This window comes from Rattus norvegicus, chromosome 3, assembly GCF_036323735.1.
Source record: "Rattus norvegicus strain BN/NHsdMcwi chromosome 3, GRCr8, whole genome shotgun sequence".
NCBI lineage: Eukaryota > Metazoa > Chordata > Mammalia > Rodentia > Muridae > Rattus > Rattus norvegicus.
In genome coordinates, this window is record NC_086021.1 from 24,019,771 (window position 1) to 24,163,949 (window position 144,179).

At 41.8% G+C, this 144,179-nt stretch overlaps 1 long non-coding RNA gene across 2 annotated transcripts; it reads right to left on the reverse strand.

Annotated features, from left to right (window-relative positions):
• Positions 1–28,094: 28,094 nt before the first annotated feature.
• Positions 28,095–78,319, reverse strand: LOC120101875 (uncharacterized). 2 transcript variants are annotated; one of them, XR_010064714.1, is made up of 5 exons: positions 77,288–78,319; positions 76,274–76,563; positions 67,110–67,341; positions 32,500–39,548; positions 28,095–30,583 (listed from the first exon to the last, which is right to left on the reverse strand). It is a non-coding gene; the product is annotated as an uncharacterized LOC120101875 (long non-coding RNA). The 2 variants fall into 2 exon arrangements; XR_005502898.2 differs by having other exon boundaries at positions 28,095–39,548; positions 77,288–77,961.
• Between the last annotated feature and the right edge of the window lie 65,860 nt (positions 78,320–144,179).

Below are 144,179 nucleotides of genomic sequence, written 5' to 3' on the forward strand. Positions count from 1 at the left end.
CTGATGATTGGGCAGTGCTGCTCACATCCTTTACAGGGAAGATAGATAATCATTATCCTAAACACCCCCTATTGTGTTTTGCAAGATCACAACCTATTGTTTTCCCTCGCATCACATCCCACAGACCATTAAAGGAGGGGATAACGGTGTATACGGATGGGTCAAAAACAGGGGTGGGAGCATATGTGGTAAACTCCCAAGTATTCTCACGACAATATTTTGAAACCTCACCCCAAGTGGTAGAATGCCTAGTGGTCATGGAGGTCATTGAAAAATTCCAGGTTCCTCTAAATATTGTTTCAGATTCCTCCTATGTGGTTAATGCTGTTAGTATTCTTGAAACCGCCGGTATAATTAAAACCACTAGTAAGGTGGCAGATATTTTCCGAAAAATCCAAATTATCCTATTAAATAGAAGATTCCCTGTATACATTACTCATATACGGGCCCATTCTGGACTCCCTGGCCCAATGAGTTCAGAGAATGATTTGGCTGACAAAGCCACAAAAATGATAGCTGTGGCCCTGGCCTCTCCTTTAGAAGCCGCTAAAGCCTTTCATGGCAATTTCCATGTCACCTCAGAAACTTTACGCCGCCGCTTCTCTATAACTAGAAAAGAGGCACGTGATATAGTCACCCAATGCCAACAGTGCTGCCAGTTCCTCCCAGTTCCTCACATCGGGGTCAACCCGAGAGGAATACAGCCATTGCAAATCTGGCAAATGGATGTTACTCATAATTCTACTTTTGGAAAATTACAGTATGTGCATGTATCTATAGACACATGTTCTGGCATTCTACATGCCACCCCACTTACAGGAGAAAAAACAATACATGTCATTCAGCACTGCCTTGAAGCATGGAGTGCTTGGGGAAAGCCAAAATGTGTAAAAACTGACAATGGCCCTGCCTACACATCTCAAAAATTCTGTCAGTTTTGTGCTCAGATCCAGGTTACCCAACTGACAGGCCTGCCCTACAACCCTCAAGGACAGGGAATCATAGAGCGTGCTCATCGGACGCTCAAATTATATTTAATAAAACAAAGAAGGGGAATTATGATAGAACTCCCCCCAACACCCCGAGTGGCCACTGCTCTGGCCCTTTTTACCTTAAATTTTTTAAATCTTGATGAAGCTGGACAAACAGCTGCTGAGCGACATTGCTCAGAGCCCAAGAGGACAAAAGAATTAGTCAAATGGAAGGATGTATTAACAAATGAATGGAAAGGCCCGGATCCTGTTTTAATAAGATCCAGGGGAGCTGTCTGTGTTTTTCCACAGGACAATGAAAATCCCATATGGATCCCAGGACGACTTACTCGACTTACTCGGAGCATCACAGCAAGTGATCAAGAAGGGACTGGGACTCCTGCACCTCCTCACTCTTCTTCCATGAATGCCAGCAACGGTGCAGGGCGAGCTACGATGGGGAATAATGTCAACCTTTCCACTCCCGATGCCAGTGATGTACCACTAACAGGGATTTAGGGTTCGCCTATTTACCTAAGTGACAAAAAGAAATAGGAAGCAAATGGATGGCAGTTCTTGTTGAACAAGAGACCCATACTCTCTGCTGTTATCAGAAGACAAAAAATTCTGCATATGGGTTGCCTCTATCTCTGAGATTTGACAATGCCCTCACCTTCATGATCAAACTTTCCCCTAGATCTGGCAAAGGCCCTAAATGTTCATGTAAAATTACATTGTGCATAGAGGCTGCAAAAATCAGGAAGGGCAAAATAAATGTGTCAATGAAAGCTATGAAAATTGGACTAACCTCCTACTTTTTGCCCTAAGGGTCAGATGCCACCCATATTGAGATGTTCACTAGGCAAAAGTTACTAGCCATTCCCCTGTCACATTCTTAAAGACCCTGCAACAGACCCAGAGGAATATTCACAAGGCTGAGCCCTTGCTCATGTCTGAGCTTGACCAAAAGTTCCAGACTGGAAATCTTATGTGGACAGAGAGGATCCTGACACAGAGCTTGGAACCAATGGTGAAAACCCATACATTGTGGTCCTCAGCACCCAGTGTCACCACACCCTGCTAAACGGGGATACAGAATATAGGTCATCAGAAGAGTGTCTAACCCACTAAAGATAAAACAGACACAGTTCTTATAATGATAGTTTTCTCATTTTCTTTAGATTTATATGTTTCATTAATCGTTTAATTAAGCCATACATGTTTGAACACATAAAACATTTTAAAATAATATTTGTATGATTATAACAACTTTCCAAGCTTAAAACTTTAAAATCGTATGTTCTTAAGTTACCAAATATTTTCTATTACTATATCTCTCTTGTCTTGATCACGCAGCAAGCATGTTTTGGCACAAATTACCACATGAATGCTAGAGCCCACTTTCATATGCTATTCACAGAATGATGTCATGGTAATGATGCCAGCCACAGTGGGCTTCCAACTTCAATAAATTGTACTTTTCTTTTTTTTTTTTTATTAACTTGAGTATTTCTTATATACATTTCGAGTGTTATTCCCTTTCCCGGTTTACGGGCAAAATCCCCCTCCCCCCTCCCCTTCTTTATGGGTGTTCCCCTCCCCATCCTCCCCACCATTGACGCCCTCCCCCCAACAATCTAGTTCACTGGGGTTTCAGTCTTAGCAGGACCCAGGGCTTCCCCTTCCACTGGTGCTCTTACTAGGATATTCATTGTTACCTATGAGGTCAGAGTCGAGGGTCAGTCCATGTATAGACTTTAGGTAGTGGCTTAGTCCCTGGAAGCTCTGGTTGCTTGGCATTGTTGTTCATATGGGATCTCGAGTCCCTTCAAGCTCTTCCAGTTCTTTCTGTGATTCCTTCAACGGGGGTCCTATTCTCAGTTCAGTGGTTTGCTGCTGGCATTCGCCTCTGTATTTGCTGTATTCTTGCTGTGTCTCTCAGGAGAGATCTACATCTAGCTGCTGTCGGCATGCACTTCTTTGCTTCATCCATCTTGTCTAGTTGGGTGGCTGAATATGTATGGGCCACATGTGGGGCAGGCTCTGAATGGGTGTTCCTTCAGTCTCTGTTTTAATCTTCGCCTCTCTATTCCCTGCCAAGGGTATTCTTGTTCCCCTTTTAAAGAAGGAGTGAAGCATTCGCATTTTGGTCATCCATCTTGAGTTTCATGTGTTCTGTGTATCTAGTGAAATTCAAGCATTTGGGCTAATAGCCACTTATCAATGAGTTCACACCATGTGTGTTTTTCTGTGATTGGGTTACCTCAGTCAGGATGATATTTCCCAGTTCCCTCCATTTGTCTATGAATTTCATAAAGTCATTGTTTTTGACAACTGAGTAATATTCCATTGTGTAGATGTACCACATTTTCTCTATCCATTCCTCTGTTGAAGGGCATCTGGGTTCTTTCCAGTTTCTGGCTACTATAAATAAGGCTGCTATGAACATAGTGGAGCACGTGTCTTTGTTGTATGTTGGAGCACCTTTTTGATATATGCCTAAGAGAGGTATAGCTGGGTCCTTAGGTAGTTCAATGTCCAATTTTCTGAAAAACCTCCAGACTGATTTCCAGAATGGTTGTACCAGTCTGCAATCCCACCAACAATGGAGGAGTGTTCCTCTTTCTCCACATCCTAGCCAGCATTTGCTGTCACCTGAGTTTTTGTTCTTAGCCCTTCTCACTGGTTTTAGGTGAAAATTCAGGGTTGTTTTGATTTGCATTTCCCTTATGACTAAAGATGTTGAACATTTCTTTAGGTGTTTCTCAGCCATTCGGCATTCCTCAGCTGTGAATTATTTGTTTAGCTCTCAACCACGTTTTTAAATAGGGTTATTTGTCTCCCTGCAGTCTAACTTCTTGAGTTCTTTGTATATTTTGGATATAAGGCCTCTATCTGTTGTAAGGTTGGTAAAGATCTTTTCCCAATGTGTTGGTTGCCGTTTTCTCCTAACCACAGTGTCCTTTGCCTTTCAGAAGCTTTGCAGTTTTATGATATCCCATTTGTCAATTCTTGATCTTAGAGCATAAGCCGTTGGTGTTTTGTACAGGAAATATTTTCCGGACCCATGTGTTTGAGATGCTGCCCTAGTACTTCTTCTATTAGTTTGAGTGTATCTGGTTTGATGTGGAGGTCCTTGAAACACTTGGACTTAAGCTTTGTACAGGGTGATAAGCACGGATTGATGTACATTCTTCTACATGTTCACCTCCAGTTGAACCAGCACCATTTGCTGAAAATGCTATCTTTTTTCCATTGGATGGTTTTGGATCCTTTGTCAAAAATCAAGTGCCCATAGGTGTGTGGGTTCCTTTCTGGGTCTTCAACTCTGTTCCATTGGTCTATCTGTCTGTCTCTGTACCAACACCATGCAGTTATTATCACTATTGCTTTGTAATACTGCTTGAGTTCAGGGATAGTGATTCCCCCTGAAGTCCTTTTATTGTTGAGGATAGTTTTAGCTATCCTGGGTTTTTTGTTATTCCAGATGAATTTGCAAATTGTTCTGTCTAACTCTTTGAAGAATTGGATTGGTATTTTGATGGGGATTGCATTGAATCTGTAGATCACTTTTGGTAAAATGGCCATTTTTACTATATTAACCCTGCCAATCCATGAGCATGGGAGATCTTTCCATCTTCTGAGGTCTTCTTCAATTTCTTTCTTTAGAGTCTTGAAGTTCTTATTGTACAGATCTTTTACTTGCTTGGTTAAAGTCACACCGAGGTACTTTATATTATTTGGGTCTATTATGAAGGGTGTCGTTTCCCTAATTTCTTTTTCGGCTTGTTTCTCTTTTGTGTAGAGGAAGGCTACTGATTTATTTGAGTTAATTTTATACCCAGCTACTTTGCTGAAGTTGTTTATCAGCTTTAGTAGTTCCCTGGTGGAACTTTTGGGATCACTTAAATATACTATCATATCATCTGCAAATAGTGATATTTTGACTTCTTCTTTTCCAATCTGTATCCCCTTGACCTCCTTTTGTTGTCTGATTGCTCTGGCTAGAACTTCAAGAACTATATTGAGTAAGTAGGGAGAGAGTGGGCAGCCTTGTCTAGTCCCTGATTTTAGTGGGATTGCTTCAAGTTTCTCTCCATTTAGTTTAATGTTAGCAACTGGTTTGCTGTATATTGCTTTTACTATGTAATTTAGTTATGGGCCTTGAATTCCTATTCTTTCCAGGACTTTTATCATGAAGGGGTGTTGAATTTTGTCAAATGCTTTCTCAGCATCTAATGAAATGATCATGTGGTTTTGTTCTTTCAGTTCGTTTATATAATGGATCACGTTGATGGTTTTCCGTATATTAAACCATCCCTGCATGCCTGGGATGAAGCCTACTTGGTCATGGTGGGTGATTGTTTTGATGTGCTCTTGGATTCGGTTTGCCAGAATTTTATTGAGTATTTTTGCGTCGATATTCATAAGGGAAATTGGTCTGAAGTTCTCTTTCTTTGTTGGGTCTTTGTGTGGTTTAGGTATAAGAGTCATTGTCGCTTCATAGAAGGAATTCGGTAGTGATCCATCTGTTTCAATTTTGTGGAATAGCTTGGATAATATTGGTATGAGGTCTTCTATGAAGGTTTGATAGAATTCTGCACTAAACCCGTCTGGACCTGGGCTCTTTTTGGTTGGAGACCTTTAATGACTGCTTCTATTTCGTTAGGAGTTATGGCGTTGTTTAACTGGTTTATCTGTTCCTGATTTAACTTCGGTACCTGGTATCTGTCTAGGAAACTGTCCATTTCTGCAGATTTTCAAGTTTTGTTGAATATAGGCTTTTATAGTAAGATCTGATGATTTTTTGAATTTCCTCTGAATCTGTAGTTATGTCTCCCTTTTCATTTCTGATTTTGTTAATTTGGACACACTCTCTGTGTCCTCTCCTTAGTCTGGCTAAGGGTTTATCAATATTGTTGATTTTCTCAAAGAACCAACTTTTGGTTCTGTTGATTCTTTCTATGGTCCTTTTTGTTTCTACTTTGTTGATTTCAGCTCTGAGTTTGATCATTTCCTGCCTTCTACTCCTCCTGGGTGTATTTGCTTCTTTTTGTTCTAGAGCTTTTAGGTGTGCTGTCAAGCTGCTGACATATTCTCTTTCCTGTTTCTTTCTGCAGGCACTCAGCGCTATGAGTTTTCCTCTTAGCACAGCTTTCATTGGGCTTTCATTGTTTGGGTATGTTGTACCTTCATTTTCATTAAATTCTAAAAAGTTTTTAATTTCTTTCTTTATTTCTTCCTTGACCAGGTTATCATTGAGTAGAGCATTGTTCAATTTCCACATATATGTGGGCATTCTTCCCTTATTGTTATTGAAGACCAGTTTTAGGCCGTGGTGGTCTGATAGCACGCATGGGATTATTTCTATCTTTCTGTACCTTTTGAGGCCCGTTTTTTGACCAATTATATGGTCAATTTTGGAGAAAGTACCATGAGGAGCTGAGAAGATGGTATATCCTTTTGCTTTAGGATAGAATGTTCTATAAATATCCATTAAGTCCATTTGGCTCATGACTTCTCTTAGGCTGTCTACTTCTCTGTTTAATTTCTGTTTCCATGATCTGTCTATTGATGAGAGTGGGGTGTTGAAATCTCCTACTATTATTGTGTGAGGTGCAATGTGTGTTTTGATCTTTAGTAAGGTTTCTTTTACGTATGTAGGTGCCCTTGTATTTGGGGCATAGATATTTAGGATTGAGAGTTCATCTTGGTGGATTTTTCCTTTGATGAATATGAAGTGTCCTTCCTTATTTTTTTGATGACTTTTAGTTGAAAATTGATTTTATTTGATATTAGAATGGCTATTCCAGCTTGCTTCTTCCGACCATTTGCTTGGAAATTTGTTTTCCAGCCTTTCACTCTGAGGTAGTGTCTGTCTTTGTCTCTGAGGTGTGTTTCCCGTAGGCAGCAGAATGCAGGGTCCTCGTTGAGTATCCAGTTTGTTAATCTATGTCTTTTTATTGGGGAGTTGAGGCCATTGATGTTGAGAGATATGAAGGAATAGTGATTATTGCTTCCTGTTATATTCATATTTGGATGTGATGTTATGTTTGTGTGCTTTTCTTCTCTTTGTTTTGTTGCCAAGACGATTAGTTTCTTGCTTCTTCTAGGGTATAGCTTGCCTCCTTATGTTGGGCTTTACCATTTATTATCCTTTGTAGTGCTGGATTTGTAGAAAGATATTGTGTAAATTTGGTTTTGTCATGGAATATCTTGGTTTCTCCATCAATGTTAATTGAGAGTTTTGCAGGATACAGTAACCTGGGCTGACTTTTGTGTTCTCTTAGGGTCTGTATGACATCAGTGCAGGATCTTCTGGCCTTCATAGTTTCTGGCGAGAAGTCTGGTGTGATTCTGATAGGTCTGCCTTTACATGTTACTTGACCTTTTTCCCTTACTGCTTTTAATATTCTTTCTTTATTTTGTGCGTTTGTTGTTTTGACTATTATGTGACGGGAGGTGTTTCTTTTCTGGTCCAATCTATTTGGAGTTCTGTGGGCTTCTTGTATGACTATGGGTATCTCTTTCAAAAGCATTTTTTAAAAAATCTGTTGAGTGAGTTCTCATTTGAAATTCATAGAACACTCACTTCCTAATTTGAAAATTGGTATTTGAGGAGCAAATTAAACATCCAAACTTCATAAAATCTTCCTATAAATGTATCTTAAGGAAACCAAATAGGTCCAAATGATGACTGTTCTACTGTATAGAAGACTGTTAATTAAGAATATGGAAAGCAATACAGAATCAGAAAAGCCCACATTCTGTAATTCCTATTAAATTTAGCAATTTAGTTACTATGTTGAATTCTAATTAAAATGTTTAGCTGTTGGGACCTAAGAAAGTCACGTAGGACCAAAAGTAACCCTGCAGAGATTGCTTTCTTGTGGCTGATGGGTAAAGAGGGGCTAAAGATTCAGTGAAAGCTCAGACTGGACCAACAAGCTCAACACGTAAAGAAACTTGCTACCAAGTTTGGTGACTTGAGTGTGATCTCTGGGAGCAGGTCCAAAGGACAGAACTTCTCCCGAAAGTTATCCACTGATGCCACAAATGCACACACACACACACACACACACACACAGAGGGAGAGGGGGTGTAAATAAACATAATATATTTTGCAAAGGCTCAAATGTCACAGTGCCTAAGAATGAATCTTAGCATCTAGTCTGTGTTGCAGAACAGAAGGCAGAAGCAGGTCAAGTTTTCAGCAAGCTACCAAGTTTCTAAGAATGTGGATCCTGAGACAAAAGAAGGTTTGGAAGCAGGGTATGTCCAAACAGATGGACCATAAAAGGATTTTTTGAGAACTTGATGCAGACATTTGCACTTGCATCAGAATTATTGTTAATGTTGGCATTCATTCTACACTCCACTGAGCCAAGCTCCCTGGGCAAGCCATCCCCAAATAGGACTTGGAAGTGCCATTTCCACATCTAGCTACTAGGATAATGAGTCCCACCTTTAATCCCCTGTCTGTGAGTTCAGAGCGTTCCAGGGGTATCTGAAAATATCTTCCCAGTACAGGCCCAATACCTCTGAGACCGTCTCATGCTCTTCCTACCCCAGCTTTAGTCTCCTTGATGGTGACCTTGAAAACAAAAGAAGTAAAAAGTTCTTAAGAAGCCGTGGCTTTTTGTTTAGCTTCTGGTTCTTAGTGGCTTTGATGAAAAGCTGAATTATAGGAAAAACGATTTTGCACATTAATTTGGGATCATAGAATTCACATCCAACAAACTGGCGAGACTGGGCTCAGAGCTGGAGAGGGGAGACTCAGATGGAGCTTGAGAACTGTCCAAGCTACATCCCATTTCCCTTTGCAACTGCAAGAGTGGGAGAGACCGATTTCTGAGTTGTGCTGATTTGTGCTATAGTAGGCTTGGTAATGAGAAAACACAGTGCCTCCCTTTGTAGCCTCAAACTCCAGGCTCTCCTGTCTCAGTTCCCCAAGCATCAGGAGGGCAGGTGTGCACTGCCACAGCGCTAGCAGGAACAGGAAGATTTCTGTGTTCTGTTATCTTCTTCATGGGCTGAGGCTGAGCCTGGAGTCTCCATGTCAGTAGCATCTTTCTAGGTTGTTCCTCTGCAGCTCTGAAACCTTTTTTTTCTTTTTAAAAATATAAACTAAGTTTATTTTGCCTTTTAAGTAATGTTCTTATAGCACTACAGGTAGGTAAACAATATGAATTACTATACGTCATCTCAAAAGCCAGAGTTTTGTTATTGTTGTTGTCATTTTTTAATGAGTTGTGAAAATGATGCAGCCTATTCTAACAGGATAAATATTCTTAACCATTTCACTTTGAGTTAATGAAGGCTCACAAATGAGCAATACTCCTCATTGAGGAAAACAGAAAGCTGTTCTCTACAAGGGATGACTAACACACACAAGCAAAAAGAGCTGCGTAAAAATAACTAACTGTTCCCATATTAAACCTTGACCACTGGGGAGATGCCTGGGGAGGTTCACTGTCAGATTATTCAAGCACTTGGGCACCCTCTAGAGGAACAACTTGAAAACCTTCAAAACTTCATTTGGAAATAAGAAAAATCTGATTTTACCTAAGCTATGAAATTTTAAGCTCAGAGGTACCACTTGGACATTTTTATTTGGAAACCTCTTCAGAAAGTGTCTTGCTCTAAAGCACCCATGAAATGGGTGCAGCCACTGTCTTTGCTACTGTTCCAGTCCTTTCTGTACAGCAACACAGGGATAATCATCTCCAGTTTCTGAACTGCAGTAAACTGTAAGCACTGCTACAGTGTGGGACAGCTAGATTTTCTCCTGTTCTTAGGGATAGCATTCTTACCATTTGAATGCCTGTAGCATCGCTCATCTTTGGCCCTTCTTCCTCCCTCCTTCCTGTCCTTTTATTCATCTGTGCTAGACAAGGTTCTGCCATTAGACTGTCACCCCATATCTGAGTTTCTTTTCATAGGATTAAATCACCAAATCATATAAAGTGATATCCCCTGAGATGACAGCTTGTTTCCATGTCACTTCCTTATGGCTGTTCTTTTGAGAAAGGCTCTCAATGCATAGCCCAGACTTAACACAACCTGGAGATCCTCCTGCCTCTGACCCCCAGGCCTCATCACTTTCATCTGAAATGAGATTAAAAGCTCAAGTTTCAACTTTTGTCCCCAGTACTGGGAGCTTTCTCTCTTGAAGATGCTCTGATAATTTAGTGGGCCAGCGTTGATTTGAATCAGTTTGACTTTGGGTTGATAAAAATTTTCACTGAGTTCATGGACTTCATTTCTTCTCTTTGAGAGTCTCTGAGAACCTGGTTCTTATTTTATTCTTCAGGGCCCAAGAGTCCAGAGATTAGAAATATACCAAAGGTGAAGATTCTAGTAAGAAACCTTGTCCCATAAACGCAGGCCTTAAAGAGAAGGCTAAGGATGACTTAGAAGTAAAGGCAATGTATTTTTACACTCTGTTCATGGGGAGAATAAAAATCAGTAAGATAGACTGAAAGAGGACACTAAAGAAAACAGAGATCTGCCCATGAGACCATACAGGTATCTGTTGGTTGGGGTTCTCTGTGACCTTGTAGCCCCAACATCATCTCACCTGGACGTTCTACTAACATCATGCCTGGTTGAGTTTGCAGTTGTTTAAGATCAGACATATTACCAGTGTCATAGTCAATGTTCTATTGTTATGAAGAGACACCATGACCATGACAACTCTTGCAGAGGAAAATTTTTAATTGGTACTTGCTTAACATTTTCAGGGGTGTAGTCTATTATTGTCATGGAGGGAGGGGTGGGAACACAGGAAGCCATGGTACTAGAGAGATAGCTGAGACTTCTACATTCCAATCAGCAGGTAGCAGGAAGAGAGCAAAGACATTGGGCCTAGCTTGACCATTGTTAGATTCTCTTTTTGATCACCAAGAAACAAATAGATTTAGGTCTGTGGAGATTTCCAGGCAAATGTGGTGGTTAGGCCCTGTAATTCTAACAACCTGGAGACAGAGAATAAGTCATGGTGAAGACCAACTTCAGCCCAGAGTGAGACCCTGTCAAAAAAAAAAAAAAAAAAAAAAAAAAAAAAAAAACCACAAAGAAAAACAAAAAAACAAGAGCCTAAAGAAATATACCCAATGAATATCCTAGTAAGAGTACCAGTGGAAGGGGTAGCCCTGGGTCCTGCTAAGACCGAACCCCCAGTGAACTAGATTGTTGGGGGGAGGGCGGTAATGGGGGGAGGATGGGGAGGGGAACACACATAAAGAAGGGGAGGGGGAGGGATTAGGGGGATGTTTGCCCGGAAACCGGGAAAGGGAATAACACTCGAAGTGTATATAAGAAATACTCTAGTTAATTAAAAAAAAAGTAAATAAAAAAAAAAATAAAATAAAATAAAAAAAGAAATATACCACATCTTGATTACATAACCTTCTGGATACCCTGAGAGATTACTGGGGTCAGGCTAGTTGGACAATACATCTTAACAGTGAACAGCACTGATCAATCAATAGGCCTTGACTGTAAATAAAGAGAAAGGGAGTGGAGCATAAGTATTCATTGCTCTCTGCGTTCTCAGAGAGCATAATATATAGACAGCTGCTCAACCTGCCATGGTGGACTGTGGCCTCCAATTGTTGGCCAACATACACCCATTCATTAAGTTGATTCTTGGGCATGTGACTTAGTAATGGGGAAGGAACTCATGTGGTAAGACATCTACAAATCCGTGTGAACAAGCAGGCATGTTAAAAATAGGGAAAGGGGGGTTGGGGATTTAGCTCAGTGGTAGAGCGCTTGCCTAGGAAGCGCAAGGCCCTGCGTTCGATCCCCAGCTCCGAAAGAAAGAACCAAAAAAAAAAAAAAAATAGGGAAAGGGTCCAGAGGAAGCTTCATAAACAAGAGAATCTCCAAATTGCAGTCTTTAAGTATACTGTATGTACAACACCAACATTAACATGTAAAACATATCCAGATTTCAAGGAGAGACATTCTAGTCATGGTGGCACATGTTTGTAATCCTGGCACTGGGAAGATGAAGCAGGAGGATCTCTGTGAGTTTGGGTCAGCCAGGACTACATAGTCAGTTCAAAGCCACCTCATAGTTTGTCTAAAAAGAAATTTTTTCAGTGAGATAACAAGTCCAGAATAGAGAAACAGAAAAGTCCAACAATAGAAGTGTTACTGAGGACACAGACAGATAAGAAGCACTCAAAATCCTGGGATGTGGTGTAAGTTGGAAAACATTTTTATGCCAATAAAACTAGGTGTGCACACACCCTGTGATTGTGAAGCCACTTGCCTGTGTACACTGCATTAGAGGATCTGCCTTCTCAGATCCAAATCCTCCATTTCAAGAGGCAAGAAGCAGAGCCACACTGACTGCTGGGTGAGTCTACAGGGTGAGTCCGAAGTCATAAGTGCTGTGGACCCTCCTCAGTCCTTCAATTCTTTAGGGAACCAGCTACTAATGGTCCAGATTTGGCTCCTCAACACTTGGGTAAATTGCTAGTGAGAGCAGGGTATGTAGTCTCTGGGGACTGAAAAACATTTGACTGTAATTCGTGGAATTATCTACTATGCATGACTAAAGGAATCTGCACCCAGGAACTACTAGCTGGTAGCTTGGTGACATTAAACATGTACCCTTTCCCTGGAGATGCCCCGGAGTGACCTTAGATTGGTCCCATTTCTAGCTGATAGAATTGGAGGTAGCACTTATATTGGCTATGAGCTCCCTGCTTCTGATCTTTTGGATTATCAGGGTTTAATGTCTTTCCTACAAAAAAAGACAACATAAGAAAAGTACAATTTAGTGAAGACTCCCAGCTCAAAGGACAAGTAAATATCTTCAACAAAATCATAGAAGAAAACTTCCCTAACCTAAAAAAGAGATACCCATAGGCATACAAGAAGCCTACAGAGCTCCAAATAGATTGGACCAGAAAAGAAACACCTCCCATCACATAATAGTCAAAACACCAAACGCACAAAATAAAGAAAGAATATTAAAAGCAGTAAGGGAAAAAGGTCAAGTAACATATAAAGGCAAACCTATCAGAATCACACCAGACTTTTCGCCAGAAACTATGAAGGCCAGAAGATCCTGGACTGATGTCATACAGACCCTAAGAGAACACAACTGCCAGCCCAGGTTACTGTATCCTGCAAAACTCTCTATTAACATAGATGGAGAAACCAAGATATTCCATGACAAAACCAAATTTACACAATATCTTTCTACAAATCCAGCACTACAAAGGGTAATAAATGGTAAAGCCCAACATAAGGAGGCAAGCTATACCTTAGAAGAAGCAAGAAACTAATCGTCTTGGCAACAAAACAGAAGAAAAGCACACAAACATAACCTCATATCCAAATATGAATATAACAGGAAGGAATAATCACTATTCCTTCATATCTCTCAACATCAATGGCCTCAACTCCCCAATAAAAAGACATAGATTAACAAACTGGATACTCAACGAGGACCCTGCATTCTGCTGCCTACGGGAAACACACCTCAGAGACAAAGACAGACACTACCTCAGAGTGAAAGGCTGGAAAACAAATTTCCAAGCAAATGGTCGGAAGAAGCAAGCTGGAATAGCCATTCTAATATCAAATAAAATCAATTTTCAACTAAAAGTCATCAAAAAAATAAGGAAGGACACTTCATATTCATCAAAGGAAAAATCCACCAAGATGAACTCTCAATCCTAAATATCTATGCCCCAAATACAAGGGCACCTACATACGTAAAAGAAACCTTACTAAAGATCAAAACACACATTGCACCTCACACAATAATAGTAGGAGATTTCAACACCCCACTCTCATCAATAGACAGATCATGGAAACAGAAATTAAACAGAGAAGTAGACAGCCTAAGAGAAGTCATGAGCCAAATGGACTTAACGGATATTTATAGAACATTCTATCCTAAAGCAAAAGGATATACCATCTTCTCAGCTCCTCATGGTACTTTCTCCAAAATTGACCATATAATTGGTCAAAAAACGGGCCTCAAAAGGTACAGAAAGATAGAAATAATCCCATGCGTGCTATCAGACCACCACGGCCTAAAACTGGTCTTCAATAACAATAAGGGAAGAATGCCCACATATACGTGGAAATTGAACAATGCTCTACTCAATGATAACCTGGTCAAGGAAGAAATAAAGAAAGAAATTAAAAACTTTTTAGAATTTAATGAAAATGAAGGTACAACATACCCAAACAATGAAAGCCCAATGAAAGCTGTGCTAAGAGGAAAACTCATAGCGCTGAGTGCCTGCAGAAAGAAACAGGAAAGAGAATATGTCAGCAGCTTGACAGCACACCTAAAAGCTCTAGAACAAAAAGAAGCAAATACACCCAGGAGGAGTAGAAGGCAGGAAATGATCAAACTCAGAGCTGAAATCAACAAAGTAGAAACAAAAAGGACCATAGAAAGAATCAACAGAACCAAAAGTTGGTTCTTTGAGAAAATCAACAATATTGATAAACCCTTAGCCAGACTAAGGAGAGGACACAGAGAGTGTGTCCAAATTAACAAAATCAGAAATGAAAAGGGAGACATAACTACAGATTCAGAGGAAATTCAAAAAATCATCAGATCTTACTATAAAAGCCTATATTCAACAAAACTTGAAAATCTGCAGAAATGGACAGTTTCCTAGACAGATACCAGGTACCGAAGTTAAATCAGGAACAGATAAACCAGTTAAACAACGCCATAACTCCTAACGAAATAGAAGCAGTCATTAAAGGTCTCCAACCAAAAAGAGCCCAGGTCCAGACGGGTTTAGTGCAGAATTCTATCAAACCTTCATAGAAGACCTCATACCAATATTATCCAAGCTATTCCACAAAATTGAAACAGATGGATCACTACCGAATTCCTTCTATGAAGCGACAATGACTCTTATACCTAAACCACACAAAGACCCAACAAAGAAAGAGAACTTCAGACCAATTTCCCTTATGAATATCGACGCAAAAATACTCAATAAAATTCTGGCAAACCGAATCCAAGAGCACATCAAAACAATCACCCACCATGACCAAGTAGGCTTCATCCCAGGCATGCAGGGATGGTTTAATATACGGAAAACCATCAACGTGATCCATTATATAAACGAACTGAAAGAACAAAACCACATGATCATTTCATTAGATGCTGAGAAAGCATTTGACAAAATTCAACACCCCTTCATGATAAAAGTCCTGGAAAGAATAGGAATTCAAGGCCCATACCTAAATTACATAGTAAAAGCAATATACAGCAAACCAGTTGCTAACATTAAACTAAATGGAGAGAAACTTGAAGCAATCCCACTAAAATCAGGGACTAGACAAGGCTGCCCACTCTCTCCCTACTTACTCAATATAGTTCTTGAAGTTCTAGCCAGAGCAATCAGACAACAAAAGGAGGTCAAGTGGATACAGGTCGGAAAAGAAGAAGTCAACATATCACTATTTGCAGATGATATGATAGTATATTTAAGTGATCCCAAAAGTTCCACCAGGGAACTACTAAAGCTTATAAACAACTTCAGCAAAGTAGCTGGGTATAAAATTAACTCAAATAAATCAGTAGCCTTCCTCTACACAAAAGAGAAACAAGCCGAAAAAGAAATTAGGGAAACGACACCCTTCATAATAGACCCAAATAATATAAAGTACCTCGGTGTGACTTTAACCAAGCAAGTAAAAGATCTGTACAATAAGAACTTCAAGACACTGAAGAAAGAAATTGAAGAAGACCTCAGAAGATGGAAAGATCTCCCATGCTCATGGATTGGCAGGATTAATATAGTAAAAATGGCCATTTTACCAAAAGTGATCTACAGATTCAATGCAATCCCCATCAAAATACCAATCCAATTCTTCAAAGAGTTAGACAGAACAATTTGCAAATTCATCTGGAATAACAAAAAACCCAGGATAGCTAAAACTATCCTCAACAATAAAAGGACTTCAGGGGGAATCACTATCCCTGAACTCAAGCAGTATTACAGAGCAATAGTGATAAAAACTGCATGGTATTGGTACAGAGACAGACAGATAGACCAATGGAACAGAATTGAAGACCCAGAAATGAACCCACACACCTATGGTCAATTGATTTTTGACAAAGGAGCCAAAACCATTCAATGGAAAAAAGATAGCATTTTCAGCAAATGGTGCTGGTTCAACTGGAGGTGAACATGTAGAAGAATGTACATCAATCCGTGCTTATCACCCTGTACAAAGCTTAAGTCCAAGTGGATCAAGGACCTCCACATCAAACCAGACACACTCAAACTTATAGAAGAAAAACTAGGGAAACATCTGGATCACATGGGCACGGGAAAAAATTTCCTGAACAAAACACCAGTGGCTTATGCTCTAAGATGAAGAATCGACAAATGGGATCTCATAAAACTGCAAAGCTTCTGTAAGGCAAAGGACACTGTGGTTGGGACAAAACGGCAACCAACAGATTGGGAAAAGATCTTTACCAATCCTACAACAGATAGAGGCCTTATATCCAAAATATACAAAGAACTCAAGAAGTTAGACCGCAGGGAGACAAATAACCCTATTAAAAAATGGGGTTCAGAGCTAAACAAAGAATTCACAGCTGAGGAATGCCGAATGGCTGAGAAACACCTAAAGAAATGTTCAACATCTTTAGTCATAAGGGAAATGCAAATCAATACAACCCTGAGATTTCACCTCACACCAGTGAGAATGGCTAAGATCAAAAACTCAGGTGACAGCAGATGCTGGCAAGGATGCGGAGAAAGAGGAACACTCCTCCATTGTTGGTGGGATTGCAGACTGGTACAACCATTCTGGAAATCAGTCTGGAGGTTCCTCAGAAAATTGGACATTGAACTGCCTGAGGATCCAGCTATACCTCTCTTGGGCATATACCCAAAAGATGCCCCAACATATAAAAAAGACATTTGCTCCACTATGTTCATATCAGCCTTATTTATAAGAGCCAGAAACTGGAAAGAACCCAGATGCCCATCAACAGAGGAATGGATACAGAATATGTGGTACATCTACACAATGGAATATTACTCAGCTATCAAAAACAACGACTTTATGAAATTCGTAGGCAAATGGTTGGAACTGGAAAATATCATCCTGAGTGAGCTAACCCAATCACAGAAAGACATACATGGTATGCACTCATTGATAAGTGGCTATTAGCCCAAATGCTTGAATTACCCTAGATGCCTAGAACAAATGAAACTCAAGACGGATGATCAAAATGTGAATGCTTCACTCCTTCTTTAAAAGGGGAACAAGAATACCCTTGGCAGGGAAGAGAGAGGCAAAGATTAAAACAGAGACTGAAGGAACACCCATTCAGAGCCTGCCCCACATGTGGCCCATACATATACAGCCACCCAATTAGACAAGATGGATGAAGCAAAGAAGTGCAGACCGACAGGAGCCGGATGTAGATCGCTCCTGAGAGACACAGCCAGAATACAGCAAATACAGAGGCGAATGCCAGCAGCAAACCACTGAACTGAGAATAGGACCCCCGTTGAAGGAATCAGAGAAAGAACTGGAAGAGCTTGAAGGGGCTCGAGACCCCATATGTACAACAATACCAAACAACCAGAGCTTTCAGGGACTAAGCCACTACCTAAAGACTGTACATGGACTGACCCTGGACTCTGACCTCATAGGTAGCAATGAATATCCTAGTAAGAGCACCAGTGGAAGGGGAAGCCCTGGGTCCTGCTAAGACTGAACCCCCAGTGAACTAGACTGTTGGGGGGAGGGCGGCAATGGGGGGAGGGTTGGGAGTGGAACATCCATAAGGAAGGGGAGGGGGGTGGGGGATGTTTGCCCGGAAACCGGGAAAGGGAATAATACTCGAAATGTATATAAGAAATACTCAAGTTAATAAAAAAAAAGAAATACTCAAATTAATAAAAGAAAATGCTTTTGAGTCATTCGAAAGCTGTTTCTACCTCCTTCTTTGCAGGTCTCAGTATTCCTGGGAGGCCTTTTGTTTTCCTAATGAGAAAGCAGACTGTGGTGGAGCAGTGGCTGTACTGACACTGTCTCTCCTCTGGCTGTGCCTTCCATGCAGATGCCTGAAGCCTTGGAGGGGCTGAATGGTAGAGTTTCCTTGTATCTTCCAGAGGAGAAGAAAATACCGTCCAGAATCCTTGTGACAAGCACTCGCTTGTGATTGAGCAAGTGTCATGTTGCCTGTCATCTGAAAGGCAGCAGAGAAGCATCATCATTGTGTCCCCACTCTAAAAACAAAATGCAAGTCTCTGGGCATGTTGGTGGCATCCCACACTCCCCCTGACCTGCTGGCTCATCCTGCTGCATAGGACATCATCTGCACTTGGAACTCCTCGGTCTCCACCAATGGTTCTTCAAGTCTCAAGTCATGTACATTTTCAGATCATTGAGCTCCTCTGCAGGATACTGGTGCTACTAAGGCTGGAGACGGTAAGACATGTGCACATCCAGTGTATTCTCAAATGCTTCAGTCCTTCGTGAGTTTTAGGTTACCTTCATGGTTCTCATCTTTCTTGCTATCCACTATGACCAGAGATATACTCAGACTGGCGTTCTAAGAGGTCCTCAATGAGGCTCAAAACAAGAACCAAGGATAGTGACTGATGGTGCTGGAGGATAGCAAACATCCAATAGTCAGCAACATAGAAACTTCACAGGACTCTGTGGACTGTGTGGATGACAGTACACATCCTTTAAATCTAATCTCCAGGCTTCGGTGACTTCTGTTTGCTACAGTGAATGGTGTGAGCCTTGTCTAGTTCACTACCAGGCAAAGATGGAGTTCTTAGAACTCCCTTTGAAAACATTTATACATGTGTAGAAATCAGGAAGTAAAGACTGAGTGTTTTGAAAGACACGAGTCCTGCCAATGGAACTATGCAAGCCCAGTGTTAACATCCTCCATGATGTTCTCCTTTCCTTCATGTTTATCTTTGCCTTCCTTTGAAGAATGACCTACAGCAAGTTACTTGCCTTCCAAAGCCTCTGACTTACAGATCCATAAAGAAAACTATGAATTTCAGATTTCAAGTACTAAATATTAGTCACAGTTCTTCAAAGAAATGAAAGAAATAGGACCAATTGTATATGTCTCTCTCTGTATGTGTGTTCTGTATACACAGTCATATGATGCACAATGTTTTTTTCAATAGTGTATTTCACACTCAAACTACAAAACTGCCTAGGAACAGTTTTCTCAGTCTGCATTCCAGCCCTTGACTTACATGTGGCTCTCTATGTGTGTCTAATTGTAAAGCCAGTGTTATGTTTGAAAGAAATCTCAAAACAGTAGAGCTCACAGTTGAGATCTAGTCAGCCTGACAGCCTGAGAATTAAAAATATCGGGCTGGAGAGATGGCTCAGCGGTTAAGAGCACCCGACTGCTCTTCCAGAGGTCATGAGTTCAATTCCCAGCAACCACATGGTGGCTCACAACCATCTGTAAAGAGATCCAATGCCCTCTTCTGGCGTATCTGAAGACAGCTACAGTGTACTTATATATAATAAATAAATCTTAAAAAAAGTTTAAAAAAAAAGAAATGATTACTTTGGGGTTGGGGATATAGCTCCGTGGTAGAGCGCTTGCCTAGCAAGCGCAGGGCCCTGGGTTCGGTCCCCAGCTCTGGAAAAGAGAGAGAGAGAGAGAGAGAGAGAGAGAGAGAGAGAGAGAGAGAGAGAGATTTTGAATATTTGGGTTGGGGATTTAGTTCAGCGGTAGAGCACTTGCCTAGCACGCACAAGACCCTGGGTTCGGTCCCCAGCTCCGGGAGAAATAAAAGAGGAAAAAAATAAAAAAAAAACAAAAACAAATAAAAATGTCACTGACAGATCAATCCCCCAAATCAAGCTAGGAATCAACCTTCACCTATATTCCTCTTTCTATTCAGCCAGCAACTGGCCAGATGTCACACATACATACACACATACACACACACACACACACACACACACACACACACACACACACACACACACAGAGGAGCAGTTATGTCCTTTAGTCCACCAGTGTGGATGCTAAGCTCTTTAGAACACTCTTCCAGATATGGTAAGACATACTATTTAGTCATCTCCTGGGCATCCCATGCCTGACCAAGTTGACGTGCAATTACTAATCACATGATGTTCCCCAAATACAATGGCCTCAAGAACAGGAACTGAAAATTAGCCAAGCTTTATGTCTCAGTTCTAAAGCTGAGGGTATCAATATGTTTTCTGTTAAGAAATCCTAGACTATGTATAAACTAAACTTGTACTGAGATGCTGATGCTACAATTAGAAGTGGGAAAAAATCACTTTTGAACTACAAAATGAGGATTCCAATTTACTAAGCCAGCCTGATGGTCTAACTGCAGAAGTAGAGACAGAAAGGCAACCATCCAGTCATATGTCTGAAACACAGAACACAGTAGAACTGCTACCTCTCTCTGTCCAATACTGGAAACAAACAAACAAATAAACAGACAAAACTGGTGACTTGAATATGTGGCCACTGAAAGCATGCAGCCCAGAAGTGTAATTGATAAGATATGAAGTTCTAAGAATGTAAGACTCAGCTCTGGTCTCTTTCTTGTGACAAGTCCACCTTTAAGTAGGGATTACTCACCTCCGTAAGCCACCTGTCAGGCAGACAAACTTCCCTGCACCTGAGATCAGGGTATGCCCTTCTTAAATGTTTGCCCTAAGCAAAAGTCAGGGGCTTCATACTGGCTGTCTCACATTACTAGGATGCATATCCTACGGTTTGAGGGGTTGTCATTGAGGAAGTGATGTAGACAGAGCTTGTTCATCAGAAACTAGACTGTCCACACACCTCTCTGAGAATCCTTTCACGATGCACTACAGAGTTGAGGTGGAAACTAGCAAGATAAAGGCAGAGGGGTCTGGGGTGTGGATCTCGAATGTTCTCTAGTATCTATTAAAGTCAGCAGAGTCTGGACACCATGTACTCATGTAGTGACAAGCTAGAGACAATTACATAGAAATAGTGCCACAGAGGCTTTTGTTATAAGGGGAACATGAAAACAGAAAGGATATAAAAGCATTTGGAAAGTCAACACAGTGGAAACAGCATCAGAGCCTGCATATCCTTCTCATTCCCTCAACCACATGGGATGAGATGATATAAGATGGAGATGCCACTTTGGGAGGCAGCGTTGAGGATGCTACTGGCCTGCAGTTTACAGCTTGAAAGAAAACTAGAGGAGTTTCATACCCACTCCATCGATGCTCTGCAGAGTTTAGCAGTGGGGTGGATAGTACTGCTGTGGGAAATGAGCCTGCAGGCTTCATAAGTAAATTCTGCTTGCTTTATTTTGCTAGAAAACCCTCCGCACTCCAGTCCCCAAGCAAAGAAACATAAACAGATAATCCAAACTTTTTAATAAAATCGGTTCTTCCTCTCTCTCTCTCTCTCTCCCTCCCTCCCTCTCTCTCTCTCTCTCTCTCTCTCTCTCTCTCTCTCTCTCTCTCTCTCTCTCTCTCCTTTTGTTGGACGCTGGATTTTTTTCAGTGATGCACAAACTTTTCCTGAGTAGCCTATAGATCAGCCTGGTTTCAAAGTCAAGTGATCTGCCTACCTACCTCTGTCTCCAGAGTGCTGGGATTAAAGGTGTGTTACCGTTTCTTGTTCTCTGACACTTTTCATTGTTGTCAAAAGATAAAATAGAATTCATTTTTATTTATTTTTTGAGTGAAATTTTGCTGCCTACCAAAATTTGATTGCCTTTGTAAGTAGTTTATCGGTAAGTCTAGAATGAAATAAAAATGAATTGCTGAGAATGGGAAAGCTACAGATGCCTTTCCTAGGTTTTGCTTTGATGTTCTACTGGAAATACAATTGTGGTGATGAGAGAACTTACTGGGGCATCCTTTATGCAGACAGGAAAACCCTAGAAGATCTCAGGGAATTCTGTTTCTTGTAGTGTTCAGGAAGAAGAGGTGTCTTATTATCTTTAGTGTGATGTTTTCTACCATTTTGTACAAGGAGCTTTCCTACATGTTGTATTTTGGTTCTCAAGTTGGAGCATATTTTTACTTAGCATTTGTCCTTGGCAAATAATGTTTTGTAATTCCTTTTAGTCTCAACCTTATATCATAGGATTGTAAGCCTTGTGCCTGACACTTAAAAATGAACATGAAACCCTACTTGTTTTTTAACATTTGTTCCAAAACTTAATAATAATTGGTGAATTCCATAGTATGCACTATGCTCCAGAACTCTTTGCTAAGTGGTTTCCCATTTAATATCCCAAAGCACTATTTAAATTTGGCATACAGACAAAGGAACAGGTTTACAGAGATAACAATACTTGGTTGGCTCACATGGTATAAAAGGAACCAGAATTTTTGCTTCCCTTTGATTCATAACCCAGGTCCTAACACTTTTGTGAGCTACAGTTTAAAAGGACAAATTTTGCATTTTTGCCATATATTTGTAAGTGTGTGCTCCTCCAAATTACTGGCAGTATTTCATTATTTCCAAAAGAGGATGTTGTCTGATTCCTGGCAGATGTAGTGGCTGGTGTTTGCAGGATGATGGGATTTGGACTCCAAGCCTTATGATCACACAGCAAGTTCTTTTAACCAGGAAACCATGTGTCTAGCCACCAGATCTGTAGTTTATAAACAAGTGAGTATAGATTTAAACATGGACACTAAGAGAGGAGAAACACACATGCAAGCATGAAAGGCATGTGAGAAGGGAGGCAGATGTGTGGAAGTGAGCTGTGTAAACCAAAGACAGAAGTGAGCGGGGGCCAAGAACAGATGATTTGAAAAACCTTTAATTACTTTATTAATCCATTAATTGATACATTATCATATTCTGTGTGCATATGCATATATGTGTTAGTGTGCATATATGGAGGTCAGAGGACAATGAGTGAGGAGGTCATCCTCCTACCACATGGGTTTTAGTAATAGAACTTGGATCTCCATGGTTGATGACAAGTTCCTTATCCCCCTTTTTAAAATTACATTTATTTGTGTGTGTGTGTGTGTGTGTGTGTGTGTGTGTGTGTAGAGGGGTAGAAATTGTGAGTGTAGATGTGGTAGAAATTATTTAATCCCAACCCAGGTTTCCTCCCCTGCCTCTGACCACTTCGTTCCCAGATAAAAGACACCCACAAGCTTCATATTTACATTAAGCCTTAACCAGCACAGGAGGTGGGCAGCCATGGACCCTCTGGCTGTTATGTCTGTTTCCTTGATAATAATCCCACTATATAATTTGCTGTGTTTCATCTGGGCTGCTCTTAACTCCAATTAGCCAACCCACCTGACCCATGGCGGCTTCCTCCTCCCTTCACTTTCTTTATTACTCATGGTTCTTCTTGGATGCCTGAAGTCCTGGGATGCTAAACCCTGCCTGTGCCCAGCAGTTGACTGTTGGAATCCTTATTCACTTATCAGAAATAATTTAGGGACACAAGTTTCCATAGTATCACTTGGGTCTACATGTGGACTCTCTTGTCTCTGGGACAATCAGGCCGTGGAGGCCTGCAGTTAGCATTACAATACAGAGCAACAGACCAAACCTCAAAGCATGGAGGTCAGGGCCATCTGGTAGGAGTCAGGTTTCTGGGTAGGTCCCAGGTAGTGAACTGATTATGTCAGGCTTGGCCACACAAGAACCTTTACCCATTGAGCTATCTTCCTGGCTCATGAAAAACCTTTTACAGGCTAGTTTGGTCCTGTGCCTCTGCATATGTGAGCTTGCATGTGTGCAGGGCAGAGGACAACCTTGGGGTTTACTCTTCAGGTGCCATCCACCAGTTTTTATAAAATGGGAGTTTTCATTTGACTAGGAATATTAATCTGTCTTAATACCCAGCCTGGCTAGCTGGGTAGGGAGGATATGGAGTCTCCCCCCCCCCCCCCCAGCAAAGGTCTGTGCCATCAAACCAGGTTTCTTTATTGTTGTTGTTATTTTAATTGGCTTCTTGTGTTTGGACTGAAGTTTATCATCTGAGTTTCTGGCTCCATTGCTTTCCATGTAAGCAGGAGAGGACAGAAGAAAATGTCTGTGATTGATGTGTGTATGTATTATGTGTATGTGATTGATGTATGTATGTATATGATTGTCCTTGAGTCTAGTATAAAAGTGAACCAGAATGTTGCTTTCTGGCTCAGTCTTGCTTGGTTACACTCAAGGTTTAAGAGGAACTTCTTGAAGGTTTAGTTATACAACAAAGGCTGTATAATTCTCTAAAGTCCCTGACTCTTACATCTGAGATTACTAAGAATTTACTTCCTTTCATTTTTCCCATTTTAGGCAGACTGAATAATGTAGCTGAAGTGTGGAATAAATTATTAATACTAAAATTATTAAGTGTTTTTAAGTTAATTAGGGCACAGGCCAAACTATTGGAAAAGACTGGATCTGGTGCAAATATTAAGAGTTTTCCCTTGTCTGTGATAGCCCAAAGGTAGGCAGCCAATCCACAGAGGGCAGCATTTCTCTGGCTATTCAGGACCATGGGTCACTCTGTCTGCTTAGCCATTCTCTAGGGATTAGGGTTGACACTATTTTTCTTTAATTTAGAGAAATGTCATCAGGCGACTGCTCCTAGCTTGCCAGCTGCAGGGCACCCTAGGGTGGTTCGGTCACTCTCAGCACACTGAGATACAGAGGAGGCAACTTCCTCAAGCAGAGGATCCTGGTGCTCTGTCTCCCAAACAAGCTGCGAACCTGAGGGCGTGGACTTCATGGTCATTTTCTCATGAGAAAGTAACTTTGTTTATAGCTTAATTAGACAGCAGCACCTCTAACACGTCTAAGAGTTGGACTGCTGACAGATTTCTCAGTCTCCAAGGAGGTTTGGGTCACTTTGATCCAAGATGTGCTATTGCTAGAGAAATAGCAGCTGGTGAGAACTAGAAACGGTGGGAAACTTTTATCCTGCTTTGCAGGATAATGCGACACTCAATTGGGACCTCAATGTACCAGACTGTAGCAGTGAATTAATTAAACAACTTTGGCTCCTTAGTACAGTCATAGCACCTGCCCAAGAGTTCTCTGGTTTTGAGAATGAAAGACACATTTCTAATTCTCCTGACAGCTACCATACATCTCTCTTCCACCCAGCATCCAAGGTTTCACACCTTTAAATCTATGTTTTATCTTTGCTGCCCTGTTACCGTCTGGGAAACACCCCACTCCCCCAATAGGATCCTATTCCCTTCTACCTACATCATAGGCTGCTTTCTCTCCTGTAGCTCTTAAATCTGATCCTTCTAACTCTGGATCATGGTGACTCTCTTCATCCTCTCCTCTCTCCCAACCCCATGACCTGTCTTTCTGTCTTTCTGCTCAGCCATTGGCTATGGCAACTCTTTATCATCAGTTGAAGCCCTCAGGGGCACTCAGGTAACTTCTGACCCTGTAAGCCAGCCCCAGTCACATGTTGTCCCTGTGAGAGCTGCCTCGGTCACACTGTCTGTCCGCAGCAGTAAAACCTTAAGTAAGTCAGAAGTTGATACCAAGCCCTGGGTATTACTGATAAGCCTGACCATACTTTTGTTTGGAAGAACGTGAATTTTGGGACTTTGGATTTGGAGAGCCACGAAATGGTTTGAGTGGGGTCCAATGAGCTCTCCTGGCAGGAAGACTTTGTGGCTGTGAGTGAATTTAACTGCATAGACCTGGCCCAGGAGGCTTCAGGGGAGAATAATTTCAGTGTGTGGCCTGGAGATTGTTTTTGTGGTGTTTTGGTGAAGAATGTGGCTGCTTTTTGCCCTTGTCTGAAGAGTCTGCCTGAGGCTAAGGTGAAGACTCAGATTCATTGCAGAGACAAAGGAAGTCTCAGAAAATCCCAGCAGAGACTCTGTTCTCTGGTTAAGTCTCAGGAGGAGAATTTTGGGCAAGTGCAGCGAGATTAGTTTAGAGGCAATATATAATATATTGTTCGGGTATTAAAGGTGCACCCACAAGTGAAATGAAGCCATGTCTGGACCCAGCACAGAGGCCCTAGCAGATGCTGAGCAGATGCCAATGCCCACATATACTCAAGACAGTTAAAAACTATGCCTGTGTGAAATCTTCTATACGCCCATATACAGATGTTCACAGCAGCACAGTTCTTTCATGACAGCCTTCAGTCTGGCAGTCCATCCACTGACAAATAGCAAAGTAAAATGTTTGGTGATATATGGAAAAGGGCTCGGTGATATAAATTATTATAAAATGATGAGGAGAAACTGGGACAAGGGCATGAACATGAGATCACGATGTATACCGACTTTCTAAAAACACATATATTCAAAGACATGAAACTGTGACCAGGACAAATGCCCTGTTCTGATTGAATGCAAAGATTACAAAACTATGATGCTTGCCTGATTGAGGTTACAGGGACCTTGTTGCTATAGCAACTACCTTTACTTGGATGGACCCCATAGAAAAAGAGGAATTACTTCCGTGAGGAAGTTGTGCTCAGTGGTTTGAATAAATCTTGTCCCCACGGAAACTTGCAGTAAAAAGCGTGATGCTTCCGTTCGGTGCCACAAGAGCAGGCTGTGTTGTCTTTTGGATCTGTGCCCATTTGCCATTTTGTTTTTCTGCCATTTTAGGGTGCAACGTGAGTCCTTCACCAGATATAGCCACCCATCTTGGTCACCCGGCTCCCAGAAATTGGAGGTAAATAAACATCTTTCCTTTATTAATATTACTATTAATTATTAATTTTTATTATTCTTATATGGAAAGACAATGGTTTGAGAAATGATGAATAAGCTCTGCTGTTAACAGAAGTGTCAGACTTTCAGCAGCTCAGAAACAAAGACGACAATGCACACACACACACAAACACACACACACACACAAACACACACACATACATACACACACACACACACACACACACACACACACACACACACACACACACGTCAGCCTCGAGTCCTGTGGAGCCACTTGCTGGGAGAGGCAGGGACATGAGGCAGGAGTCTGCCCCTCTCTGATGGCCACCTAGCTTGTGGCTCCCATCGAGTGCCTGACACATCTGGTTGTCAAGGACACAGAGAATCATGGGATGGTGGAGTGATTATGTTGACAACTGCTGGGGATGCTGTGAGTGTCCCAGGCTTCCAGCAAGAAACAGCAAGGGCTTTTAAATATTTTTAAAATGTGCTTTTATTGTCTCAAAAATAGCAAGAGAGGTTCGGTGTTTTTAAAGTCAATAAATAAAGCTACGCCAGGTGGCGCCACCCTTGAACCTAGAGAGCTAAGTCAGAAAGCTTGGGACATCCAGGCAAGCTGGGGCTGTAAAACAAAATCCTGCCGAAAAAAAAAAAGTAATAAGAACAGAAAAAAGTAATAAAAAGGGGGAAAATATTGCTGTAAAATGCTTATAATTACTAAAAAAAGTAATAAAAAGAGGAAAATATTGCTGCAAAAAAAGTATAATTGCTAAATAAGAGCAAACAGAAAAATTACTCCAAAATGTACTATCTGGGCTAACGATCAGGGAATATAGTATTCCTGCAGTTGCAAAATCTCTCACAGCCATGTTCATCCATTTCCTACCACAAAACTGAGACTATTCTCTAGGTAATGCGCTGTAATCTACATCAAAACATCCAATGTTATACATGAAGAGCAGCTCAACAACTTCCCTATGTTCATGTTGCACTCCCTGATCTTTTTGAGCGATTGTGGGTGTCCGATGTGTCTCCTCACCATAGAACAGTATTTCCCCACATTAAAGCCAGAAATATTGTGGAAACGACTCCAAAGAAACCTCTTTGGACCTTCTCTCATCCACACTACGAAAAGAACAAGGCCATTTGCAAAAAATGGCAATAGTGTGAGTCCTGAAAGGTCAAAGGAGGAGGAAGAATGGAGGGTTTGCAAGCCACTCACTTCAAGAAATGCTCGAGGACTTAGGTACACACTCGCAGTGTGTCAACAATGTTGTCTTGAGGAAAAAATACACAACGGATAACATATTACTTGACAAATCCATGCCAGAACGACTGAAGCTACGTGGTAAAGACTAGAGTCGAGGAAGTTTGCTAATTGAGTTTATAATGTATGGAAATTATATGATGCTTCCCCCTTCGCTCCCCATCATGAGCTTGGTTTTTGGTGGAAGGGATGGTGTCTGTGAATGTCACCCATGTTCCCGTGTCCCCTTTGATCTTCTTTTCTGACACCTACAGTGATGGGTGATGGAGGGAGTAACCGTAGCCAACAATTAATTATTCTTTACAAGATGAGCTCCAACGTGAGCTCAATTAAAGAATTTCCGGACACCTCTTCCTTTCTAAAACCAGTACATTTAATGAATTGAAACCCCCGGCCTGTCACTCAGGCTTTCGTTCCCGTGCACGCTTACAGAGGTAACCACTGCCCTTCTCTCCCTGTCTGGAAATACCAATTGTCACCCTTTAAATGCTCCGTGTCCTCCTGACCCCTGGAAGTTTAACTTAGAGGCTTTTACAGCTTTTTCCTTGAGATGACACCATCTGGAAAGGTCTTTCTGGGGACAAACATGACTGCGGGGTATTTTAAGCAACAGAACACTGTTCCCATATGCAAGGCATAGTGCTTGCAAGAACGAAGCAAATGCTCAACTTCAGCCTGGACTCGGAAAGAGGGGTCTTGATGGACTCAAAGCTTGAATTCTTCGGACCCTGCTACAATTTCTCCATCATAACATGAATAATAAACAAAGGGTTTCAAACACCACAACATTCCAACATCTTGTCAAAAGTGATTATGTGAAAGGTCACAACTGTGGCATGTGACACCTATGGGTTCCAACAGGAACGTACTTCACCACACAAGACTCAGACACCTCACCCCATCCAAGCTTAAGATCCCATCTGACAGATGTGTGAAGAAAGGTTTCAGCCATGAACAGCTGTGGAAACTGCAAACATGAGGCTTGGGAAGGACATGACTGTTCAAGGGGCAGCATGCAGAAGAGATTTTATGATAATCTCTCCCTGGTTGTGTTAAGGGCTATTGAAATCTACACATGTGATAAAATTTCATACACACACACACAGAGACAAAGACACACATACACACACAGGCACACATGCACACACAGGCACACATACACATAGATGCACACACAGGCACAAACACACACAGGCACACAGACATACACACACACACATAGGCACACACACACAGACATAGACACACACAGACACACACAGACATAGACACACACACACTCACACACACACGCACACACACACACAAAATGAGATCTAACATAATTTCCAAAATGTCAATAGGTGACTTTATTTCACAGATAACAACTTCAATAGGTGACTTTATTTCACAGATAACAACTTCCGATTTAGAACAACCAGCTCTATGGTCCTACAATGGAGGCTCCTTGGGTGAAGCTGGATGAAGATTCCGTAGTTTTCCTGAACCAGTGCTACATTATTTTTCTAATATTAAGGGCTTTTTTTTCCAGTTGTTTGTTTTTGTTTTGTGTTTTGTTTTGTGTGTCAGACTGGATTGAAACCTCTAGACAGTCTGATCCTGTGGTTTAATTTTCCTACACATTTAAACACAGTTAAACCTCAGGGATTGCTACCTTGAAATTCTGTTGCAAAGTAGCAAAGCTCCCATGATCTTTAAGGTAAGAATGGATTCTATCAGCTGATAAACAGGACCCGGGGCTCGGACCCAGCAAGGGACGATGTGGGACTTTTTGTCTTTCTTTTTTTTTTTTTTTAATTTTTCATTAGATAATTTTTTTTTAAAGATTTTATTTATTTTATCTATGTGAGTACACTGTAGCTGTCTTCAGATACACCAGAAGAGGGCATCAAATCTCTTTACAGATGGTTGTCAGCCACCATGTGGTTGCTGGGAATTGAACTCATGACCTCTGGAAGAGCAGTCAGGTGCTCTTAACCACTGAGCCATCTCTCCAGCCCCCGATAATATTTTTATAAATTGCTTTTTGTATTAATTTTTCTTTTTTTAAATTTTTTATTAGATATATTTCTTTACTTACATTTCAGATATTATTCAGCTTCCCGCCTTCCTGTCCATCAGCGCCCATTCCCTCTCCTTCCCCTCCCCCAACTTCTTGTCTTTTTAATTGAAAATAGTATCTTCGATCACACGCTACACCCCAAGGACAGTTTCCACTTCCTGGGATGCAATAGGAGGGAAGTGTGAATCTTCCTGGGAAGGGGAACTGGAATCCAAAGGAATTTTGTAAACATCTGATTTGCTAGGGGCTTCTTTAAAATGTGTGCCATGTTAAGTTTGAATCCTCACACTGCATGGAAAACTGGCTTATGAGGTGCACCTAGGTAGTGGGGACACCAGCTCAGGCTTAAAGAGCAACAGAGCAAATGGGTAGCATCCCAGGATGGCTCACAAATGAGCCCCCACCCACAAGAATGAGAGCCCACTGCACATGACAGGTGCACATGTCGAAGCCTGATTTGCCAGAGGCTGAGAGTGACATGTTTACCTGGTGGCCGGATGGTTAGCATTTTAAGGAGAATCCATGTGTTGCCAAACAAAGCAACATTCCTACATTTATTCTTGTCAGGTTTGTATCCCCCGCCTCCCAAGATATCTTCGAGATCCTTGTCTGACCAACCTACAGAAAAACCACATATTTCAGTGGCCAAAAGAAAAAAAATCTCAGCAGCAAACATTTGGATTATTCAAAGTTGTCCATGACACGTGAGTGTTCTTCATGGAACTGAGAGTGTGGTTCAGTGACACAGCAGATGTCTCAGAACCACACCTTGTGCTCATACTAAGGATCGATGGGGAGGGGGAGAAAGAGAAGGAAGGGAAGGAGGTTGAGGGAAATGAACAAGGAAGAAAGGGGGTAGGCAAAATTTCAACCGGCCCCTCAGACAGCTCATTGCCGACGTATATGTTCTGTAGAACGGCCAATCATCTTGAGTGTTTGTGTGACCACAGAGAGAAGAAATACAATCCTATAATTAAGTTCAGATGAGACGCCATCCCCCTGCCTCGATGGCAGCTCTCTGAGGCTCTGACTCTATAGAAGACTCTGCTTCTTAACTGAACCAAGGAGATTAATGCCTTTCTGCAAAAATAAGTCTCAACTTTCTCACGATCTGCAACACAATCACAGATGACTAATACAAGAAGCAGAATCATTATTAACCATAGTTCAGTGATTAAGTGCACATCTTCCTGAATGTCCTATGCTCTGTGTGCAAAGTGTGCTTAAAGCCGTCCCGCTCTATTCCAGAGGACAGAGGGGTGATTTGATAAGCCCCTGGCGTCATTGTTCCTTTTCGTACTTGACTTTGTCTGCTTTGTGTCATGAGACCACTTTTGCCAGGCAGAATGAATGTCATACCAACTGGATGACTTGGGAAGCATTTCTTAAAACTGAATGAAATGAATCCATCAGTCCAGGACAGCCACTGATGGTGCTTGTCGACAAGATTTCGGGTGAAGCCTTTGTAAGCTACCGTGAGTCTTTTCCAGTGGTATGGGTGGTGTTAGCAGCAAGTTAGATTTTTTTTTTTTTTATTGTAGCAGGCAGCATTACACTGAACTTTTATAAACCATACGAGAACAAGGTTTTCCAAAGACTAACCTGCAATGCTAGAAAACTACAAATGGGCACAAGTCCATTGAACGGGTGTTGTAGTTCAAACGTGAAATGTCCCTATAGGCTCATGTGCTGGGACTCTTGAGGCCTGCTTTTGGAAATACATCACTGGAAGGTGACATCTGGGTTTTACTAGCCCACTTCCTGTCTCTGTCTCTCTGCTTCCTGTGTGTGGATACAACTCGAGCAGCAGAGTGATATCAGGGCCTCATCACTTCTAAAATGATAAACTGAAAGAATCTTTCCTCTTCTCTTTGCTTGCTAGGTACTTGGTCAGGGAAACCAGAACAGTAATGAGAGGAGAACTATGTGAGGAAAGGTACTAAACACTTTTTAAAATGTCTTATTCATTTATATGTCTGTTTTAAACCCTTTTGAATTTAATTGTATTTAAGTGTGTGTGTGTGTGTGTGTGTGTGTGTGTGTGTGTGTGTGTGTGTAGGTCAGAGGACGGCTTTCAAGCTGCATATCTCAATATGAGAATCCAGGTATCTCCTAGCAAGATTGACATTCTAGAAATTTCTAAGAAGTATATAATAATGCCACTCTCTGACAAATTGTTTTTCTCTCGACACAGACTCATACAATGTGCTATTTATGTTAATATGTATTGGTTTAGTATTATCATTTTATACGAACAATACTGAATTTTTAAAAAAAATTAAATATATAGATGATAAACAGAGGTAGATATGACACACACAGACAATAGTTATTGAGATTCCCAGTAATTCGGAGAATCCCAAGACCAAAATATATCACTACTACTGTTGTGGGATTCTCCTACAGCTCAACATGGCCCAGATCTGGCCCAGATCTACAGTACTCTGGACGTCTCAGAACGCCATTGCAGGTATAAGACAAACCATACCAGGAACTATAGCACTGGCCTGTAATGTTGAGTATCTAGAACTTACCTCCTCCTTCTCCTGTACTTGGCTTTTTGGGGCCATCCAGATCATTCTGATCATCCAAGGCATCTTCCAAGTCAAACCCATCAAGTTGTGGGGACCACAGAACAAAAGAGATAATCGCTGCTGTACTGGGTAATTTTTTTTTCCGGAGCTGGGGACCAAACCCAGGGCCTTGGGCTTGCTAGGCAAGCGCTCTACCACTAAGCTAAATCCCCAACTCCTACTGGGTAGTTTTTATGTCGGCATGAGCTAGAGCCATCTACAAAGAGGGAACCGTGTTTAGGAAAAGGCCTCCATAAGCTCAGGCTGTTAGGCATTTTCTCAGTGATCGATCAGTGGGGAAGGACACGGTACACCGTGGAAGGTACCATCCCTACACTGGTGGTCATAAGCCAAATAAAATAAACCCTTTCTTTTCTATGTTGGTTTTGATCATGGTGTTTAATTATCACCGTAGAAACACAAACTAGGATACCCACTGAAACAGGTAGCTTATGTGGAAAATCCTTCCTTCCTTTTTTCCTCTGAGAGCTTGTCTTACCCATAGGATTTGACGGTGCTCTAGTTGTTCCTGGCCGTCTCGTTGTAGTGGTGATGTGGTCCCCTCTCTGACAGTAGGAGGGAAAACAGCAAAAAAAAATAATAAAATGCATACCTACATCATAGTTTAAGGAAGTCACACCATGAATAGACCATCGTTCTTACTTTTTAAAGCTCCTATACAACCTCATGACTACCCGGAAAAAGATGGCAAAGAGATGGAACAGGTTTAAGTGAGGGAGAGTCTAACCATTCTTCATAGGTTGGGGACCGAGAGACCCACATCTCACCACTTGACCAGAGCTAAAACATGAGCTGCTGCACACATGGAGAGGGAATTCTAGACGATCCCCGAGACCTTTGAGCTACGGTTTCCTCCACTGTTAGTGCAAGAACTGAACAGCAGATTGTGATGCCCAGAGATGAATGAGCTGGTGTTGTCTGTAATGTGCAGAGAACTGTTTTATAAGCTAGCATTTATGTGATGTACAGAGAACTGCTTTACAAACTGAAAGTGGTTAAAGAAGCAAATTTGACCATCATGCTATACCATACATTAAAATCAACTAAAAGTGGATCAAAGATCTAAAAAGCTAGTTTCTAAACACTCAGCAGAAAACATTTTGGAAAAAATATATATCCGGTTCCTGTCAGCCTGCACTTCTTTGCTTCATCCATCTTATCTAGTTTGGTGGCTGTATTTGTATGGGCCACATGTGGAGCCACATGTAGGCTCTGAATGGCCGTTCCTTCAGACTCTGCTCTAAACCTTGCCTTCCTACCCCCTTCTAAGGGTACTTTTGTTCCCCTTTTAAAGAAGGAGTGGAGCATCCGCATTTTGGTCATCCTTCTCGAGTTTCATGTGATCTATGGCGATGCACTCTTTTAATCACAGCACCCCGAGGAACAGAGGCAAGAGGATCTCTGAACTTGAAAACAGCCTGGTCCACAGAGTGAGTTCCAGGACAGCCAAGAGAAACCCTGCATTAAAGAAACAACAACAAAAACAAAAAGAGAAAGAAATGAAAAGAAAAAACAACAAGGATTTCCAAACAACTCACTTGCACCGTCACAGAACAACAAACAAATGGGTGTTGTAGTCAAACGTGAAATGACCCTACAGGCCAATTGTTGGGAATACGTCACTGGAAGGTGACATGTAAGGTTTACTATCCACTTCCTGTCTCTGTCTCTGTGCTTCCTGCGTGTCACTCCAACGTGAGCAGTGGGGTCACATGGGGCCCAGGTTAAGAGTAAAGGAGAACTACTGTGGCATTTTGTAAGTGATGGATTGGATACTGCCTTGTCATCACTATTACATGTTGATGCTACTGAACTCATTTCAGCAGTGTCTCAGAAAGCAAAGTATTTAAAGCAGAGGTAAGGGAAATTACTATAAACATAAAGTAAACCTAAAGGTATAAAACCAAGAAGATCCAAATAAAGACACACACCAGAAAACACACCACACTGGCAACATCAGCTCCCACACTCTCTATGTTCAGTGAAAGCCTATAGAAGTCCCACTGATTGTTTCTTTCCAGAAATAGTCAAATTTGATCTAAACTTTTTGGGGAAGGCAGAACCTGAGATTGTCTTTTTTAAACCTTAAAAAGAATAAAGTGGGATGAATCACTCTACCTAATATTTCATAGTTAACATTTATCAAAGATGTGGCAGACAGATAGATACAGACAACAGAACAGAATGAAGAGGTCAAAAGACCTCAGATCTGCTCAAGAGGTTTTTGTTATACATATGCAAAGCAACTCAAGGGAGAAAGAAATCTTTTCAGCAAAAGGTGCTGGAATAATTAAACTTCCAAAACAAAAAGCAATGGGTTTCATTTTATATAAAACTAACTACAAATTGATAGGTTCTATTTGCTTAAATATTAAACCATTAAATTTTCAAAAGGAAGTGTTTCAGAATTGAGTGCTTAGTAAAGAGTTCAGATATTCGCAACAGAAACACGGCCCATAAGAGGAAAAGTTGTTACGAAGCTGGAAAGAGCAGGCCACCTGGTGCATGGCCACGATCCAGGAAGCTGAGGTGGGAGGACCTGGCATTTGAGATCCAGCTAGGACTGCTTGCCAAGATAGTAAGATTCAGTCTCAAAAGAGGGAGGAAGAGGAAGAAGTGGCATAGGAATAGGATCTGTAGAAAGGAGGGAGGACAAAGAATTCTAGACAAGAAAACCATCAGGAAGCTTTAATGGAGCTAAGGTTCTTGTGGGCTGGTGGCGTAGCTCAGAAGCAAGCATGCATTTACTTAGAGGTCCTAGGTTTTTCCTCAGAACAAATGGGGAAAAACAAGGGGGAGGAGAGGAAAGAAAGGAAATCTGGAGTTGGCTTTTTGAGAAAAGAAAACAAGATTGAAAACTTGTTCTAATGACTCAAAATTATAAATGGGAGAGGAGGCATTGCAACTAAATAGGTACAAAGGAAACTACAATGGACAATGTATTCCTACAAATCAGACACGCTAGAGGAAATGGATAGAGTTCTAGAAGCACACAAACTATTAAGGTGATTATGAAAAATCAAAATATAAATGGATGGATGATAATTAGAATAATTAACATCCTCCAAACAAAGAAATATCCAGGTAAGAGAAGGTTATAAAAATGAATTCAAAGAAAAGTTAAAGCTAATCCTTCTCAAATCCTTGCAGTTCTGAAGAGGAGGAAAGAATTCCAAATTCACTTCATGAGAACAGCATGACCCTCACGCGAAGCCAGAGGAGAATGCCAAAAACAAGCAAAACTACATGAATAGAGGCAAAAATCAAGGAAACATTACATTAGCAATGAAAATGAACAGCATATTTAAAAGATTGCACCCTATAATCAAAACTGGATTTATGCCCGGGACACAGGATTGCTCAACATAAATTAAATCATTAAACATTACAAGTATGAAGCATAAAAACCATGTGATCATGTCAGTAGGTATAGAAAGAGAAATTGACAAAATTTAACATCTTTTTGATGATAATTCCACATATCAGCCATAGAAGCTGGAGTGGTTAGCGCGAGTTGTCAACTCAATGAGTTCTAGAACCTCCTGAGAGAGAGGCCTCCAGCAATATGGTAGGAGATCATCTTGACTCGGTAAACTGTGTTGAAAAGAAGCACCTACGGCAGATGACATGGTTCTTCGGTCTGAGATCCTAGCCTGTACACAGGTGATGGAGTGAGCTGAGTGTATGCCATCATCACTCAAACTGGGCAAAAATAACTCTCCCTTAAGCGGCTTCCATCCTGGCGCTTTCTTACAGCAACTAGAAAAGTAACGAAGATGAAAGCGATGTCACCCAACGGAATGAAGACGACACAGGATGAGGCACCAGGGTACATAGTCAAGGGGGAAACACTGAAAGATTTCCTTCTAACCTGAGGAACAAGACAACCGTGTCCAATCTACCAATTCTATTCAATGCAGTCAAGCAGTACTAGCAAGAATGAGGAAAGGATACTGAAAACGGTCTGTAGGTGACAGGACTGTATGCACAGAAGATCCACGAGAATCAAGTGTGGTGGTGACCACCTATGAACCCAGAATCTGATAGGCAGACTCAGGAGGAAGAGGACTTGGAGGGCAGCCTGAATTATATAACAAATTTCAAATGAGCCTGGGCCACAGATACGGAAAAATAGACAAACTGAAAGAGGAAACACTGGCATATCCATGGTTTTGAAGATGAACGAAGTAGTCATAAGCCAAAGAATGTATATGGCAAAAGGAGAGAAATAACTCCCCCGCAGAGCCTCCAAGAGGAATGCTGCCACACAGGCACTAGTGCTTTGCGCCACTGAACTATCCCTGCAGCCTCCCTTGATCATATCTGCTGCCAGTAACGAAACTTGGAATTTAAGACAGTTTTCTGAAAAGTTGCTGGTGGCTGTGATATGAGCAGCTTTTCAATATCTAGGTGGTTTTATAAATCATTGTTTTACTCATCATTTATTTGCTTATTTGTTTTTGGACAAGAGATCTTGCTGTTGTAACCCTGAGTACCCTGGAACTTGCAATACAGAACAGGATTATCCTCAAACTTTTGGCATTCTCCCCACCTCTGCCTCCACAGTGCTGGGATTACAGGTGGTGCCCCCCTGTATGACTTACTGAACGCTTTGTTCAATGAGATAGGTGGCAACAGGAATCGGGGTGATTCTGTAATATATTACATTGTGTATTGGTTGGGGTATCAGTGTTTCCAAGTGACCAGTGCACAACGCTAGCAAACTGTGAATGATCCATTCAAAGAATAGGAGAGTCCACTGGAAGAGCTGGAGGAAGGACTGAAGAGGTCACGGACTCCAAAGGACCATGAACAGAGTCAACTATCCTGGACCCTTGGAGCTCTCAGGGTCTGAACCGCCAACCAGGGAGCATGCACATCTGGCCCTACGTCCCCACACATGTGTAGCGGATATGCAGCTTGGTCACGTTGGCTCCAAACAACTGGAGCAGGGGCTGTCCCTAAAGCTGTTGCCTGCCTGTGAATCCTGTTTCCCTGGCTGGGCTACCTTACTAGCCTCAGTGGAAGAGAATGAATCCAGCCCCAAAGAGGCTAGATGTGCCAGCTAGGTGTGGGGGGTGGGGAGTGGGGATGGATACCCTGGGGGCTCCACCCTCTCTGAGGAGAAGGGGCGAGATAGAGGGAGAGATTATGTAAGGGAGCAGGGAAACTGGCAGCAATTTGGACAAAAAGGGAGTAAATAAATAAATAAGAAAATACTAAAGAAAAAAAGCACATTGAGTTCTTTGCCCTTTTCTCCTACATATTTGCATGACTCTGGATTTTCTCCGCATGTTGTACTGAACCTCAGGAACTTATAATTGCTCAGTCCAGATGCAGATATTAAAAATCCAGGAGGAGTGGTAACACACATCTGTAGTCCCAGCATAGGGGTCGTGGGTGGGGAGGTAGAGGCAGGTAGACAGATCTCTGTGAATTTGAGGCCAGTCTGGTCTGTCTAGTAAAGTGTGGTCTACAAAGTGATTCCTAGGTCTGTCTCACAGTAACACACACACACACACACACACACACACACGAACATACACACACAGACATGCATGCAATCACACACACACACACACACACACACACACACACACACACACAGAATCCAGACGCATTCTATTGAAGCCAGACATTACAGAAAACTATAAAATAATGTCATTCATTACTCTAAATTATGTTTTCACCTTATAAGCACAGTTATTTCTCATAAAAACCCACCACATATGTAAATGCATATGGCTTTTTATTTTCCTCAGATTAATATCAGTTTTTAGTTCTAAGTTCTCAGATGAGAAGTATTTATAGATGTGACCCACATACACAAACTCTCCCGAGATCTTCAAAAACTTAGAGAATTTCAAGAAAACGTCTGAATATCTTCGTTGAAGACTTCTCCTTAGGCCTCAGGTTGCCCAACTCTGCTCGACTATGAATGGCTCATGTTTAACCTGGGAGCTATGGGGATAGGCTGGGGCTTAAGTCAAGTTCAGCTCACCCCTTCTGACTCCTGTACCTGGATTCTGGCAGCCATCGTCACCCAAAGCAATAGGGAAGTGGAAACGCATGGCTTTCACGTAAGGCACAGTGACCAACCAGATGGGATTCTGTTGAATTAAATCTAACATTCACATGGGTGCCTTTGCTAACTTTTCATATGTGCAGCTAAAAATTCTACACGGCTCCTTTTGACCCTGTCCCAGATGGAGTCCTAACGAGTCCCTCCTTGTGTCCCTTCTCAGGTGAGTCTGGCCTCCTCACTTCCCACACCTCATTATCTGCTGGATTTGATGGGGCTCTGATTGTTCCTGTCCTTCTAGTTATGGTGCTAAAGTGGCTCTCTGAAGGGGGAAGGGAGGACGAAAGGAAGCAGATTGTAAAACACAGTGGCTGCTTTATGGTTAACGGAAGTCACATCGTGAGAATGGTCTCGATATAGGTCCCCGAGGCCATTGTGGGGATCACACTGAAGAATCATAAAAAGTCATGGGTTCTGAAGCTAGAAATGCACATCAGTGGCCAAGAGTCACTGTTGCTCTAGTACCGGACCCAAGTCAAAGCCGGCCTTGTCGGCACAGAGAATTTCAGGACAACTCGGGCTAAATCAAGAGACCCTGTCTCAAAACAAAACAGTGAGAGGAATGAAACGGGTCAGAGTTCTCTTTTTGTACAGCAGAAAAAAGGCGAAGGCAGATGCATGTTCTCTTGTGGTTTCAACATAATGAAAATTGTGAAATTTTCTAAATGAAAAAGGAAGATGACACACGTATGACGAGACGACACAAGCCTTGCACAACAGAACAAACAGGTAGATGGAGGCACAGCTAGTCTCATATGCGTGTACTTTTCTGAAGGCAAGATTGTCAGTGTGGTGCATGGCCGACCACTTGTGTTTGCTTGGTGGACTTGTTGGTTTGAGTCACGCTTTACTGAGGAAGTTTCTTTCAGTGCATCCTCCAGATTAAAATCATCGAAGTCTCCATATCCTGCAAAGAAGAAGACAATTTTAAGTTAGTTTTTAGGTAGTTTTAATTTTTAGGTAGTTTTTAAAATGAAGGAAGGAGATTCAAGACTTGTGTGTGAGCTGGATGATGGCTTAGGGGCAGCTAATTTGAAAGAGGAAACCTTTCCTCAGCAAAGGCAAAGAGTGATACTCTGCACCTACATAGGCAAGAAATAAATATATTTTTTATTTATTTAATATGTTATTAATATGATACACACACACAAACACACACACACATAAAATCAATGAGTGTGCAAGAATCCTTGGAGATCAGAAGAGGGCATCGGACCCCCTAAAACTGGACTTAGAGGCATCTGCGAGTTATCGTGTGGATGCTGGGAAATGAATCCAGGTCCTCTTGAGAGCCTCTCTACTCTCAGAAACTGGGAGTCAGCAGACGTTCTACTACAGGCGCAAGGCGAGCCTGGTATGCACAGCGATTTCAAGTACAGCTTGGTGTACGTGTCAAGTCCTAGGCCAGCCAGGGCTACACGCTGAAACCCTACCTCAAAGAAGAGGAGGAAGGTATATCATGAAGGAGGCCTCTTGAAGATAGAAATGGACTGGAGTGAAGCAGCTCTAAACAAGGCAGGGCAAGGATTTTAGTTTCAGTCTAACTACAACCTACCCTGTGACTCTTTACTGCACACCATTTTCTTTAAGGACTTTTGTCCCTTCCAACAACTCAAAGTATGGTCCTCCATAAAGTCAGTCACTGCTAATCCCTTCCTAGAGTGAGAAGGTAGACTTGTAGGGCACATAAAACTTAACAAAATGCCTCTGGTTCCTCGGGCTACCTGTAAATTGTTCAGAGCGCTCTATGTCTACAGCTTTGGTGAGCCATCACCCATGCTGGGGTGGAACTTCAAAACCAAACTTTGTAGATGTATGTGCAGGTGTGTTTGTGTGTGTGTATGTTTCTATGTTTAGATTCACACACACCTTTGTGGGTATTTGAAGGCCCTTCTTTTTTTGAGACAGAATCTTTCATACATACACAGAACATAGCAATTAAGTCAAGTCAGCTTGCTACTCAGTGCCAAGGATCTGCTCTCCCCCTTTCACCAACAATGAGAGCACAAGTGTGTGCCACTAGCATTGGCTTGTCACGTGGGTGTTGGTATTGAGCTCAGACTCCTGTGCTTATGCAGCAATCACTTTACGGACTGAACCCTCTCCCCAGCCTCTGTGGTGAGCTTTTGGTGATGCAGCTGCCTTTCAGTCACACAGTTTCTTCTCAGTAACTAAGCCTCAATAAGTTAATTGATTTACCAAGCTAAAGGACACACCAAAGTGGATGAAAGCCTGTGAAGCCTCAACTCTACACAAAGAACTACATGCAACTAAGAAATGCTGAGACTTTGATAGTCTTTCCCGGGGAAGAGCAGGTCAATTTTTACCCAATACCAAGTAGTCAGTACTGAAAATATAAACATACAAGCAACATTAGACAGGTTGAATAGGTTATATTTATGTATGTAGGAAAATCTATACATAGTTGCATGTAAGAACAATTAATGAAAAAGGAGGTTGTGGACTTAAAAGAGAACAAGCAAGAGTAGATGGGAGTCATTTTAACATTTTATTTTATTTTATTTTCATCCTGTGTATGTGTGAATGCCCAAGGCAACCAGAGGCATCAGAGCCTGTGAGCTAGAAGTCCAGGCAGTTGTGAGCCATCTGCCAAGGGTACTAGGCACCAAACTCAGTTCTTCTGGAAGAGTAAAATACACTTCCAAATACTGAGCCATCTCTCCAGCCCACATGGAAGGGTTTGGTGGGAGGAGAAGTGGAGGGAATGGAGAAATGTTGGGATTATGTTATAATTTCAAAAGTAAAAGTGATAATTTTTAAAACACACTTAAAGCATCATGTCCCTCCCCCCCCCAACCAGAGAATCATTATGTCCTGGCTATCACCCCACATCCCTGTGGGATCACTGGGTAGATGAGTTCTAACATTTCTGCACAAAGAATGCCCAAGAGGACTGAGGCAAGACACCTGTGGTAGAGCCGCTGAGACACAACCCCACTGTACACTCAACATGTTTGTCACACTTAGACCTGTGTTGTGAGTAACATAGATATTACCAAATGAGACACATGCAAAAACATGAATACCAGACCTGTGCAAAAATAGCAGAACCCAGGCTACAAAAGAAGAAGACTGCATGCACAGTCCACTTAGCTTACTGTGTGCTCATTAACCACCACTTAGTGGAAGGAAAAAATACTTAGGCCCCTGCAATGGGTCTGAGTCATTTCAGCTGACCCCGCACTTAACACACATATTGTGGAATTTTCATTTCTGGTTTTCATAAGATCTTACACTGTTTTTAAAACCATATATGGAAGTTGTCTAGATATGATCTTTTCTGAGAATCTATTGTGGTTTTATGTAAAATAAAAACAGTGTGACATCATGACACAATGCTAATGATATAATGTTCAATTTCCTGTAATGCATGCAATCCCTCAGGGGTGTTCTCATTTCGAGTGTCAGGGCATACACAGTTGATACTTTATGAGGCAGAAATCACTATAAGATGTAACTAAGCTAGCTTCTAAGGTATTGGAGATACAGTTATTATCTTGTATTATCTGGACAGGCTCAAAGTGAATTCTAGGGTCATGATAAGAAAAGAAGAGTGATAATCAGACAACATGTAGTCAGTGGATCAGGGGAAGGAGCCATGATCCATGAGATGAAGACACATTTCACAAAACAAAAAGAAACAAAACAAACAATAAGAACAAACTCAGGAAAGGCAAAGAAACTAGAGCCTTCAGAGGAGGACAACGCTGCTAAAGCTGAACTTTATTCTAGTGGGAATCTTTCAGCTGCCTAATACCCAAAATGTTAATGGATGGATTTGTGTTGCTTTAGGCATCTAGTTCAAAGCAGAAATAGAGAGACTATTTCCCCCTTTCTCCTATGTATATAACAGTCCATCACAGGCCTGGAGAACAGTAAGAACATTGTATTCTTTGCCTGAAAGAAGTTTCCACAGCAGGTGACATCTGTTTAAAATAAACCATGTGCTCTCCTTTGTTCTTCTGAGGTCTGCAGTATTCATTGGGAAATCTTTCCACATCCTATTAAGCTAACTCTTGAATGTCAAACTTTTAACAAGCAAATATTCTTTTTGTAAAAAAAAAATGGAGTTCTACTTACAATTATGTATATTCTAACTGGGCAATATGACTGGCAAAGGCCTTAATTGAGGTTCATAATTCACACCTAGTGTATTATTAGGCCTTTGCTACACATTGGCATTTGTGAACATTGTACCATGACCCTGTTGTCTGCACAGCTTCTTGCAATTACTGTGATTACAAAGGACTTGTGAAAGCTGAGGTGACAAAGAATGGCATTCCACTCACCTGAGGGACACATCCTTTGCTCACACTAATCTAAATCCAGAAGAAAGGCTTCCAAGTCATCACATCTATCCACAGGAAACTGGTTAGCTGTTCTTATATTTTAGTGAGATACAAAGTAGTTAAGAATGGGGCGGGGGGGGGGGAAGGATTCCATTCAAATCCAAGAACACTCAGGAGCATGGCTCTGCTGATATTTTGAACTCTGGGGAATTCTATTCTGGGGAATTGGAAAAAATTATTATTTCTTTTCAAATTTTGAGTTATCCAGTTTATTGTACAGTTATCTTCTGCATAAAAAGCAGAAACCCTGATAACCTGAACTCAATTCCTTGAACCGATGTAGAGGTGGGAAATTATCAACTCCATAACTTTTCTTGGACTTCCACAGGCACCATGGTACATATCAATCTCTCTTTCTGTGTGTGTGTCTCTCTGTCTCTCTCTCTCTCTTCTTACACATATACATACACATACACATAAATATACACACTCTTGTGCATGCACGCGCGTGCTCACGCGCGCTCACACACACACACACACACACACACACACACTCACTCATGCTCACATTAAATTACCCAAAATGTAAGCTCTCAGCTGCTCCTGACACCATGGCTTCTCTCTGCCATCATGGACTCTAACCTTCTGGAAACATCATCCTAATTTTATTTTTAATTTGCTTTGGCCATGGTGTCTTTCAAAGCAATAAAGAAGTAAATAATACATACTGTCATGTATTCAGTCTTTAATGGATCAAATGTTGCTGTGTGGCCAGTTGTTAATGTATACTTTAACTCCACTGTGTCCCAATAGCCCTAAGAAAGCAGTGCAACACAGATACCTACAGTGTCCAAACATAAGAAATAGTCTGACAAGACTTCCTAAAAGCTGCCTGCAAGCCAGTCTTCTCCTATCTGCCCTTGGAAGATGTTGAACTCTCAGCTTCTCCAGCCCTACATCTGTATGGACACTGTCCTGCCCCTGCCCTGATGATAATGGACTGAACCTCTGAACCTGTAAGCTGGCCCCACTTTTTCCTAAAAGCAGGAACCATAGAGGTTGGCAAGGAAAAAGACAATAGACAAATGGGTTCTGTCTTTGATTAGAGTACTGAGCACTCCTTGAAGGAGGAGATAGTGAAGATACACTATTTTACACCTATCCTGTGATCAAAAATTATTACACAGATCAATAAGGAGGCAACAGAGAATCATTGATAGAGTGTTTGCCTAGCACACACAAGGTCATGGTTTCCAGCATCAGTACTCAAAAGAATGGAAAGAAGGGAGGAAAATGGAGGAGGGTGTGGTTGAAACATTAGAAACTATAGCGTGTCAAATGACTATCTTTCCAGTATCTTTTTCTCCCTCAATGACCTGCTCCTCCTCACACTGTACATAGTGTACTAGTGAACGCTCATGAACAGATCATAAGCACAAAAAAACACATGGCAAACTATGGTTTGAAATCAGAGCAAGTCATAATGTGGGATGCCTCAGTAGGTATGGTTTCTAAAAGCAAAGATAGATCATCTTTGACTGGTCTGTTAGTTTTTATCTAATACCTGTCTGCAATTTTCATGTCCTCTTTACATGGGTACATGGGTATGTTACTTGCTTCATCTTCTAGATTTTCCCAGCATTCTCTGCTGACTTAACAGTCAGCCTGTAAGAGAGGGTGTGTGCTCCTGGCACTGTTTGTTGCCAGCCAAGGCAGGCTGGTGTGCACACGTGTGTTCTTTCTTCACACTCAGGAGAGAGGAAAATGGACTCCCATTTTGGAGTGTTTTCCATAGAACTATCTGCAAAAGCAAACAGACTCTTAAAAATCCCTCTGGTGCATTTGTATCTTTGGGCTTTTGCAAGAAGGGGTGAGAAGGAAGAGAAAGGACGACTAACTGAGAAGGTTATTCTCATTCCCACTGCTGGCGAGGCGTTTGATTTCCTAAATATTAATCAAAATCACTCTTGATTATAGCAAAAACAACCTTTGCTATAATTTTAATGAAATTAATGAGAATATATGGTAATTCTGAGCAATCTTGCTCTAGAGATTAAAGAACAGCCTGCCAGGAAACATAGGAATAAAGCTTTAAGATCAAAATTTGCATAATTAAGTTTCTTCCCTACACTGCCCACCCCACCCCCAGCATCACTAGCTGTGCTAAGTTCTATGAAAAAAGATGTTTAAAGTCAGGTTGGCAAAGCCTGGGTTTCCCCCTGAGCCGGAACATCCTTTTCCAATACTGTTTTCGTGTTTTTAAAACTCATGCCTGCCAGACTAACAGATAGCCAATGACGATTGACCAAAATTCAAAGTGCAGAGGTTTTGAGCCCTCCTCTTAAATTCTTAAATGAAAAAAAAACTGCTTTCCTGCCACTTTGGTACCATACCAATCTGTGTGTCCTGCTCTATGGAAGTGTCCTGCCAAGTCGTAGCCTAAGCAATGTATCAAAGCCCCAAATGGCAAGCATTGTTTAAGAATACCGGACAGGGGGCTGGGGATTTAGCTCAGTGGTAGAGCACTTGCCTAGCAAGCGCAAGGCCCTGGGTTCGGTCCCCAGCTCCGGAAAAAAAAAAAAGAAAGAAAAGAATACTGGACAGAAAGGCTCCCCCCTCCAGTACTACTCCCTCAACAGAGGCTGTGAAGGCCTCAGCCCAGTCTACCACGTGCCCCTCTATCAGCACAACTAACTTTGGTCCTTTCAGGAGGGTATGTGTTTGTTCCAAGAGTACAGACAAAGCAGTAACCGCCTGTTTCCTGAGAATGTAAGGACACTCAGGACAGTGCACACATTACAGGTATTTGTGCCCTTGGCCCCACCCTCAAAAAGATCTTTAACATTTCCAAAAATCCTGTAAAATGTCAACAGGCCCATTTCCCCCCTTCAATGAGTAGTTCTTGGCTTTGTGATAAGGCTATAGCTGAAAGGTTAACAGTCTTTGATCAGAGGGAACAGAAATCATCATTTTTCATTATATGCCTCTATACAAAGAAAAAGCAGAGAAGAGGAAAATGTCAGGAACAGCTGGCCCTGTTTACAGAGAACTTCAAGCTGGATGCCACACACATCTGTATAATTAAAACATTATGTCCTCAGGCATGCATGTCTGTATCCTTGGTCTGTCCAAACACCTGGGAAAGAGTAAAAAAAATAAAAAAAGAGCACATGGGTGTCCACAGACACTAGCTAGACACAGGAGGCATTCCAAAGTGCTTCTACCATGTTTCTGTGTTTCAGTCAACATTTATTAGTGATTCAAAGCTCTTCTTGAGTGAATTTGTTTTTCTGATTTAAGCCACTTCTGTTTCCCTGGAAGTTCCTCTTACTCTGAGGAAGGATGGAATGTGCCATGCTACTGAGAGTGTAACATGGTAGGAACACTTTAGAAACCCCCAGAAGTTTCTTAAGACATTAAACATATATGTGCTCCGTTAGTCAGGAATGCCCCTCCTTGGTCTCTCAGACATGTTTCATTTGTAATAAAAACAAAGCAACTCAAACACCTATTTTCAGGAGAAACACGTGGAATACGGAAAATTACCCAAGAATAATAAAAAGGGTGATGCTGGCCAATCACATATCACTTGTAACACTACTGAGCAGACAGCAACACAGCCATCTTCCATTGCATGACAAGCAGAAGTGCAGGATCACTGGGGCAGTCCAGTCTGCTGAAAGGAATACAAGAAGAAACAGGGTGGGGAGAGAGGAGAAGGAAAGAAGAGAGAAGTAATACTAGAGAAAGGTGAGGACAGGTCATCTCCTATGATGCAGTCCAGCTACGCAGTGGGCTATCAGTCAGGTGCAAAGGCACAGAGTCCTGAGCCATGCTGCAGCTAGAATGCACCTTGACAGCGTGTGCAACTGCAGTCTCTGTGCCTGGGATTATCTGATGGTAGGGACCAAGCAAGTTCTGAACCAAGTGAGGAACAGCCCAGCCCATCTCTCCACTTTCTGACTTCTAGTCTCGTGGCTGGGACAAACACTTGACAGAAGCAACTTACAGAGGAAGGCCTCACACTGACTCGAGTCTTAGAGGATAAAGTGCATCATGGTGAGGGAAGCCTAACAGAGTGGCTCGGTAAGGGACCACAGGAGTCAGCAGATGACATGTCTCACATCTTAGTGGATCAGGAGTTCTGCAGCTCCCATCTGCATCAGTGATGCCCTGTATAATGTGTGCTGAGAAGAAGGATGAGAAATGGCCAAGTATTCAGGGTGTGAGATGGAGAGAGGGAGGTCTTATGTCTTAAGGACCATAAATATACCAGGCTTCCAACCAAAACCTAAGTCTGACTGCCCAAGCACGAAACCAGCTGTGCACATGAGCACGAGGAACTGGGCACTACAATTCCAATGTCAGAAAAGCCTATTCTATTTCAAGCAGTCAAACGGGGTTAGGGAGACCTCTGAGTACCGTTACTGCTGCACAAGCATAAGAGCCTGAGTTCAGGTGTGCAGCAGCCATGTAAAGGCCAGATGTGGTGGTGCTCGGCTGTTAATCTAGCACTGGGTATGTGTTACCTGGCTTACAACCACCCGCACTCCAGTTCAAGGAGATCTGGCACCCTCCTCTGGCACTGCATTCGAGTGAAGCACTTACATATGAGCAGCCAAAACAGACACAAAAGTGCAAATAAATAAATATATTTTTTAAAGTAGAAAACAATTGAAGACACATGGTGTTGCCCTCTACCCATGACATGTATGCAGATGTCTTCAGAATTACTGAGCCACAGGACCTCAAAAGTTTACCAACATAACTACAGGCTCACAGAGTTGTAAGAAGAAACATAAGAGGTTTCTTGCGCTTTGCTCAGTTTCCTCCAAAAGTCACATTATGGCCAGACATAGTCTATCATCACAATAAAAATACTGAAATTCACACAACCATACACTGGGTTTAGACTTCCGCTGTTTTACCTTCGTTCATTGGAGAAGGTTTGCTCATCCATACTTTTGTCAAATGTGTCATGAGACCCCACCACAGTCCAGGCAAAGAACAGTTACATCACTATACTGGCCCCTTCTCCTCACCTCCGATTAACACACATACTTGTCTCTACCTCTCCTAGGTCTCCATCCACTACCCACCTCAGACCCCAAATGACCACTAATTTGCTTTCAGCCTCCATAGTGAGGTAATTCCAACAAAGTAATACTTGTGGCATCGTACTGCTTGAAGTGTTTAACACTGTCTGAGTCCATTCACCCCAACTGTGAAGCCATCTCTCCCAATGGAGTGCACCAAGTGATTGTTACAGTTCATTCCATTGTCTGGGACATATGCGTTCATTCCAGTACCAGGCAATTTCAAATAAAGCTGTTATGAAAATTCATGAATAAGAAGCCTGGTGAGGCAGAGAGCTACCATATAAAAGGAATCAGAGAATAAGAAGACACACAAACCATCTTCTTACTTCAAATTGCCCACTATGCCTGGTTCAAAACAAAATCACTATAGCTCTGTGCTTGTGAATGGAAAACTTGGTATTTATCTGTTCTTCCTTCCATTGAACTGAAAAACACCTACCCTCTTGCACATCCTAGGGATATAACAGTAAATAAAGCAGACCAAAAAACCTGTTTGTGTACGAATCATATATTCAACTGGACTTAATAGATAGTATTCTGTAACTATACATTTCAAAAACTTGGTCAAAACCAAGCATCCCGACACATTCCTAGGCTACACAGCAAAACAAAACATGGGAGGAGGAATGTAGCTCAGTCAGTAAAGTGTTCCCTGTCTCCCTGTCTCCATCTCTGTTTGTCTCTGTCTCTGTCTCTGTGTCTTTCTGTCTCTGTCTTTGTCTCTCTATCTTTGTCTCTATCTTTCTCCCTCTCTACCTCTCTCTTTCTCGTGTGTGTGTGTGTGTGTGTGTGTGCATGCGTGTATAGACTAGAGACTATGGGTCATCCATCATCAGAAGCTGTTCATGTTATACATGCACACACAAAACTTTAGAAAGTAGTTAAGGGTGTTGCTGCTAATTTCAGATGTATGAAAAAAAATCTTAAGTTTTCTCAGGCATCAATATTCATGAGTTAGAGAAATGGAGGAGGAGGAGGAAAAGATCCTATTCATAACAGGAATCTATACTATACAATGCTTGGCAACAGCCCTGTGAGAAATGAAAATGAATAAGATTATAAAATAAACCCAAAGTTAAAAGAATCACATAGATCACATTTGAATGGGAAATATCAATAATGTAAAAGAAAATTACATCTTTTAAGATTTTTTAAATTATGCATATAGGGGCCGAGGGGTTAAATCTGTATTAGTGCAGTCCCTACAGAGAGGGCCTTAGATCCTCTGGACCTGGAGCTGTGGTGGTTGTAAGTGACCTGACCGGGTGCTGGTAACTGATTTCCAGCATCTGCATGGCTGCTTATATCTGTAACTCCAGTGCCAGGAGATTGAACACCTTCCTGACCTCTGAAGGCGCAAAGCACCACATGATGCACATCCATGCATGTAGGAAAAATATTTCTAGTGATAAAATAGTAAAAAATAAATCTAAAACAATATTTTAAAGCCCAAGGTAGGCCAGGCATAGTGGGGCAGGCCTCCAGTGGCAGCACTGTAAACCCTAAGGCGGAGGATTGAGATTTCATGGCAGACTGAGCTACACAGGAAGATCTTCTCTAAAAAATAAAAAATCAATGGCAGTGGGGAGGAATCCTAATAGCATTTAAAACTTTGAAAATTTTATTCTCAGCTGTAAGTGGCAGAAACTTGCAGGCAAGTAGATCTCAAAAACAAAGCATAATTTTAGAAAGACAAGGTTGGGGCTGTGCATAGAGCTCAGAAGCATTGGCTAGTAAGCGACTATGCTAGGTTCAATCCCTTGTTTATATTATATTCTCTTGGTTTTGTTGTACTAGATTATAAACTGAGAGCAGAGAAAAATATTTTACATCCTTGTCTGTTAACACAAAGTCCATGACTTGATAAACAAAAGATACTGACTTTTTAAAATAAGTCAATAAAGAAATAAAGAAATATACTACTTAAGATTAGGGCAAACAATGGGAATGACTTGGATAGACAGACAGACAGACAGATCAATAGATAGATATTGTAATGATAATGAAAAAAATGAAAAAAATACAGCAAAGGAAACAGGAAAAAAGAGCATTGTGAGCAGGAACCAGGAGAAAATATACACAAGGAACTGAGCCAAAGGCTTGACCAGGCAATTCATTAAAGAAGAAACTATCTTAGACAACCCCGTAGTAATTGGAAGCATGTAAACTAAATATAATTACAAATAAATAATTATAATATAATTGTATAATAAATGTCTAAATATTGTGGGTTTAGATCATGATAAAGTTGACAAGTGCTGGCAAGGCCATTACACAATGGCTACTTTGGTACACTGCTGGTGGCCAGAACCAAAACAGCCACTTCAGGAGATAGTCGGGTATCACTTCATAACAATAAAGTGATAAACACTGTGCACAGCAGAAACCAGTCTCCTGAGTATAATTTTGCCAAAGGAAGCATCAAACTTTTTGGTCTTACAACCCTAGATGCTAAAACACTTGAAGACCTTCATGTGCTTTTTAAATATGGTTTCTGACTATTGATATTTATCATATGACAGGTTAAAATAGGTTTTAAAGGCATAAGAGAGAGTGCATCTTCCACTAGCCATCAAAGTACATTTTTTTAAAACTTTTGTTATAAAAGATTTTCAAATTAAACAACAAACAAACAACAACAAAACCAAAAATAAAATAAAAGTCATGATGCACTGAGACTGGCGAGACCTAACATCTACCCATCTCAGTGACTTGCTATACAGTTAGGACAGCCAAAGCTCACCAGAGTCCAGGGTAGGTCTGAGATGAGTGGAGCTGACACCAACCCACAAAGATGGCCCCTGACCTCAATTCTTCCAACACATCTGTACTAAGGCAGCAAGGAAAACAGAAAACCTTGGTGTTTGAGTATATTGAAATCAAGAGAGGGAACTATAAAAAAAAAAAAAAGAAAAACAACAACAACAAAAACACATCTGCAAGCTGTCTGAAACCTTTATCCTTGCATTTCAGAGCAGAAGCAGGAGGGGCTTATAAGTTCAAGACTAGCCTAACATACACACAGAGATCCTGTCTCTGAAAAACTCTGCCAAGGTCTAGGCTGTGTCTTGGCAGTAGTAGAGCACCTGCATGATATGTACAAGGCTCTCCTCCTTCCCAGCCCTAGAACCACACACATATAGAGATATCTCAAGAGTCATGAGATAGATATCTTTGTCAGTATCACTGGTGCTCCACCAGTAGAAATCTACTGCTTGGCACACACTGGACGCTCTCTGCAGTCGTCTTCAGGTTGCAAGGCAAGTGAGCAGGGTGCTGTACCTGCTGGGTAAATGCAAGAGATTATGTGCCAAACATCTTACACCACACAGGACAGCACCCACGTTTCCCTTGCTTACAAGATATCTACTGTCAATCAACCAACTTTCCTTTTCCTGTTATTGCCCCACCACTACTTCCTGGAACCCAGAACCTCGTATATGCTAGACAGGTTTCTCACACTATGCTATCCCAACCCACATACAAGTTCCAGGCTAAAATTCAAAGGCCTGGTGCTAAGGAACTGCTCTGCTGTCTGCATCTAGAAACAGGCAAACCTAAGTAACTTTTCTCTGTCATAAACAAGGGCCCCCAGGTTGCCCCAGCTCCTGATCTAGACTTCTGAAGACCGATGCTCTGCCAATTCCACTAAGGGAGCTGTTCCACTGGACATTATACTCTCTGTATGAAGTCTCAACCATAGAGAAAATTCTAGAAAAATCTTTGGATTCACCTATCTCACGCCCAACCCCAATGGAGAGGGAACGTGACAACCGACAATTGACAGACACATCATGGCCTCATTCAAAGTGCTAGAAATAAAGAGATGTGCAGGTCACCAAATACCTCTAATGGTCATTGCTACTCAAAGAACGAAAGGGACCAGCTTCATGCTAGAGGTATACAGTCACTGCCACTGGGAAGACTGGGGAGAACTTTAGGGGTGCAGCATTTCAGCAGGACCCTACAACTACAAAGGTTTGTGCCTGTTGAGAAACTGGGGCTAAAATTCATTGGACACTCCTCCACTTTCATGGTGGAATATGTACCGTGACCTAGACTCTCCACCATCCAATGGGACTTACAATGTGTAGAGTTCAATGAAAGCAACACTGTGTGACTGTGAAGGCCACAAAGGGCAGATATGCAGATGTATGGAAAAGTGGAGTCAAGGTTTCATATACCAGCGGGTAGCCTCTAATTGGCTGTGTGGTTGAGGCTAGCCTTGAAGTCCTGGTTCTCCTGCCTCCACCTCCTGAGTGTTGAGATTACAGACATTCACCAGAAATCCAATGGTGATCTTATATATACCTACTTTAGAACAACAAATCCTCAGTCACTGGACCTCTGAGAAGGCTACTGGGAGAGCTGAGTCTAGAATAAACAAAGGTTCAGGAGCCTCTGAGCCAGGCTTTTTGGGAACCCAAGAGCAGCAGAGGAACAACATTAAAAATGTACAAAGTGACAGTAGATATAAAGTTGGAAAAGCCAAACCATCAGGTAGGAAGCACAACTGGAGACAGGAAACTCAGTGTGTCTAGAAAGTCTACTCTCAGAACCCAGTGAAGCTCCTGGCTTCAGGCCCCTCTGAGCAGCCTTTTCGTTGTCATCTCACACTGTGACCCTTCAACACCATTTCTCACGCTGTGGAGACCCCCAACCATAACTTTATTTTTGTTGCTACCCACAAATATCCATTCAAGTGGCTTCTGTACACTTGATACAGGTACCTGGTGTCTGTCTTGTACTGGAAAATGAAGACATGGCCTATACCACCAAAGGAGGGGCTGAAAACTTATCAAACGTCTCAAGAATGAGGCTCTAGACCCTGTGGAGGACTAGCTGACAAAATGACCCCAGTACCACTGAGGGAAAGAAAATTCTCCCTGTCCTCATGATGCCCAATTCCCAGGACTGATGAAGGCACTCAAGGAGCTTGAAGCCAATCCCATACTCTTTCTGGGGCACATGTATAAAGCTTGATACCCCCAAATCAGTGCACAAATTCCTGTTAGGAACCCAGCCTGTCCACTCAGTATAATTAGCACCGGGGTCATTGTGCTCTTACCCACAATTATGTACACGTTATTCTGGTTGGCTGTTTGCTGAGGGGAGTCTAGCCCCAAATTCAAGATCCTCCTGACTCAGCTCCTGGAGCACTGAGATTAAAAGGCATGTGTCACCATGAAGGGTATAATTAGGAAAGCATTTTTTTCTATTGGACATGATGTGGTATTTTGGATTCCTTTCCTTTCCGTAGGCTAGTGTGGACCTCATCACGTAATCTAGACTGCTCTCAAACTTACAGCAATCCTTCTGCATCATCCCCAAATGCTGAGATTACAGACATAGGCCATCACATCCAGCTTACCTTTTAAAAAACTTACATTTATCTACTCATTCCTTTCTTTTTCTGGGACTGAAGATAGAACCTAGGGCCTTGCACATGCTAAATATATATTCTACCTGACAATGAGCGACATCTTCAGCCTTTGGGGATTATTTTAAATGGATATAGAGTTCACATAACACAAGTCACCCTTTCAATGTGTCTAATTCAATGATTTTTATTATACTTTAAGAACATACAGCATTACGTTTCTCTATTTCTAGAAGGTTTTTATTACTTCCCAAAGCCTTTGCCCTTTAAGCTGTCACTTGCCATCATCCCCTTCCCCCTTTTTGTTTGTATAGGTGTGAGATCTCTGACCATTTCATGTAAACAACACTGTCAGGATTTGCAAAGTGTATTTATTAAAATGTTGCTGGGAACATCGAAGAAGTAAGATTAATTTGTACTAATCTGAAAGTGGCTACTGGAAGGTAGGTCCTGTGCTGAGCACTTTAGACACATTTATTTAATCCTGATAACTGCCACACCAGGAGAAAAGGGCCATCATCCCCATGGTATTACTGAAGAAACGAATAGTAATGTCCCCAAAAGGTTGCTAAAGCCTTTGGAGCTACATGTTGCTTACGTAGGACCAACAGTCCTACTGTTACTGACCAGTTCTTTTATTTTATTTTAAAACTTAACATATAAAGTAATGGGCTTCATTATGACATTTCATACTCCACTCATGCTCACTGTCCCCATTATCCACTACTTAGTCTCCCTTCTGATTTCACATCTGAGAAAAAGGTTCTATTTATCTTTTCCCTATTAACCTCCTCTTTTTCTTGCCACATTACTACTCCCTTACCTCTTCTCAACAGTCCTGCTTTATCTTCATGTCTTATGCATATAAATATATACATGGATCCACATATAGACTTAGCACATGAGGGGAAAAACTTGGGTATTTGTTTTTCGGGGTGACGTGTTTTACTTAACATGATCATATCCAGTTCTATCCATTTTCCAGCAAGGAATATAACTTTTTCTTTCACAGATGAATGAAATCCATTGTGAGGCTGGTAAAATGGTTCAGTAGGTAGAGACACTTGCCATCAAGCCTGATAACCTGAGTTTGATCCTTGGGACCTGTAGGGTGGAAGAAGACAATCAACTAAAGAAACTTGTCCTTTGACTTCCATGTGTACCCTACAGTGTGGCTAGACATATATACCCCAATAGTAAAATAATAATAAAAAGAATGATAATGATAATCATCTCAAAACTCCATTATGTACATGTATGTGCCACATTGTCATTAGCTACCTGTCAACTTCTGGGAGTCTAGACTGGTTCCATACCCTGGCTATTGGGAATAATCACAAACATGGTGCACAGCTATCTTCATGGTCCGTTGACTTAAGGTCCTTTAGGTACATGCACAGGAGTGGTGAAGCTGAATCATATGGGAGTTCTATTCACAGGTTTTGAGGAATCGCATACTAATTTCCACAGTGGCTGCCCCAATCTTGAGTAAGCCGCCCCCACCCCATCCTCATCAACACCATTCTAAGCTCAAGCAATTTCAATTTGCATTTCCCCAAAGACCTAGGATATTGAACATTTCCTCAAATATTTATTAGCTATTTATAGTTTGTCCATTGAGAGCTGTCTATCTGATTGGATGGTCCTGACTATGGCAAGATAGAATTGCAAAGCAGTTTGAAAAAACTCACTATGTACATTGAGTGTCAGAGCAGATAACTGTGGCAACCTTTCCAGGTTGGTGCATGGCATACATGTGTGTGATGCACCTGTCCTCAGAAGATGTTTCAGAAGTGGTAGAACACATTAACATTAACTCCCCTTGGTCTCTATAGAGTGATGTTTTCATCACCCTTTCAACTTTTGAGAGCTAAAGTGTGTTGCTACTTCCTAGCGCCTGGAGGGACATTGGAACCCTCCAGGAGTGCCAAGGTGCTTCTGGAACCTTTTGCATGCCTTCTAGAGTTGTTCAGGTACAACCCATTACTGAGGACCAGGAACAAGAATAAAGGGACACTGGGGCAGAGCTCCCTGGACCCTGCTACAGAAAAATTAGGTCCCTACCTTTAAAGCAAAGATACTTCTGGTTCAGTATTCTTAGGTCAAACGAAACAAAACAAAAAGGTCACAGAGTGGCGTTCTTATCTGGTTGAACCCTGCCATTCTTTCTGACCTGTAGCCACAGTCCCCTTACTTGGAAGTGAGGATATCTAACCTAAACAGTTGTAGTGTTGATTCAAAACAAGATGCATGTCAGACATGGTGGCACATAAGTGAAACTCCAAGTCTCAGGTGGGAGAGGCAAGAGAATCAGGAATCTAAGCCTAGGTCTCAGGAAGCAGAGGCAGGAGGATCAAGAGTTCAAGGCCAGCTTTGAACACATAGCAAATTTGAGACTCTATCTTTTAAAAAAAAGAAAGGAAGCAAACAAGGATGGAAGGCATATGATGGGCACAAAATACACCCAGGGAGTAGTACTTGATCTAAGATGGACACATTCCTGGACCAGAGACATCTTTTGCGATTATTACTCATTATATGGACTGATTGAACGGGTTTAGAGAACTCATTTTCAAAAAGCCACAGAAGGTTAGAAGTGGGGCAGCCTCCAGGTCTAAATGAATTATGCCGCATATTTAAAGATGGTGACTGTGGAGTCACAGAAGCCTGGGAGCAAACCCTAGCTGCCAATTATTCACTGTATGACTTCCCCTCTACCAGCTTCCCCCATCTCTCTCACTTCAAAGCAGGAAAACCTAAGGGCATCCACAGTCTAGTTTCAAAACCTCCATGCTATAAGATGCAATTATCTACCATGCACAGGGCTTTGCGATTCAACTCAGCAAAGCAAAAACAATTGACATTTACAGTCTCAGGCATCGCCCGCAGTGTTTGGGACACAAAGCTCAAGGATAAGGTGTGCTACTGGATACTTTTCTCTACAAAAGGACACTAGACAATAAAAATTTTATCCCCAAAGGGAGACTAAAATCATGAGCCACTCTTTATCCCTGTGATTGTTTGCTTTCTTCCCTCCTTAGCAGTCCATGACATAGATCTGACGTTTATGCTGGGTTTCTTCCTCTACCATATTGTCATCGCAGAGATACAAGTGTTGGCTGTCTTCACCCTCTGCAGCATCAGTTCTTAGAACCCAGAACCCAGACTGGCCATCTCTCTGTAGCTCACTGAAAGGTTCTTGTACCAACACCAACAGAATTGCCTTAAGAAAACCATTTCTGCATTCATTCATTCATTCATTCATTCATTCATTCATTTATCATAATGACCTGGGCAAGGAGTTCTCTTTCCCAGTGTTCCTTATATGTGACATAAACCTTGCTAGAAGTCAGTGCTAAGGCCAAGTTTGGTTTGCCTAAGCCTATGTTTCTCACTGGTTGGGTTTGCCTTCATTTTTAGAAAGCTCAAAGCATAATGCTGCTTTGAATCAACTACAATTGCAGTGTTTTCTTGAAGCCATTTTTCCCCTCCTGATGTGGAGACCGGACATAATAAATGAAAGAACACTCTGCTGGTCCATGCTTAAGATTGTATTTATCATAAGAAGACACTACTCAGACTTGAATGTGCCTGCAAATTCCTGGGGATCTGATTACTATGCTAAATAGGTCATTGAATCTGACACAGTAACTCAGGAGCTACTGCATTTCTAACCTTAGACCCCAGGTGATGCCACTTAGGCCTGGTCTATAAATTGAGTTGCACAAGGTGAAAGAAACGTGTTCCCTTGATTCAGCACAATTTCTGTGTCCACCTCCTCCACAAAATATGACCAGAGTCTCTAGAAGTGTAGGGACAGACACCAAAAGCACGTAAGATGCTGTTAAGAAGTACAAGTCACCCCCACCCTAATTTCCCTTTGTTGCTCTACTAACCCTCCGAGTTCCCGATGAAAGTGGCTAGAGAGTCTCCTGGGAAGCTCTCCAGATGCTTTTGCTGCAGGTGGCCTCAAGGCCAATTTTCAAAATGACTGCTTTTTCCAAGGTTTTTCCCAAGGTACACTGCTGGAGACAGCTGTTATCACTAATACTTGGCTAGGATTTTAACATCCTAGTGTTTTCATACCAGCCCTAAGAAGGTCCCATCCCTCATCTTCAATTCAGAGTTGGTTCAGTTCCAGAAAATCTTAGACCCTCACCCCTAGGCCCAGAGCAGCCAGGTCTCCCTATTCCTACCCCGATGCCACACCTCAGGCCAGCCAGGTAGAGACAAAGTCGCTCATGAACAGAGCGACCCCCAGGCACCAGGGCGGGGTCCCCGGGTGCCCCAGCCCTCACTCACCTTACCTGTCTGGACCAGGATGGCCAAGGAGAAAACGAGGTAAAGGAGGAGAGCAGTGAGCCTAGCCACCATGGCTGGGAGCAAGTGCAGGGCCCCAGAGGAGGACAGCTATCCCAGGAGGGCCTGAGAGGTGGGTGGGGAGGAGGGGCTGGAGAGGAGGAGCCTATCACAGCTGCAGGACCCCACCAACAGCTAGAACCACTTGAGCAGCTTGGCAGCAGTCTGGAGGTGGGACATAGGGGGGGGCGGAGGCGGGGCTAACAGACACCCTTGGGTCGCCTGATCCGGATTGGGTGGTGTGTCTACTTGCTGCCCACAGAACCCTCCCCTTCCTGCGTCACTATGGGAATGTCAGAAGAGGCCTGCGAGTATCAGAAGCCAGGGGGTGAGAAACAGCAGTGGAGACTGTGCTCAGAAATGGCCACCTGTGAGACCACCACACCCTGGCCCAGAGCTTTCGACCTGGCCACACCTTCCTCCTCTACTTCAGTTCTCCCAGCTGCGAGGACCCCAGCACCTCAGCAGCGCTTGCTACTCCAGGTTGAACTGGTCTGTTTGTGTAGCTGCTGGGAACCAGGTGGAAGCTGAGGATCAGGGCAGGCAACAGGGAGGGTGAGCTCAGTCCAGAGTAAAAGCTGTAGGGAACAGTTCCTGATGCTTGAGTTAGGGATGGCCTTAGTGAAGGGAAAGTTCACAGCTGCTCAGTCTACTGAGACTAACAAGTGCGCTGCAGCCTTTCCCCATGAATCTCTCTCTCTCTCTCTCTCTCTCTCTCTCTCTCTCTCTCTCTCTCTCTCTCTCTCTCTCTCTGCAAGTGGAGTCCACCTCCCTGGCAGTGAGAATGCAGATACTCTCTGCTGTGACAACCAAAAACCTACTGCAGCCTGGAATTGAAAGCTCCCAATATGAACAGGGCTGCAGCCAGCTCTCAGGACAAAGAAACACTGCTCAGGGTGGCAGCATGGAACCTGTCTATACCATCATGCTGCATAAGCTGCCCTGGGGCCACTTCAGAGCACCTCTCCTATTCCTATTCCTATGGGGCCTATACAACACATATACATATGCACAGGCAGGCAGGCAGGCGTGCACAGACACACACACAAACACAGACACACACACACACACACACACACACACACACACACACACACACGCATGCACACACACCCTAATGAAAACAATACTAAAAAGAAGAGAAATTTTCTGAGCCTTTAACAAAATCCTAATTCCCTGACTCAGCAAACCAAATCCTATATGCTTAAAGGGGAAATTAAAATTTATTGAGAAGGGTGCTCTCTACTCAGAAAATAAGGTTCAAACAGCATCAGTCTTCAAACTACACAACAGAGCTGCAGGGGAACTCAAGCCCATCCACTACCAGAAGCTGCGCATTTCCTACCTTGAGCTGGTACTAGAAGGTCTCAGCCCCATGTCAGCAGCTGCCCAGAGTAAGCCCACAGCTGCTGGATAAACCTCCGGGACACCAGTGTTTCCTCTGAACATAAATAATAACAATTACATGTTTCTATGGTTCACACAGCTCACCAAACATTCTTTCTTAAGGGCTAGGCTTTCCCACACATGAACTTGTACACATGAACACACATAAATATTTTTTTAAATAAAATTTAAAAGTATTTTTCTCCTCTAAGACTTAGTAGCTTCCAGTTGGACAATCTCCCCCTGAAAGTCTTTTTCATAACCATTCTAGCATTTAGATGTCAGCATTGACTACATTTGGCAGCTGATTATATACCACAGATCATGTCCCTCCTGGGTTATGCTCTTACCCTCAGTTCCCAGTGACTGGTTCCATTTCAGGCCTTTCTGAGCTCTTAAACAGCCACGCACAACCTTTGACACTCTGACACATTATCATCTACAAAGTTCACGCTTCAAGAACCATGACCGATTGCAAAAGAAAACTCTCTGAAGGTTTTACATCAGTTTACAGTTTTGTGCTGGGCCATAGCCCGCTCCTCAGGTTTCAGACAACTGTACATACAACCACTTTCCAATAACTGTGTGCTCTTCCTGGGCCAGGAAAATACAACCCCCAACAAAAGGCCACTCAAAAACCCATCTGTAACACAAAATCCCTTTGAGGAAATTTTTGATTCGTGCCTTTAAATTCTCTTTAGATAGAAAAAACTCACACCGAATATTTTAGGAGATTGTTAGAAGAATTTGAAAGTTCTAGAACGTTTAAAAGAAATCCATGCCTTTGGCTTTAACAAAAACAAATGCTCATCAAACTTCATCAAGCAGAAAAGGAGCCAGGAGGCATAAGCTTTTTAATGAGACTTTCTGTTCTCAGTTTCTCTGTTTTCCAGCCCAGCTGTTCACTCCCCCCCCTCCTCCAGTTTGCTATGTTTTAAATCCTCTAAAGATTAGTAATGATGGTCATAATTGTCTTCTGAGGAACAGACTAATGCAGGCACTCAAAACATAACATATACTAACAACAAATCCTGGCAATACGTTTATAAATGAAATTCAGAGACCTGAGGGTGAAATAAGTTGCCTTAGCATGGCCAAGATTCAAACTTGACAACAACGGTCCTCCCCTAACTATTACTCTATACTCTGTTAAACACAAAGTGTTTTCTTCCCTCCTGAACTATTTCTCTAAACAACCCCTGAACCTGCAGAAAATGTCCCAGCAGAACCAGAAGGTCCTCTCTGCTAGGTTAATGTTTCTGTCAATACACGGACAGAAAAACTGTGAAGTTGAAATGCTGTGGAGAGAGGTATGACTTCTGACACGTCCTCCTGGCAGAGATCATTGAGCAGGGAGAGCGGGAGATAGGTGTGGGGGAGGATGAATCTAGGACCAGTTTCCCAGTCCATCAGGGTGGATGAAAAGTTGTTCCCTATGGGCATTCTCCTGCCTTCTTCCTGCTACCTTTAGTGCTAGTGAGTCACAGAACCAGGTTAAGGGGCTTCAGGGGAGGTGAAGGCCACAGCTGTGGGGACAAGAACCAGAACTAATACCAGACACAGGTGTCTATACCATGTTCTCTCCCTAAGGCTCTTCAGCATGTTTGCCTAAGCCTGCACAGCTAACTACCACAGACAAAGCTAAATGGCTGTACCCTCTATCCTGCAATGCCTATGAAGCCTCGACATGGTTCACCTTCTCTGAACTTGCAAACCGAAAATTTTCATTACACTTGGGAGGAGAGCTGGCTGTATAATCCAGGCTGGCCTAGAATTCTCTATATGGCCCAGGCTACTCTTGAACCTAGAAAATCTTTCTGTCTCAGACTGCCCCAGCCTGTCCCAGCCTGCACGGTACAGGAACGGGCCCAGGTGAATGACCATGTCTAGTTTGTCAACTCTGCTGTATTTTCTTTAAACAAAACCTCAAATGCCCAATTTTTCAATGCACTTGCCTTGAGCTTTAGAACTCACGTGGTCATCCAGTCCTACCACATACCTCCCTCCACTCAGGGGTGGCATGTACCAGACACGGGGTAATTAGGAAGGATTTCTCCTTCCAAAGGAGCGACGGGAATATCTGGCTGTGAAAGCACTGGGCGTGCCTCTGGATAGGACTGGGGGTTTCCTTTCCCAAGGTCTTTCCTGCCTGGAGTTAGGAAAGCTGCATCTGCCTGTGGAGGAGCTGGGGTTCTGGTGCCCATTGGATGCAAAAGCAATGCTGGGTCCTTGAAATCCAGGACCTCTACCTCTCCCACAGGTGGCCCCTGTTTGATTTGACGGACCAAAGAAGCCGATTCTGTTTCGTGGTAGGATGGCCAGTTACCAAGTGCTGGGTGTGGCAAAGGAGAAGCGTGATCAGACTCTGGAGACGTGGTGCCAACATCCACAAAGCTCGAATTAGCCTTTGATTTGAAAGACACATCAATACATCGATTCTCCTGTGGCCTTCCAGGGCCTGCCCTGGTTCAATTGGTGGGTATTCTACATCCTCTCCATTCTCATTGTGATAATTGCAACTGTCCTTAGTACAGATCTCCAGGGCTGCAGCATGGTGGAAGGAGTGCTCCAGCGCTGAGGAGCAGGCTGTGGAATGGTCACCTCTGACCGTGGCTGGCCAGACATTGTCCAGGGCCAGCCTGCTGCTGATGTGAAAAGCCCAAGCCCCAGGAATCCCCAGGTTGCTTAGTCTAAGAACGGTGGAAAGAGTGGATTGTAACCAGTCCATTCATCCTCCTTCAGAATTCATATTGAAATCAAAAGACTTTAACGATCAAAGCCAAACTTACCATGCTATGTCAAACAGAAGCAAAGCTTCTAAGTAACTGAGATAAATACCATACAGGAACTTTGTTATAAGCTGCCTTTTGTTTGGCATTGTGTATGGAACACTAAGCCATCAGGTTATATGTCTGCTCCAGAAGCCCAAATCAAATATTCTGTCAAAAACCTGGCTGTCTTGAGAGCAAACATGGAATGCAAGAATATTTTATGCTTTCTCGATGAGAATGAAAACTTAAATCGGACTCAAGCTTACTTAAGCTTAAAATTCATAAAACACTTAATAATACTGATTTCTACAAGCCGTGCCTACACCAGTACTTATCAGTCTTCACTGTGCTCTGCAAGATAGGGGTGGTAGCTGTGCTAGATCTTAGTGAGGAAAAAGTTGGTTTTGAGGGGTTAGCTAATCTTCAGATCATACAGCCCAAAGTTGGCAAAGCCACGGCAAGAATTTCATGCTAACAAGAAACTTTGTCTTACAAACATCTCTGTGTACTCTGATTCACATGGACTAATGTATTCATGACAGAGGATGATAGATCTATCAGTACTTTTTAATGACCAAGTCTAAAACAATTTTTGAGCAAAAGTTCAACATGGGTAAGATACAAATGTATTAATCAAAATGAGGCTCAGTATTTGGGAACAGATCTTCATTTTCTCTGTAGAGTAGACCATGAACCCCTGTTAGTTCCCAAGAATCTCTTTTCTCAGAGGAGTCTCACCAGATAGTCCCAGCTATCCTGAAACTCGAGATCTTCTGCTGGGATGTGGCACTACTCTTGCCGGCTCAGTCACCTACTATCTCAGTGTCAATGGTACGCTTGCTGTGAAGAGGACAGCCATGTGTAAGATGACTCCTAACCCTAAGAGAAAGCTCGGGCTAGGAAGGCTCTGGAAGGCTGAAGGAATGCCCATTCAGAGCCTGCCCCACATGTGGCCCATATATATACACCCACCGAACTAGATAAGATGGATGAAACAAAGAAGTGCAGGCTGACAGGAACTGGATGTAGATCTCTCCTGAGAGACACAGCCAGAATATGGCAAATGCATAGGTGAATGCCAGCAGCAAACCACTGAACCGAGAATGGGACCACCCCATTGAAGGAATCAGAGAAAGGACTGAAAGAGCTTGAAGGGGCTTGAGACCCCATATGAACAACAATGCCAACCAACCAGAGCTTCAGGTGACTAAGTCACTACCCAAAGACTGACCCTGGGCTCCAACTGCATAGGTAACATTGAAGAGCCTAGTAAGGGCACCAGTGGAAGGGGAAGCCCTTCATCCTGCCAAGACTGAACCTCCAGTGAACGTGATTGTTGGGGGGAGGGCGGTAATGGGGGGAGGGTGGGGAGGGGAACACCCATATAGAGTGGGAGGGGAAAGGTGTTAGGGGGATGTTGGCCTGAAAACCAGGAAAGGTAATAACAATTGAAATGTAAATAAAAAATACCCAATTTAATAAAGATGGAGAAAAAAAATCACTCTGGAAAACGGGACCTAACCAATGATATCAATCCTGTGTTTGCACGAAATACCAAAGCTCAAATTATCCCAGACTATGTAATTTCCTCAAAAGTCAACAATCAAGAATAAGAGGGAATGGCTAAAAAGAGGTATTAAGATCCAGTGAATCATATAACGAGATCTTTGTTCACTGGGGCAAGTATTCATCATTCTAGTCTAGGTTTCTACTGCAATAATGAAGAGAGTTGAGGTTTTCTTCAGTTCTCTATCTCTCTCTCATTCTGTGTACTGTCCACTAGCCACTACCTGTACCCAAGTGTATTCACCATACTCTGCTGTACTGGCTGGATTTCGTCACCCTGATGCAGACCTGAGAAGAGATTGCCTCAATCACACATGCCTGAAGGCAAGTCTGGGGGAGGGGCGCTTTCTTGGTTAATGATTGGTAGGAGGAAGAGCAGTTCACTATGGGTGATACCACCCTAGGGTACCATCTCTGGTTGTGTAAGAAATCAGGCTGAGTAAGACAGAGGAACCAAGCCAATAATAATGTTCCCCTATGACTTCTGCTCCAGTTCCTACCTCCTCCTAGGTTCCTGTCTTGCTTTAGTTCCTGCCTTGGCTCCCCTAATGCTCTGTGTGACCCAGGACAGTAAACCAAATAAACCCTCTCCTCCCCAATCAGGTCAGTGTTCGTCCCTTCTGTGATTTGTCATATTCAATTGCTAAGGTTTCTTTTCATTTGTTGAGACACAGTCTCATGTAGCTGATGATAACCTTGAGCTTCTATTCCTCCTGCCTGCACCTCCCAAACACTGGGATACCAGGTGTGATACTAAACCCTGTTTGTGTGGCACCAAGGTCAAAACTCTGGGCTTTGTGTCTGCAAGGCAATGTTCTACCAGCAGAGCTTCAACTCTTGCCCTCAGTTGGTGCTCGTAGAAATTAGGGTTGCAAATAAAACACACCACAGAAGACAAAACTCCAGGCTGAAAAAATGACTTAGCAGGGAAAGCCACTTACCTACAAGAGCTTAGAGCTATACCCAGAATGCACGTGGTAGGGGGAGAGCACAAACTGTGACAAACTGGATTCCGACCCAGACACCTCCCCAACAGCTGCGTCCAACCCCCAACTCCCACACAGTAATGTAATTATAAAAACTGAAACCAATCAGGAAGAAGAGACCCTGGAGCCCCAGCCCATCCCACAGCAGGGTATTGCAGCTGGGAAACCTCTTGAGTTTGGAAGTGGACAGCTTCAAAGCTTCAAAGAGAAGGAAAATACAAATCATGCAAGAGTGGAGCTAAATAAATGCCTTCTAATGAGACATAAATCAATATCCTGGCGTTTGCCACAGCGCCTGGTAGGAATCTAAACAGTTAATTTACCCTCCACACTGAGGTCGTTTATGAATGCTCACAGATAGAATTTGTCTCCTAGAAAGAAAAACTGTATCACAAAACAGAACAGCCATGCTGGCCTGCCTGGGACTAATCCCTTCCCAGGAACTACTCTCTTCCCTACCTGAGTATGCATATGTTTCATAAGAGGCCTGCAAACATGAATAATGTATGACCTCTGTTGGAGGAAGAGATTCCAGGACTAGGAAAATGTTCTTCTCCTTGGAGGAGTACAGCAAAGCATCCAGAGGGAGCTAGGACCATGATCCTGAGCTACTTTAGTTTACAAATGTTGTCCTCAATGCTGGGCATGTGTGATGCAGTGTTTCAACCCTTAAGACAACGATACTGACAGAATCTGGAGGAAAGAAACTTAACCTAGGAGACAGTGTTAAGTATGCAAACACTGAATGGGAGGCAAAGCCCACGCTGAAAGGGGAGGTAGCAGAGTTGTCACTCAGAGTAGTGGTAGGATAATTCTGCCTTGCATTTTATGTTATTCCATTGTCTGTAGTTTGTCTCATTTTATTAAGCGTGAGGCACACCAAATTTGTCAATCACTCTGGTCATGTCTCACGCTGCTCCTTTCTGGCACACGCCTGTGTCTTAAAAATTGTAGTATTTCAAGCACTCAGCCCTCCTTCCAAGGGGCTCTAGGTACAACCTGGGGAGAGAGAGTCTTTAAGCTAGAGGGTAAGAGGTTAGAGGAGAAAGGATAGAGGCCAACTGCTAAGTCTGTTCTAGAGTCTAGACTACACAGACTAGGGTGAGATGGAGACCTACACCCGGTACAGATCACAGAACAGGAGGGGACACTTGTATGTAGAACCTTGGAAATAAGGCTGAGTGCTTGAAATACTATGATTTTTAAAGGCAGAGCCCCTGGACACCAACAGAATCTGGGAAGGACCAAGAATCACAGAGTATTAGAATGAGAATTGGTACCTGCATAGCCATAAGAAGCTGCTGTGCATGTGCGTGTGCATGTGTCTGTGCCTGTGTGTGTGTGCAAAAGCATGTGAGGAGAAAGTTGTCTAGAGCCATAAAGGCCTTCATACACGTGCTCACACACACACACACACACACACACACACACGCACACGCACACGCACACGCACACGCACACGCACACGCACACAAACACTGTCATCCATTCACTCCGGTTCTTCACTATTTCCTTTGATGCTTTCCAGAAATATCAAAATTGCAGGAGAGGGGCAGAGTGAGCTGTAACCGGAGTGACTGATAAAATGAACCAAAATACAAACAACCAGGTAACATGAAATCCAAGTAAGAAACACCCTATCTATTCTGCATAAGAGATCACCCCTGTATCCATACTTCAGAGCTGTATTGACTATGGCTCGGCCATTTAACTCTGACATAAGCACCTTTCGTAATTTTGGTAAGACTATTGGTAAAACTGAGAAGATAGTTATACTTACCGCCTATAAGTTGAGAGAGTTTTAATTAAGATAATATCTGCAAGGGTTTTATCACAATGCTCTGCAGATAAAGTGATCGGCAAATTTTTGCTCTGTCACTCTATCTGCCCACGATCTAGTTTGAATGAGAAGCAACTATGGGAAGCCACAAAGTAACTACTGTGGGCTAAGCTAGTATTGCAAAATACAAAGACAAAAGAGCCCACCTGAAGTCAATAGTCTCTTAGGAGCACCAACTGGACAGACACCTGCAGAATAGCCTATTGCAGCACTAGCAGAATAACCCACTGGGGAGACTAAGAAATGGATTTGTCTCTGGCAACGCTGTGGGTAAACCAGTCAGCATGATTTCTGGTGATGGTGCCAGGAGAAACCTGAGACGACTAAAAGCCTCATCTACCTCCCCCCCATTATAGTACTCATAATTTAATCCTTAACAATACCTGTTTGAAAGACTGAACCATGATGCCTCCTCTCCAGAAATCATTAACCTGAAAAGCGTCCACTGAGGCAGTTAGTTATGACTGGATATTTTTATGTAGCCCCAAGAACAATGTTTTTCACAGCAAATCCCAGTAGTTCTGCAAAAACATATAATCACTGCTGGTTCTGGTTTTTATGCCTGACAGATAGTGCAGGAAAAAGAAAGTATCTTTTAAATCTTGGACAGCCTGAAGCTCCAGAGGTCCAGCTTAGCTCTTGGTTTTCAACCAGCGCCTTTCTTAGAAGCCACCAAAGGTTATTATCAAATGGTTTCTGGCCACTAGAGATAGTGTCCCTCCTAAATGTCCTTCCAGTGCATAGCACAGTCACACACTCCACATTACTCACTGGTAGAGATTCTTCACCGACTGCTCACTGTTAGTCAGGCTGAAATACACGGCTTTTCTCTTCACGTCATGTGCTTCCCCTTGGCAGAATCCCACCTTAGCAGGAAGCTGCAGCTTGACACTGTAGGATTCTTTGGGGTGAGTTACAAAAACTGAAGACCACTGGCAGCATAGAGAAAGAGGGCATAGGAATCACATTCATCGGATGCCAGAACGGCCTGGAAAGTGTTCAGCTGTGGACAAAAAGGAATTGCAGACACCCTTAAACAAAGAAATAAACAATAGAAGAAAATCAGAACACAGGTAAGGTGTTCCAACAAGGGGGCGGAGGCCAGATCCTTTTTAGGATTTCCCCATGTTGGTTTTGAACATAATCTCCTTTAGAATCCCCTCTTCAAATTACAAATATAATTTTGTAAACCATGTGTTATTTTTAATCTTTTCTACCAATTTAGATCAAGAGCTAAATAATGCATAAATGAAAAACTGGTTTAAAATCTTTAGGATTGCAGGGAAGAGGATGAAGAACTAACTAACACTAAGGATATTTGAAAAAGCCATATGAAGGGCCAGAGAGACGGACAGTTAAGGGCACAGGCTGCTCTTCCAGAGGGCCTGGGTTCAATTCCCAGCACCTACTCACCCATGGTAACTCACCCCTGCTTGTAACTTCAGTTCCAGGACTTCTGACAGCCTCACACAGACATACAAGTAGGTAAAACGTCCACGAACATTAAAATACAAAAGCCATATGAAAAGCTACTTGCCAACTTACAACGAACGTTACAAGGTGGGTAATTCTCCTTCCATTGGCTACAAGTTCTCAAAAAGTCCAGAGCTAGATGTAGGACACCTTGCTCTCAAGTTGTTGGTCGAGGATGTCACAGAGATAATACCAGAGTTGTCAATTCTCATTACTCAGGGCTACCCATCAGAATGCGATGGTAAGATCCTATAGCTGATGACACCACACAAGTAGGTCAAAGAACTTGAAGAAATCACACAGACCTGCCTGCACAGTACTTAGCAGGAAGCTTCCACCCCTGCTAGCTACCCTTTATGATGCTAGAAGATGCTATGCAGACTATTCTCACTCCACTGTGATTACTCAGGGCTACATAACAAAAGCCCTGTCAAGATGTACTCCAGGGTGCACCATAAATGGCAGGAATGTAATGAGGATCACCAATCATTTTCTGGGTGGATTTAAGGTCTGCACTACAAGAGGAAACTTTTGCCTGGCATTGTAAATCTGGTCAGGAAAACCATGGCAGACAGGCTCATAAGCCCTGGGAGTGAACCATAACTACTATTTTCTTAAATGGATGTATAGTATCAAACTATACCAGTTACAAACTCATAGATTAACACAGCTCTCGGTGGTCATTGGGGGAGCATCTTCATACAGTGGATGGTAGTTAATACACATTCATAACTAGTCCGAGTATTGAGAATGAACTCTCTGTGGAGAGCTCAGCCACAGAAGCTCCCACCGTATCAAGTTCCCTCAAGGCTCAGGGAATATTGGAAAGAAAAGAGGTGGAAAGAGTTTAAGAGCCAAAGGTCGGAACGAGTTGGATCAAAACAATGACATGTTCTCATGATATGGTCGTTGAACTCACAAACTCAGTGCAGTTGGTGTCCAGCAGAAGAGCAAACCACTCAACATTCCAGCACGGATGTGGTAGGGCACTGAAGCCCTTGCCTGCAGCTGAGAAGATTCTGTCACTTGAGAAGTGCTAGGGGAGGGTTTTCTTTAGGGGTATGGTCCCTAGTGAGTGGACCATGCTGCAGTGGTGGCCCCTCACTCATGAGTAGGCTTCGCTGTATTCAAGGGATTATTAGAACAAATACAGGGGGTGAAGTGGATATACTGAAATATACTGTATCAATGTATGAAATTCTCAACAAATAACATTAAAACAGTGTTTTTAAAAGTGTTAAGGTTGTAAGCTTTCCAGTCCAAACTCTTTTGAGAGTTCTGGAAAAGGAATAAAATTGACTTGCTCATTCCTATACCCTCGGTTCTTATTTTGTGTCTGAATGGCTTTCACATCCATATATCATATTAGCATCCATGCATGCACCCACCCATGCATCCATCCATCCATGCATCCATCCAACCATGCATCCAACCATCCATGCGTCCAGCAAGCCATGCATCCATCCATCTAGGCATCCATCTATCCATCCATGAATCCAACATCCATGCATCCATCTCCCTCTATGCATCCATCTATCCATCCATCCATCAATGCATCCATCCATCAATGCATCCATCCAGCATGCATCCAGCAAGCCATGCATTCATCCATCTATGCATGCATGCGTCCATCTATGCATCCATCCAGCATGCATCCAGCCAGCCAGCCATGCATCCATCCATCCATCCATGAATCCAACATCCGTGCATCCAGCAAGACATGCATCCATCCATCTATGCATCCACCCATTGCCTACTGCAGGCCACACTCAGTCAGGAAGCAGCTAATCAAAAGGCATCCTTACTGATTTCACAGCCAAACTCCCTTTCCTTTTCAATCTCTTTACAACACGAGTTATCTTGTCACATTGCAGATGAAGAAAGAGACCAGGGGCTTGCTTAAGGTCGGGCAATGATTGATGGTGGAAGCCAGCCAGACCCAACAGCTCATCCCCTGCAATAGACAGTCATCTGAACTCTACCAAACAAGCCATTCCAGGACACCTGCTCGGACCCAATCTCCCTTCCCAGGCTCAGCTCCACTAAGCCCTCTACACAGTGTTTAAGGGTCCCCACTCCTACTAAGTGCTTTGATGCTGTGCACCAAGAAAATCCTAACCAGCAAGCACTGCCTCCTGGGGGTCGAGGACTGTGATTCCCTGCGGAACCCCTTCCATCCTTCAGCACCCACTATGTTGGTTTTCCAGTATGTATTTGGCTCCTGTTGGTTGTCTGGTTTGGCTTTGACCTCCACTCACTAACCCATCTGAATATTAATTCATCGGGGTTGGGTACCCGCTAAACCACATTATGTTTGATGCTGCAGTCAGGACAGAGCCAAAAAACTATGCCCCAAGAGCCTGAATTATAGGAGAGAGAAACAGCCAGGACTGGAATTTTAGAAGAGTGACTGGGGACAGGCATGGTGGCAGAGGCCACAGAAAAAGGAGAGTGTCTAGGACATCAGAGTGGGGTAGGGTAGCATCAGAGTGGCAGCCAATGGATGAAGATAAACACTGTGGGAGCCAAAGCAGACCCAGATGAGAGTTGGAGTCTGAATTAACACCAGGGTGACTGTGGAATTACTCCCTGATATTGCATTTACTGAGTTTCAAAGGGACCTTTTCTGCCATTACCACCTTCTTCCACCAAAGGATTAGTTAAGGGATGCTCCACTGTCTTAGACTCTGTAGTTGGCTTCTCTCACTAGATCATATATGCTTTACAATTTAATAGGGAACTGGGGGGACATTTCTCTTACAAATACTCGCTTTATAAAGAAGGTGCATGACAAGAAGGAAAAGAAATCACTTGTTGGTTTCATTACCTCTTCATTTTGCTAAACAAGACAAACTGACACAGCAAGAACCTCAAAACTGAATACAAGGAACAAATGTGTCCTTGTGTTTTTTTCTGCCTTGTTCTAGAACATCTCAAATGTTACTTTTACCTTTCTGACACGTAATACTTTGAGGTTTGGGTAATAAGACAAAGAAATGCAGATATTAATATGGTTTCAAAAAAAAAAACTCTGTAGCTCCTCTGTATTCTCTAAATGGAAGAGTCTGCTTACCTTCCTTGTTTTTCAAAAAAAAGTTCATGAATTCAGTCCCCACATTCTACATTTGTTGCAGCTGTAGTCCTCAAGTATGTCATCTGCAGGGCTTGACCCTCCCCACAAAGGTCAAATCCCTTAAGTTTCCAACTCAGGTACACGAAGAACATGCGTCATCCATCATCAGTCAGGGTAGGGCCAGAGGCTGCGAAAGCTTTATTTCAGTCACAGCAAAGTTCAAGTAGGAGATAAAAAGCCGAACTAATAATCCCATCCTTAAATAACCAACTGTGGAGGCTCCTGGTATGGTGGCCACAATCAACTTCACAAGATAAGGGAGAGCCAAGGTTCTAAATTTACAGAAATTCCATATGATAAGGGCTGTCTACATGTGGAGAAGAGAAGGCAGTGGGGAGGAGGTCTGGGAAGAAGTGAGGAGGCTGTGATGGGAGAGCCTGACTTTTAACCTGGAGATCTGCACATGTAGTGCCTTATTTGCTCTATGTCTTTTCTGTGTCACCTTTTGGCGAAGAACTCACTTCAGATGGCAAGTTTTTAATTTCCTCATCCCCACTAAAAGAGGCAAATAACAGAGGAGAAAACAACAAAAACTCCCTTTTAATATAGTTTATGATCCCAAAGTACATTCCGGAAGAGTTGAGCTGCTTGAAATCTGCCACACATGAACCCCTTGTCAGGGCTACAGACTTCCACATAGAATCGCTAAGAGGCCACTTCATAGGCTCTGAAGAGCCCCTCCTTAGAGACACCCTCTGTCTGACTCTTTTCCAAAGGGAAAGTCCCTCACATTCCCAGAGACAAGTTTTCCAAGAGTCCTCCACAGCGGTTCTGAAGGTAAGCCCTCAGTTGCACTGCCAAAACCTGTACAAGAGTCATGGCCTCCCAACCTCCCCAAAGAGAAAGAGAGAGTGCCAGCTAGGAGAGGAGCTCTCCACAGGGTGGGGAGCAGTACAAAGAGGATCAGGTCAGAGTTGCCCAGCTGCAAGGTCTCCAGTTTCCTGTTCAGACAGAAAACCAGAAGGCTTCTCAAACATACCATCCAACAAGGGTAAAACATCAACCAGCAGAATGACATCTTTACAACAAGGGATTTGTCTATTCAGCCTTACCAAAATGATAACAAAATAAGAAATGAGGTGATTCCTTCCTGGGGGACAAAGTTCAATGCTCAGTCTTCTTTAAGGACACATTCTCTGGAGGTGTAAGGCCACTGATTCTGGCCTACGATGTTTGGTGTGAACACCAACCACCACTTTGTATGTTACTTTTTCCCCATTCCCATGGGGACACTGATGTGCTTGGGGTATTCCAAATTCACCCCTGTACTGCAGAGTTAAGAGAATGCCTAATGCTTTCATGATGGCATAGTGTATCCTCCTTCATATGTAGTCTTCAAGGACACCTAAGCAGTTTTCTTCAACCCATTTTCATATATCTAGTTATTCTCTATCCTCTCTGTCTTCACTGACATGTGGTAAATTACACACGTCCTGTTTCTGTGGATTCTAGCTTCATAATCCAAAGATCTCCAGCTAAATCCAAAGTTCTTGATCAACAACTGTCACCTCTGCACCAACTCAACACCCACCATTCCATGTAAAAGCATCCAGGGACCAGCTGTGATGCATACTATTAGCTGTCAATCTGACGCTATCTACAACCAACCAGGAAACAGTCACCAGGCATTTCTCTGATAAAGTATCTTGATTAGATTAATTAAGGAGGGAAGACCCACCCTAAATATAGACACCACCATTCCCTGGGCTCAGGCTTGCACTGCATACAAAGAAGAAAGAAAGCTTAGAAACTCCCATCTTTCTCTGTTTCCTGGCTACAGATACAATGTTTCCATCCTTTTCTGAAGCAACTTCCACGCTCCCATCCCTCTCCCAGGATGCAGCCCAGACTAGGGCAAGCTCTCCTACCACTCACTCTCGGTTCCCATTCCTGTGGTCCTTCCAACCCAAATGAAATTCCTCATCAACAAAAACCTTCGACATACTATCTAACTCAGTTCTAGATAACACCCTCTTCCCCAGTGAGAACACAACAGCCTTCCCCTGACACCAAAAACACACAGAGCAACAACGACAACAACAACAACAACCACAACCACAACAACAACAACAAACGGTACCCATCATTACTCAGATCTTCCGGCCATAACCTCTTTGCTCTATGAAGTGACAGTTTAAGAAATCTCAGATTAACTAAATGAACAAACACTTTATTTGTTCATTTTTTCAATGCAGTTGCACCATGCCATTCTTGCATGCCAGGTAGAACACTCTGTCACACCCAACGTGAACATCCTGGAGGGAATGAAGAGAGCAGAAACATTTCACACGGTAAAGATATTATTCATCTGATGTCATTTCCAGTGACTAATATTAATATTGCTATACCAGATGTCAGAAAACTATGTAGCGATCACAGAATCTTCCAGGCAAAGGAGATTGTTGTGTGCCAAAATCTACCTCAAAAATAAAAAAAAAAATCTATCAAAGCAAGAGTTCAATCCCACGGTCTTCAAAGCACTCAGAAGAGCCTTCCACAGGAGTAATTGAGAACACATCTTGTGCTCAAAACCTCAGCGAATGGAACAAGTCCTGAAGCCCATTCAGCCTATGGCAATATCTGAAGAACAATATGGATGTTTGGAAAAGTTAAAAAACAAGAAAGCTACAGAATTTTCCCCACCAAATTCCCCTGCAAAAAGATAAGAAAAACAAAGGGGAAAAACCCAAAACAGCAATTTGGACAACCCTCCTCTTTTTTTTTTTTTTTTTTGGTTCTTTTTTTCGGAGCTGGGGACCGAACCCAGGGCCTTGCGCTTCCTAGGTAAGCGCTCTACCACTGAGCTAAATCCCCAGCCCAACCCTCCTCTTAAAAAGTACTTACAGAGAGGGCCAGAGAAGGCTCGAAAGGTAAATAAATCCCTTGCCTTGAAATCCGAGTTCAAGGATCTCCTCCCAATCTCTGAATGTGCACCCCGCTACGTGCACACATAAATCATACAAAACCACATACCATACATGTCCTACACACATACCATACACACACCCCACATATATATCATGCACACACAAGTGGCCTCAATGCAGTATGCACATACCATACAAACACCACACACTCACACACAACGTGCACACACCATATGCATATAAACACACCATACAGATACACACAAGCACACACATTATGCACATACACACATCATACACATAAACCATACACAGACACACACATCACACACACACATATACAAACACACACATAATGCACAAATGCAGACATATATACACATCATGAACATGCAGACACACAATTTCATATACAGCATTAACATAGATTATTTACATACACACTCACCATACATAGACATACATATTCCCATGTAGCACGTAAACATATACGTACACATACATCCACACACAGAGAGAGAATAAAATGAAATAAAACAACCAAGTCCTTACATAAAGGAGTTCTACCACAAGATCGTTACATGGCAGGAACAACACATCGCCTTGGTTAATTCTCATGACAACCCTAAAAAGTCAGCACTACCATGTCAATCTACAGCTTAGAAAATGAAGCCTGAGGGATTGTGTCTTCCAAGACCACTGCTGCAAGTGTTTTCTGCCTTGTTCCTGACTTCACAAGTACTTGGAAGGTGTAATGAAAGAATTACTGTGCCTATGGGTGTTGCTCATTCATGAAGGACATACTTAGCTAACCTTCATGAGGACTTGTGTTCAAGTCCCAGAACTGCGAATGAAACTTAACAGTGGGGCCTGTCTTTAGCCCTCTAGCTGGCTGGCCTGCGCCAAGGAGGCAGTGTTTGAGTTGAAGGTATTCTGTTGAACTGTAATTGAGATGTCAAAGCCAAGGCTAGTCAGTAAACAAAACTGGATGTTAACCTGTCAAGTAAGAAACTGAAACTTCAAACAATTTCTCCATCTCTGCTGGTGCAGGCTTTAGGAAAACATGTCTCTTCCTTTAAGTTCACAGAACAAACTCAGGAACAATGGGCAAGCTCTTAGGGAAGACATCACTTCTGTAGCTCAGAGGCACTAGGGGAGTTAAAGCAAACACAGATTTGCTCCAGGTCTATGGCATTTTACAGCCAGGTGGAATTTCACAAGAGGACTCTGTCTCTACCTACACCAGGAATGAGGCCATTTACCCTCACACACCCATACCCACTTCACATGTTGCCAAGACCAAAGCCAGAGCAGAGTTGGTGTTTTCTCCAGGGAGACTGCAAAGCAGGCTCCTGCAGACAGAAGTATGTAAACTGTTACAAAGGCAATGTGGAGAAAGCTACAGGGAACTTACTAAGAAGTTCATGGCATGCTTGCTCACTCTCCTGTGATGTCAGGTCAGGCTGTGCAGTGTTTTGACACTTTAAAAAGTGTTGGCTTTGAAGAGGTGACTCAGCACCTTGTAGTCCTTTCAGCATGCTAGCTCAAATCTCTGTATCCATTGTCAGTCAAGCAGTTCACAACTGTCTGTATGTAACAACTCCAGCTTCAGGGGGCCCAAGCCCTCTTCTGGCCCTACCAACACAAGCAGACAAAGAGAAAGACACACACACACACACACACACACACACACACACACACACACACACACCACACGAATAAAATAAAAACCTTATAAAGCACTTTATAGTATTGATTATAGTAAAAATGTCACAGGAGCAACCTTAATGATCACTAGGAAGGGTGAGATTTTATAAGGTTGTAATAAATGTTACAGAACTACACTGACCAGAGCATACTAAACAGCAGAACAAGCAAGTGAAACAGTAATATGGTCACTGTGGACCCACTGTTGTCAACGGCAACAATATTAAAGAAATAAATAGAAATGTACACACGAACCTACAGGATATTTTTGGTTTCTCCAGACAGGGTTTCTCTGTATTCTGTCCTGGAACTCACTTTGTAGACCAGGCTAGCCTAGAACTCACAGATATCTGTTTGCCTTTCTCACTCTACTGGTATTGAAGGTGAGTGACACCACACCCAGCTCATACAAAAAACAAAAAAACAAAAAACAACAACAAAAAAAAAAACACAAAAAACAAAAACAAAAAAAAAAGTTGTTCCTTTTTAAATTTCCCAAATTTTTAATTTTTTGATGAATATATCATTAGAACTATTTGTGTACTTATAGGTGATTCCAGGGGGAAAAAAAAACTGTAAAGTGCCTTAAGTTCCCTCAGGGTCTTTGGTATCTGCACCTTAGTCCCTCATTTTACTAAGCGATTTTCTTAGTGTTGAGGAGGGGAATCAAGGGAATGCCTCTTAGCCAATGTCTTAGTTTCCTTTTCAAGCCCAACCCTTCTGTTTATTCAGCTGCAGGGTACACCTCTGCTTACCTCTCCAGACCACTCAGCCCCAACCAAGCCTGTCCTCCTCCTAGGCGCCCACTTGCTCCCAGGTGGCCAGGAAGAAGTGGGTAGGGGGGAAGCCTGTGCACAGGTAGCAAGCAGCCAGACTCAGCACAGCCCAGGAGGTGTCCTCCATACAGGATCCGGCCACTGCTGTGACTCGAGTGGATGTCAGCCAGGAATGGGGCGATGGCTGGGAAGTCAGTAGGAAAATCATCAACGACATATTAAGTCTCCCTGGGTAAGTCCTGGGTGGAGATGATCCCATTGGTGCTCACCTACAATAAGACCACAGGGCGGTGAGACAGTTCAGCAGGTAAGGGCACTCTGCTGTCAAACCTGATGACTTGAGTTTTAGGACCCGACAGAAGGTGGGATTAAAAAAAAAAAAAAAAAAAAAAAAAACTGGTTGTTCTCTGCTCTTCACACGCATGAGGTAGCACGTGAATCCCGCCCCACATAAACATTTTTAAAAGGGCAAAACGGTGGTCACTCAAACTGGTGGTGGGCAACCACCAGTCGAACGCACCTACGGTCCGAGTTCTACTCGAGTCAAGAAGACTCCCTCCTCTTGGCAGGTTGAGACACATCCAGGGGTAACAAACTCAACTTTGGTGACAGTGCTCAAGTGCACTGCAACTCACAGGTGCGGCCGCTCTTGAACCCGCTCATCTTTCTCCACCACTGCACACCTTGGGTGCCGTGTCCTTAATTAGATTGCTATGCCTGTGTGCACAGCCTCCCACCGCCCCTAAAGGCAAACCGCACTAGCCGCCTCAATTTCATCTTCCTGCCTGCGAAGTCGAAGTAGAGGGGGACGGTTCCAGCTCTCCCTTGAAATGATCCTTATTCCTCCACAGTAGGGATCAAGAAGCTGCAGCACCGCTGCTAAGTCCGGTCCCCAGCGGCGATGACAGTTAAACATGGAGGTTAGTTGCTCCACACCCTGGGAAGAAACTACAACCCCACACCAAGCCGCGCACCTCTGGGAGCTGAACTTACGTAGAGGTTGCTGAACTGGACACCATAGAAGCTACTTCTACGTACTGCTAGCTTCACAGCCGCGGAGCTTTCAACGTCGCCCTCCTGCAGCAGCCGGTCTCCCCACGACTCCCCGTAAGGAAAGAGCTATTCAGGATGCAGAGTCCCGGCTCGTGACAGCAGCACCAGCACCAGGAGCAGCGATAGCGGTGATGGCGGTGCCAGACGCCTGGCTGTCCGGTCCCAAGACATGCTCACCCCTCCCTGGCTCTGCCCTCCATACCTTGAGTCTCTGCAGGCCACTGTGCCCGCCAGACGCCTACTCGGACCTTTGGTCCGAAATGCGGGCCCAAACACCGCGCTGATTGGCTACAGCTCTCGGCCACTGACCAATCAACGACTCTGAGGAAGTTTGCCAGCGGCCACTACAACTGGCTCTCATTAGGTTTTCTAAGACTGCTGTAGTTTGGTGGAGCAGCCAGCCTGGGAAGGTGAGACTGTTGGCCAGATCTGGTCTGGGCTGTCCCAACTACTCCTGGGCTACCAACAACTCTCCAGTATGGGTTATGACACTGCAGGAGGTGACCTCATGAGCTGGAGGGACACTCAGCGCTCTGGCAGCTGTAGGCTGTAAGCAACTGTGCACTCTAGGTTGACAGAGCGAGGGAGAGTAATGAGATTACACACTGGAGTTTTCTCTCTGCCCTGGCGTCCCGGGTACCCCTCCTGCAAGAGGCCAGGCCTTCTGATAAAGATTCAAAGGAGCTTTGTCTCTATCCCAGGACTGCTCCGCCCCACCCACATTTCCTGCTGAGAAGTATGCCTTTGTGAAAGGCTGACTCCCAAACTCTATCCCCAATCACTGGCTAACCTTTGGGAGGACACTGCCACCCTCTGAAATGTCCTCCCCAGCTGTTTACCTTCCCTGGGGCAAACCACCCCAGCGCAGACTGTGAATCTCACTTTGTTGTGACACCATTCAGTGGAGCCTGGAGTGAAGCTGCCTGGTGCCAGGGCAGGACAACTGAGTGTTTTCTCCCAAAGTAAAGGAACTGCCCTAGCAGGAGGCCACAGAGTCCATAATCCCAGCTGCCCTGTAGGGCTGGAAACCTCACAACCTGGAAAGCAGCTGCACCTGTGTTGGGGAACCCCCTCCACCATAAACATCCCCTCTGCTCTAAGCCTCGGGAGCCGGATGAGATTTTATTACCATTTTATTATCAGGAGTGTGAAATTTCCCACATACAGCCAGTTTTCTCTCAGCTAGGCCCACCCCCCATGGGCTCCTTAGAAGCAAAGGTAGTTTTTAAAAAAGCCTTAGAGATACTTTAAAGGACTCCCAAAACCAGTTTTCTCATTGTGTTTATTCCCAGCCATGTAATTCTTAAATATTTATATATTATTTAATATATTTCTTTATTATTTGGCTCCAAGGGGCCAAATGCTAAAATCCTTGAAGATACTAGACTGACAGACTCCGAATCAACAAAACAGAAAAGGCCCAGAGCAGTTTGTCCCCGCAAGCTGGAGAGAGCTATGTTTTCTCCCTCAGAAAACAAACTGAAGCTTGCACTTTTTTTTTCTCATTTGCCCCCCTGTGACCAAGTATTTACATTTTGCTGAGGACAAAATGGTGTCTAAGAGGCAGGAGGCGATTTGACTTGTCCAAAGTCACCTTATTTACTCTTCCACACACAGTACATTCTGCCTCTGGCTCACCATCCCTCCATTCTGCATAACAATAGCTCTAACATTGACTGGACGTCTAGCCTACAAATTAGAGGCAAACCAAAATCCAAGATGGAATCCCCACAGCTTGATTTCCTAGTGTTCTCTTTCTTGTGTAAATGCCCATCCTCCCATGCTCTCCTACTCTCCAACAACACACCCCTGCCAACCTGAGAAGGGTAGGCTAACTTGTGAATTCTGACCAACAGAATGGGGCCATAGTGTTCAGAATTCATTTCAATGGCCTTTCTGTCTTGCCAGTCAACAACGTATCTCCACTGGATCTGAGGAAGCTATATACTGCCTTAGTAGGGCAACACATACTGAAGAACTCCAGAGAGACTCTGGTCAGCAGCCAGCAAGAACCAAACTGCCAAGAGACCTGTAAATGAGCTTCTGGAGTCTTGAGATGGCACCACAACCATGGTTGACTTTGGTTGAAGCCATGTGATAGACCCTTGAAGCAAGGGCCTCATTTAAGCCATAACACATTCTTAATTCATAATGACCCTGAGAAATACTAAATATGTGTTGTCTTAAGGCATTTCATTTGAGAGGAGTTGCTGGACATCAATAGATAACCAAATCAGAACACTGTGCTAAGGAAACTAAACTTGAAGAGTGTTTGTTTTGTTTGTTTGTTTGTTTGTTTGTTTGTTTTAAGTGATTACTGTCACATGACTGGTGTATGTCAAAGCTTATCTTTAAACCCAGTTTTGTCTTGTCTCTGGACTTCTACCTTCATCTGCAAATTGTACTGACTCAATGGCATTTTTACTTTGCAATGTAACTTAGGTTAGATTCACCTCTGGCTATGCTATCAGCTGTCAAATGCCACCTCCTACATTTCATGATGCAGAATAACTCAAACACTAGTCCTGTTCCCTGTGGTGGGTAAATTTTTCCACCAGTCTACAAATGACCCTTTGTATCCCTCAAGGCATGAAGCAATAGTCTTCAGAATGCTTTCCTGGACAACAACTTGATTTAGAAGCCTCTTGCTCAGCACATACCCCACGTTTACATACCAAGGTGGAATGTCTTCCCATATCTCTCTTGTGATCCAAATAGACACCTTCAGTATGCTTTGGGAGAAGAAATGTTGTCTTATTCTGAGCCTGTCAAATGCCTAGAAATTCGAGGGGTATTTGTTGAGTGAGTGAAGCCCAGCAAGCCAGCCTGGGACTAGGACCCAGTTTTGCTGGCCCAGAACAGTGGTCTTTCTCACTGTCCACCCCACCTTTTCTACTAATGGGACCTAATTTGTAATCCTCTTTACCAGGCTGCTTAGCAACCCACCCACTACTGTACTCCAGTTTTCATCAGTCTCTCATTCATTTGGCAATATTCCTGCAAGCTTACCCAGGTGGGTAAGCTATGATGGGTTTCATGACCTGGTCCTCGACCTTACTGGCCCACGATCACAATTAGGTTTGGAAACTGAAGCATACGTACAAGGCTCTAACATACCATGTAGTCACCAGCAAAACAGGCAAACTGACTTTGAAAGTAAAGATAGTACTGGATTTGATTCCTACATAATCTGAGGATCAAGAAGTGAATCCGGCAGAGAGATGGCTGAAGTGAATGGTCTTGTGTCCCTGAATTACAGCTGTGCTTAAACAGACATTCTTTGGAGCTTTTACATTTGTTTTTAAATGACTCCATGGCATCAAAAAAGAGGCTTCTCCTTTAAAATGTCACTTTGTGTCTTGGGGAAAAGACAATTTCTGTCATAGCTGTTCCACTAATCAGAGGGAAGAGCTGCTTCTCTGGTACCTATAGCTCCGTTTGCAAGGATAGAATTTCTGTGAGCTGCCCAGCTGTCTGAAGAGGCAGAGGCCCCTTTCAAGCTCAGATTCTAAGGGACTACAGAAGTGTTGGGTCCTTGGTCTTGGGTTGGGTCCTTATGGTGACTGACACCATTTGAGAACTGAGATTATTTTATCCCCCTCAAGATAGGGACTGAACCAGACACCATGCTTCCCAATTGATCTCACGTGACTCTCAACACATTCCTGTTATGAATACTGTGACCTCAAGAATGATGATACTTCCTGTTATTTTGCTTAGGAAAATGAAAGCACATCTGTTCCTCTGTGTGCAGATAGATGCAAGTTCTCAAGAGCACGTTCCATGCATAGGCGGGGGAGCATGCTCAATGGTTAGTCAGATGAGCATGCTCAATGTTTAGTCAGATGAGCATGCTCAATGTTTAGTCAGATGAGCATGCTCCAAGGATAGGCCAGAAGTATATGCTCCATGGACTGTCAGACAATCATGTGCCATGCAAAGTCAGGGGAGCACACTCTCTGTGTAGCCCAGCTCTTGTAGTACTCAGGGACTCTTTGCATAACTTTGCTATCCAACTATATTCCAAGGTCGGTGTGATGGCCTGTGAAAAAATAGAATAGGGCAAATTAGCACATCTTCTCAGACTGAGGTGCACGTGGAATTATGTTGGGCCTCAGAAATACCACACGCAATATAGTATTTGATGTAAGATGTATGGTGTATAATGACTGTGAGTGTTGCAGTCTTGTCATCTGTGTTACTGACCATGTAGGTTTCCTATAATTTTAAATACAGAGATGGTGTAGAACTAGAGTTTTAAAAAGGTTACTCATTGTCAGAGTCCGGATGTGCAGGGCCGGACGTGCCTGAGGGAGACCCAGAGATAGGACTTGCCAAACCAGCTATCAGCCCCAAGGACATTGATCATCTGTAGCCACTCCCTCCCCTTCCTTCACCCCCCTGAGTGAGATGAGCCACCCTACCTGCCTGCCGAGCTGCTAGAGAGCACGTACTCCTTGCTGATGTAATTTTGAGCCGAAAGTAACTGTGCACCATTTGAATTGACCAATCATGTGAAACCGCGCGAATGCCCCTAACCTCCCCTATATAGACCCCGGAGTTTGGAGGCTCAGGGTTGATTCCTCTGTCTCCTGTGTGGGATACGTATCGACCCGAGATCCCGCTAATAGGGATCTCGTTAATAAAAGCTACCTCTTGCTGTTACGTCAAGACGGCTACTCGAGATTCCTGGGGGCACCCCACCCCGCGATTGGAGCGAGAGACGCGGCTCCCCGTTTTGGGGTACGCTCTTTCAATGGTATGGGGGGCATTCAGATTCTTTCCCAACAGCCTTCCTCTTCTTTTCTTTGGACTCAAAAGCTTCATACTGTTCAGATTCTAAGTGCAGCCAAGCTAGGTATGGTGGCCCCCATTCTGACAGACAACTAAAATTGGTCCGGCAGTCATGATTACAGTTGCTACCTCTTCCATTGCAGAACACATCCCTTGGATGTCTGAAACTGTGTGTTAGGGCTTTTCCTATGCACCCCTAGGACAGCATTGAGTTGTTAATTAGGTGCAGCTGAAGGGGCCAGAGACAGCTCAGCAGTTAAAAGAATTTGCTGCTCTCAGAGAGCCCCTGAGTTTGGTACTGGGCACCCACTTCATGCAACTCAGGACTGTCTCATACTCTAGGGAACGTGGAAACCAGAGACATGCAGACACACATACCTACACGTAGTTAAAAATCATAGTAAAAGTAAGCCCTAAAGGCATTAACAAAACAGAATGGAACAAGATGCTTTAATAAGACTTACTGAAAAAAAAACCTATGCATTATTTATTTCTGGAAGTTTGGGGGCTGCAGGGAGTTGGCCATGAATAACTAAGCCAATAAAATACAAAGCCATGGATAAAGGGTGATGCCTGAATGCCTTTTCTCATTCCTACAAGTGTCTTCTGTGTCTTCAACCGTTCCCTTCCTATTGGCCTTTCTCCTAATCCCTAACTATACCCCAGTCAAGCCATTAATGTTTTTCTCTACTTCCTACTGCATTGATTTTCTTCCTCTGCATTTTTAGAGCCTCTGCTAAGAAGGAATTTAAACTAGCCAGGTGCCTTCCTTTACAATACAGGGAAATGGACTGTTCCGTTTCCACCAATAGATGGCTCAGATCGAGACCAGCTATGAAATCATATGACAAAATTGTCTATGCAATTTTCAGCCTTTTACCTTTAGACATCTTTGGTATTTCTCGCCCTTCTGGGGTCTCTTTCTAGAAATTCTCTGCCCGGCTCTCCTCTCTGGTCATCTCCTTATATTCTTCCTTAAGGTCTTTGTTTTACGCCTCTGCTCTAAAAGCATGTCATTACTGAGGCCTGATTCTCTTTCTGCTCCATGCCATCCTGGAGTGTCCAGACTCTTCTAATGGCCCCTGCTCACAGCTAGAGTCTCAGACCCAGCCCTGAGCCTTTGGCTTTTGAACTTACATCCAGCCTTTTGCTGAGTTTCCCCTGAGACTCCACATCAAGAACTAGAAGAATTTCTACATTCCACGTTTCTTCTAAAGGCATGTATTGTTACCATTAGCCTGCTGCAGGTCCTCATTGTATCTCACCTGCTCCCTATGGTAGAAGAAATGGTAGCTTAACTTATTCGTTGTGTATTCCCAGTTTCCCATGCCCAGACCTTTTATACAAGGAGAATTACTGCTTGCTTAGCTTTTCTTACAGCCAAAGGTGGCCATTGGAGATGGTATGTACCTGACTTGCAGAAATCTACTGAGGCTGTTGGTCTCTGGAAGGGCCTTTATGATGGATGATAAAGGAACTGTTGGCTTATATCCCATTCTTGTATCATTAAACACAATTGCAAGGTCCTGTGCTCAACCAACCATCTTCTTATGGCAGAATGGCCTCTATGAGAGCAAAGCATGACAAAGCCAAACTGCAGAGAGCCCTGCCCTCCTGTCACCACCCCTTCACTGTGAGAGAAAACACACCGTTGCTGGCCTAAACTTTTCTTACCTGTAGGAATTCCTATGCCTTATTAATACACTCTACACTTAACCCTGCACTGTCCATAAAATTTAAAAAAATCTATGGTATATCTCTGTCTGACATGCTTGGGTGGAGCTTCCCCACCTTCCTGGAAAGCTAATGCTGTTCTGTATCTCCTCTAATATATACTGTTCTTTCCAGCCTTACATCCTCAGAATCTGCAATAGCAGCTGGATCCTGGTATATCTCAGCAGATGCTGCTCCTTGCCATTCCCACCTGCAGATGTTCCAAAGAACCTGCTCTTTCTACATGCCTAATACTTGTGCATATGTTTCTCAGCCTTTCCTCTAAACTCTCCAGTATTCTAGTTAGGTCTGTCATTTCCAAAGGCTCCAGTGTTTGAACTGTAGTTTCATGTCATGGTACATCTTTGACCCACTCTGTCTGTCTCTGTCTCTCTGCTCTCTTATCTACCTTATGTAGTCACTTAAGAATGCTTGTTTCTCTGATCATAGGACAAGAGAAAGCTTTACAAATGTATTCCTGGCTGGATTTGCATAGTCATTGGAATGTGGTCAGCGATGCATAGTATCTCTTTATCTTATTTTTCACAGCACAGACCTGCTACACAGGGATGTTCAGTAAACCCTTGCTGACATGAATAGGAAAAAATACTACTAGAATGGCTTTCCTAACTCCCACACTTTCTCCTGTATAATCCACTCCCTGATTCTTTGCATTCTTGCTACATTCTTGATTGTTAGTAGGAATACATGAGACTTGAGTTAAAAAACAAAGAAAAACAAGAAGCAAACCCACACACAAACTATACTTAAGTATATTCTATCAGTCTCTATGTCCTCCACACAGAAGTCTTCCCCTCCCCAGACTCTGTTTCTCTTAGGTTCTCCTTTTCATTTCCTTTAAGACTTTCCCAGCTGCCCTAACACAGTGTTCTGTAAATAAATGCTGGTGTACTTGTGATGATGCAGAAAGAGCTCATGGCTGCCCAAATATAACATCAGTGTGAGCTGTCTCCACTGGGTAGTGAAAGCAGCCATGTTTCCAGTTGTCTTTGGCTTTCTTTGTGCTGTTTGGCTAGATATGCTCTGCTTTTCCCCAAATCAAATCACCTGTTATTGTTACATGTGACCTGCTGGCCACCAGCACTTCCTCTAGAACTTGGTACTTGAGCCAGAACGATGTTCCTGAAGTCAATGATAGCAATAGCCAGCCTTAACTGAGCCATCTATAACGTACAGGGCTCGGCCTGGGCACTCTTTCCATTATTTTGTTTATCCGGTAATCGTGCCTCATTTTCAGATACAGAAATGGAGTGTAGAGGGATTACCTGCCTTAACCAAGAACCCACTCAGCAAGAGTGAAAACCAAACTTCAAGCCCATGCTATCTGACCTCTTACCTCTGTCAAAACATGGGCAACAGCTGAAGCTCTAATTCTGCCAGCCAGTTCTTGTGTTCCCAATTTTCATGAAGCTAGAATTATGTGTGCTCAACTGGACATACCTCATAAAATTAGAGGACTTTAAATATCTGAATTCTTTAGTCTGAAAAAATATGACACCATGCCCTTTAAAAGCTTGCAGTCTAGATTTGTTCATGATGTTCTCATAATTTATTAAAAATTTATTACACATTAGACATTACAATGGATTCACAATCTTCATCACATCGTATGAGATAAGAAAATTTGAGATTTTGAAATTTTAAGTGGCTTGCTTGTGCTCCAACAGCTAACAGTAGCTAAATGAGAATCTGAATGGCCCGAAAAGCAACCTCACGCATAAATATAGCTATGCTTCATTAACCCAGCAGCAGGAACAGGGGTTGTAAGCCATCCAGAATTACTGCAAAGTTCTCAGAATTCTTCCGAGAATGAGCATCACACATTGTACCACAACATAAAATACTAAATGAAGAATGGTTCCACTGAGATGGTATCGTTTACTAGTACTAGAATGTCTTGTTACACACTGCATGTCTCTTCCTACTGAAATACTATTGTCATGATTATCCTGGGCAGTAGTGAGTTCTCACTTTCTCAGTGATGGAAAAGGGGGCTATATTCTAAGGCTGTGTTTCTTCTTTGTTTTGGTCATTGTGTTGGCTACTTTTAACTGTCATTTTTACACAATCTAGAATCACCTGGGAAGAGAGTCTTACTTAGGAATTGTTTGGATCATGTTGGACTATAGGCACGTTTTGGTGGTTGTGGTGGTGGTGGTGGTAGATATCTTGAATTTTTTTTTTTTAATCTCAGCACCCAACGACTATCTTACTCTTGGTACCAATTTTTGTTCTAGTCTTATTTGCCTTACTGTCATTACATATCCTGGCAAGAATCAACTTAGGGAACAAGGGAGTATGGTGGCTTGAATGAGAATGGCTGCCAAAGGTTCATAAGTTTGAATACTTAGTAAGAAGTCCTAGCTCACTATGGGCAGCACCATTCCCTAGGTTGGGCCCTGAACTATATATAGAAGTGAAAAAAGCTTCTAAGTAACTATCCGTGCAAATATGCTCTCTTTACTCTTTTTTTTTTTTTTTTTTTTTTGGTTCTTTTTTTCGGAGCTGGGGACCGAACCCAGGGCCTTGCGCTTCCTAGGTAAGCGCTCTACCACTGAGCTAAATCCCCAGCCCCCGCTCTCTTTACTCTTAACTGTGAATATTCTTCAGCCATCTGCCTCAAATTCCTGCAATTCCTATGATTTTCTTGAAATAATGGACTGTTACCTGAAATTGTAAGTCAAATAAACTCTGTCACTATTCTATTGCTATGAGGAGACACCATGACTAAAGCAACTCTTGTAAAAGGAAACATTTAATTGGGGGCTTGTTTACAGTTTTAGAAAATCAGTACACGTTATCATGGCCCGAAGCAAATAAGAAGGTGCTGGGGCAGTAACTGAGAGCTATACATCCTAATATATCCCAGAATGATACACTGGACTTTGAAACCTCTAAACCCATTCCTCCAATAACATGCCTCCTCCAATAAGGCCATACCTATCCCCAAAGGCCACACCTCCTAATCCTTCTCAAATCATTCAACTCCCTGATGACTGAGTATTCAAACATATAAGCCTATTGGGGTTCATATACAAAAGAATGTAAATGACTAAAGTAAGTACTACACCAAGGACTGTGGAGAACCAACCCACTCATTGGACATTCTGTGCATGTGATGGCTTGTACTGGGTAGGGTTTCCCCTAAAAGGAAGAAACACACAATGTAAAGCTATAAAACTATAGGATACCACAAACTGTGGCTTTCTTCTTTGTGAAACATTAACAGACTTTAAAAATTCAGTTTTTACAAAAATCGCAAGCAACAGAATACTGAGGCAGCCACATGCCCCTCCCTCTATAAGAGGTCTGAAATGGCACTGTTGTTTTTTCCTGATCTTTGAGAAGAGACAATCAGACAGTTTCAGATGGGTTCTATTTAAAAGCCCTCATTGGGATCTAGAGGTGAGGTGGTCCATTCAGATATTTTGATGTTTAGAAGCCTACCTCCAAGAAGAAAAACGGACCAACCAACTTAGCCTCAACACAACCCTTTTCTTCTGGTCAACTTTAAATAGTGGGAGGGAAGAATAAAACAATAAAAGCCTAAAGCATTGGGTTGGGGATTTAGCTCAGTGGTAGAGCGCTTGCCTAGTAAGTGCAAGGCCCTGGGTTCGGTCCCCAGCTCCGAAAAAAAAAAAAAAAAAAGAAAAGAAAAAAAAAGCCTAAAGCATAATAAGGTTATGAGGAGGTAAAGAGCTACTCTATCGATAAAAAACTCCACAAAGGTCCTCTGAGGTAATCCAAAGCTAGAACTGAAGCATATAGATTCACTGAATCCCAGACAGTTATATAACACAAGTGTCATGTAATTTACACACTGCAGGGCCACTAAGAATTGCACCCCAAGCACCATCAACTGTGTCCTGTGTATTGAGGACTTACACATTCTGTTTAAGTAGTTTCTGACTACATGTGTTCTCTACTGTGTGGTGATATTTTGGTACAATCCCTCTAGGACCTTGCCCATCCTACAGGCTTGCCTTCTCTTGGGCATGCTTGAGGTTTTAGGCACAGTCAAAACAATAGGCCATTTCTTTCCATTCCCCCTCTGTATTGTTAAGTCAGCAGAAGATAAAGCAACTCAAATTGCACTAAAGGTACCTTGGCTGAATTATAATTAATTTTGTTAGGCTTTCCGTTTTAAATTTTCATCGCATTTTTATGTGTATGTATGTATATACATGTATGGGTGCGGAGGACAGAGGCCAACTTGTGGGTGGTAGCTCCTTCTACCATATGTGATCCAGGCATTGAATTCAAGTTATCAAGTTTTGTGGCAAAAGCCTTTTGCTGAGCCTTCATGCTGGTCCTCAATTTTTATAATAGTTCTTCATGAGGAAAATGGACTTGACAAACAGATCTTATATTCAAGATTATTATTAGTGTTGGCGAACTTTCCCATATTGATGTAAAAGGGTAAAAAAACCCTCCTAAACATTAATGATTGAACAAAGTAAGCATTCAACTAAATGGGTGGCTCCTCAGCTAGGCTTTGAGAAATTAGAAATCTACAGAAATAGCCAAGCCCAGGAGTTTAATGTAGGCCTTGTTCTGTCTGAGAACAGAACTTCGACTAGATGTTGACCCTTCACATCATTGTGTTGAACATTGAGCATCCTATTTCCCCAGTCCATCCCTCTCCTGTATTCTGCTGAAATCTGTGGCACTGTTCTGTGTAAGGTGATGCCATTATGGAGCAAGGCGAGTCCGGGATAAGGCATACCTTATCATTGGATGAGAAGGAAGGATAGGTGGGGAAAAGTCTAGGAAGGAGGGAGGAGAAAGAGAGGTGAGGAAAATCAAGATGGGGACAACAGAGCAGGATGATCCAGGTCCAGGTGGATAGTTTTCCAAAGCATTATTTAAATTTGGCTTATGAGAAAGGAACAGATTTGTAGAGATAACAGTACTTGTTTGGTTCACATGGTATGAAAGAAACCAGTATGTTTACTTCCCTTTGACTCATGACCCCAGTCTTCACTCTTTTTGTGAGCGACATCTTAAAAGGACAAAGTTTTGCATTTTGCCATATATTCATGAGTGTATGTTCATCCAAATTACTGGCAGTATTTCATTATTTTTGCCTAAGAAGATGTTGTCTGATTCCTGGCAGCTGTAGTGACTGGTGTTTGCAGGATGCTGGGATTCGAACTGCAGGTCTCATAATCGCACAGCAAGTTCTTTCAACCTGGGAAGCATCTGCCTAATCACCAGACTATAGTTTATAAGGGGGCGAATATAGATTTAAACATGGACACTAAGGGAGGAGTAACACGCATGAAAGCATGACAGGCATGAGAGAAGGGGAGGCAGATGTGGGGAGTTGAGCTGTGTAAAGCAAAGACAGAGTGAGCTGGGGCCAAGAACAGATAATTAGGAAAGCTTTAACTCATTATTAATTAATTATTAATTATTTAACTCATTATTAATTAACTCATTAATGTATTCTGCGTCCATATGTCTATATATGTTAGTGTGTGTATATGGAGACCAGAGGACAAATGAGTGGGGAGGTCGTCCTCCTACCCCATGGATTGTAGTGATATAATTTGGATCCTCATGGGTGATGACAAGTTCCTTTACCCCCTTTTAAAAGTGACAATTTTTATTTGTGTGTGTGTGTGTGTGTGTGTGTGTGTGTGTGTGTGTGTGTGTGTGTGTGTGTATGGCAGGATTTGTATGTGTGAATGTTGTAGAAATTGTTTAATCCTCACACAGGGTTTCTCCCCTGCCTCTGACCACTTAGATCCTAGATAAAAGACAACGACAAGCTTTATATTTACATTAATCAGCAAAGGAGCTGGGCAGATATGGCTCCTCTTGCTGTTATGTCTGTTTCACAGCCAATAATCCCACTATAAAATTAAGTTTCCTATGTCTGGGCTTCTCTTAACTCTAATTAGCCAACCTACCTGACCCATGGAGGCTTCCTCCTCCCTTCACATTCTTTTCCCCTCATGGTTCTTCTCTGATGCCAAAAGTCCTGGAATGCTAAACCCTGTCTCTGAGTCTTCTGCCCAACTGTTGACTTTTGGCATCTTTATTCACTTATCAGAAATAATTTGGAGAAAACATCACATCTCATCACTTGGGTCTACTTATGGACTCTTGTCTCTGGGACAATCAGGCCTTGGGGGTCTGCAGTTAGCATTACAATGCAGAGCAACAGACCAAACCTCAAAACACGGAGGTCAGGGGCATCTGGTAGGAGTCAGGTTTCAGTGTAGGTCCCAGGTAGTGAACTGATTACATCAGGCTTGGCCACACAAGAACCTTTACCCATTGAGCTATCTTTTTTTTTTTTTTTTTTTTTTTTTTTTTTTTTTTTGCAAGGAGGGACTTTATTCAAAAGGCAGAGGGAGGTCCCGCTCTCCAATAGGCCTTGTCAAGGATGGAGTTCAGGGATATTTTGGACAGAGGAGGACACTGGCTTTGAGGCATGGGGAAAGGTGATTGGAGGAAGGGCAGTGTAGAGTCCAGATGCTCTGTGCATCCATGAGCAGACTTGGTAGGACATGCATTGAGAAGGTGGTACCGTTACAGGCTGAGTGTGGAAGGTGGAGGGTGGAGGGTGGAGGGTGGAGGGTGGAGGGTGGAGGGTGGAGGGTGGAGGGTGGAGGGTGGAGGGTGGAGGGTGGAGTGTGGAGGGTGGAGGGTGGAGGGTGGAGGGTGGAGGGTGGAGGGTGGAGGGTGGAGGTGTCCATCAGACACCTGAGCAGGTCATGGTGAAGAGTTGGTGGTCTCATCTCATTTGAGACAGGCTAGGTTACCCCCAAATTCCTGACAAATGCCTTCTCAGTCCTTATAAAGGCGAATGTCCTGCAGAGTCATCGGCCACATCATCCATTCCCGGGTTAATAGGGCTCTGCGACCTGTTCAGCGGAGTGACCTCTTTTTAAAACCTAAAGTTTAAAGTTCAATCAGTGAACAAAGGAAGACCTCAAGGGCCTCAGGATTGGTGAGGCTTTTCCTGCTTCAGGAAGCATCCTTAAAGGCAGGCAGACGAGGGATTCCTTCTTCCTCCCTGTACTCTCCTCATTCTTCTTCTTCTTCTTCTTTTTTTTTTTTTTTTTTTTTTTATTAACTTGAGTATTTCTTGTATACATTTCGAGTGTTATTCCCTTTCCCGGTTTCCGGGCAAACATCCCCCTCCCCCCTCCCCTTCCTTATGGGTGTTCCCCTCCCAACCCTCCCCCCATTGCCGCCCTCCCCCCATAGACTAGTTCACTGGGGGTTCAGTCTTAGCAGGACCCAGGGCTTCCCCTTCCACTGGTGCTCTTACTAGGATATTCATTGCTACCTATGGGGTCAGAGTCCAGGGTCAGTCCATGTATAGTCTTTAGGTAGTGGCTTAGTCCCTGGAAGCTCTGATTGCTTGGCATTGTTGTACTTTTGGGGTCTCGAGCCCCTTCAAGCTCTTCCAGTTCTTTCTCTGATTCCTTCAATAGGGGACCTATTCTCAGTTCAGTGGTTTGCTGCTGGCATTCGCCTCTGTATTTGCTGTATTCTGGCTGTGTCTCTCAGGAGAGATCTACATCCGGCTCCTGTCGGTCTGCACTTCTTTGCTTCATCCATCTTGTCTAATTGGGTGGCTGTATATGTATGGGCCACATGTGGGGCAGGCTCTGAATGGGTGTTCCTTCAGTCTCTGTTTTAATCTTTGCCTCTCCCTTCCCTGCCAAGGGTATTCTTTTTCCTCATTTAAAGAAGGAGTGAAGCATTCACATTTTGATCATCCGTCTTGAGTTTCGTTTGTTCTAGGGATCTAGGGTAATTCAAGCATTTGGGCTAATAGCCACTTATCAATGAGTGCATACCATGTATGTCTTTCTGTGATTGGGTTAGCTCACTCAGGATGATATTTTCCAGTTCCAACCATTTGCCTACGAATTTCATAAACTCGTTGTTTTTGATAGCTGAATAATATTCCATTGTGTAGATGTACCACATTTTCTGTATCCATTCCTCTGTTGAAGGGCATATGGGTTCTTTCCAGTTTCTGGCTATTATAAATAAGGCTGCGATGAACATAGTGGAGCACGTGTCTCTTTTATATCTTGGGACATCTTTTGGGTATATGCCCAAGAGAGGTATAGCTGGATCCTCAGGCAGTTCAATGTCCAATTTTCTGAGGAACCTCCAGACTGATTTCCAGAATGGTTGTACCAGTCTGCAATCCCACCAACAATGGAGGAGTGTTCCTCTTTCTCCACATCCTCGCCAGCATCTGCTGTCACCTGAGTTTTTCCCATTGAGCTATCTTATTGGCTCATGAAAAACCTTTTACTGGCTCGTTTGGCCTGGTGGCTCTGCATATGTGAGCTTGCATGTGTGGAGGCCAGAGGACAAACTTGAGATTTACTCTTCAGGTGCCGTCAATAGGACAGGTCGAATTGGCCATCTGGCTAGGGAGGATATTGAGTCTCTGTCTCCCCAGCATAAGTGTGTGCCACCAAACCAGGTTTCTTTACTGTTGTTGTTATTTTAATTTGCTTCTTGTGTTTGGACTGAAGTTTATTATCTGAGTTTCTGGCCCCATGGCTTTCTATGTGTGCAGGAGAGGACAAAAAATGTCTGTGATCGATGCGTGTATTGTATATGATTGTTCTTGAGTCTAGCATAAAAGTGAACAGAATGTTCCTTTCTGGCTTAGTCTTGTTTGATCACACTCAAGGTTTAAGAGGAACTTCTTTGTTTTATTTAATGTTTTATTAGGGAACCACATGTCTGCCTGTAAGATTCAGAGGGTCCTTACCCCCAATTGGCTCTGATTGGTGATAAAGTTGCTGGTGGCCAATGGCTAGGCAGTGAGACAGAGGCGGGACTTGAGGATCACCATTGCCAGGGGAAGAGAAGGTCCTAGCCTGAGAAATGTAGGACAGGGAGACAAAGACACAGAGACCCTGACAACATGTAGGAGTTGGAGCTCATGGCGCATGAGGGCTGCAGGCTTGGGTCTGTGGCTGCCAGTATTGAATATTTTGTAAGAAATAATTAAAGCATATGGGAGGGGAGACTGTTTTAGTTGTGGGGATGTTTGGATGGGTCCAGACATTTAAAGTATATTAAATAGAAGGCTCTGAGTGTGTGTGTGTGTGTGTGTGTGTGTGTGTGTGTGTGTGTGTGTGTGTGTGTGAGTCTGTGTGCGTGTGTGTTTCATTCATGAATCCAGAGAATTTTGGCGGGCGGTGAGTATTGTGATTGTGTGCTGCTGCCACCGCGGCAGCATTTGAGTGCTGATAGTTATTAATTCAACATATGAATATTTGACTAAGTTTGTATGTTTACAGCATGCATGTAGAGGCCAGAAAATGTTGCATATCCTGAAACTGGAGTTACAGATGGTTCCAAGTTGCCTTGTGTGCGCTGGATACTAAACCTTAGTCCTGTGCAAGAGAAGCAAGTGTTCTCAAGTCCTGAACCATCTCTTCAGCTCCAGTTTTTACTTTTTCTCCCCAAAAGTTTAATTAAGAGTTTTAGTTGGCACACAAAATCATGGGATTTACTCTTGTCATGGACCCCCTTCTGCTTTCACAGTATTACGTCTGAGTATTTTGTAGTTTATCTACTTTGTTGTGAGAATATGTTCATATCATATCCAAGAAATCATTAACAAGTCCACTGTCAAAATATTTACCTATTTTCTTTTTCTTGAGTTCAGTAGTTTTGGTCTTATTTAAGTCCATTTTAAAATCTATTATATTTATATATAGTGTAAGCTAATGGTCCATCTTCTTTTGCATGTGATATCCCAGTTTCACTAACTCTCTTCATTTAAAAGACTGCCCCATTGATTTCTTATGGAGAAGCCCCTTTAAATACAAATGTCCCTGGATTGCACTATACCTTAAGGTCCTCAGTTGTAAGTAACTGCCTAAGTAGGAAACTGATGGCTAAGGTAAGGGGGAATGGTATTGAGAAGAGAGATATGTGTGGGCCCAAACCCAGCTTATCTCGCCTTGTCTAAGAGTGGCCCCAGGTTGCTTTCTCTACATTTGTGGCACATTATGTGTTATGTCATACAACTAAAATGGGCACAATAGTGAACTCATTGTACATTTGTTTTAGTTAACAAATATTTCTTGTAACTATTAAGTGAGGATAAGGTAGCACTTTGTATCTGTTTCTGACCACAGCAATGAGACTGAATAAAGTCACTCAAAGGCAGTTGCACTTACTTGTTTTGGTTATTGGTTTGTTTGAGATAGGATCTAACTACATAGCTATCTAGCCTCTGTTGGCTTGGACTCAGAATCCTCTTGCCTTAGCTTCTTCCTGTGTTCTGGGATTAAAGGTGTGACTTACTGTACCTGGCTTGTTCTTCCTATGTATCCTCCCACAACACTGCAATTACCACTCCTAGATAGCCCAAACCAGCCATAACTGTTCAGCCTCAGTCTTCTGAGTGTTGAAATTACGGGGGCATGGGGAGCAAATAAGCTTCAGTTTCTTTCATTAATACTTCATATCTTTAGAAGTTACAAATGCCATTAGCTGTATTTGGGAGCATTTTGTCAGGGTGTGATAAATGAGCTCTTTATTATTTATTGTATAAGTAATTTTCTTAGTAAATATGTGAAATGCCACTTTTGCAAAACCTGATTGTTCCTAATGATGATAGTTCCTTTGACAAATATTAAAATTAAGAATCAAATGTGGTAGTGTATGCCAAGACCCAGTCTGAGTCAGTAGGATAACTTTGAGTTCTAGGCCATCCTTGGCTATAGAGACCCTGTGTCAGAAAACCCAAAAAATAAGCAAAATTAAGAAAAGCTTACCAATGCCCATGTAAGCAGACAAAATGAAGTTTTTGATGGGGTGTGAGAGGCCTCTTAACATGTACTTTGAAGTCCAGAATGAGCTGCTACGGCTCTGCCCATCAAGAATGACACATGCTTTAGTAATCCTGTAAGTCAAGAAGCCTATTGTAAACATTCTAAATCCATGCTGTTCTATCATTCCCCTTCCATTGAAGGGAAGCCAACTGGCTGACTGTTCTGGTATGTTGAATGGAACAGGGCATAGTTATACTTTATAGTCACTGATTGGCTGATTTAATATTTTTGCCTTAATATTTCTTTACAGTTTTAGCTTACAGAACCTTTCAGTGATTGAGGCACTTTGGGCAACTTTCATAGAGTCATATGAAAACAAGAAGTAAGAACTGTGTGGTACCATGAAAGACAGTCTGGTTCCTGGTTGAACTAAGGCTAGAAATCCCGGTGACACTGAAGAGACAGTAGGCATTTCGCCTGACTCCTGGGAAACTAGGCAGATCACATACCCACAGCCCTCCATAGATTCATGGCCATCAGTCACAGAAGGGTAATGCCTCAAGTCCCTCCACAGGTAGAGGACATGGCCTGTGGTCTCATAGACCCAAGACAGATCTCCATTTTAATGAGGTACCAAAGGCCTGGAGGCTTACCCAATAACCTTTCCTTCCTAGATATTTCACCCTTCAAAAGGTACTTAATCGCAAGTCCACCCTAAGAAGTGGGGTACGGTTTTAATCATTCACTTTTCACCATGCCGATAAATATCGTAAAACCATGGACTGCCACATTTTATTGGGATTCACCATGGTGAGCCACAGAGAAGGCCTTAGACTACAGAGCCAGCATCTAATCTCCTACAGAAGGCCTCCCTGCTCTCCCAGCCACAGCAACCACCACAACCAAGCCAAACCAAGACCCCCTCACCAAGCCAAAGCCTCTCCTCAAAGGACCAGCTAGAGGCCCCCTTCTTTCCCCTTCATCCCGGGACTAGATCCAGTTCCATGGGCCCCAACTCCATTCTCAACTCTTCTGTGACATTCAGGGGCACCTGGATGCCTAAGAGCATAAGAACCAGACAGCCCCTGCCGTGTTGCAGGCCCAAGGAACCTCCCCAATCCCTCAGGCAGCTCCAGTGGTCCTGTGCCTCAGACTCATTTCATCATCCCCAGAGCAGTGTCCCTTGACTGCCCATACAACCACTGGTCGATGCGGTAAGTGCAGTCATCTCCCACATCCCGCCTATTGCAGCCTTGCCCTGTGGCAGAGTGGACATGGGACTCACGCAACCCTACACTGAGGAATTTTACACTATTTTTAGCTGACTAGTTTAAATCAGTCTCATCTGTTCAAAACTCTTTTACTTTTAAACCTTGAGGAGACTCTATTCAGAACTTAAATCTAAAACTTAAATAAGAAAAATACTGCTAAAGACAGGATTAAACAATGGAACCCTCCTTGCTTGACATATTTACGTTCAGTTCTCTTTACTCTGGTCACATCACTACCTAATATCCACATATGGCCCCACATGGGGATTTTCTGATCACTAGTCAGTCACATTTCTTGTTAAAAGGTGAAGAGATCTGAGGCTCACTGCTCTTGAATATACCCTGTATAATAGCTAAGGTGGCAGTCCTTTGACTAAGATCTGAGCTGAGGTCTTTCATTAGTAAATCCTTTCCATTGTGTCTCTCTGTAGCGGTTGGATGGTGCCTTTAAGTGACTTTATGTTTTGTATAGTTTTCAGAGGGATTCTAAGTCTGTTCCAATATGCTTTTTGCTCTGCACTGGCAGGATAGAATCCTGTGATAAATCACTAAAGTGTTCTGAGGACATTCCCCAAATGATGGGCATAATGTGTTGTAGATTTATGAGTTCATGTCTAATTTACTTTTAAGCTTAAGTGTTTGACATCATCATTGATAGTTTCTCTGTTAATGCTGCAGAATCCAGAGAAGTTGTGTGCTGATTTATTTTGTACCTTGTATTTTAGACACTGTTTCTCACTGATGCTCACCTGAGATGAGCAAACACCATACAATTAGCTTTGGAAACCCAATCACCTCAAACAAGGTGGTTTTTGCCTACAAGTCTAGCTTAATAATTGATGACTTGTCAATACAGAACCATTGCTTCCTAATGAGTCAGCGTAGTAAAGAGGACACATTGTAATTGCAAAAGTTGCTTGGAACAGGAAGAAAAACCTCATTTTTTGAACTATGCCTCATCATGTTATTTGTATCCTAATCCATTGCCCTCTTCCTTTAGACAAAGTCTTATTTAAATAAACAGACAAGTCTTGTGGAGTGGGGAATCTCTCTATAGATAAGACCACAGAGACATCGATAAACTATTTCTTTTCTGGTGATCGTTATGGATTAGCAGAAATTTATGCTTTTATACCATGACACCTCATAGTGTATAATCCTATGAATGATTTGTAGTAATTTTCCACATACTACATGGTTCTTGTTGCTATCAATGAGGTCCAAATGCTGGAGTTTTTTCCTATACTACTTTTAGAAGAGAATTTGTGATATATATGTTCAGAGTTTGAGTCTGAATTTTCAGAATTTTTTCTATTAAAAATGTTTTATTTTATTTTAATAATATGCATGTGTATGTAGTAGCAGCTTGATGGTGATGGTGGGTATGCACACATGGGAATGAAGGTGCTGGCATCCAGAGAGTGTGTCTGAGCTCTTAGAGCTGAGTCAGGTGGTTGTGAGATGCTAGATGTGTTTGCTTTGGCCAAACTCTGGTCCTCTGCAAGAGTATTATATTCTCTTCTCTACTGAAGCATCTCTTCAGTCCTGGAAAAAACTTTTTTGTTCATTTTCCTTGTTTATTTTTTGTTTTTGTTTTTTTTTTTTCTTGGAAACAGGTTCTCACTACGTGTTAGTTTTCTGTCTAAGCTCCACTCCCACAGTTACTTGGTAACAGCCAGGTATGCCTGGCACTATAAAAGGGGATGCTTTTCCCGTCCTCATTCTCTTACTCTCTTCCTTTCTTGCTTCTTGTTCTTGCCCTGCTTCCCCTCTTCCCCTTTGTTCCTTCTCTCCCCATTCTCCTTCCCTCTTCCCTCCACATGCTCATGGCCAGTCTTTACTCCTCTTCTCTTCTACTCTTCTCTCATTAAACATTTCTACATGGAACCTTGTTGTCCCATTGTGGTTTGTCTGGATGCGAAATGAGATTTCTACCCCAACACTATGTAGTCCTGGCTGGACTGAAACACTCTTTGCTACCCAATCACATGTACAGTTAATGGCAATTTAATATATTTTCATGATAATATTTGAGTATGTGAAACAAGATTCTTGTTGGTTTCAGTGAAATATGAACGTGTACGTATGAATATGATCTCCATGTTTATGTCAGCTCAATCTAGGCTATAGTCATCATAAAGAAGGGGACCTCGATTAAGAAAATGCTTCCCCATAAGATCAGGTTTTATTTTTATTTATCAAGCTTATAGGGTGTTATTTCAGTGATTTATACAGGAGAGCCCAGGCTGTTGTGGGTGTGGCCACCCCTGGCCCGGTGGTCCTGGGCTGTATAAGAAAGCAAGCTGAGGAAGCCAGTAAGCTCCCACTGGTTGACCACTGTACCAGTTCCTGCTTCTAGGTTGCTACCATGTTTGGGTTCCTGTCCCAAGTTCCTTCAGTGATGGATTACCAAGTGTAAGTGTAAGCCAAATACACTCTTTCCTCTGCAACTTGCTTCAGTGTTTCAGCACAGTGATAATAAACCTAACTAGGGCAATAAGTATCAATGCAAGTGTGTAGAAATGTATCACTTGCCTTGTATTTGGCCTTTTAGTAGAAGTTTTCGGAGGTTTAATTTCCGGAAAAGTTGGTTTGTTTACTTCTAGTTTGTTCTTATTTCTTTTTTAAAAATTTATTTATTTATTTATCTTATGTATGTAAGTACACTGTCACTCTCTTCAGACACACCAGAAGAGGGCATCAGATTTCATTGTAGATCTGATCTGAGCCACCATGTGGTTGCTGGGAATTGAACTCAGGACCTCTGGAAGAGCAGTCAGGGCTCTTACCCACTGAGACATCTCTTCAGCCTCAGTTCTTTTTGGAAATATAGAGATCAGGATTTTTGGACGATTCTTCAACTCCAGTTCTCATTCCTTACGTGTGGTGTTTGTCCAAATTATGGCTGCTCTTCAGCTACTCCTCTGGAGTTGACAGATTATTCTCAGAGAGGAAAGAATCCCATTGGGGGAAGTAGCAGGTATTTGTAAATTTTGTTCTCTTCAGATATTTATTTCACTAATTTCCACTACCTGGGACGTGACTTTGCCTTGGGACAATTTTTTATAGAAAACATAGTTTTAGTTTCTTGTGGGGCTTGCTTGGTTTTGCGTTTTTCCTTAATTATTGACACCAAACCCACAGCCTCTTCAATGACGGGCGAGTGCTGCACCCCTGATGCATATCCATAGCCTTAGCATCTTTCTCAGTGTCAGACTTGATACCCTCCTTGTTACACCATCAATAAGGATTTTCTCACTGGCTTTTCACAGCAGAAACTTTGGTGAGCATACTGTGCTCTTAAATGAATAATCAAATGAATTGTTATTATTTTTTATTTCTCACTTATTTTTCTTTTATTTATTCATTTTTTCAAGAACTGAGACTAGGGTTCTGAAGTTGAGGCTGGTCCTGAGCTCATTATATACATGGGGCTAGCCTTGAACTTCTGATTCTCCTCATTGTACCTCCCAGACACTGAAATTAAAGGTGTAATACACCATACCTGGCTTTAAGTTTGAAGATATATTTTATTATTTGTAGAGAAATGGCATGAGGACACTGTTCCCAGCTTGCCAGCTTGCAGGCAACCTAGGGTGTTTGTCATTCTAAGCAAACTGAGACCAAGGAAGCAGACTTTCTCAAGCAGAGAATCCTGGTGCTCTGCCAAGTAAGCTGCAAACCTAAGGAAGAGACCTTCCTGTTGCTTTTCCCATGAGAAAGTAACTTTGTTTATAGTTTAATAGACATCTTGATGGGAAGCATGGTGGTGAGCAGAAGCAGAGAGAGCAGACGGGATATACAACATTCTTTACCTCTCAAAGCTTCCCTCCTGGGACATGCTTCTTCCAGCAAGGCCATACCTCTTAATCCCTTCCAAACAGCACCACCAGCTAGGTGTCTAAATATCAGAGTCTATGAGGACATTCTCATGCATATGACTACATGTTGTTACATTTAATGACTGCCACATACACATTAGCAGAATGTTCAAGTCATTTGCTGTTAAAAGTATGTGTATAGATTCAGAGTTTCTTTGAACCAGTCATTATGGAATAGGAATTTCTTTGGCTCTTAAGGGGTGAAGACTAGCGAATAAGCCTCTTAAGGAGAATTTATGAGATACATCTGGCAATTCTGGGCTTAATAAGGAACACACCATGGAACACCCTGGTACCCGCCCAGAGCAAATTTAAGAGCAAAGTCCACAGAATTAGTAATTTATTCTCAGGGCCTTTTACATATGCCCCTAAAACATTTAATTGTCTTTCTCACTCCTAGGACTTAGCTGACAACGTCCGTGTGTCTTTAGCCGTTTTTCATGTATATAATATGTCGTTAATACAAATGCCAGAAAGAGAAACCAAATCAAAAGGCATTTCAAAAAGTAGGAGTCATGTGTGTGGATAAAATATGTTTTAAGTGTTAAAGATTCTTATAAATCTTACGGAAGCTAGTTTGACTTTGATAGTGAAGGCTTCATATAATAGTCTTTGATATAATCTTAGAGAATTACAGAAAGAAATGTAAATGTTGCATTAATTTGTGAAAGTTAATGCAGTGGTGGCCTAACTTGTACCTAGAAAAATTTAATTTTGTGCCTCTTTTGATCCAACAATGACTTAACTAGCTGACTAGTTAGTCCCTAAGCTGGGAGCTTGAGACATGCCAGGATCTGATAATCTTGGTGTTGTATAGTACAGTTAAGTGTTGCATTAAGAATGCCAGTGTTTTCTGTCCTCTGACCTTGTCTTCCCTTCTCTGCCCTCGTGGCTCTGCTCTTGTCTGCCTGCTTCTACCCAGTCTCCAGGCCCTCACCCCCCCCCCACACCTTCTTACCCCTGATCTCTTGCATGTAATCATTTCTCAAGAGCACATCTTGGCATGGGTCTGCAGTAAGTAATACTCCTTTATGTATTTGTTTCAACCTCATGTATTAAATTTGTTATCACACTAACAAGTCCCTTATGTAGATCTTTTAGTGAACTTCTTGGGGGTGCATTTTGTTTTGCACATGTGTTATAGTATGTGTGTTTTCTTGAGTGGCTTCTATGACACAGTTTAAGAGTCATTTTAGGTCAGATGACAAAGGGAATATTTTAGTAGATTGTTTAACTAATTAATGGTAACAAGTAAGTGACAGTTGGATTTATTGATGTTTGATGCAAAGTGGATGTTAAGTGTTATTCAGGAGGGCATAGATTCCCCATTGACCCCGATTACAAGTAGAAAGCTGGAAAGTGTTTAAATATGAGACTAAAAGTGTAGGGAGGATGTTCTCTGGACAGACTGCACTGATAAAGCAACCTGAAAATAACACATTTGATAAGGCTTACTTGGAATTATACTTCTGTCTTTCGTTAATTGGACATTTGAGTTTTCAAGTTTCCCATTTCCCTTGATAGAATATCAATGAAGAGTACGTTATGGTATAAAACTGACTTTTTTTTCTCTCCATACAGAATCTCCGCCTACCATGAGGCAGTGTTGTTGGAGGACGAAATCTGAAAATCATGGCTGGGAAAAAGGCTGTGTTTTAATGAATAAAGATATTTACATAGCCAGATAATTTTTGTTCATTTTAGTTTACAATATGGCTTCAGGTAGAATATATTTCCACTGCTCAAAAATTCTAACCTTTAAAGTTAATTTTACTCTCAAAAATTTTGTTCAGAGGAAGTAGATATTCTTGCACAGAACAATTCAATATATTTTTGTTTAGCTCAGCATTGCTAGTAATACTGGGAATTAGGAAAAACATATAAGTATCTAGTACATAGTGTTATTAGTTAATCATCTGTATATAGCAAAACATTTTCTTTTTATGTTTCTAATTTTTGAAAAATACAAAGAACATATAAAATTTACTAATCAGTAAGAGTAAGTTGTTTGCAGTTTGGACAAAGTATACCACTAGTTGTCACCTATAGCTTGACTTTAAAGGCAAACTAATCTTTACTATATTAATCCTGCCAATCCATGAGTTTGGGAGATCTTTCCACCTTCTGAGATCTTCTTCAATTTCTTTCTTCAGAGGCTTGAAGTTCTTATCATACAGGTCTTTCTCTTGCTTGGTTAGCGTCACACCGAGGTATTTTATATTATTTGGGACTATTATGAAGGGTGTCATTTCCCTAATTTCTATCTCTGCTTGTTTCTCTTTTGTGTAGAGGAAGGCTACTGATTTGTTTGAGTTAATTTTATACCCAGCCACTTTGCTGAAGGTGTTTATCAGGTTTACTAGTTCTCTGGTGTAACTTTTAGGATCACTGAAGTATACAATCATATTGTCTGCAAATCGCGATATTTTGACTTCTTCCTTTCCAATCTGTATCCCTTTGATCTCCCTTTGTTGTCTGATTGCTCTGGCTAGAACTTCAAGAACTATATTGAATAAGTAGGGAGAGAGTGGGCAGCCTTGTCTAGTCCCCGATTTTAGTTAGATTGCTTCAAGTTTCTCTCCATTTAGTTTAATACTAGCTACTGGTTTGCTGTATATGGCTTTTACTATCTTTAGGAATGGGCCTTGAATTCCTGTTCTTTCCAGGAACTTTATCATGAAGGGGTGTTGTATTTGTCAAAGGCTTTCTCAGCCTCTAATGAAATAATCATGTGGTTTTTATCTTTCAGTTTGTGTATACAGTGGATTATGTTTATGGTTTTCCGTGTGTTAAACCATCCCTGAATCCCTGTAATGAAGCCTACTTGATCGTGATGGATGATTGTTTTGATATGCTCCTGGATTCGGTTTGCAAGAATTTTATTGAGTATTTTGTGTTGATATTCATAAGGGAAATTGGTCTGAAATTCTCTTTCTTCGTTGGGTCTTTGTATGGTTTAGGAATAAGAGTAATTGTGGCTTCATAGAAGGAATTCGGTAGTGCTCCACCTGTTTCAATTTCATGGAATAATTTGGATAGTATTGGTATGAGGTCTTCTATGAAGGTCTGATAGAATTCTGCACTTAACCAATCTGGACCTGGGCTCTTTTTGGTTGGGAGACTTTTAATAACTGCTTCAGATTCAATGCAATCCCCATCAAAATTCCAAGCCAATTCTTCATAGAGTTAGACAGAACAACTTGCAAATTCGTCCGGAATAACAAAAGCCCAGAGTAGCTAAAACTATCCTCAACAATAAAAAGACTTCTGGGGAAATCACTATCCCTGAACTCAAGCAGTATTACAGAGCAATAGTGATAAAAACTGTATGGTATTGGTATAGAGACAGACAGATAGAGCAGTGGAAGAGAATTGAAGACCCAGAAATGAACCCACAGACATATGGTCACTTAATTTTTGACAAAGGAGCCAAGGAGAAAAGATAGCATTTTCAGAAAATGGTGCTGGTTCAAATGGAGGTAAGCATGTAGAAGAATGCAGTTCTATCCATTCTTATCACCTTGTACAAAGCTTAAGTCCAAGTGGATCAAGGACCTCCACATCAAACCAGATACACTCAAACTTATAGAAGAAGAAGTGGGGAAATACCTCGAACACATAGGCACTGGAGAAAATTTCCTGAACAAAACACCAATAGCTTATGCTCTAAGATCAAGAATCGACAAATGGGATCTCATAAATCTGCAAAGCTTCTATAAGGCAAAGGACACAGTTGTAAGGACAAAATGACAACGAACAGATTGGGAAAAGATCTTTACTAATCCTACAACCAATAGAGGGCTTATATCCAAAATATACAAAGAACTCATGAAATTAGACTGCAGGGAGACAAATAACCATATTAAAAAAATAGGGCTCAGAGCTAAACAAAGAATTCACAACTGAGGAATGCGGAATGACTGAGTAACACCTAAAGAAATGTCCAACATCTTTAGTCACAAGGGAAATGCAAATCAAAACAACCCTGAGATTCCACCTCACACCAGTGACTGGCTAAGATCAAAAACTCAGGTGACAGCAGATGCTGGCGAGAATGTGGAGAAAGAGGAACACCCCTCCATTGTCGGTGGGATTGCAGACTGGTACAACCATTCTGGAAATCAGTCTGGAGGTTCCTCAGAAAATTAGACATTGAACTACCTGTGGACCCAGCTATACCTCTCTTGGGCAGATACCCAAAGAATACCCTAACATATAACAAAGACACATGCTCCACACTGTTTAAAGGAGCCTTATTTATAATAGCCAGAAGCTGGAAAGAACCCAGATGTCCTTCAACATAGGAATGGATACAAAAAATGTGGTACATCTACACAATGGAATATTACTCAGCTATCAAAAACAATGACTTTATGAAACTCATAGGCAAATGGTTGGAACTGGAAAATATCATCCTGAGTGAGGTAACCCAATCACAGAAAAACACACATGGTATGCACTCATTGATAAGTGGATATTAACCCAAATGTTCGAATTACCCTAGATGCACAGAACACATGAAACCCAAGAAGGATGACCAAAATACGAATGCATCACTCCTTCTTAAAATGGGAACAAGAATACCCTTGGGAGGGGATAGGGAGGCAAAGTTTAGAACAGATGCAGAAGGAACACCCATTCAGAGCCTGCCCCACATGTGGCCCATACATATACAGCCACCAAACTAGATAAGATGGATGGAGCAAAGAAGTGCAGGCTGACAGGAACCGGATGTAGATCTCTGCTGAAAGACACACCCAGAATACAGCAAATATATAGGCGAATGCCAGCGGCAAACCACTGAACTGAGAATGGATCCCCATTGAAGGAATCTTAGAAAAGACTTAAAAAGCTTGAAGGGGCTTGAGATCCCATATGAACAACAATGCCAACCAAACAGAGCTTTCAGGGACTAAGCCAGTACCCAAAGAGTATTCATGGACTGACCCTGTGCTCCAACTGCATAGGTAGCAATGAATAGTCTAGTAAGAGCACCAGTGGAAGGGGAAACCCTTGGTCCTGCCAAGGCTGAATCCCCAGTGAATGTGATTGTTGGGGGGAGGGTCATAATGGGGGGAGGATGGGGAGGGGAACACCCATATAGAAGGTGAGGGGGAGGGGTTAGGAGGATTTTGTTCTGGAAACCGGGAAAGGGAATAACAATTGAAATGTAAATAAGAAATTCTCAAGTTAATAAAGATGGAGAAAAAAAGCAAACTAATCAAAACAGTGTAAAAAAAACATTGAAATTGTATTTGTAAGTGTGTTGGCATTTTAAAGTTATTTTTGTGGCAGGGAGCTGTACCTGCTGTTTATTGGAATGTCTTTTCTTGGTTGTAGGATGAGCACCTGGCTGCCTTGTTCCAGAAGCTGGAGGAACCATTTGTTCTGTTAAGCAGGAGGATGGGACACTGCAATATTTAGAGGAATTGCTATCTATATTAATGGTTAGAGATGTTGAGTGCTTTTGACTGGTTTTGTGCCCAATTTTATCATGAACTTTTTAAGATTAAGAAAAAATTGTTTTAATCTTCAATTACTTATAGCCTGACCTATTTGCTTTTCTGTTGCTATAATGAAATACCATGACCAATTCAGTTTATGGAAGAGTTTATTTTGGTTGAGACCATCATGGCAGGGCACTGAGAGATCACATGTTAAACCCCAAATATGAAGCAGAGAGAGTGAACAGGAATTGGGGCTAGTCAATATATACTAGCCTCAGAGCTAGCCCCTAGCAAGGTATAGCCTGTAAAGTCACCACCAGGGTTCAGACATTTGACCCTATGGGATACATTCTCATTCAAACCACCACATTTCCCTCTCAGGCTCCAAAGGCCATTGTTATACTATGAAGTATATTTAATCCTACTTTAGAAGTCCCCATGGTCTCACACAGTCTCTTTAAAACCCTGTGAATTCGAAAAGTGAATTAATTTCAACATACAATGGAAAAGATATATATTACTATTTCCTAAAAGGAGGAATGGGGGCATAGTCAGAAAACGCTGGACAAAGCAAGACTGATAAGGCAGCATGTAAACATCAAGTCCCCTAAGTCAGACTTCCCACCTGTGGGTCATGACCCATTTACAGGGGCTCCCTAAGACCATCTGTAAACATATATTTACATTATGATTCATGACAGTAGCAAAAGTACAGTTATGAAGTAGCAACAAAGATAATTTTATGGTTGGGTTCACCACAACACAAGGAATTGTATTGAAGGGTCACAGCATTAGGAAGGTTGAGAACCAGGGCTGTAGCTTAATATCTGATATCGGAGGCTTAGATGGCACCATCCCTCCATCTTTCTGCCTGTTAAATATATTTCTTCCAGGCTGGTTCTATCCCATATAAGCAACTCTCCCTGGAAGAAATCACAGCTTTGGCACTTCCAACACCTTGGAGTCTGTACAAGTATCCCAGGCTTCACTTCATCTCTCAGGGCCTTCATGCAGGAACTCAGGATTAGGGTTGCCCCTGAGGTCCTTTGGGGTGCATGCTTTTGATTTCCTAGAGAAAGATCTGTTTTTTCTTGCTTGAGAAAGGGTACATACATAGCAGAGAACATTTTTTGATTTGTCAAAGAAGGTCAGGAAAGGGCTGCAGGGAGCCATATTGGATTTGGGCCTAGCCGCTTTTTGAACTGCATGGTTAAAAGTGACTAGGTGACTCTGGGCTCTTTGGCCACAGAGACTCACCCCTAAGATGACTGCCTTAAGTCTTAAGATTGTTGGATGAAAGCCTCTCCCATGAATTTTCGGCACAGGAAGATGACATTCAAGGGATGCCTCAGCTCCCTTAGCAGATACCTATTATCTCCTGAATCAACACCCGGTGTCTCCACCACCTGACCTCATCGTCTTCTGCCTGACCTCTTTGCCTCCAGCTATCACTACCTATATCCACACCTCCCCCTCCTCTGTGTTTCGCAAAGGACACTCCCCCTACCTGAAAGCCTTAAAAGCTGTAACGTTCACCCCAAAAAACGAGACCTTGACAACAGAACTTTTGCTTGGTCTCCTTCTTCTCTTCACCCCCATTTTGGCCCAAAGGTAGAAGGCCTCTTTGGGACCCTGAATTACTGGGTCCCCGCTGGCGGGGACAAAAGGCCATAATTGTCAGTCTAGAAAGGGTATCACCGAGTTACCCCTTTGTATTGGTTGCCTCTTCTACCAGCTCTATCTACTCTTCCTGGGTCTAGTCTCTGGAATGAATGAGTAGTTTGTCTTGTGGGTTGGTGAAGATATCTGGAAATTTTAGTTATAGCTAATAGTTTTAGCTATGAACTCCCTGTCTGAAGACTTATCTGCTGTGAAGATTTGAATAGGAATGACCACCATAGGCTCATATGCTTGAATGCTTGTTGTATAAGGAGTGGCACTATTAGGAGGTGGGGCCTTGTTGGAGTATGTGTGGCCATGTTGGAGGAAGTGGGTCACTGGGAAAGTGGGCTGTGAGGCCTTTATATTCAAGCTATGACCAGTGTCGACACAGTCTCCTGCTCCTGCCTTCAGATGAAGATGTAGAACTCTCAGCTCCTTCTCCAGCACGATGCCTCCCTGAATGCTGCCATGCTTCCCACCATGGCAATAATGGACTAAATTTCTGAGAGTGTAAGCCAGCCCAATGTCAGTTTTCCTTATCAAAGTTGACTCAGTAATGGTGTCTCTTCACAGCAATAAAACTGTAAGACACCTATTCACCTACTTTTTTTTGCCCAGTGAGATTGTTCTATCTGTTTCTGGCCCCCAATTATTTATTTATTTAATTAGTTTTATTTTCCTTTTTTTTTTATACCAAATAATTTCTTTCTGACTTTTCATTTACCCAATCTAGATTTATTCCTTTCTGATCATTTTAGCACTTTTTCTTTATTGAGTATTACTACCCAAGTTTTTCTTAATTTTAAGTCTTCTTGATGGTCATAGTTGTGTATGTTTGCCCCCAATTGACAGCAAATTGCTGTCAATATGTATATCAGTGTCATTTTTTTTAACCCGTGCAGTTGACTGATACATATTTGTCATTTAAGATCTCTTCATATATCACTGTGCTTGATTGCCTGGTTGTCTTCATACTGGTTTAGATGATTTCACCTTGCTTCTCTGGGTCCATGGCTAATTAATTAATTAATTAACATGAGTACACTGTAGCTGTCTTCAGACACATCAGGATAGGGCATCAGATCCCATTACAGATGGTTGTGAGCCACTATGTGGTTGTTGGGAATTGAACTCAGGACCTCTTATCCACTGAGCTATCACTCCAGCCCAGGTCCATGCCTCTTAAGGTATGTGCAATATTAGCCCTCTTTAGTCCTTACTATTGTTCCTTGTTATATAGACATAAGGTAGAGCTACATTTTCATTACTGTATAATTGTACTGTTGTTGTCTCTGTGATGACTGAATCTAACTATTTTATTTATTCGTTGAGTTAAAGTTAAGTACTAATCAATCAAGATATTTGTTTAACGAGAGCAGATCAAACTGTTTATAATTACAAGTTTGCTGGTAAAGTGTTACGTCAGAGTGGATCCTGGTACAGCTTTTAGAGTTAGCCTGTAGAAAATGCAAAAATTATCTTCAACTTACCTTGGCAAATTTAATTTCTTAGACTTTGGTCATATATACTCTGAGAAGTTAAGAATGTTAAAAACAAAATCACTGCTTGTTATATTCACTACTTAAGAAACTCCTCAATTCTCTATAGCACCTTATGTGGGAAAAAGCGAAGGAGGAAAAGAGTGCAGTGGTACTATTTTAATTCTTATATTTGGTCTGAAGTTTCTTTTATCTTTGTTTCCTCCTGGTGTTTGATTTAGGACATTAAGGTCCTTTCAGATTCTTTCACTAGTAAGGAGGGTCTGACTCTACAAAGAACCTTGGCTTTTGTGTTTTGAGCCCTTTAGGTCTTTTGACTGTCCTGTATAGCCTTCAGCCTGTGTATTGATCTTACACAGCCTGCAGTGTAAGCAGTTGAGATAGCTGGTCTTGCTACCTGTGTCCTGTGCCCTGTTTAGAAGTGGAGGGATGTTGGAAATCAAAGTGTGCATGGGAAGGTTGATTTGGGAGAGAGATGCCTAGATCAGCCCATTGTTATCTGTGAGAAAGCTTTGGAAAGATACCTGCTGTGTTTTCAGTTGCTAATTTTCAGTTGTGAAGGCCTCATCTCAGGCAACCTTCACTTCCTGTCCTTCTTTTTTTTCTCTCAGACTCAGGGAACCCAACTATGTTGTGGCATTGGTGCCACCTTGTGTCCAACTCAGGGCTGGTGTGCTACCTCTGGTTGCCTAGGTTTGCTTGGGGCTTGGGCAGGCAGTTAGCTCTCTGTACACCCTTTAGACTCATGCTTAATTTCCACCCTGAAGCAGCTTTAGAGTGAAGCCCTAGTTGTTAATATTGAGTGGATGGGGGTGGATTTCCATATCGGGTTACTTCGGTTCTAAGCCAGACATGGGTTTGTCAATTTGTTACTAAAATTTCCAACCCTAACAACCCATGTAAAAGACACACAATCCAAATTTTTTAATTATAAGTTATATGCCTAGATTGGGCATATCTAATACAATACTAACTTATTTCCCAATTCTAAGACTCCTTATTACTTCTGGTTTCTCCCAGCCACATGATTCTGGTTCATAGTGGCTTCCTTCTCTCCTCTTCCTTCTCTCTTTTTCTCCTTCTACCTGCCACCCTCTCCTGAGCCTCCAGTCCCACCTTTCCTATCTACTACCCAATCATAGGCTCTAACCTTTTATTGACCTATTAAAGTGGAGAGAAGGTTCACATAGCATCACCTAAGTACATGATGCTCTGCTTGTGGGGTGGGGGCAACCCCTCTTGAGGAACCAATATGAACAATAATATACAAGCAGCATCAAGCCAAACCACTACAGTTTACTCGTAAGATCTCAGTTTTTCGTACAAAATCCCATAATGTTAGTTGTTTAAATGTGTGTCTTATTATATTTCTTACACAGCTGTTTTCCAAATGTGGGTTGGTCTGGTGTGCTGTACCAGCATAGAGTATTCATAGTTAACAGTGTATTTTCATGCCACCAATACATGAATTTTTGTTCGATATGCTAAAGAATCATAATGGTTTTACACAGGAAAGCTCATTGTCAGAATTTCATTTTGTTTTAGAGTCAGGGTTTTCTGTATAGCCCTGGCTGTCCTGGAACTCACTTTGTAGACCAGGCTGCCTTCAGACTTAAAGAGATGTGCTTGGCCTCTGTCTCTGAATGCTAGGGTTTAAGTCCTGTGCCCAGCTTGATATTTTTCTTTGTCATTCTCTCTCTCTCTCTCTCTCTCTCTCTCTCTCTCTCTCTCTCTCTCTCTCTCTCTCTCTCTCTCTTGCCCCAGTCAATGGATTTTATTTGGTCACAGGGTCACAGGCCAGGTATGGCCCCAGCTTTATTTGAGCTTCTTTGGGGCTCAGGTTGTTGGAGTGGCCGAACTTCTTGTAACTGTTGACTACACTGTGTGCAGGCCTGAGTAGCACTTGTGGCAGATCATCTTGTCACAATTGTAATTCTGGACAAGGTGACAAAGGGATGACTCAATGATGCCACTGTGCAGATGCAGCACCAGGTACAAGGTGAACTCTTTCTGGATGTTGTAGTTGGACAGGGTGTGGCCATCCTCCAACTGTTTGCCAGCGAATATCAGCTCTGCTGGTCGGTGGGATGCCTTCCTTGTCTTGGATCATTATTGATAGTGTCACTGGGTTCGATCTCAAGAGTAATGGTCTTGCCCATTAGGGTCTTCATGAAGATCTTCATGTTGGCATCTACTTGGCCACCTTGTTGAAGATAAAGAGTGGTTTGGGGTTTTTGGGTTTTTGGGTTTTTTTGTTTGTTTTGTCTTTTCTTTTTAATACTTAGATCATTTTGTTGACTTCTTGGTGTTTGTTGAGGGCTGGTATAATTTGCATTTTAAATATATTTACCTGGATCTTCACTGCTTGCTCTGTCCTTTTTCTTAACAGGCAGGTGTCCTTCGATTTGGGACTAAATAGACTTTTTTATACTTTGCTGGCCCTATTCCAAAAGAGGAGTCAGTCTCCAGCATTAAATTACTTTTCTCACTGGTCATCATTAGCATAGAGAATGCCTTTGATCCTATCCCCACAGCAGCCAGTTCCTGCCCCTGTGGTGGAAATGTCCCAGGTTGGGGGGCAGAGAATCCCCTAAACTAGTTTCAAAAAATCTACAACAAACTGTGAAGAACTTTGTTTTGTTTTGCCAGTGAGAATTTACAATTCAAGCTTTGGCTGTGGCCAAGGTCAGGATTAATGTTTTCTTTTCCATGGGCCTTTAGCCCACTGACACAGTTTGGTAAAGGGCTGCTACTGAGGTCCTGAAAGTCCCAGGTAAACTGGTTACAATTCCTTTGTCAGCTGCTTAGTATCTAACACCCAGGTTCTAACGTCTCTCCATCCTTTTGTTATTAGTTCTTACTAGAAGCCTAGTGCCATTTAGAGGATGGGTCTCTTGAGCGATAAAGCCACGGAGCTGACACTATAGGGAGGTACTCCTTAAGGGAAAATCTAAGTCCAGAGAGACAGCCGGTAACAGATAGGCTGCCCCTCTGCTCACTTTTCTGTTTCACAGACGGAAGGCCTTTTTGTCCCAAGAAAGCCTCCTGGTTTAGCTGTGTGACTAAATGCTATTTGCCCTCTTCAGTGGACCTCTATTCTCAAGATTCCCTTGTTTTCTCACCATCCCATTTGAGATGCTTGTTAGTAACCGTTACAGGTCTTCTTTACCACCCGGGAAAGACGGAATCCTACTAGAGGCCAGAAAAAATGTTCCAGACTTGGATGGAAGGCCCTCACTTCTGCCTGCTCTCTTCAGATGCCTGAAGGTAGGGAGTGCTCCAGGTCTGCCACCAGACTCCAAGGGTGGGTCTCTGAGGGGCTGGAAAATGCCCCACCAATCTGGCTAAGATAAGGAAAGGATATGAAGAGAAAGTTACAGAAATTTGAAGGGTTAAGCTAAGTTGCTGAGAGTTAATATAAGTTATAAAAAAATAGGGTTAAACAGAGAGACTGAGAAAAAAAAGAAGCTAGAGAGCTAAAGAGAGATAAAAGACAAGAGAGGAACATATACTGGCCACCATAGTTAGGGAACCTAGGAAGACAGTACCTGACAACAGAAGAGAATTCCTGGCTAAAAGATCAGTGTGCCTAATACAAAGAAAAAGGACATTGGGTCAGGGACTGCCCCAAGAAAAACAAGAGGGGCCTCTCCAGTGGCCCCGAAGGCAAGCCTCTCATCCTAGAGTGCTGGCTATGTACAAAGATAGAAGAGAAGCCTGCCCAGTTGTTTTGTGAATATGGGGGCCTAACACTCTGTGCTCCTGCGCCCAAATGGACTAGTGTCTAGTAAAAGACCTTGGGTACAGGGGGCTACTGACAACAAACAATACTTATGGACTAACCCCATCCCTTGCTCATGAGAAATTTGCACTCCAAAATGGCTTACATGGGCTAAAATGGCTGGATGAGGCCATGTGTATACATATCTACAGACTGTGTATGTGGAGCTTAAGACCTGTCTCTGTACACCAGTACCTGATGCTGAGAAATGTATAGCTTAGTGTCGTTCTGCCTAGAACACATCACTCCTGCCAGTCGGGCACTAACAATTATCCCCCAATCCAGGATTTAAACTGTGGTAGAGTGGCTGATGTTTTGCCTTTAAATAAAAGGTCCCAGAGGATGGGACCACTGGTCTAGATTCTCCACTGGTTGGGGACAATCTGGTCACCTTGCTGCCCAATCCGGACCTGGAGACACTGCAACATGAGTGTCAAGCACTGACAGAAGCCCATGGGTGGAGGAAAGACCTCTGCGACTGGCTGATTGACCCCTGCTAAAAGCTAAGGCTACCTTGTCTACAGACGGGAACAGTTCTCTTCATAAAGGTCAGAGATAAGTGGGTGCTACCGTGGTGGACAACACAATGTCATCTGGAATGGCTAAACCTCAACCCCCCAGCACATCAGCGCCACAAATGTCTTTGCCATCTCTTAGATGCCCTGATGCAGCCAACAACTGTGAGTATTATTCATTGCCCAGGACATCAGGAAAGAAGAGATTCAGTGACATGGGACAGTAACAAAACAGATAAAGTGGCTCAGGAAATGGCTATACAGGAGCCTATTCTGGTTACAGGCCTACAAGAGACAGCCACTGGGAACTGGGATTGGACTAAGGGATGGCCTCACTTAGAATGTACAACAGAAGAAAAGGCCCAAGTTGTTTAAAAGATAAAAGGACAATGACACACTTGGGGAGAAAGCTATACCCCCCAGAGAACAAACAAAAGACTCACTTTGCCAAATAAAGAAATGGACTCATTTAGGAGATAAAAAGTTTATCCAAATAGTTAAAATATATGTAATAGACTTTAAGATTTTAGCCAAGAGAGACAGTAAAAAAAGTATAAGCTATGTCAGTAAGTGAATGCTTAAGAAACAAACAGGACAAAGAGACCTAGAGAGTTTAACGAAAAGTCAAAGTAAACTTCACTGAGATAAAACCAAGAAAATATGATCACGAGTATCTCCTAGTGCTTGTAGATACCTTTCCAGGAATAGATAGAAGCTTTCCTCACCAATCAAGAGACGGCCTCCGTAGTCATCAAGAAGATACTGAAAGACATCTTCCCCCGGTCTGGAATGCCCAAGGTAATCTGGTCAGACAACGGCCCTACTTTTGTTGCCAAGGTAAGCCAGGGTGTGGCCAAGTATTTAGAGGTTGATTAGAAATTACATTATATTTACAAACCTCAAATTTCAGGACAGGTAGAGTAAATAAATAAAACTCTAAAAGAGACCCTAAACAAATTGACCATGGAGACTGGCACAGACTGGGTGACACTCCTTCCCTCTTGCTCTCTTCAGAGCAAGAAATACCCCTTCCAGATTCAGCCTTACCCCCTTTGAGATCTTATACGGGGCCTCAGCTCCTCTGACTGTATTAGATGATGTTACTGAACCAACATGTCATAGTAATAACGATTTATATGCCAGGCTAAAAGACCTACAGGTGATACGAAAAGAAGTCTGGTCACAGCTGAAAGCAGCCTATACCCCAGGGACCCCTGAGATATCTGATCAGTTCCAGGTTGGAGACTTCAGCTACATACGATGACACTGAGCCCAAACACTCGAGCCTCACGGCAAAGGACTGTACTTGGTGCTGCTGACCACCCTGACAGCCGTCAATTCTCAGCCCTCACCAGCCGCATACTAGCTGTTGGGGCTGAGAGCTGAGACCTAGAGGGAAACTCAGATCTTCAAAAAGCTCCCTAGACTTACACATCAGATAAGTCGATACATCAGAGACGTGACTGGGAGGTTGCTATAATGCTCACTTAAAGAGTGTGCTTTAGAGACAAAGATTTCATGTTTGCCCTGGGTTCCATCGAGAAAAGTATAGAGATAGACTTAATTTCTATTACAAATGATATTACATTACATGTGTTAGTACTCCTAACACTTCTTGAGACTGTGCCTCAGGGATCACAACCTGTATACGTTTAAAAGTTCTAAAAGACAGTCATGACCTTGGTGTATAGGTACAGATAGTGTCCAGATTAGAATCCTGATGCTAAAGACTTAGTAAGACACAAAAAGATAGAGACACTTAACAAGGTTGGTTTGAGTCTTGGTTCACTCGGTCTCCCTGGATGACTAACCTACTCTCTGCTATAGCTGGGCCATTACTAATAATTTTCTTGGTTTTAGTTTTTGGCCCCTGCGTGACAAACAGGTTAATTGGTTTTGTTAAAAATTGAATGGGTGCTATACAGTTGATGGTTCTGAGACAACAGTACCAGTCAGTTAAGACAACTGGTGAGACCAAATACGAGACTTGATATCAAAATTCTAAGATTAGAATTATTTAGTAGAAGAAGAAGGGAATGAAAGGAAAATTATACAAATTTAAGGTTTAAAAATATAAAACTAGGGGTTGGGGATTTAGCTCAGTGATAGAGCACTTGCCTAGGAAGCGCAAGGCCCTGGGTTCGGTCCCCAGCTCCGAAAAAAAGAACCAAAAAAAATATATAGTTTTATATATAAACATATATATATATAAAACTAAAAGGGTAAGCCTCAAAAGCCACAGACTCAGGACTAAGCCCTACCACCAGGAATAACAGGCCATAAAGATAAAGAAAAGGAGTGCAAGAGAACTACTTTGCTTATCACCCTGTGTGAGTTAACTGTTCTTTGTTCTGCCCCTGTGATGTTTATTTAAGCCCCTACTTGTGTTACCTAGCCATTGTGTCCTACAGAGAGCACCCCAGGAAACCAGCGGCCCAAGCCTAACCAGAGGTGTTTCAAATACAGATGCTTCATCAATTTTGACAAACTTTTAAAAATAATGAGGACCTAAAGACCCAACCGTTCTCCTGATTTAGTAGCTCTGTTCCAGGAACCAGGGGGCTATAAAACCTTTTCGCATCCCCTTATCTCCTAGAGCCATAAAACAATTCTGTAACTTGTGGTGCATTCCCCTTTGACATCCCCCCATCCCCTGGGGCTCACAGCCTCTGCCTTTAAATACTCTTTCTCCCAGCCTCTCTGGGTCGACACCTCTGTCTCCTGCATGAGAAACGTGTCGGCCCGGAGATCTCTGTAATAGGTCTCCCTAATAAACCTCGCCTTTGCTTATTACATCCAAAATGGTCTCTCTGTGTCTGGGGTCCGCGATTTCCCAAGACTTGAGTAAGGGTCTCTCTGCGTGGTGTCTTTCAACTTGTTTCCAGTCTGTGTTCTTCTTTCACTGGCCTTTTATGAGTCAGTTGTTCACAGAATTGGCTGTCACAGTGCACGAAAGATTCGACCAGAGCTTGAGACAAGTAGAAATGGGTGGCAGTTTTAGAACCTGTACTATCATATTTTGGAACACCAGCGGGATTATTAGAAGTAATATTATTATAAAGTAGTGTTATCCTAATAGTTGGGTTACAATAATCCTTATTAACAATCTCTGGTTATTCTAAGTCAGTAATTTTCCTTATGAGATAATATTTACTTTCATCTCCATAAATATAATAGTCATGTGGCAGAACTAGTAACAGCTAATGATGAAAGAAAAATTCCCTGTGTATAAGGACTTTGTTTTTTTGTGAACTACTTTTTGAAATATGTCGAATAATAACAGCAGTATTGTTGGTATCAGGAATTGCCTTGAGCAGCGACACCATTTGGTAACTGTTGACATGGCAACAGCCCTACATTCCCAGTATTCCTTTTGTCCAAATCCCAACTCCACGTGGGAGTAGTTATGTCATATTCCAAATGAAAGGCAGACTTCTTCTGCCCTCATGCTCTCTCTTTTCTTCATTCTTTTCTCTTCTTTCTCTCACCCCTTTCCCTTGTCTTGTTCTCCCATTAAATCTCACCAAGTGCAACTTTGTTAGTTTTGTGTGCTCTATTTGGATGGGTGTGGTGGGTATTTTATTACAATGAGATTTTAATAACAACAAGTATGATAATTTAAGGGCTTGGAAATCAGACTGACTGGAAATAAATTCCAATTTGGGTACTCACCAGCTGTTGAACTTATATTACTAATATAAAGTTGTGGGTGATAGTAATTTTTCCCTATAGTGTTGTGAGAATTAATCTAACTCCTTGTAAACCTCTTGCGTTTTATTACTTATCAACAACATTGGGTAGTAGTAGCCATTGTAATTGTTTCATTAAATAAAATTTGTAGAGTTGTGCAGAATGGAGTTGATCAAAGCTAAATAGGTGAAACTACACATAACTAAATTGTATAATCAGATTTATCTTATAAAATTATAATCTTAAAGGAAGAAGGTTAGAATGTAGAATAGGAAATAATGCTATGCTATTGTTAGAAGTGATTTAACATTCTATCAGAAAACTGAAGAAATGAAAATTCATCTATTAAGGTGGTGTACAGTCCATAATATATTCTATATTATGTTAACATTACTCTTAAATGTGATGTTTTAAAATTGACTAAATATGTTTTTAATGAGAAGAATTAGTTTGGGTTTGAATGCTCTTTTTTTCCGTTTAGGCAATATGTCAATATTGAGGGCACCCAGACATCAGAGCTCTGGAAGGCATGTTGATACTGTTTTCTTCTTTGTCTCCTGGGTGTAAGAAGTATAACAGATCTTAAAGATCTGTATACTTGTTTGTTTAAAAAAAATTGATACATAAGGGAGAGAGAGAGAGAGAGAGAAAGAGAGAGAGAGAGAGAGAGAGAGAGAGAGTGTCTGTGTGTCTGTGTCTGTGTGTGTGTATCTGAAATGATAACAATATATTCTTTGGAAAGTATTTTGTTTTTTTCTCAATTAAATTTATTCATTTGTTCAAATTAGCTACCCTTTATTATCACAGGTATAGGGAAATTAGAATACTACTGCTTTAGTGTACGTTGAAATATACAGAGAAGAGTATCTTAAATTGAGGACTCTGTTATCTCACATAGATGAGAGTTTCTGGATATTTTCTATATCTTTTTATTGCTCATTAAGGGGAGTTTTCTGCTATACTGTGTCTTCAGACTTTCTCCTCTGTTCAAATAACTCCTCCCTTAATGTAGGTAAACATACTAACTTCTGGGTTTTGGATAATTCTGTATCATTGAGTTCAGTCAACTGGGCAGTCTGTTTTGCAAATGAAATTTCAGGTTTATGTGTGTACTACTTACTAGTATTAGAAGCATTTATTTAGCATTTTTCTTTAGTTCTTTCTGGACAAGATAGTTACATTTGCAGTTTCGTTTGAAAGTCAGTTTTTCTCTTATGTGAAAATACTAGAAAATTCTAGATTCCCAACAAGGTTTTATTTTTGTTCTAGGTAGTTTTGACTCAGCTCTGAAAGGGTTTTTTTTTAATGTAAAGGAATTGATTTTAGGCTAGGGACACTTACCTTCTGGTCTATTGTTCTTTTGTCTGGCTTATGTAGTGAGGCAGGAGAGTTTTGTGTGTTATATGTTTCTTTGTTCTGAGCCCCCTGCTCTCTAAACCTATTTATACCTACTTATACCAGAATTACAAAAGTCTGATTGTAGTTTTTTGTCTCGTTTTCTTCTCCTACAATCTGAACCTGGTATCTGAGTTGCCTGTTTTTCATTGTAAGAAATCAAAGGCCACAGAAAACTGACTCAGCTGCTGTTAGATTGAGTCAGTTCATCAGAGCCATGTTTGGTGGAGCAAGCTTTTAATCCTAGCAGGTGAACCTCTATGAGTTCCCGGACAGCCTGTCCTACATAGAACACCTTTTCATCCTGATGCTAACACCCAGCTGGAGTGGCATTATTACCAGAATAAACTGAAAGGAAAAGCAGGTGCATATAAGTTCTTTAAAGCAATAGTCCTCCCATGGATGGTCTCTGAATGTTGGTGTTGGTGTTGGTGCATTAGAAGTAAAAGTAGAATTGGAATAATTAGCTCTTTGAAGGCTTTAAGAATGCTAGTGACTGTAGAGAGAGTATCTTGTGTATTTGTATGGATATATCACCTTTCAGTTAAAAAAAATTATTGTCTATAGGAAAGGGTAGAATAGAAGGTGGGACATCCAGGAGGCAAAAAGAATTCTCGGATGGAGCCAGGTTGGAGAGATTTGCCCTGGAAAATGTGACCAGACAGACTCGTGGTTCCTGAGCACAGGTAATGAGCCACATGGCAGAATGTAGATTTGAGTAAGTGGGTTAGAATTTGTCAGAGAAGAGTCTAGCTCTATGGCCAAGGTATTTGTTAATATATTTTGAGTCTCCGTCTTATTTCTGGGAGCATGGGGCTGGGAGGAAGAACCAGGTCCAAACTTCTACAGGTGACAACATGAATCCAAACAAAATCTAAATCTGAGCAATGACCAGTGTATAGTTTTGATTTCTGGAACTGGAGGATGATGTTCACCTGGAACTCAATCCCAACTTAGGTTGGGAGTGAAAGCATGTTTTTTTCATATTAACTAGATGAGCTATTAGCGATGTGGCTTATGTCACCGTGCAGACACTGAAGTTTATGTTCTTCACTATGTTTTAGAACTTAAAAGCAGACACCATGGTACCTAATCTCAGCTTTTAGGAGATGACACCAAGAGAACAGAACTTTCAAGGGAAGGCTACAGAGCAGGGAACCCCGACTCAAGGAAGGACACAAACACTATTGTAACCAGGGTCTAAATGCCTCATTTGAATGAGCTGGTTTCTTAGGAAAAATATTTCCATAACTGTGTTGGAAAATTAGTCTGTTTACAATCACAAGATCTTCATTTGTTTTACTACCCTGCATTACAATTCCAAAGAAATTGGCAAGTCTTTCCCATTGGTTTCCTTGTAGAATAAATTGTAAAACCACAAATATTAAAAAAAAATCATTGTTTTAGGAACACATTAACGAGAAGAAAGACATATAGCACAGTAGAAAGGATATAGATTTTGGTTTTATCCCATTTCTGTTTCCTGTTTTTTCAGATTTAAAAAAAAACAATGGTTATTTTAGAAACGACCCTGTTGAGGCAAAACAGAATCTGGCCATCTGGATTTCTTTTCTGGAATTAGTCTTTCTTGGTTGCCATCATCTGCTTACACAGTGCACCGGGAAGGGTGATTGTAGACACACATTTATATTTTATATGTGTATCAGTTTTTCAAGTTTTCTAGGGCTCTTATTAGCTGTTAAATGTTTTCAGAAAATTTTGAGATTAGTGATTTGTGTCAGTAGATCTTGGGATAACTTCCTGAGCTTGTTGAGTCTTTGTTTCATTGCTTGTGGTCAGTTTCTTCAGCATACTTGTGTACCATGTTGCTTTTTCTTTCTGAATTTCCTACTTTGTATTATTAAACAGATAAAAATTTAAGATCTAGAAAGCAAGGGATGTGTAACTGAAGGAAGTACATAGTACGTGTCCCATGCTGAACACTAAGAAAATACTTAGTGAACATCTGTCAAAATTAGGGGGAAAAAACTGTTGTGCATATTTGGTGGTGTTTCTAAGTTCCTTTGTTGCTCAGTCTGGTGGGTAGACTCCAAGTCAGCTGCTTGTTTTAGTAGTCTGCATCTAGATTTTGACCTGGGTAGGTGCTTGTTCTTTGAAAGTAGCAGGAAACTAATCTTCTTTTGTCTTGCTTTCCATCACTGGCGGCCAAGCATGGTTTTGCAGCAGAATATTTTCTTTGCTTACTTAATTAGCTGCATCTTAGTAGCCACTGGATTTTTAAAATATTTAACATCTTTTATAATTCATATCTTCTTCATTTCTTTTGGATGGGCCACCAGAAGTCAAATATTAGAGGAAATGTTTAAGTTCCACTTGCTATTGAAAAGTGACAAAGTGAAATATTCCTTTCCTTTAAAAAAGTGGTCATAATACCTTGATACTATATTCTTGTTTTAACTTTATGACATTAATTTTTGTATCTTAAGGTCTTTGACCCATTTGGATCCTGTAAAAGTATTTGCTAGATATAAAATGACTAGATTGTCTTATATTAAATTTACAGCCAAACCTGTGCCTAAAACTCCTTTTCCAATGCCTTTCTTCTACTTTTTTCCAATATCACATCCTCTGAGTCATTATTAGACATCACACAAAAATTAAATGTACTAAGAGTCATTTTAGTCAAGTTAGTATCTTTGACTTCTACACATTAGCTCTATAAAAATTAGGTCTAATATTGACTTGTATTGTTAGATGAAGCATCATTCATGTTCTTTGGAAACTGATTTCTTGTTCCTTATATTAAGAAATTAGGTCAATGTAACCAGAGCATTTGATCCATCTGTGACTTCCTTTGTGTCCTGTTTCTTGAATCATCTCTTTGATGATTCCTGTTTAGAGCTATTTAATCTCTGCACATGTTTGGGGCCTTTTACAAACCCTTCCTGGATTCCCAGGATGCAGATGTTTTCTACCCTGTTAGCAACTTTACTTTTCATTCTACAAGAGCAACAATTTAAATTCTATTAGTCACTGACTGACTCTCAGTGATTACTCTTTCACAATTTTGTGTCCTGGTCTCTGATTTCTCCAACTATTCCTCCACATCCTTTCTCCATGTGCTTGTCTAGTTTGCCCTCCAGTGAGGACCGTGTATCCTTGCATTTCCATGAATCTCACATAGAGGAGCTCACTCTGCTTGTGGAGAGACCCATGCACTCTGCTGCACTGTGGAACAGGTCAGCTAGCCCAGTGAAGAGGAACACTATGGTGTTGCCTCTCAGGCCAGGGCAGTGGGGGTGCATGGCCCACACTCAGTAGTCAAAGATGAACTTTGCATAATTTCGAAGTGAGACTCTTATTTTAAAAGTCCTTAAAATATAAAGGTTATGTAACTTCCTTTTAAAGCTTAATTCATAGTTGTAACTTTGGAATATACTATATCATGGCTGTTGTCTTTGTTTAGTGGCATTTTCTGTTGGTTTGTTATTGATGACCCTTAAATTCCTGCAGATTAAATAGTGGACTGTTGTGAAAACACTGGATAATCTGCTCACTTTGTCTTGAGTTTGTAAGAATGTGACACGTACTTACATTTTACCAGAAGCCATAGCTATGGGTGCTAGGATCTGAAAATATCTGTATGGGCTGTGTATTAGGTAAAGATGTTGATGGTTATTGGTCAGATAAGGAAAAGTTATTGGTGGTGTTGGCATGGTGCTGCTTGTCTTTAAATGCTCCCTACATACTGGCTCCCAAGATCTGGAAGCCCTGAGGAACAGATCCTCAAGTACCCCAAGTGATGCTTTGTAAACTTTGCTTCTTAGTTTAACTCATCAAAAATGGATAGAGTCTGTGATTAGGCAATAGAAGAAGAAAGGTGGGACTTGAGGATGTAGTGGAGGGTCTCAAGAAAGAGGAGAAGGGGGAACAAGAGAGGAGACCAAGGGAGGAGGAAGCCACCATGTGAGGAGATGGACCCTGAGGATATGGCCTGGAAAAACAGCAAGTAACAAGGGACATTATGGCATGGAAATAGGTTAGTATAGCTGTAAACCTGCCCAATTAGGCTTATGACTTGTAAATAAAGTACCTGGATTGTGTGTCTTTTATTTGGACTAGTTAGAATGTTTAATTCCTCTTAAAATTGGTGTCCTTGACCCTGAGATTAAGTCTCATGCTCTACTGAAATGAAGTCAGATATTGTACTGTGTATTTCTGGTGGTGCAATAACTTTGCTGTTTTTCATAGAGCATTGAGGTGTTTCAATATGTGTGAAAAAGAGGCAGTGAGTAGTTTTTTAAACTATGGGCTACTGCAGTGTACACAGAATCACGTTGTTTGGAATTAGATAAAGTGACAGGTTTGGGTCTTGCTTTACTAACAGTGTTGTTTGTAGCAGAAAAAGTTCTATAAAAGCACACATCATGCTTAACCTAATAGTATTTTCCAGAGCAATGACCAATTTCTTTAATATACTCATCCATTATTAATGGACTTCTTTATGATTCAGGTGCCAGGCACATTTATACATCTGGGTGAGATTGCAAATTTGGTTTGGATATTACAAATGTTAGTAAGAAGTTTTTCTATCGAAACTGGAATTATGTTCTGTAAAGCAGTTACTACTGACAAAAATTGAGCTCTGGTTTTTTAGTTGAAGGTGCACTTGTTCCATGACAAGTAGAAAATAATGCTGTTAGACTGTTTTTACCTGTGCATAAAAGAAAAACTTTAATGTTTAAGATAAAGTGCCATTATAGTATATAAAAATGTTTATATAGGGTTGGGGAATTAGCTCAGTGGTAGAGCGTTTGCCTAGCAAGCACAGGGCCCTGGGTTCGGTCCCCAGCTCTGAAAAAATAATGTTTATATTATGTACATATATTTGTGTGTGTGTGTGTGTGTGTGTGCGCACGCGCGTGTGCACGCATGTATGTATGTATGTATGTATGTAGTGTATAGATGAGACATCTAGCTACACTGACTTAGTTTCTGGATATGGGAAACAGGAAACCAAACTTTCTAAAAATGATTAGTAAGTTTTTGTTTAATCAAATGGCTGGCAGAAACTTGAAATTTCTTTAACATATTAGTTTTAAGTTCTATAGAAAGTTCTTTTAGGAAAGAAAAAATAACCATTCCAAGAAACTTCTTTTCTGTTTTTCCTGTTATAGTGAGCTGCATAGTTCTCCTAAGCAAGGAGGTGGACTTCATTCTCCTTGCCACTTTCATCCTTGCCTTCCCCAGGGACTGTATGACAAGGTAACAGAATGGTTTACATTTATTAAAACATGATACCATGAGTTTATTTTGATGCATTTTTGTCTGAACACTGCTGAAGAATAAAAATACAATTTTACTAGTTTTGTACTAAGTATAGAAATAATGGCCATTCATGCAGGTGTTTGGAACCTAAATATTTGCACCTGAAAATAATAGAAATCATATTTCCTTAATAAAATTTAAGGAAAATGTATTTTAACATAATGATTAAATCTTATTTTAATGAAAACCTAATATCAGATTCATCAGTGAGTAAGAATCCCGATTCTATGCAAAGAAATTGAATTGATTCTGTTTTTTTCAAGAGATGAAATTGCTTCCTGTGGCTATGAAGGCAGGTGTGGAGAAGCTAAGTGAGTTCTATTTCTCAATGGATAGTTGATATTTTTTATATTTTTAAAGAGTAAGCCCCGCAAGTCAGTTCTACAATTTCCACATATGAAATATATATTACAGAGGAAATATTTTAGTCTGAGTCCTTCATCTATATTACCATGTAAAGAATTTTAAATAACACAATAGTCCCTAGTATCCTCCAGTGAAAACCAAAATAATAATAATATTATTATTATTATTAATAATAATAGTAATAGGCATTGTCATGTTTAGCTTCCTTCAGGTATAAAATGATAAGAAATTGAAAGCTACATTTTTCTTTTTCTTTTTCTTTTTTTATTTGAATGGCATTGGCGGGGCCTTATTTGTCAGTCTTTACAAATAAGAAAAACTCGCCTCACAACTGTTCATAACTGCCCTTCTGGGCAGTCCGTCTCTTCATGGACACAGTCACATACATTCAAGAAAACACACAGAAAATTAAACTGAAACTCGGTTTCCTTCTATATTAAAAGTAAATGATTTTCTACCATTGCTGATGACCAATGTTGGCATCTGTGTGGTGGGTAAAATTAAGCAGGCAGTCGATGGGGGTCAGTGCTTAAATCTAGTGATGGGGGTGGATCCAGACACCTATGGGGATGCTGCCACAGGCAGCCAGCAACTAGAGATGTTACTCAACAGACAGTTTTCTGAGGGAGCAAAGTTTAAGTTACTGGGGGGTTTGGCACTCTCTATGATCAGCGAAAAACCTATGAACTCTTAACTCCTTGGGGTCAATGAGAAAGACCAGGGATGAGAGAAAATTCACACACACACACACACACACACACACACACACACACACACACACACACAAAGAGTTGATGGTAGAAGGAATAGTGTTCCAGCCCATCATACACAAGCCTTAACAGATACAGATATAGTTGATGGATGCCCTAACCCTTGTGCTTTATTCTTTGTTCCATCACTTATATATCCCAGCAAAATCTTTCAAGCAGCATTAAATTGCAATGTAATTGTTTTAGTTTTCTTCTAGACAAAGACAGGGGTAATTATTTCATTATTTATCCTTAAAAAGTATTCTTAAAAGACTCACAGATCTAACCACGTATATAAAAATCAGTCATATCTACTTTAAATCCTCAGAATGAGTATCTACTCAAGAGCAATTCTTAATAAATCTCATCAGGAAGCTGAGAGCAAAAATGTGTATAAGAAATCAATTGTTAGTGCCAGATACGTTGCCCAGTGAGTGATTTGAGGCACCTTAGAATTTTCCATAATTCTTAGATTATGAGGAACATGCTGGCAGTGAACAGAGCAGAACTCCATAACAGCATAACAACATCAAGTCCTCAGGACACATAGCTATCAGGACACATAGTCCTTGGAGCTGTCACACTGAGTCATACCCACATGACTGTGGTAATCCGGGGGAGGGGGCAGGGGGAAGGGTGCATACTAGATCTTATCTCCATTTTAAACTTGATATTTAAATAGTTTATTTTATTTACATGAAAAATGCATGAAGCTTGGGATTTGCTTCTCAATAACTTAAGAGGTTTCTTATTTGTTTGTAGTTCTCTGTGGTGATGTGAATGTTAAGAAAATCCCAGAAGCCACTGAGTACTAACAGAGTATTATTTATTCTTCTGCTCTTAGCAAGAGGGCAAGAAACACCTGTAGCTGTTTCTTAAGCAGGAATATGTTCAGTGAATTTTTTTAGTGTTTTACAATTTTCATGGCACACATTCCTTTGTCATATTTATTTCAAGTATTTTGTTGTTGTTTTGTTTTGTTTTAGTTTATTGAGAATAGTATTGTCCCCTTGCTTTCTGTGTTTGTCTTTTGTATATTAAAAAGGATACTGATTACTGTGCTTTAACTTTGTGTTTTTCAACTTTTATCAATATTTATCAGCTCTAGGAGTTTTTTTTTTATGATTTGTTTTTATGTATAGAATCTTAAAACCTGAAAATAAACATATATTGATTTCTTCCCTTCTCATTTGTATTTGCTTCATTACCTTGACTTGTTTAATTGCTTGACCTAACACTGTAAGAAGTATGTTGAGAAGTGAGATGAGTGAACATCCTTGTCTTGGTCCTGATTCCAACACAAGTACTTTGAATTATTCTCTCTTTTGGATGACTTTTGGTGTATATTGCCTTCATCAAGTTGAGATAAATCCCTTGTATCCCTATTCTCTGCAAGACTTTCCTCAAAAATGGAGGCTGTATTTTATCAAAGGTCTTTTATGTATGCAATAGGGTGGTACTTGTACTTATGTGGTAGATTATGTTAATTCTCATGTATTGACGCTTTCCTCCATCTCTGGGATGAAGTTGCCTTAAGCCTAATGAAAAATCTGTTTGTTTTACTGCATTTGGTTAACATGTATTTTATTAATGCCTTGTGCACCTATGGTCATCAGAGATGTTGGTGTATGGCTTTCTTTTCCGGTTGTTTGGTTTCAGCATCAGGATTAGACTCCCAGTAAATGTTTTCTAACTGTTTTTGGAATATCTTACCTTTTCAACTTTGAGAATGTGGTGGCCGCCCTTTCCATACTTTTCTTCCCCTACCTTTATATCGGCTCAAATAGGATTCAGGATGTAATATTGACTTATTGTCAATACAGATTATGGTACTGTGCACACTCAAAAGGTATACTTCTTGGTTCTGAACCATGTATGATTTTGGTTCCATTACTATAGGCGGACATATTTTCAGAACAAAATCTGCTTCCTAAATGTCATAGTATAGGGCTAACCTGCTTTGTTTTGCAACATACCCTGTTTTTGCTTTTTGTTTGTTTGTTTTGTTTTGTTTTTTGAAAAACTGCTTTTCTTTGTTGTAGCACAAAACTGTTATTTAGCCTATTAATTTAAAATTAATATTTTGTAATTACATCCTTGATTTATATGAAAACAAGTCACTAGACCATTTATTTCACTTCTTAGTGTGTTTTTATTGAATTTCACCAGGTCCATTAATGAACATAAGAAGAAGGACCATGGAAAGGAGTATATCTCTTACATATTCTCAGAAGATTATGCCAAGCAGGAATACTGCGTATAAGACCTAAATTTCATTAGAAGAACCTGACTGAGGAAGTGAAAAGGAAAGGATGGGAAATAGGAAAACATTTGAAAATAAGGCTGTTGACAGGCTGGAGAGGAAGGAGGAGATTGAACATTTAAATTGTGCTACCTGAAACAATGTATTTTCATGGATACAAATATGTCTTTGCCTATTTAAAAAAGTACTAGTTACTATGAGGTAGGATTTATCCATGTCAGTTATGGTACAATATGCTTTAGGAATTTAATTCCTGGGGACTTAAATTGAAAGTTAGTGGTATGATTATTTAAAAACTCATTAAAAACAATTTAAAAAGAGTTAATTTCTCACTGTAGTTGTGTACTTTTCTCCCTTTCCATTGCTTATATAGATACGCATTACTTCTTCCTACCATCTTTTAAATGATGTTTAGTTACTTATAATAGTTTTTCTTTCTGTGAGCATAGTTATAAATACACATGATAGTATAAAATAATACAAAGAATAATGTACTCTATCTTACTTATCTGTTTGTAAATACTCATTTGTGTGTGTGTAAATGTGTGTGTGTGTGTGTGTGTGTGTGTGTGTGTGTGTGTACTTTTAATGTGAGTGAGGCATGTGCTTTGAGAGTGTGGCAGTTGCCGTGGCAACAGAAGCAAGCAGATCTTTGTTACCTAAGGATGATGTCATTGCTGGATTCAGAGACTAGCTGTAAACCACTTCTGATGATAACATACCTCCCTTTTTCTTATCATAGAGAGAAGAAAAAAGGGAAACAGGAGAAGCCAATGCTAAAAGGGAAATAGGGGATTTAGACCTCTTAACTTGCTCCCTGCTGTCTAGGAGCATTATCAGTTTTGGGGTGTAGCTGACTTTCACCATCTGGGCCCACTTGATAGTTGTGTAAAAGGAACTGTTTGACTTTTTGGTTAGAAAATTTTGAATTTGTCTTTGAAGGAATGTGGAAACAAGATTAATGAGGCAGGGAGGAAATAGTAGCTCCAGGAAAATGGGGAGAAGACGCATTAATAAGGGCAGTATCCTATTTCCATGTAGGGTTTTGAAAAACCCAGGAATTGGAGGCCTCATGCTGTTCCCTGCATTTCTGGATGTCTGATTGCAGCTGATGGAATTTGTTTCTTACTGCCCCAGATTCGTTGACATAGAAACAGCATTCTTCCTGGTGAAACAGAGAAAGACCACCTTCTTTAACTGTCAGGACATCTAGTCCCTGTCAGTTCTGTAGCACAACTGCTGCCAAAGAATTGATCTTTTTCTGGATGATGAGCATGGTTTCATACATTCCTTGGAATCGGTTGCAAGCTGGGATAAGAACTTCTGGTATAGGGTTAGGGAAGTCTTCGGCCTTGCTGTTCCAGTGCCAGCACCTGTAGCTACTCCTGCAGCAACCAGGAATGGCACAACCTGCAGTGCCCTCTTATGCTGGACAGATATATGTCAAAAACTGGAATTGGTAGAGATTCTTTGCCATGTATTACTCCTAGTTCAGGGAAGGAACACCAGTGTGCAAACTCTTCCTGACCAGCTGGCAGGTAGGTGATGATATATACCAGTGCTACAGAGAATTGACGTGTTTTGGACTGCAGGGCACTGCGTCAGAGATGGGGTATCAAGGATGGTGGTTCTCTTGCAGTCTAGGGAACTGAGTTTCCCTTCAGAACATGTCCTGGATTTCATAAAACTGTCAAACCAATAAGAGGGATACAAAAAAGTATGGGGTGATGGCAGCATCGGAGTCAGGGCAGCTGATAAAAGCTGAGGTAAGGTTATTGGGCAGTATCACTAGAGAGGCTGTAATTGGCAATTGTGAATTAGTTTCAGGGGGGTACTGCGTAGCTAACAGTCTTTAAAGTAACCAGGTTGGGTGCCATAAGGAGTTGGTACACCAAGGTCAGGGTCTGAATCAAAAGGCTAAATGACAAGTTAATACCATTTGTGAGGGGGGATGTCAAGGACGTAAGGACCCTGGAGGAGTGTTTGATTATTTCTCCTATTTTTCCGATATCTACAGTTTGGGAAATTGGACAAAATTTCTCTGGATGTGGATAGTACTCACTGGAGACCTGCTTGGTTTTTACATTAGAGCTTACCAACAACTCCTGTTTTCTACCTGAGATTCCATGGGTCTGGTATATAGAAGAACAGGGTCTTGCATTGCTGACAGAAGTGATTGGTCCTTGATCCTAACATATGTATCTGGAACGACCAATATGTGCAGCCCCCATATTTGTCTGGCCATTTTTTGCAATCATCTTTTGTCTGGTCAAAGAGGAAGCAGACAAAGAGAACATAATATGTAGAAGGAATGACAGATATAGGGATGACAGCAATTTGGATTGGCTCCCAGCATGGAGTGGTTTCCTGATCCTATAGGGAAAGTCTGTTTGTTATCAGTGGGGATTCCTTGAACCTCGAATCTCTAGATGTAAGTGATACCATGGATGGAAACGATCAGATGAGAAGCTCAGGTCTAATCCAGTGGAGTGGAGCGCAGATGCTAGAGTGGAGTCTCATTCTTCTGGGATTGGGCACAAGGTGGGTGGTCTCAACATCTTGTGGAGCTTAAGAGAGCAGGGTCCATGAAGGGGCCTACCATTTAGGAGAGACAGCTAAGAGCTCCTGATCTGGAGGGGACAGAAGAACTTGGTCTCAAATGTTGATAGGTAGTGGACAGGAGACAGCGTGTGGCCTTAGTCAGTGGTGTTCCATAGGAGAGAAAGGGGGTGACAAAGTAATGGGGTAAGTCAATGGTCTAGGAGGGGAGCGCATTTACTTGAAAGACCAGGAGTTATTACTGACATCCATACACGAGTTTGAAAGGTGAGACAAAGAGAGGTCACTTGGGGAGAGCTTGTAGCCTAAAATGAGCCAGAGGTAGGAGTTTTGCCCAATCGAAGTTCCTGTGACAGTTTGACAAGAGTGGTTTTTAGGGAGCAGTTAGTTCTTACTACCTTACCTGAAGATTGAGGGTGGTATGGAATATGAAAATGCCAGGTCATGTCTAGGGCCTTAGACAGGATTTGAGAAATTTGGGAAGTAAATTCAGGACCATTGTCTCACTGAAGGGAGGCTGAGACACCAAATTGGGGATGATCTCTTGGAAGAGGAGCTCAGAAACTGTCTGAACCCTTTTGTTAATTGTGGGATATGCCTTCACCCACACCGAGAATGTGTCAATCAAAACTAGGAGGTACTTGGCACATTTGGCATGTGGGTAAAGACAAGTTGCCAGTCAGTTCCAGGAAGGGAACCTCTGGCCTGATGGGTAGAAAAAGGGGTGCTACAATACCAGAGGTTGAAGTCTGACATTTGACATACTTTGGAAGAGGCAGTGATTGATTTTAAGAAACTTAAGTCCTTAGGAGTAGGCTTCAGGTGGGTTTTAACAAAATAAGAATGTCTTGCTGTTAGGATGAAAGATGTGGCGAAGACAGGACAGAGTTTGATGAGTGTTAGGGAGTGAGAGTATGGATGTGGGTTGCAGTGTAAGAATGTCCTGGGGAGGGTGAGACATGTGTAGGCCCCTAAGGGCCGCAGCTCTGGCTGCCTCTTCAGCTCCACTGTTTCTCTTGGAGACAATAGAGTCGTTCCTCAGGTGGGATCTGCAGTGGACAAACCCAATAGCTGTGTGGAGATGGGAGGCCTTTAGCATGGCCATAATTTGGTTTTTATTAGTTACTGATCCTCCTTTAGTCATAAGTACCCCATGCTCCTTTCAGTTAGTGGCATGGGTCAGGATGATATGGAAAGCATGTTTAGAATCTGTGTAGATGTTGAAGGATTGTCCCTGTGGATTTGGAAGGCATGGGTAAGGACTACTACTTCAGCCTGTTGAGTGGTGGTATGAGCAGGAAGGGCCTGTGCCTCAGTGTCTGACACTAGGGGGTAGCTGGCTCTTATGGCTCCTTCATGTAGAAAGGAGCTTCCATCTGTATACCAGGTGTAGACGGTCTGAGGCAAATTGCCCTCCTGTATGTGTGAAGGGTGAGGTAATGATTCCTCTAAGGTTTTAGTGCAGGGGTGAGATAAGGAGTGGTTAGTATTTGGTGCAGAAATAAGATTGGAAAGGAAGGTGTGATTGAAAGGTTAGTGTGGAGTCTTCTATTAGTGCTACCTGAAGAGAAAGAACCTTGGAGGGAGGTAGATTCTGTAAACCTTTGAAAGGTAGGAGCTGTGACATGTTATAAAAGGAGAAGACCATTATAGGCAACCCAAATGTTAGGTTTTCTTATTCTTGAATAAGGAGTTCAGCAGCTGCTAAGGTACAAACACAAGGTGCCATCCCTGCATGGTTAGATCTAGTTTTTTTGACAGGCATGCTACCGGTACAAAGGAGGTCCCAGTTGGTGACCTAAATTTCCAAATGTTGGTATCAGGAACTGCTTTTGCCTCCAGCAATGATGTCATCTGGTCACCTGAGCATCTGTTGTCAAGGCAACGGTCATCCATATCCAGCATACATTTCATGTTACAGTTACACCACATTTCACATAAAAGGCAGATCCTTTCTGCCCTCTTCCACTTGTCTCTCCTCTCTTCCCTTTTTCTCCTCTCTTTCTCTCCTACCTCTCTTCACCTCTTGGCCTTTGTCTCTACCATTCCAATAAACCTCTCCACGTGGAGCCCTGTTGGCCTGGTGTGGTTTGTCCAGACGTGAGCCATAGAGCCTCTCTGTAAAAGACAATGTAAAAGGTGGTATGTGTATGGCTACTTTAAAAGACAACCAAAAGCCATCAGTGGCTGAACAAAGAGGAAAGTGAAAGGAAATGGATTCATGGGAGTTCAAACAACCTGATAACATTTTACGTTTTATGCCCAGGTTGGGTGTCATAGGAGAACAGCCTATAGTATAGTTGGTGACCTCCAGAGGAGCTGGGAGTTGGGTTGAATCTTGTGAAAAGATGAAATACAGAGAACTCATTCTGAACCGTACAGATCCCATAGGATGCTTTATGCTAAGAAATATAATGTCAATGCTGGAATATTGTTATTGGTTAAAACTTAGGCTTTAATACCAAAGTACTCATTTTGGTTCAAACTGAATTTGAACACCTGCAGCGTGAAATACCGAAGAGGGCACCATCCCATATTACCCCATGTACCAGCAGGTCACATGGCACAAATGGGTCATTTGGCCCTGGTGGGCTGTTCTCATCTTGACAGACTTTCTGGCCTGTAGCTCCAGAAATCTCTTCACCCAATTAGCTAACTTACCTTAGAAAGTCACTACCATGACAAACCTCAGACTCGAGCATCCAAATTTATCGGCTGGTTGGGGAGTGGGGTTGGGTGTGGGGCTGTACCTATCTCTGGAAAACAGTTGAGAAGCTGTGTGAAGGCAAACACCACGCAAACTTAGTTTAGAATCAACAGGTAATTCAATCACTGGGTACAACTACTAACATTCCTTATTAGTAAGCAATAGTAAATGAAATCCTTCAGTGGCTGATCCTGACTGATCAGAAATCTAAGTGGGAGACTCTAGTTCATTATATCACCTACCCCAAGTTATCCCACAATCCAACAATCCACAGGTCCCTTTTCTCATCCTCTCTTTCTCCCTCCAACCTGGAAGTCTAACCTGGAAGTATATGTCCAGTGACTGGTGCCCTGAAATCTTTATTCATTAAGGAAAAGACCTTGCCACAAACACCCACCATATCAAAAAGTAATCCATATGAAATAAGCATGGGCATGGTTGATGTGGATACCACAGGTCATATGGTAAGGTGGAAAGAGAAAAGAAGATAAGTCTTGGATGCTTCTGATCGAGGTAGCCTTGACTACTCAGTGGTAGTAGCAATAGAGGTTACCCAGGACAAGGTAAGGGGTGAGAACCTACACATGAACTTTTCCTCTGACTTTCACATGTGTTTCCACACAAAAGAGTGTGAATTCACACATAAATATATACACATCACACACATGCCACACACACACACACACACACACACACACACACACACACAGACCACACACATTTATAAAGACAGATGTGCAAAAAAGACACCTAACCCGTGGGTATATACCAGCCACACTTGTATATGTGTATATATGTAGGCATGTATGTACATATGTCTACTTGAATATTGTAAAATGTTTTTGAGTAATTTAGTAAATATGTAACTTATTTACATGTGTATATAGATGTCTGTCTGACACACAGTTAGATACACATAATAAATGCATAGGTTCTTTGTATATTTGGTTTTGTCATGGAGTATATTGGTTTCTCCATCTTTGTTAATCGACAGTTTTGCTGGATAGAGTAGCCTGGATTTGTGTTCTCTTAGGGTCTGTATGACATCTGCCAAGGATCTTCTGGCTTTAATAGCCTCTAGTGAGAAGTCTGGTGTAATTCTGATAGGTCTGCTCTTGTATGTTACTTGATATTTTCCCTTACTGCTTTTAATACTTTCTTTGTTTTGTGCATTTGGTGTTTTGACTATTATGTGATGGGACAGATTTCCTTTCTGGTCAATCTATTTGGAGTTCTGTAAACTTCTTGAATGTTTACGGGCATGCCTTTCTTTTCTTTAGGGAAGTTTCCTTCTATAATTTTGTTGAAGATATTTACTGGACATTTATTTTGGAAATCTTAGCTCTCTTCTATACCTACTATCCTTAGGGTTGATCTTTTCATTGTGTCTTGGATTTCCTCAATGTTTTGGGTTAGGAGCTTTTTGCGTTTTTCGTTATCTTTGATAGTTGTGTCAGTGTTTTCTGTTATCTTCTGCCGATGAGATTCTCTCCTCCATCTCTTGATTTCTGATTGAAAATACTTGTGTTTCTGACTCCTGATCTCCTTCCTTCTTTTTCCATCTCCAGGGTTGTCACCCTTTGTGTTTATTGTCTCTATTTCCATTTTTAATTCCTGGATGACTTTGTTCAATTCCTTTACCTGTTAGTTTGTGCTTTCCTGTAGTTCTTCAGGAGATTTCTGTGTTTCCTTCTTGAGGGCTTCTATTCCTTACCTGTGTTGTGCTGTACTTCTTTAAGATAGGTATTTATATCCTACAAAGATCATAAACTCAAACACAAGGAGGAAAACTAACCCTAGAAAAAGCACAAAAGTAATCTTCTTGCAACAAAACCAAAGGAAGAGAAATACACAAATATAATTCCACCTCTAACAACAAAAAATAATAGGAAACAACAATCCTATTTTTTAATATCTCTTAATATCAATGGACTCACTTCTCTAATAAAGACATGGACAAACAGAGTGGATAGTTAAAGAGGACTCAGCATTTGCTGCAAACAGGAAACCCGCATAAGTGACAATGACAGACATTACCTCAGAGTAAATTGCTGGAAAATAATTTCCCAAGCAAATGGTCCAAAGAAAAAAGCTGTAGTAGCCATTCTCATATCGAATAAAATCAACTTTCAACTAAAAGTTTTCAGAAAAGATAAGGAAGGACAGTTCATATTCATCGAAGGAAAAGTCCAACAAGATGAACTCTCAGTCTGAATATCTATGCTCCATATGCAAGGGCACTTGCATTCATAAAAGAAACCTTACTAAAGCTCAAAGCATATATTGCATGTCACACAATAACAGTGGGAGATTTCAACACCCCACTTTCATCAATGGACAGCTCATAGAAATAGAAATTAAACAGAGACATAGAGAAACTAACCTAAGTTATGAACCAAATGGACTTAACATATATTAATACAACATTTCATCCTAAAACAAAAGAATATACCTTCTTCTTACAACCTCATGGTACCTTCTCCAGAACTGACCATATAATTGATCACAAAACAGACCTCAACAGATATAAGATTGAAATAATTGCATGCATCCTATCAGATTACCATGATTAAGGCTTGTTTTCAATAACAACAATAGTGACAGAAAGCTCATGTATCCATGGAAGCTGAATAACACTCTACTCAATGATAACTTGGTCATGGAAGAAATAAAGAAATAAATTAAAGACTTTTTTGGATTTAATGAAAATGAAGGTACAACGTACCCAAACTTACGGAACACAATGAAAGCAGTGCTAAGAGGAAAACTCACAGCTCAAAAAGAAATTGGAGAGAGAGCATACGTTAGCACCTTGACAGAACACCTAAAACCTCTAGAACTAAAAGAAGCAAATGCACCCAAGAAGAGTAGAAGGCAGGAAATTGTATTAAACTCAGGGCTGAAATCAACCAAGTAGAAACAGAAAAGGAATATACAAAGAATCAACAAAAGTGGGAGCTGGTTTTTTGAGAAAATCAACAAGATAGATAATAAACGCTTAGCCTGGGTAACCAGAGGGCACAGGGTATCCAAATTAACAAATCAGAAATGAAAAGTAAGACATAACAAGAGAATCTGAGGAAATTCAGAAAATAATCAGATCCTACTACAAAAGCTTATATTCAACAATACTGGAAAATCTGTATTGAATGGATAATTTTCTAGACAGATACCAGGTACCAAAGTTCAGTCAGGATCACACAAAGCATCTAAACAGTCCCATAACTACTAAAGAAATAGAAGCGGTTATTAAAAGTCTCCCAACGAAATAAAGCCCAGGATCAGATGTGTTTAGTGCAGAATTCTATGAGACCTTCAAAGAAGATGTCATACCAATATGGTGCAAACTATTCCACAAAATAGAACAAGAAGGAACACTACCCAATTCCTTCTATGAAACCATAATTATGCTTGTTGCTACTAAATATTGGCTGTGCCCGTCCAGAAAGAGCACACCAACATGGTTCCATGTGGTGAGATTTAATAATTCCCTTATTAAAAACAAGGGGAAGGGGCCAGAGAAAGAACAGAAAAGAGAGTGAAAGACCCACCCCATGAGTCTTAACTCAGAGTTGCAACAGGCTTGAATGATCCCAGGCACGCCCAGATACCTAGGGCCGAGTCACTGTGAAAACTAACAGACCGTAAAGGAAAGGAATGCAGAACAGACCAGGAGTACCACTCACAGGCCACCTGGCAGGAAGAGATAAGCCCCCAGCCCCCGACATCCAGGACGCCCCAAACCTGCCAATGTGTGTAGCTATACCTTATTACCTCATCATGTGAAATAGCCAATCATATGTGAACATGTCTATGTGCCTCGTTTGAATCCACCAATCCCCGTAACTATGCATCTGCTTCTGTACGCCCGCTTCTGCTTCCCCAATCCCTATAAAAGCCCCATGCTGGAGCTGCTGGGCTCGCAAGTCCTCCGAAGAGACTGTGTGCCCGCAGGTACCTGTGTTTTCCAATAAACCCTCTTGCTGATTGCATCCGAGTGGACTCGGCTCGGTCATTGGGCGCTTGGGACTCCTCCTGAGGGAAAGGTCCTCTCTGGGGGTCTTTCAAGAGTGAGGGTGGAGGCAGTCTGCTTTTATTTGTACTGTGAGGTAAAGATGCCCAGGTGGAGGTGAGACTTGAGCCAAAACATCTCCTGGGAATGTATGGCGTTACTGCTAAAGGCAACACTTGATACCAACAATGCTCATACCTAAACCACACAAAAAACCAAGAAAGAAAGAGAACTTCAGAGCAATTTCCCTTATGAATATCAAAGCAAATATACAATAAAATTCTTACAAACCAAATCCAAGCAACCATCAAAATGATAATCCATCATGATGAAGTAGATTTCATCCCAAGGATGCATAGATGGTTCAATATATGGAAATCCATCAATGTAATTCACTAGAAAGGCAGGCAGTGAAAGGTACCCTGATTCCTGCTGGAGATAGGTTGAATCCCCAGGACACTTAAAGGGGACTGCTGATACCTTCCCAATTTCCCAGGATAACAGGTTCCCCCAAAGACCCCTTTACAGAGATTTGAGACAGACCAGTCATGTAGGGCAATGCTGCAAGCCCCTTCAGCACAGGTCATGTAGGCTCAAGACAGATCAGAGGTAGAAGCAGGACCACACCTACAAATAAATATATGAGGAAGTCTTCCCAAGCTCTCAGGACAAACCAATAGGAAGTACCTTCTGTCAGACACTGACCCATTCACAAAACTATTTAAGCACAATGAAAGGCATGCAGGAATTATGCCATTGTCTATAAGCTTCTGTTATAAGAGCTGTTACTCTGCCACTTGGAGATGAGATCTGCTCTCCAGAAGTCATCACTGCCAGAATCTCCCTTGCACTCCTCACTGGCTAGTCAGTCCCCTGCTGGTTCAGCCCAGCCCAGGTAACCAAAGTGGCAGGCAGTGGGGGTAAGGAGAAGGACCGGCAGTTGGGGTGGCAAAAAATGTTCCCCCTCCCTGCCTGAGATCTTTCTCCCTTTACCTGTACCCCCACAACTAGCCAGCCTTATCAGAGATCACTTCGGAGAGCACTCTGGCACCAGAGCCCTCCAATGTAGTGCTGGAACAATGATCAACAAAACTGCAGTGCAGGAAGTGAGTCACCTCCCCCAACTCTGGAGACTAGCAACCTATCTTTTCCTGTTGAGTTTTCAGTCAGCACCATCTCAAGCTTAGGTCAAGGTGAAGGGGCAACTGAAGGCTCCTGGCCAGAGCTACTCTTTGGAGTTGGCTGAAGGTCCCTCTAGCCCCTGTCTAAATCCTGACAGCCTGCAAAACAGCCTGCAATCGGTTTTGGCAGACTCCCTATTTAACCTGGTAAAGCAGCAGACACTTAAAGCCACAGGTTACCTGCTCGTTCTTTAATCTGCAGGAAGGCTTAACGTTTTGGACTTCTGTGGAATCTCCCAAGGCCGATAGGCCAAGGGAATGCTCCCATTGGACAAACCATTTCTCCTCTTTTCTGTAACAGACAGTTCACTGACACACACAAAAACACAACATTAAAAAAAAATTTACTCAGTTCCTGCACACACACACACACACACACACACACACACACACACACACCCGCAGTTTTCTTGCAGCTTTCCACAGCCCAGCACCCACCCTGTGGCAGTGTGGTCAAACTTCTAAGTCCTGTATCACCTAGGGGATGTGCCCTGTGGCTGAGCTGATCCAGAATACCTCCATGGTTTCAAAGGAGACACTAAACAGACTGTCTGCTCCTCCCTCTCCCCCCAGGGCAGGACTCCATTAAAAAAACAAAGGAGCTTCCACCTGCCTCTCCCCTTACTCCACCTCCCCCCATCCAACAAAAGAGATCTCTCCTTAGAGGTAGGTGTTAAAACAGCCAACCAGATAAAGACCACATTAGGACAGAAGATATCATCTATAAAGACAATAGAATACCTGAGGAGACCCTGAATCCCCCCTCCAAATCACCCCCAATTCTAAGGGTCACTGTTGACAGCACACCTAAAAGCTCTAGAACAAAAAGAAATAAATAAACCCAAGAGGAGTAGAAGGCAGGAAATAATCAAAATCAGAGCTGCAATCAACCAAGTACAAACAAAACTGAGTATACAAAGAATCAGCAAAACCAGGAGCCGGTTCTTTGAGAAAATCAACATGATAGATAAATCCTTAGACTAACCAGAGGTCACAGAGAGTGTATCCAAATTAACAAAATCAGAATGAATAGGGAGGCATAACAACAGCATCTGAAGAAATTTAAAAAAAAATTAGATCCTACTACAAAAGCCCATATTCAACAAAACTGGAAAATCTGGAGGAAATGGACAATTTTCTAGACAGACACCAGGTACCAAAGCTAAATCAGGAACAAATAAACCATCTAAACACCCCCGTAACTCCTAAAGAAATAGAAACAGTTATTGTTGGGGTTGGGGATTTAGCTCAGTGGTCGAGCGCTTGCCTAGCAAGCTCAAGGCCCCAGGTTCGGTCCTCAGCTCCAGGAAAAAAAAAAAAAAAAAGAGTCTCCCAACCAAAAAGAGCCCAGATCCAGTTGGATTCAGGTCTGAATTCTACCAGACCTTCACAGAAGACCTCATACTAATACTCTTCAAACTATTCTACAGAATTGAAACAGATGGAACACACCTAAATTCCTTCTGTGAATTAATAATTGTATAATAAGACTATACAATTAATCTTATACTGAAACCACACAAAGACCCAACAAAGAAAAACAAGTTCAGACCAATTTCCTTATGATTATTGATGCAAAAATACTCATAAATGTCTTACAAACGGAATCCAAGAACACATCGAAATGATTATCCATCATAATCAAGTAGGCTTCATTCCAGGGATGCAGGGATTGTTTAATATACAAAAATCCATCAATGTAATCCACTATATAAACTAACCCAAAGATAAGAATGACATGGTCATTTGATTAGATGCTGAAAAAGCATTTGACAAAGTTCAACACCCCTTCATGATAAAAGTCCTGGAAAAATCAGAATTTCAAGGCCCATATCTGTACATAGTAAAAGTAATATACAGCAAACAAGTAGCTAACATCAAACTAAATGGAGAGAAAATTGAAGCAACCTAACTAAAATCAGGAACTAAACAAGACTGCCCACTCTCTCCCTACTTATTCAATCTAAGAGTCAATGTCATAGCCAGAGGAATCAGACAGTGAAAAGAGGTCAAAGGGATACAAATTTGAAAGGAAGAAATCAAATTATCACTATTTGCAGATGATATGATAGTATAGTTATGTGACCCCAAAAGTTCCACCAGAGAACTACTTAACCTGATGAACAACTTCAGCAAAGTGCCAGGGTATGAAATTAACTCAAACAATTCAGTAGCCTGCTTCTACTCAAAGGATAAATAGGCTGAGAAAAAAATTAAGGAAATGACACCCTTCACAATATTCCCAAGTAATATAAAATATCTTGGTGTGACTTTAACCAAGCAAACGAAAGATCTGCATGATAAGAACTTCAAGTCTCTTAAGAAAAAGATTGAGGAAGAACTGAGAAGATGGAAAGGTCTTCCATGCTCATGGATTGGCAGGATTAATATAGTAAAGATGGCCATTTTGTCAAAAGCAATCTATAGATTCAAAACAATCTCCATCAATATCCATACTCAATACTTTGTAGAGATAAAAAGAGCAATTTGCAAAACCCAGGATAGCGAAAACTATACTCAACATTAAAAGAACTTCTGTGAGAATCACCATCCCTGACTTCAAGCAGTATTACCGAGGAATCGTCATAAAAACTGTATGGGATTGGTATAGAGACAGACAGATAGATCAGTGGAATAGAATTGAAGACCCAGAAATAAACCCACACACCTATAGTCACTTGATCTTTGACAAAGGAGCTAAAACCATCCAATGGCAGAAAGATAACATTTTCAACAAATGGTGCTGGTACAATTGGAGGTCAGCATGTAGAAGAATGCAAATTGATCCATTCTTATTACCATGTACAACGCTTAGGTCCAAGTGGATCAAGGCCCTCCACATCAAACCAGAAACACCCACACTAAGAGAAGAAAAAATGAAGAAGTGTCTCAAACACATGGGCACTGGGCAAAATTTTCTGAACAAAATGCCAATGGCTCATGCTCTAATATCAAGAATCTACAAATGGGACCTCATAAAGCTGCAAAGCTTTTGTAAAGCAAAAGACACTGTCAATAGGATGAAATGGCAACCAACAGATTGGGAAAAGATCTTTACCAATCCTACATCTGATACAGGGCTAATATCTAAAACATACAAAGAACTCAAGAAGTTAGACTCCAGAGAGTGAAATAACCCTATTGAAAATGGGGTTCAGAGCTAAACAAATCATTCTCAGCTGAAGATTACCGAATGGCCAAAAAAAAGCTAAAGAAATGTTCAACATCCTTAGTCATCAGGGAAATGCAAATCAAAACACCCCTGAAATTTTACCTCACACCATTCAGAAAAGCTAAAATAAAAAACTCAGTTGACAGCAGATGCTGGGGAGGATGTGGAGAAAGAGGAGCACTCTTCCATTGTTGGTGGGATTGCAAACTGGTACAACCACTTTGGAAATCAGTCTGGAGATTGCACTACCTGAGAACCCAGCTATACCTCTCTTGGGCATATACCCAAAAGATGCTCCAAAATACAACAAACACACATGCTCCACTATGTTCATATCAGCCTTATTTATAATAGCCAGAAGCTGGAATGAACTCATATGCCCTTCAACAGAGGAATGGATTCAAAAAAGTGGTACATCTACACAGTGGAGTACTACTCAGCTATCAAAAACAATGACTTCATGAAATTCATAGGCAAATGGAATGAACTAGAAAACATCATCCTGAGTGAGGTTACTCAATCACAGGAAAACACACTTGGTATGCACTCATTGATAAGTGGATATTATCCAAAAAGCTCGAATTACCCAAGGTGCAATCCACAGACCAAAGGATGCTCAAGAAGAAGGATGACCAAAATTCAGATGCTCCCACTCCTTCTTAAAAAGGGATATATGTATATATATATATATATATATATATATATATATATATATATATGTGTGTGTGTGTGTGTGTGTGTGTGTGTGTGTGTGTGTGTGTGTATGTGTGTATGTGTGTGTATGTATATATGTGTACATATATGTATATATGTATATATAGATGTATACATATATACGTATATATGTATATATATGTATACTAGATAAGATTGATGAAGTTATCAAATGCATCTTGAAAGGAGCCGGATATAGATCTCTCCTGAGAGACACATCCAGAGGATGTCCATTACAGAAGTCAACGCTAGCAGCAAACCACTGATCTGAGAACAAGACCCTTGAAGGGAATTAGACGAAATATTGAAACAGTTGAAGGAGCATGCAACCCCATCAAAACAACAATGCCAACCAAACAGAGCTTCCAGGGCCTAAACCAGTACCGAAAGACTATACATGGAATAATCCAGGGCTCCAACCGCATACATAGCAGAGTATAGACTTGTTGGGGCACCAGGGGAAGGGGAAGCCCCTGGTCTTGTCAAGGTTGGATCCCAAGTGCAGGGGAATATGGGGGGGATAAAGTGGATGTATTGGGGGAATACCTGTATGGGGAGGGGGATGGGAGTGAATGGGGGCTTATATACAGGAAATTGGGAAGGGGAATAATGTTTGAAGTGTAAGTAAAGAAATATATCTAACAAAAATTTTTAAAAAATTAAAATTTAGGAACCAAGAAGATGCCAATGCCAGTTCTTGCTATAATGTTTAGGTCCTGAAATGGAGAAGGGGAGTTAACAAAAGTGAAGATAACTGACCACCTTTTGATTTTCAGGCAAGTGGCCACAAATAACTTGAGCCTTCTATATTTATACAATGACAATTTTGCTTACCCAAGCAGTGATATCATTGCTTACATTATCAAAAGAAATCATAATATCCACATTTCAAAAGCTCTGTCTTTACACAAATGCCCCAATAGTTCCCCTTCCTCCTTCTCCCATTCCTTGGATCAGTCATGACCTAAACTTATTTTGCATTAAAAAGCACAATTTCAGCAAGACAAAAGAGATGTCTGGCCAGGCTTGTCCTGTAAACAGGAAGACTTACCTTTCTGGTAGCAAACATGATTACATAGTTATGCAGGGTGAGAGGCCGAATTAAACATTTGTTGGTAAACTATCTCTAGTCATTATCTCCTATCATAATTCCCTTTTTTTTTTATTAACTTGAGTATTTCTTATTAACATTTTGAATGTTATTCCCTTTCCCGGTTTTTGGGCAAACAACCCCCTAATCCCTCCCCCTCCCCTTCTTTGTGGGTGTTCCTCCCCCCCCCATTACCACCCTCCTCCCAACAATCATGTTCACTGGGGGTTCAGTCTTAGCAGGACCAAGGGCTTCCTCTTCCACTGGTGATCTTACTACGATATTCATTGCTACCTATGAGGTCAGAGTCCAGGGTCAGTCCATGTATAGTCTTTAGGTAGTGCTTTAGTCCCTAGAAGCTCTAGTTGCTTGGCATTGTTGTTCATAAGGGGTCTCTAGCCCCTTCAAGCTCTTCTAGTTCTTTCTCTGATTCCTTCAACAGGGGTCCTATTCTCAGTTCAGTGGTTTGCTGCTGGCATTCGCCTCTGTATTTGCTGTATTCTGGCTGTGTCTCTCAGGAGAGATCTACATCCGGCTCCTGTCGGCCTGCACTTCTTTGCTTCATCCATCTTGTCTAATTGGGTAGCTGTATATGTATGGGCCACATGTGGGGCAGGCTCTGAATGGGTGTTCCTTCTGTCTCTGTTTTAATCGTTGCCTCTCTATTCCCTGCCAGGGGTATTCTTGTTCCCCCTTTTAAAGAAGGAGTGAAGCATTCACATTTTGATCATCCGTCTTGAGTTTTATGTGTTCTATGCATCTAGGGTAATTCAAACATTTCATAATTCCCTTTTAATTGCAGACAGACAAGTTCAATTTACAAAGCAGATCTTCTAGACATCTTTCTAATATATAGATCTTTGTAAGATGTAATCATTCTAAGAGCCATTTTCAAGTCTCTATGAATCCAACATAATCTCTGCATTTTCCATGTCCCTACTGATCAGATATAGCTTCTTAAAAACAGTTATGTAAGCAGGACCTACCTCTCTCCACAAGTGACACAGACTTGCTCAGTGTGACTGCGTACTTCTCTAAAGATATGATTATAAGTCTCAAATTCCCGGGATTTATGGTAACATCTGGAGGATTGATAGATACAAAAAGAGGTGAAGAACATTTTATCCCTTGAAAGAGTTTTGAGAAAAATGTAGAATCATCCACAGTGACTTAGCCTGTGTGACTCCAGATGGCCTTGTCCATGACTGATGAACTGATACAATTTTGATAATGACTATATGCAGTACAATGAAGGAATGGAGAGCTTGTAGGGCATGCAAACTTGGTACTAAATAGAAAGGCCACCAAATTTCTCTTGTCAACTGAGAATTGGTTTAAATGAACTTGCCACAGTAGAATCCTGTCACTGAAGCACTCATATGCTATTCCTTGCAGCAGCTACATGGCCACTGCCAGAAAGAGGTAGCACCTCTGCTAAATTATTTCTGGTAATTGCATGAGGATCTGAGTGCAGTATCCAGAGAACATGTAAAAAGTCATGGGACTGTGTTCCAAGCTAATCATCCTGGTGCCTGTGAAATGGAGAAGAAAGAAACCCTGTGGCTTGACAGAGCCGCAGTCTAGCTATATTGGTAATTCCATGGTCAGCTTGAGACCATGTCACAAAATCAATACAGTAGAGAGTGACTGAGAATGATACCCAGTATTGACCTTTGACCTCCTTATTCACACCTGTGGACATGCACCTGCAGACACATGTACCCCCACACAAACATGTACACACAAAGTACTGTGACCTTATAAGCAGACTCAAGCCTCTTTAGAAAGTTTCATGTTGGGGCTGGGGATTTAGCTCAGTGGTAGAGCGCTTACCTAGGAAGCACAAGGCCCTGGGTTCGGTCCCCAGCTCCGAAAAAAAGAACCAAAAAAAAAAAAAAGTTTCATGTCATTTTTTACCCTGCAACATCTCTCATACAGCACACTGTTCCTTATTGTTTGCACTTTATCTTTTTTTAGTTTTAGATATATTATGCCCACTGTCTATCATAATGAATTTCATCTTTAAAAATAACCTCAGAATCATTATATTCATTCAGCCTCCTTGTCTTTAGGCAACAGAAATCAATTTTTTAAACTTATTTTTACATGAGACTGGACAGATGACGGAGAAGTTAAGAACATGTACTACTTTTGAAGAAGACCCATGTTAGATTCAAGGAACAAGATGACTCATAATCACTGGTAATTTCAGTTTCAGGGACCCAATACTCTTCCTTTTCTAGCCTCCACAGGCAACCCTATACATGCAAATACTCACACATA